The 144,179-nt window shown below is 44.3% G+C and overlaps 2 protein-coding genes across 2 annotated transcripts; one reads left to right on the top strand and one right to left on the bottom strand.

The window, feature by feature from the left end:
• Nucleotides 1-70,488: 70,488 nt before the first annotated feature.
• Nucleotides 70,489-121,491, top strand: LOC310835439 (atrial natriuretic peptide receptor 1-like; the record flags this gene model as incomplete). The annotated part of the gene is made up of 23 exons (XM_083720070.1): nt 70,489-70,512; nt 70,807-70,903; nt 71,877-72,009; nt 74,013-74,136; nt 78,596-78,700; nt 80,758-80,860; nt 81,652-81,797; nt 83,602-83,674; nt 86,869-87,016; nt 87,770-87,856; nt 89,829-89,972; nt 93,664-93,785; nt 96,095-96,236; nt 99,722-99,770; nt 101,257-101,361; nt 104,677-104,796; nt 106,455-106,548; nt 109,273-109,360; nt 110,764-110,903; nt 112,943-113,095; nt 114,932-115,030; nt 116,766-116,857; nt 118,904-121,491. The coding sequence occupies 23 exons, from the start codon at nt 70,489-70,491 to the stop codon at nt 119,036-119,038; spliced, it is 2,523 nt and encodes an 840-aa protein (XP_083576196.1). The 3' UTR covers nt 119,039-121,491.
• Nucleotides 121,492-132,744: 11,253 nt separating this feature from the next.
• Nucleotides 132,745-134,986, bottom strand: TMEM215 (transmembrane protein 215). The gene has a single exon (XM_083719833.1). The coding sequence runs from the start codon at nt 133,871-133,873 to the stop codon at nt 133,109-133,111; it is 765 nt and encodes a 254-aa protein (XP_083575959.1). The 5' UTR covers nt 133,874-134,986; the 3' UTR covers nt 132,745-133,108.
• Nucleotides 134,987-144,179: the final 9,193 nt, after the last annotated feature.

The following is a 144,179-nucleotide window of genomic DNA, read 5'->3' as shown; positions in this document are numbered from 1 at the left end:
GCCATTCTTCTTTTGTTGGTATTTCTCCTTCCTTCCATCTCTGGGCTAGTAGCATTCTCACTGCCATTGTTGCATACATAAAAAGTATTTAATTTTCTCTTGGAAACGCTTCACCTATAATGCCTAGTAAAAAGGCTTCTGTTTTTTTTAAACAAATGTATTTTAAAACATTTTCTTTAATTCATTATAGATCATTTCCCAGAAAGACTTTACCAGTGTACATGCCCACCATATATGGTAAAAAGTCCCCTCTTTCTTTTTACATTTCCAACACAATTTAGGACTTGTTTTGTACATTTTGGCAATTTTACTCGGTGATAGATACCAATGGTACATAATTTTCAGCAAACAACATGCAGTAAATTTTATTTCCTTTTTCCTTAATTTTTCCCAAGATGAAAGTTGGATATTATAGCCAAAGTTTCTAGCCCTATGTTTCACCTATGTATCACCACCACCTTAACTTCTTCATCTTTTGTATGCCATTCTAAAAGTAATTTGTACATTTTTGATAAGACTTTCACGTGGTTTTCCAACAGATCAATATCAAACCTTGATTTCGTGTCAAAACATTTCTTTCTGTGAACCTTAAAAACATCATTTACCGGTAATTGGTGATACTGCAACAAATCCATTAACAATTCTCTAAAATCCTCAATTCCCCCCCCCCCCCCAGTTTTAATTGGTCTCCTGCCTCTTTTATTGAAGGGCATTCTCTGCAAAGGAAAACAAGACACATATGTGGCTGGCTGAACAAATCCAGCTGAATAAAGGTCTACGTTGAAATTTTTCAAAGGTTTTTTATGGGTGAAAAATCAGTAAGATTTATTTTTTATTTTTTTAAGGAATTAGAATAAGGAAAACGTCTATTCTGGCAAAAAAGCGGCATGACAGCAATGGGGAATTTAGATGTGAGGTCTTTGCGTCCAGTCTCCTCGCAAGGGGATGAAGTAACTGTGCCAGTTCACGGCCTTCTGTAGCTCATCGTGTTATGAAATGCAAATTGGCAGAGGCGATGAAGAAAAGGACTGACACGCTGGCAGGAATCTCCTTGTTCGTACCTCTTCTCCTCCCTTCCACCGTTCTTTTTCCATTCTCTCTCCAGAAATGATTTCCCACCCCCTCTCCCCAGCCGCATGTCTGGAGGTACCTTTCCTCTTTCGTTTGAGCAAAGGGCTTGTGGCGTTATTCATATCCCAGAAAGTCTGGGAGGGGGATGAAAGAGGTTGGAACATCTGGATTGCAAGGCGTCTCTCTTGCAGCATGGCCTTTGAAGAGGGAAACATTCTGTTTTCATTCCCCCCCCCCCCCGCATCATGTGACGTGCTGCTCTTTGTTAAACTTTCTAGCTTCTCTATTGGCTGAAAGTGTTGTTTCGCTTGGAGGTGGAGAGGGACAACCTCAAAAGGCAGTCGTGGGCCATTTGGTTAGAAAACTAAAACAAAGAGCTTCAGCCGATGGTTTTCTTGGGTCCAGATCCAGATGTGAGGCCGTCGCAGATGCAAAGCACAAACACAGAAACCCCTGAGATGCACTTAGCATCTCATCAGAAAATAAATCAAGTGTAGGAAGGGAAGTGAAAAAGGACATTTGTAAGGCTATCGAGCAAAACCTGAACTAACTAAGCTTAAGATAGGGGGGAAAGATATGAATGTGAACCAGATATTTGCCATAAAATGTCTTAATGTGTTATGAATTATCACCATCTATCAGATGCAAATGCACAAACCAATCAAAGTTAAGCACTTTTAAGGGCCTTTGAGTTCAATAGCGGGAATCTAAGCCCTTTTGAAACTTTTGTTTAAATCATTGGACTTCAAGGTACTAAACTTTAATTGGATTGTGCCGGTAGGCAGGAATCCTGTGTAAGGAAATAGGGTGGTTTAGTTATGCGGGATTCATGACTCATTTTAACTCTTACAAATTCCATGAGTCACTCTATTAAGACCAGTGAATTAGTAACAGACAAAAGCATTAGTCAGTACACATGTGGCTATTAATTTCTGGTCATTAAAATGTGTCATATTGCTTAAATGTGTGTGTATCAGTCATCTGAATAGTGTGCCATGATGCCGAATATCTCAGATGAGTGTTTGATGATATTTGATGCTCATTGTGGGTTGATTGCCAAACTGGACTTAAAAAAGAAAAGAAAAAAGTCTGCTTTTCACTGTGTGAGTTTGTCCTTATTCCTTTTTATTTATAAGAGAGATTTTGATCATGACACAGAAATTTGCATTTTACATTATCACTGTCATCATTGGCATCATTTATTAGACTTGCTATCCTCTTGTATCGTAAAGGCCTCCAAGTGACTTAACCATCATACTAGTCCTTATGAAGTCTGAGGTGTGTGTGAATCTTCTGAAAAGATATCAGCGAAGGTACTGTGCAGCCCCCACTGGGGAGATTGTCCCACAGATTCATCCACAACTGAAATAGGCCTGTCTTATCTTCCTCTAAGTTTCCCTTGAAGAATTGGCCTGGCCTCAGATTATGATCTGGGCAGGTTTATATGAAGAGAGGCATTCCAGAAGATCTTTCTATCATAAAGAGCTTTATATTTCAAAATCGGCACTTGCAACGGGACCTGGAAGATAATATTAATTTTGCAGTGCTTCCCTTCTTCATTAACTTTCTGGCTCAGGAATGCTGCTTTTAGCCACTCTCCTGCACTGGGAATCAGGCTTTATTTATTAGCTCAGGATTTTCCACGGCACTTCAGGGGAACAAGGATTGTGGTCTCTGAAGGTTTTTCTTCGAAGAGCCAGTGAGAGAGAGCCAGTGTGGTGTAGAGAGCCAGTGTGGTGTAGTGGTTAAGAGCGGTAGTCACGTAATCTGGGGAACCGGGTTCGCGTCTCCGCTCCTCCACATGCAGCTGCTGGGTGACCTTGGGCCAGTCACACTTCTCTGAAGTCTCTCAGCCCCACCAACCTCACAGAGTGTTTGTTGTGGGGGAAAGGAGAATGTTAGCCGCTTTGAGACTCCTTAAAGGGAGTGAAAGGTGGGATATCAAATCCAAACTCTTCTTCTTTTCTCAGCATGCTAGCTTTGTGATGGAGGACTTACAGTGACTTAGGCAAATTGATCCTTTCCTTTGTTCACTGAGCCAGAACAGGAGCGTACACGATCAGGCACATTTTCTGCCTTTGTCCTAACCAATGAGTCTCACTCGTTTTTATTTGCTTGTTTTCACATAACAGAAGCTCATTAGCGTTACAAGACCCCACGGTTCATATTTCCAACCCAGGAAATTCAGAAGCATCTTTTGCTGCAAAAACCAACAAAGGGCACATCCACACCACAACCAGCTTGAACAATAAGTTCTTCTTTCTGGGGGGATTCTGGGAATTGCAGTTGTGTGAGGATGATAGCAGGAGTCTACCAGCCATTCTCAACACCCTTAGCAAACTACAGTTCCCAGGATTGGCGTAGTGCCGAAACTGCTTGCGCATTTGCAAAGCTAAGCAGGGTCTGGTCTGGTTTCAAACTGGATGGGGGACCGGGTGTTAAGATTCCTGCATTGCAAGGGGCTGGACTAGGTCCTTCCAACTCTAGAATTCTATGATTCTTTGTGGAGGGAGCCCTGATTCTTAAAGTTGTATAAAAATTATAGATTCAGATAGGTAGCCGTGTTGGTCTGATGCAGTATATATATATCCAGTAGCACCTTAGAGACCAACTAAGTTTGTTTTTGGTATAAGCTTTCGTGTTCATGCACACTTCTTCAGATACCAGTGTGGGTATCCCTCTATCACGAACGATGAGTTTTTCTAATATAGTCCACCTCCTAGCTGTAAAATCTTCACAGTTAATGGACCCCAGCATAGCATTACATGCAAATATGTGTGGACACTTATATCTTGTGAAATAATAATAATAATAATAATAATAATAATAATAATAATATTTAGACCCTGCCCATCTGACTGGGTTTCCCCAGCCACTCTGGGCGGCTTCCAACCAAATATTAAAAACAATACAGCATCAGACATTAAAAACTTCCCTAAACAGGGCCACCTTCAGTTGTCTTTTAAAAGTAGAATAGTTATTTATTGCCTTGACATTTGCTGGGGGGGGGGCGTTCCACAGGGCAGGCTCCACTACCGAGAAGGCCCTCTGCCTGGTTCCCTGTAACCTCACTTCTCACAGTGAGCGAACCGCCAGAAGGCCCTCGGTGCTGGACCTCAGAGTCTAGGCTGAACGATGGGGGTGGAGATGCTCCTTCAGGTATACAGTACCAAGGCTGTTTAGGGCTTTAAAGGTCAGCACCAATACGTTGAATTGTGCTCGGAAACATACTGGGAGCCAATGAAGATCTTTCAGGACCGGTGTTATATGGTCTCGGCCACCACTCCCAGTCACCAGTTTAGCTGCCGCATTCTGGATTAATTGCAGTTTCTGAGTCACCTTCAAATGTAGCCCCACATAGAGCGCATTGCAGTAGTCCAAGCAGGAGATAACCAGAGCATGGCGAGACAGTCCGCAGGCAGGTAGGGTCTCAGCCTGCGTACCAGATGGAGCTGGTAAACAGCTGCCGTGGACACAGAATTGTGTGAAATGATAGGCAAACGACATGTCGGGGCACCTGAAACCAGAGTAAATGGTTTTGGGGCTGAATTTGGTCCACAGGGCTCCTGGTTATCCCTTCCTACATTCATAAATGTCTTGAGTGCTTCCTTGGGGTTTGACCCCAGGGGAAGCGGCACAAGTTATTGGTGTTCCATTTCTGCTCACGTCTCCCTTGAGTTTGCGCAGATTTCAATTTCCTTTTGGTGCTTCTCGCACCTGATTAAACATTCACAAGGAGGGGGAAGTGTGGTTGCAACCCCTCTGGGTTTCTACAGGATGGGTGATTGGTGGAAAGAGAGGCTAGGTGAAACCATTGAGGTGCTGAGCAATTTCCATCACACTTCATTTCGGGACTGGGTTGCTAGCGATTAAATGTGACCCTTCAGCACGGCAGCATGTGAGCTAAGTGAAAATATTGCACTTTTCTTTTAACAGGCAGGCTTCATTTCCTGTAGCTTGCGGAAAGATGCCCATAGCTGCCCAGCTGTGAATTTAAAGGAATCCAAGAGCTCTGGGTGTCTTAGTCCCCTGGTCGTAAATGTGCTAACGTTTAATGGAGGCCTAGAGCAGGGCTAGGAATTTTCTTAATGGTTCCTTCCCTTCCCCTCTGTGGGCTATGGCTGAGAGGCACCAGGAACATGCATCTCTAATGAGAACATGAGAACATTTTGAAAAAGGAAAAGGAAAAGAGCAGCCGGCCTTCTCATTGCTGAGATAGCAGCTAGGCCGGCCAGGTCTGCCTTCCATCTGAGCTTGACCTGGGTTGTTCTCATTTCCCTGCTCTCCTTTCTCTACTAATCCTTTCTACAATTTCCCCCCTCTGTTGAATAAATTGAACCCGGTGTTTCTAATTGGTATCTTCCTGCTTTCCCCATTCATAAACATGCATTAAAGGGGGGGGGGGACCCTACAGAGCTAACTGGTTTTTACATCTCTTTGCTGTCAACGAGCATCATATTAATTCAGAACGAAACGAAGAGCACTCAAAGCGCACACTTCATAAAGTATTTCAGGACCAGACTCTCTGCAGTGGGCCTCTCGCTAGCATAGCCGAGTGTGTTGTTTCAGGATTAGGGTGGGAATCAAATGAAGCAAATGACATCTTCTGTTTTTCTTCTTTTCTGTTTTTCCTTCCTTCCCTCATACTGAGGGAAGAGCATGATTCAAATTTAGCATTCAGATTTGGGTATGATTATTGAGGGAGAAAGGAACGCCATTCCTCGGTGGTGCTGTGGCTCATAGATTACAGCAAAATGCTGGGCAACATTTTGCCTGTTATTCTCTCTGTATGATGGACTCACTGGGAGAGCCAGTGTGGTGTAGTGGTTAAGAGCGGTAGTCTTGTAATCTGGGGAACCGGGTTCGCGTCTCCGCTCCTCCACATGCAGCTGCTGGGTGACCTTGGGCCAGTCACACTTCTCTGAAGTATCTCAGCCCCACTCACCTCACAGAGTGTTTGTTGTGGGGGAGGAAGGGAAAGGAGAATGTTAGCTGCTTTGAGACTCCTTAGGATAGTGATAAAGCGGGATGTCAAATCCAAACTCTTCTTCTTCTTCTTCTGTATGATGGACTCGTGGGAAACAGCTGTTCCGTGAGCCCTTGCAAAGTGCAGAGCCATCTTTCCCATAGGGCTTAGTGGTGCGTCACGCCAAGGCACTGGCCTCTCAGGGGCGCCCCAGCAAGTGGAGAAGCTACATGGCTTTGCCGGTGGCCTCCCCTTTCCCTGCATGCCTGCCAGCTGCGCCCCACCAACCATAAGGCTGGCAGGTGTGCAGCTTCCCTCCCAAGCCTCCTCGGGAGGAGAGCGATCCCCACAGAGACTTAGGATGGAAGCTTCGCCCTGCCAACCATATGGCTGGTGGGTGCGCATCTTGCCTCCCAAGCCTCTGCAAGGATCGCTCTCCTCCCGAGGAGGCTTGGGAGGGAAGCTTTACTCTCCTCCCAAGGAGGTGTGCTAGTCCCGTGGATTAACCATGAGGCGAGGTCTGAGTCCAGTCCGAGGTCGAGGGTGCAGGATGGAGGCAGTCCGTCAAAGCTGAAGCTGGGTCCAAGGCAGGGAGTCGGGTGAGGTCAGGAACTCTGGCAGAAGAGCAGAACAGGGTGCAGGCAGGAACAGACTACCAACAATGTTGCTCCAGCAACCTGGGACTGGGGCTGGCTGGCTTTTATCTGCCCCGAGGCACAGGGCGGCCCTGGTCCACAGGTGACTCACCTCTCCTGGCCTGGAGGTGAGCACTCCTCCTGCGGGAACTTAGTTCCCTCCGCCTCTCTGCCCTGAGCCTCTGCAGCTCAGGAGAGGCTGGAGGGTTACCGGACCCAGAGGCAACCTCAGCTTCCCCTGACGGGGCTGAGAGTGGAGCACCTGCAGGTAATGGGTCCTCCAGCACCTCAGGAGCCAGAGCAGACTCAGCTGGTGCCTGCACCTGAGGATCCAGCACAGGTGGGGACCCTTTAGGCTCAAGCCCCAGCCCCGGCTCAGCTGGTTCTGGAGGCGGGGAATCCTGTGCAGGCTGGGATTCTTCAGGTTCAGCCTCCGAGTCCGAATCCCAGGCCTTCACAGGAGGCTTGGGAAGGGCACAACTTCACTCCCAAGCCTCTGCGAGGATCACTCTGCCACAGCGGCATGGGGGAGAGTTGCGCGCCCCCAATGGCTGGCAGTGCGTAGCTATGGCCACCCCAACACTATCTGTGGTAATTTGGGGGCGCTGGGCTGATACTTGCACCCTGGCACCGCATCTGCTAAAGATGGCCCTGGGGAGAGGAAAGCCTATCTAAGGCTGCTTCCCCTTGAGCTCGCGGCATTTTGCCTTGAGAACTGCTCACCCGCCCACCTCTAGGTTAGAGCCTTCGCTGAGCAAAACTGGGTCGCTGGTTGACAGGACCAGAAAGTATTTCCCCATCTTCTCAACCTGATTGGCACTTGGTTGGGTTTCCCCCCACCTTTCGCTCCGTGAAATTATGGCCTTTCCTTTTTTAGGCCAAGAACATTGTTTGTATGAGTGCAGAAATGGCATTGGGGAGGATCAACATAGTAAGGGTATGGGGCTCCCCATAAGGACTGACCACAGCACTCCCAAGCTCAGTATTGAGGCATCTGCCCGGTGAGAATCTGCACCCTTCCATTCTTCCCTTTCTAGTTTTAAAGGTAAAGAGGCCCCTGACCATTAGGTCCAGTCGTGGCCGACTCTGGGGTTGTGGTGCTCATCTCGCTTTATTGGCAGAGGGAGCCGGCATACAGCTTCCGGGTCATGTGGCCAGCATGACTAAGCTGCTTCTGGCGAACCAGAGCAGCTCATGGAAATGCTGTTTACCTTCCCGCCAGAGCGGTACCTATTTATCTACTTGCACCTTTCAAACTGTGGCAGGAGCAGGGACCGAGCAATGGGAGCTCACCCGGTCGCAGGGATTCGAACCACTGACCTTCTGATCGGCAAGTCCTAGGCTCTGTGGTTTAACCCAAATCCACACCAAATATGCAATTTAAGATCTGGGAGAGCAAAACCACCTCTTTCTTTTGTATCTGTAAGTATCTTATGTTTCATTTTTGGCCTTTTGCCCCCCCCCCCCAACAAACTTAGAGATATCCTTTTGCCATCTTTTGAGGCAATCAACTTTAACCATTACTGAGACTGTCTGAAAAAGAAAGAGCATTTTTGGCAATACATTCATTTTTATCGCTGCTATTTTTCCTAATAGGGAAAAGTTCATTCTGCTCCATATTTCTAAATCCCTTTTTATCACACTTTTTCATAATTGTCTTTGTACACATTTATATTTCTTGATGTTAACCATATCCCTAAACATTTTACTTTTTTATGAATTTCTGTCTCGATGTTTTTATCAACTCTTTTTTTCTCTTCTTCCTTCAAATTTTTAACTAATAACTTAGTTTTGCCCCACTGGGGCAAACTGGGTGTAAATGAGTAAGCCATGAAACTTGCTAGGAATTCCACCTTCATTGTCACCTAAGCCCAGCATGGCACACTTAAAATGACGAAGAAAGCTTCACCAGCTTAATTTCTGTGTGACAGGCTAATGTTACAGGCCCAGAAAAGAAGTTGAAACTGTTTTCTATGCAGCTCTTCAGGAAGGAACAAGGGCTCAGCATCCAGGGTTCGTCTGCTGAAAATAACTTTCGGGCAGAATTTTCAAAAATTTGTTAAAATGTACAGGGGAACCCTGATGCATGGCAGCCCATATCGGAAGTGTTGGGGTGCATTTCCCTAAAAAGTAGCTTTAAAAGTTCATTATTATTTTTTAGATTTTGCAGAAAAAGCTCAACAAGTTTGCTGCCCAACCCCCGATTTTTACCTTTTGAAATATGACAACCCTTATCTGGAAGTAAGATGTGAAAAACAGCTCCTTTCAATAGTTCTACGCCCCTTATTTAAAGGGGCAGGAGCCCGGACATCCTTTGCATCTGTCCACCCTCTTTGAAATAGTGTATTCCTTAGTTTCTCCTTGCCTGGCAAAAAGAAGCCGGAGAGCCTGAAATATATTTTCCTTTGGCATAAAACAATCTGAAAGTAACCGAGTGCTCAGAAAGTCCTCTGCCCTGAACCAACAAAAGCAATCATTGTCTTGAAGGAAACGAAGGGAAAAAAGGCAGGCATTTTTGGAATCACTGTTGCGATGCTCATTTTCGTAGGATCATTAAATTGCCCTCTTCCTGAGACCGTCTTTCAATAAAATGTCAGTCAGCGGCACTTGTAGCTAAATGTCTCATTAGCATTCCCTGACCTTCTTGTGTGGAGGGGATCCGTCAGGGTCCCTGCTGTCACAGAGCAGCTGGCCTTGACTTTTCGGAGGCCATCGAAGTAGGACTCTGTTTCACTGTATTCATTGTAAACATTAGCATATTTATACAGTACATGCGGTTGGGAAATAGATTATTTTATTGTTCACATGCAATACACAACAAACACGGGACTGTCTATTGTTAATCACCATCCCTTAACATAGGAAATTCCTCCATGGCGCAAATTTTGGTTTACCCATTAGCAATGTGGGAAACCTTTGGCAAATCACTATGCCTTTCTAATGCTGGATCTAAGACTACTGGGGCTCCTTTGTTTGTTGGTAGTAAAGAAATTAATGCCAGACCAGGAATGCACTGCAAATGTCATATATTCACTTAGTATTCATTTGTTTAATTCACTGCATCTTCATTTCTACTTTGGGAGCCAGAACAGCTAAGATTAAGGTTACTGGGGGTGGGGGGCAGGTGGGGGCAGAGCTTAGCTATTGTAAACCAAGGGTCAGCAAACTTTTTCAGCATGGGGCTGGTCCACTGTCCCTCAGACCTTGTGGGGGGCCAGACTAGATTTTTTTTTGGGGGGGGGGGTGAACGAATTCCTATGCCCCACAAATAACCCAGAGGTGCATTTTAAATAAAAGGACACATTCTACTCATGTAAAAACACCAGGCAGGCCCCACAAACAACCTAGAGGTGCATTTTAAATAAAAGGACACATTCTACTCATGTAAAAACACACTGATTCCCAGACCATTCGCGGGCCGGATTGAGAAGGCGATTGGGCCGGATCTGGCCCCCGGGCCTTAGTTTGCCTACCCATGTTGTAAACAGTCCTAGGGGTGCCATAAGTCTGGGAAAACCTGGACATGTCCGCTTTTTGAGGACCAACATACCCATCCGGGCAGATTTTTACATTTTAAAGGAAATGCCAGGTTTTTCGAGCTTGGGGTGCTCTGCACGCCACAGCTGTTGCCAGTGTGAGCCAGGGAAAGAGGCATACAGGTGCAGTTGCCTGTGCCCACACGCCTCTCCCCGGCCCAGGCTGGCAGCAGGCTTGGGCTGCCCTCTTTTTTTGCTCTTCAAGATATGGCAACCCTAAACCGTCCAGTCATCAACTCAGACAAATTTCAAATAAAAGTGTCCAACATTCTGATATCTTTAATGTTGTATTATTTTTATTATTATATGTTGCAAGCCGCCCAGAGTAACTGGAGCAAGGCAGTTAGATGGATGGGAAATAATAATAATAATAATAATAATAATAATAATAATAATAATAATGGAATTGTTGTTGTTGCTGCTGTTTAGTCGTTGAGTCGTGTCCGACTCTTCGTGACCCCCTGGACCAGAGCGCGCCAGGCACTCCTGTCTTCCACTGCCTCCCACAGTTTGGTCAGACTCATGCTGGAAGCTTTGAGAACACTATCCAACCATCCTGTCCTCTGTTGTCCCCTTCTCCTTGTGCCCTCCATCTTTCCCAACATCAGGGTCTTTTCCAGGGAGTCTTCTCTTCTCAGGAGGTGGCCAAAATATTGGAGCCTCAGCTTCAGGATCTGTCCTTCCAGTGAGCACTCGGGGCTGATTTCCTTCAGAATGGATAGGTTTGATCTTCTTGCAGTCCATGGGACTCTCAAGAGTCTCCTCCAACACCATAATTCAAAAGCATCAATTCTTTGGCGATCAGCCTTCTTTATGGTCCAGCTCTCACTTCCATACATCACTACTGGGAAAACCATAGCTTTTACTATACGGACCTTTGTTGGCAAGGTAATAATGGAATAGGATGCCCCTATTTTCATCAGAGAATTGTTGGAGGGCATGCCATATCCTTCGGTGAACAGAAGCCAGGGCTGATGGTCATCCATTGAGTTTCAAGACTAGAATGTAAATCAAGGTCTTCTTTGTTCAAGCCAAACACTGTCCACTAGAGTCTAGACCACACCAACTCTCTGACTTGGTCTTATTTATCAACTTAGGCAGCTGTTTTTATCACCTAATGAAACAGAGGCTCTCTTCTGAATTCCATGTGATGGCATGTCAGCATCTAAATTGGTTTGCATACTGATCCCAAACACATTTTTGAAAGTCTTGTTGATTTCACGGCCATAATTCAGAAGGGCTTTTGAATTGGGAAATGATCCATGTGTACAGTAGGGAATCCCAGAGCTGACACAGCACACTTGCATTTGCAGAAGAGAACAAGTAATCTCTCTGTCTGCTGGGCTCTGGGTCATTTCCAATATATTTCAGATGTCTCACTAACTAACTGCAGGGAGAAGAAAGGTTTTTTGGGAAATATATCAGGTTAGAAGTATTACTGGAAGGCTTTCAAGTTCTGTTCATATTTTGGAAAATACTTTTTTATCCTATTAATATAAATACTATGCTTATTTTGTTTGTTATACTGCCCACCAAAGTCCTTTCCCACTTATAATAGGGAAAGGAAATGAAAATGTCCCATTGTGGTTAAGATTCTCGTCACAAGTCCAATTCATTTTATATGGGCTTTGCAGCCATTTTGTTTTCAGATCAGGGCCCTCAAGTCTCATACCTAGTTGATATTAGGCCATAAGATGAAAGCTAATACCTTTTTTGTAATGTCTAGGCAGCTATGGATGGAGTATTGATGACCACACTTTATGGATGGTTTGTTTTTACTGCCAGCTTGACCCTTGCCTTTCCAGGTCAATGATAAAAGAGCTAGTATTTAAACAGAAAATTGGTTTGGGTTGCAGAGGAAAAGATAATAAGCATAAGCATCAGAATAAGTTATTAATTATACCCCGCCCATCTGGCCGGGCCTCCCCAGCCACTCTGGGCAGCTTCCAACAGAATATTTAAAAAACACAATAAAATATCAAACATTAAAAACTTCCCGAAACATGGCTGCCTTCAGATGTCTTCTGAAAGTCAGATAGTTGTTTATTTCCTTGACATCTGATGAGAGGGCGTTCCACAGGGCGGGCACCACTACCAAGGAGGCCCTCTGCCTGGTTCCCTGTAACTTCGCTTCTCACAGGGAGGGAACCACCACAAGGCCCTTGGAGCTGGACCTCAGCGTCCAGGTAGAACGATGGGGATGGAGACACACCTTCAAGTATACAGTGGTACCTCGGGTTACAGATGCTTCAGGTTACAGACTTCGCTAACCCAGAAATACTACCTCGGGTTAAGAACTTTGCTTCAGGATGAGAACAGACATTGTGCGGCAGCGGCGGCGCAGTGACAGCGGGAGGCCCCATTAGCTAAAGTGGTACCTCAGGTTAAGAACAGATTCAGGTTAAGAACGGACCTCCAAATCGAATTCTTAACCCGAGGTACCACTGTGCTGGGCCAAGGCCATTTGGGGCTTTACAGATCAGCACCAACACTTTGAAGCATGCTCGGAAACGTACTGGGAACCAATGTAGGTCTTTCAGGACCGGTGTTATATGGTCTCGGTGGCCACTTCCAGTCATCAGTCTAGCTGCCACATTCTGGATTAGTTGTAGTTTCGGGGTCACCAAGATTGGCTCTCTGAGTTCTTGAAGAAATGTAAACTTCTTCAAGCTCCTCGCCATTGGAGCAGAGGTCACGCGGCAAGATGACACATTCCAAAAATGAGATCATGAATCGCCTCATCTGAAAGGGAGGATGAAAGCTAATGGGTGAGGTGAGCCAAAGGGCGGACAGATGTGAGTCAGTGAGAGGAAAAACAGTGAGAGGGAAAATGATGGAAGGAAGCCTGAGATGGGCATTGATCACAAAAGCCCTGAAAAATGCTCTTCAGAACTGCCAGGCTGGGGGGTGGTTCCTCACATATCATTAGTGCAAAATACACCTCTCATCCAGTATGAAGGAAATATGGGGGAGCAATTTGGAGTTGTGTCCCTTTAAAATCTTTAGAAGACTTGTGGTGATAGGAATGTTGAAAATGTTAAAGGAGAAATGTGCTGGATGTGACATAAGGACCTCTTCAGATCTTGACGAGATAGTTGTGCCTTGGGATCTATATCAAAGTACAGAATCTGAAATTGGAATTAAGAGACTCTTATGAAATTATCCTCCCCGCCATTTCTCCCCAGATTTATAGTGTTCTGTGATCTCATCTTGCTTTGGGAGTGCTGTCAGTATTTTAGTGATCTGCCTGTTTCCTGCTTTTGATCCCATACTTTGTTCACTCAGCCGTACATGTACGGTTTGCCACAGAGATTTCTCTTTCTTTCTGCTCCCCCACCCCCTCCCCACCGCCATAGTGGATGTGTGTATGGATTAAATCACAGCACATCAAGGAATCCTGATGTGATCGCATCAATATTTTGGATTGCACCGATTTAATCTGTATTCACCTTGGCAACCTGTCAAGCGTCAAGCTTTCAATTAACTCCGAAATTAATTCTAGAAATTCCCCAAAGTAAAACTGTAAGGTACACTGAGCAGAACATGAAGCAAAGTGAACAGACAGAATCATAATGGAATGTGCTGGAACGCAGAGATCCAGAATTGGCTCTGGGAGGAAGTATACCGATGGCTCAGCTGGAGGTGGTGGAACCAGACCAGTCTCTAAATGCAGATGGCTGCCAATCAGCTGTAAAGCTGGAGGGAAATGGGGGGTGATTTCAAGCGGAAAAGTGGGAGGTGCTGAACTCTTCTGCCCTGCAGACCTCACCCTGCCAGCTGCTCACATTTTCCGAAGTGAACTCCAGTGGCTGGAAGTAAAACTTTCTAAGAGAACAATGTCGAGAGGTAGGGCAGGCGGTTTAGCACATCTACTTTACAGCTGATTCACAGCAAATGGCCTTGGAAGACACATGCCTGCCAACCCCTGCATTCATTATCATCATCATCATCATCATCATCATCACTTTTAATTTGTATACCGCCTTTCTATCTTACAACACTCAAGGCAGTTTACAAGCTGACGAAACAAAGAATGTACACCTTACAACAATCTAATGCAATACAACAATGTGATAATAAAACAGCTTAAAAATAAGCAATCTACATCAGATAAAGTAACATTCAACAATCATTAGAATAGTATAGAATAATAATATCAGCATATAAAAATTAATCAGAAACCCACTCTTAACAATTACAATACCGTATTTTTCCCTCTATAAGACACACCAGACCACAAGACGTACCTAGTTTTTGGAGGAGGAAAACAAGAAAAAAAATATTCTGAATCTCAGAAGCCAGAACAGCAAGAGGGATCGCTGCGAAGTGAAGGCAGCAATCCCTCTTGCTGTTCTGGCTTCTGGGATAGCTGCGCAGCCTGCATTCGCTCCATAAGACGCACACACATTTCCCCTTACTTTTTAGGAGGGAAAACGCGAGTCTTATAGAGCAAAAAATATGGTAATTTCGAAACTACAATCAGTAAAACAACAGCAAGCCACAGTGCACAAAATAATACAATACAAACTGAGAAGCAGAGACTGGAGGGTGGGGCAAGGCAAGGCAGGTGGAAAGAGGCCTTGCCTGATGGAGTCTCTCCCCTCACAGTTCTTCCTCCAGGACTAGCTTCCTTAGATTCAACAGCGTATCGAGGCCCCGCAACCACCCTGTTCTCTAAGGTGCAAATAATTGGATTGAGATCAAATAAGGCCACAATTTTATTGATTACAGATGTGAAGATTTCACCATAGATATTGAGGTAAGCAACTACATATGCCATTCCCACCCGTCCACTGGGAGTGTTACTAAGGGTGAAGCCAGCAGGTAGGAGGTGCCCTATGACCTATGTCAAAGTGGTTCCCATTGGTTACAGCCTCCCCTCCAAGCAAGACTAGGCTTACCCAACGCCTATCCGCCTTACAAATTTGTGACGATTGCTACGAGGTAGGAAAAACCCAAATGGCAGTGCCAATTTGCCAGATGGGGGAAAAATCCTGCCTGGCCCCTGAATCCAGCGACTGATATTGCCCCCCGCAAGGTCGTACCATCCGCAAAACCCTAATCTGAGGGAGGGTGGGTGAGAGAACTGTCACGGCAAGTGAGAGGCCAACGGCCCAGCAAGCTGGGAATTTATCTTTGCCCTGGGCGCGGGACCAAGCACTGATATGTTTATATATATATATATATATATATATATATATATATATATATATATCAACAGTAATTAAACATACTTTTACATCTTATTCAAAATTTTGACTTCCACCAATCCTGTCTGAAAATTTTTCAATCTAATCTCTCAGTATACATTTCTTATCTTCCCTATTACATTTCAAACTCATAACCAATATCTCTATCTTTTTCTACTTTGTAACATATATATTTATATTTAACGTATATTTCTCCTTACAAAATTTCTTGTAGTCCTACTAGCGTAATTTGTTGATTACAGTTGCTCTTCAAATAATTCATATACTTCTTCCAATCTTCTGTAAATCTCTGGTCCCGCAGGTTGCGAATCCTTCCTGTCATTTTGTCCAATTCTACATAGTCCATTAATTTCATCTGCCATTCTTCTTTCGTCGGAATTTCTTCTTGTTTCCATTTCTGGGCTAACAATACTCTTGCTGCTGTTGTTGCATATAAAAACAATTTAACATCTTGCCTATTAATGTCCTGACCTATAATACCAAGTAAAAATGCTTCTGGTAGGGCCAAGCGCTGCTATTGATCAAGTTGGTCCCACGCCCAGGGGAATGCCCTCAATCCAGCCTGCAATAGGCTGGTTCACAGACAGGGGCCTGGGGACTGCTCACAAAGTTTCCTGCCCAAGAAGGGGCGAACGGACTTCCGAGGTAGTTGCTCTCACTGTCAACCGCTTAATGCCATAGGGTCAACCGCTGCCTAACATTGCTTCGACGTGAAAAGGGTTAAAGTCACCAGGGCTCAGAAACCCTTAAAAAAGCTATTTTTTCATTTGAAACCGTGTAGCCCATCCTTTTGTTACTGCCGCAACCCTCAGGCCATCTTGCAACAACTGAAAAATGTTCGCAAGCCTATAAGAAAACACACTATACACATGAATATTACAATAAAACCTTTTAAAAAATAGATAGGAGCAACAGATGCCTCTTCTTTTTTCTTTTCTTAAAGGGAGACAGTTTATTAAAATGTCGACTCTGGTGTGGCAAAGTTGTGTGTTTTATCACCCCTGTGACAAGGTGAAATCTTCATACAAAGCAGACCTCAGACAGGGAACAGAATGACCCTTGAAACTGTGATGTTGGCAAGGTTGCCCAAACAGCAGAGAATAGGAAAGCAAATTGGATCAGCTTAATGGATGGTCCTGGTTGCGGGCAGGCTCTCAACCTGGTTCCCCCCACCCTGGTGTGGGTGGAGCTATTGCCCTCGTGCCGGGGTGACAGCATAATCACCCAGGGCTATTGCCCAATCATGTCAAAGGGTGATAGTGGGGGAAAGTATAAAAGCGGCAGCGTGGCGTGTGCCAGGCTCCTGCTTTGCGCTGCCAAACACCCGCCCTTCCTTCCTTTAATTTAGACCCTTTAGCCTTGCTTTGGACTTTGGTTGGTTGCCTGGCTTGAGTCGGGGGCTGGGTAGGAATTTTTTCCATTTGGCAAATTGGCACGGGCCACTTGGTTTTTGCCTACCTCTTAGCAATCGTCACAACTTTGTAAGGTTTGGTGGTTAGGCATTGGCTTATGGTGAATGGGGGAGGGGAGGTCGGCCATCGCCTGCCCCTCCATTTCAAGGGTATTCCACTAAAGGAAGCCGGGGCCTGGTTCCTGTCCGAAGTCTGCTTGAGGGGCTAGGGCCATGCCAGGCCTCTGGGAACACCAGGGGAGATGCAGGCGGGTTCCCCCAAAGCAATTTCCCTTACAGACTTCCTGCAAAGGGGGCAGGAATCAGATATGGTCTTGCCAAAGGCTAAGCCAATACCGCTCTCATTCCTGTAATCAATAAAGTTGTGGCCAAATTTTTGCCCAAAAACCTTAAACAAAATATCCTTGTCTGTGTGGATTTATTTACCCTAATGGGCTTGAGGGTCTTGCCACGCAATTGCATCTCTTCCTGGGGCTCAGAAGTCTGAGACTTGGCAGGTTTAACTTGTTGCTGACTTGGAGGTAAAGTATTTGTGAAAGTGTATCTAGTCTCGGAGAATATGTTTATAGTCAAAGTTACCAGCGATCCATAAATTTGCTAGTAGCCAAGTTAGATTTGCCAGTTGTCCATAGACATCCCATCTTGACACTAGCATGTAATCTTGACAGCAGTTTCTGGCTTCCCTGGTGGGAATAGCAGCACAAACCTGAACTGCTCAGGTCAGCCTCAGATGTCTGGCAAATTTGCAGTCAGGATATATGCTGTTTTTGTTTTTCAGCTGCCCAGTCGTATCTTCCTCTTCATCTTGGCGCAAAGTAACTTCTTCATTTGGTTGAGGTGTGTGGATCGCAAGCTGAAAATTAGTAGATACGGGTGCATGCTCTAGTAATCTCCCCCCCCAAAAAAAATGTTGAGAGATTTTATTGAATAGTTGCTTTTCTTCTTTTCAAACCTGAGAGATGGAATCCAATACCACACCTTTCCAGTCGTTCTGTCTGCAAACGCTTTGCAGCTTGCCAGATAGAATGACACCCCCCTCACTCTTTTCCCCACATGCTGTTCTGGGGGGACCCTCTCCAGAGCCTTTTTTGTGGGGTGCAAGAGGAGGAGGGGCAAAAGTCTGTGCGCAGGACTTCCACCGATGCAATGGCAAAGCATGCGCGGAGGGACCAAAGGGGCAGTTGCCCCCGGCACAAAATTGTTAGGGGGCACAAAATTTCAACACCCGGTGGTTGAACCCTGCCCCCTTTCCAGCCCCCATTAAAATAAATTTCCATGTTTGTAAAGTTGAATAAGCAGAAGTTACCGTAAATGTGCATTAAGTTGCAAGCTTGCTATACAGTATTGTTCACTGAGCAGGAGAGTCTTATAAACAATACCTGCAATGAGCGGAAACTAGCTTTCTGCAACTAGTCTGTTAAAAAAAATGGCAAAGGGGGCCTTGAAAGTTATGAAAATTCAAAAAGAAGCACTTTTACTTTTAAATAGAGTTGTTAAAAAAAGAAGAAGTCTGGCACTCAGTGAAACATGGTTCAATATTCCTACCGGGTGAGGTTCATCCAGTGAGGGAGAACAATAAGTCCCTTGTTGAAAATCCCACTGCTCTGCTGCCATACAGGAAGGGTATGTGAAGGTCACGTAGAGCACACAACTGCCCAGCTATATTTTTACTGAGGGGAGACATAAACCTGATGGATGACAGTGCCATTATGTTCAGCCTTACTAGGAACCCAAGTCTTATGGAATAACAGAGCTTTTAAATGTTATTTCTAAATGTTATTTTCCCCGGTTTGGTCAAATAACCTCACTACCTCCAAGTAGCGACTGAGTTTCTCAACCAGCGTAGTGAACTGTTATTTTGCTGGGCAACCATGAAGCAAAATGATGTGATGAAGCATAGCAATTAACATCGGCTCGACGGTGTGTATCTTGGTATCTTAGCAAGTTGGCACCATGACAGACAGCTAAAAAAAACAAACAGTGGTAGTAGAAAAATAAGGCTATACCTCCATGGATGTGTGTGTGCACCAGGAGATTGGCAAAGGACCATGCTTTTTTCCAAGAAAAATAGGTGCCGGAACTCACCATGAATCTGTTACAGTAAGTGACTCAGGACAGCCCTGAACAGATGTATGTTTGGCAACAGCCAAGTTCACTACCTGCGGAGATGCTAAAAACTATGTCTTCCTAGTTGATTTGGGGGTTGCCCCTGGTTCTGGTCAAATAAATGCCCCCCTTCTCTTAGATTCAGACAGATGGCTGGTGCAGCTCAGAAGTGGCCACACACAAACATGCACAGATGGATTGAAGAAAAGGAAATATTAATTGGCCCCACCCCGTAGGTTGACTGTTCACGGCTAGGAGTGGCTAGGAGCTAGGTGGAGTCATAGATCTAAAAAAACTGTGTAGACTTGCACACACTGGCCAGCTTCCGTTTTGACTTGAAATGTTCATTTTGGGCTTCTCAAAAGTACACAAAGGCGGGGGTGGGGGGGCTGTTGGCCTGCAATGGCACCTACTGGGAAGACGCCAGAAGCCTGCTCTAGCATGCTCCAGCTGAAAACAAAAAAGCGCTAGCTTTGGGTGAATAGGTTGGATATGGTTAAGCAAAAGTGAGAAAACTGCAAACAATGAAATTCAGAATGCAGTTATTAAAATCTGGAATAAATGCAAGTACAATGGTACCTTGGTTCCCAAACGGCTTAGTTGTCAAACAAATTGGCTCCCGAACGCTGCAAATCTGGAAGTGTTCCGGTTTGTGAACGTTTTTCGGAAACTGAATATCTGACGCAGCTTCCGCTTGAGTGCAGGAAGCTCTTGCAGCCAATCAGAAGCTGCGCCTTGGTTTTTGAACAGTTTCGGGAGTCGAATGGACTCCCTGAACAGATTAAGTTCAAGAACCAAGGTACCACTGTATAGCCAATAAGAACTTAATAGTATCGCTTTAACTTTTCCGTGTTTGTCTCCCTGGAGAGAGAGTAGGATAGAAATTTAAAATACAAACAAACAGCTCCATTACATTCTTGGGCCTCTGTGGAATGATTGATTATCCAGCGCTGAGAAATCACCAAAAAGGGCTGGATGGTTTTTTGTGGGGGCTAAAACTATTTTGCGAAATGCACCTCTTCCCTGATTTTAAATAAGCACTAATGCACAAGGCAGAATTTGCACGAGCAATCCAAGGCAGTTTTCTTTAACATCAAAATATCTGTTGAAGCAGATGGAAAGAGCCAGTATTAGGGAGATTGTGTCCTGCAAAGTGGACCTCTGGTTTAATCTGATCTGGCAATTCCGGTAAATTACAAGTGGGAAGGTCAAAAGAGAGCCTAATACTCTTGATGATGAAAAGCACAGCTTCAAAGCATGACACAGGGCCAGGACACCAAAAAGCAGATCTTGAGCTTTCTGAAGGCCACGTGGAAGCTTGCTTTGAAGTTTACTCTAGCATGAAAGTAACCATCATTGTTGCATTTCTGGGCAATTATTCTGTGTTTCGCTTGGTTAGTGACTGCAGTCAGTGTGGCAGGGCAGGACTTCTCTCATGAAGCCAAAATTGTGGAAAAACAAAGGAGGGAGAGATGCTATCTAAAGACACAGATGCATTATGGGAGCGTCGTGACTGCAATGCCCATAATTCCCTTCTGGGTGTTCATTCCATCGCCACTCTGCAAGGCCAGTTTCCCTGTGTGAAGCAGCTTACAGGGAATTATGGGTTGCTGTTTTTTATTATCAATAAAATATGCCTGCTTATCTACAATGCAAAATGCATAATATGACAATGAGAGAGAAAAGGCAAGCACACAGGCAGACATCCCCATATCCCGCAAATGCAAGCAACAGATCCCTGGAGTTTATCCTTCAGCCATCTTGCTGCTAAACTCAGATTTCTTCTTCTTTGCTGGTTTATCTTCTGGTTTCCTTCTAGTGCCAAGGATTTTAGATATGTGTATAAGGCACTAGCCACCAAACCATTTAACATATTTAACACTCTTAAGCAGACAACCTCTAGCCATCAATGAGGAAGCCATCTTAGCAATTAGAATTAGAATTGCTGATTTGCACAGCCTTTAACAAGATAAAAAGGTAAAGGACCCCTGACACTTAAGTCCAGTCGCGAATGACTCTGGGGTTGCGGTGCTCATCTCGCTTTACTGGCCCAGACTTTTCCCCAGACAGTTTTTCCGGGTCATGTGGCCAGCATGACTAAGCCGCTTCTGGCGAAACCACAGCAGCTCATGGAAATGCCATTTACCTTCCCATGGGAGTGGTACCTATTTATCTACTTGCACTGGTGTACTTTTGAACTGCTAGGTTGGCAAGCGCTGGGACAGAACAACAGGAGCTCACCCCATCGTGGGGATTCAAACCGCTGACCTTCCAATCAGCAAACCCAAGGTTCAGTGGTTTACACCACAGCACCACCCGCATCCCTTTTAACAAGAGAGAGAAACTAAAATATCCATAATAAGGATGGGTGTGGATGCTCTAGGCATAAGACAGAGAAGTGATATGATTGGCCTTGGGGATGGGCGAATCAGTCAATTTCAGTTTCTCTGTTTCTTCTTGTTTCCATTTTAAAATTCACCAAATCTCCACATCAGTTTGCAATTTTTAAAAAAGTCCTGAAGAAAATTCACCAGCATTTTTTGTCTGAATTTTTCTAAAATTACATTATTGTATTCAATTTTGCCCAATGCATACGTTTTCCCAATGCAATTTCCCCAAACAGAACACATTTTTGTATGTTATTTTCGGTAATATAATCATCCTTATTCACATTTTGCCCTAATATATGTACAGTTTGGAGAAATGTGATTGTCAAAGGTTCACACGCTGCTTTGGGAAAGAAATGATTATCTATGTTTGTCTTTAAATGCAAAGTGCATATAATTTCTTCCGCTACATTACCTATGATATGGCTTGGCTGCAATGGGACAGTGGAAAAATCTTCCATTTTTTTCCATTTCCATTGGTAACATGAATGGATGCTAACTGTGTCCATTATACGAGCTTGGCAGTTTCAACGATTTTAAGTTTTGCTTCTTAAAGTAAAACAAACATGCTAAACTAGATCACTTTCTAGGACTCCAAACATTTTCTGATGCAAATCACCCTGTGCATGTTAGTCTTAATTTGCAATAAAGTAAAATATCCAATTATTTTTTTCCCAATTGCACGTTTTCCAGGAAAACCCACATCACTGTAGTTGGGCATTCCTAGTGTTGCTCAGAGCTCTGCCCCAAATTAGCCTTGTGCAAAGGAATTATTTCCCACAATTAACTGTGCATTTCACAGTTAAAGATCCCTGCTCGGTGTTACTGAATCCAGAGGGCTATTTGTTTTCCAAAATGAAAATAACACGCAGGCCAGTTGCCTCTGTTTCCCCTCTCCTGTTCCAACATGCCATGGAGCAGACAGCCAAGGACCATAAATGTCAGCTTGATGCCACTGAAAGAGATTGGGGGGGGGGGGGACAGCAAAGCATTCAGGACCTGTTTCCAGCTTTCCTGGAAGAGGAAACACTGGAAGCTTTGTGAGTTTCCCTGCTGGATCCTTGCCAGCACACTCAGCTTTCCAAGAAGTTGTATTTCAGTATAATGTTGCCTGCATGCCTGGTGGGTTTTTAACCTCTAGTAAATTATGTGGGTGAAGGAACTGGGGTTAAGATGGGGGGGGGGTGGGAAGGAGGGGATGTCACCAAAGGGCAGACCTTACAAATAAAAAATAATATTGTCCCAGTGCCAAGCATGCTCAGAGTTGGCAAGACCAGCCAGGGCTCCAGGTTGCAGACATTTCTAATTTGTACAATAGGCTAGCTTTCAAGGATGTGCAGGTCTGCAGATCAAAGAGAAGGCTCCCCCACTCCCTTTCCCCAACTGAGGGTTACAAATAGCAATTGAGCACATCATTACCACACATCAAGTGCTGGAAATCCTGGCTGTGTGGAGTCAGTGGAAACAGCTGCCAAGTCCGTAAGGAGGATCATGAGAATGCTTTGCTGCTTCCAGGGGGAGTTGGAACGCACTGCAACGAATGATTATGAGCTGCCCTTTGATAATTTGGAGGGCTGTCTCTGGTTCTCCTTAAAGCCTGGCCAGATGAACCTATTAGTTAACAGGGTTGGCCAACTCCCAAGAGACTGCGATCTACTCACAGAGTTAAAAACTCAGGTAGGTAGCTGTGTTGGTCTGATGCAGTAGAAATATATATATTTTTTTTAAATGTCCAGTAGCACCTTAAGTTTGTTAGTTAGGGACACGGGTGGCGCTGTGGGTTAAACCATAGAGCCTAGGACTTGCCGATCAGAAGGTGACAGTTCGAATCCCCGCGACGGGGTGAACTCCCGTTGCTCGGTCCCTGCTCCTGTCAACCTAGCAGTTTGAAAGCACGTCAAAGTGCAAGCAGATAAATAGGTACCGCTCCGGCGGGAAGGTAAACGGCGTTTTCATGTGCTGCTTTGGTTCGCCAGAAGCGGCTTAGTCATGCTGGCCACATGACCCGCAGGCTGTACGCCGGCTCCCTTGGCCAATAAACCGAGATGAGCACCACAACCCCAGAGTCGGCCACAACTGGACCTAATGGTCAGGGGTCCCTTTACCTAAGGTGCTACTGGACAGAGTTGAAAACTGGACAGAGTTGAAAACTGGCAGTGATCTACCCCCTTTTGGGGGTTCAGGTCAAAGTTGTTAAGCTTTCTTTAAGGGAACCAAAGTTTTTCAGGGTAGCCAAAGTTGCTTCTTTGGGGGGAGCCAATGATCTACCAGTGATCTACCACAGATGTCCAGTGATCTACCAGTAGATCATGATCTTCCTGTTGGACATGCTTGCATTAGCAGATACCAGACCAGACCCTCCAAGTGTCCCTATTTCCCAGGGACAGTCCCGGATTTACAGAAGCTGTCCCGGTTTCTGATTTGATCTTGGAATGTACCTCTTTTCCATAGGACACCATTTCATCTCAAGGCAAATTATTTTGAGGGAGTATTGGTCCTCACTTCACGCCATCTTTTTTATTATTAATATTAACCTGAATACTTTTCAACTGTTGCAGGAGAAGGTGACTAGTTTCCTCACTTTAATTAGGGGTATTTGGAAGATCTTAGGCCCCTGCCCGGCCCTGCTCTGATTTACAGCCACATGGCTTCCATTAAACGCTGAGCACAGAATCGGAACTTCTCATGTCATTTCCAAATAGAAACCAGGTGCTGCTCTGAAACTCAAAAGATGCCAGGCAAACAGCTCTTGTTGTTATGTTTTGTCTGGAGATGATGTTACCAGAAGAAGAAGAAAAGAAATGTGCAGAGGAGTATTTGATTTCTTTCCAGGGCTTTGAAAACAAAGAAAAGAACCTACTCACTTGGTATTATTTGAGTTCCATGCAAATTAAGGTAAAATAGAAACTATATTTTTACTTAAAGCCTAGATGATTTTTTTATTTAAAAAAATCTCATCAAGCAACATTTTTAGCTGGATCCTGCTTTTATCTTCAATCTTTGCTGAGGGCAGGAAAAATATTTCAATGTGGAAATCGCTTGAGCAGTGATTAGAAGTGGGCAGGGAAACAGTCATACAACAGAAGATTGCCAGTCTTGAAAGAAATGGGATACAGAAAGGCAAAGTAATTCTTAGATTGCAATTCTATACGCCTTTACAAATTCAATAGGACTTGATTCTGAATAAGACAGGTATAGGACTGTACTGTTAGGCATCATTCCAATGTACATTATTCAAAGATACTGGCACTTACTGTTGTAAATTTCTTTGTATATAAACTCAAAGATAAATTAAAAGTAAGGCTCTCTGAAGTCCTGTACTTTTGTTCCTTATTTGAGAACATATTTTTTTGGTGGGATTGCAGATGATTGATTAACTGAACCTCAGCACTGGTCACCTGGAACTTAAGTCTTTCATTGGACTTGCAGTCCCCATTTTGGCTTCTGTTCCTAGTCTCAATTGACTGGTAGCATTAGCAATGGAAACTGTGGTTTAAACCTCAGTCCTGTAAGAGGAAGTACTTCTGCAATGATATGATTACTTCTGTATTTCCTGTTTGCACTGTTCGTAGGAATGTGTAGAAGCGCCTCCCTAGAATATAATGCATATCTATTATCACCACATTCCCCTCTTCCAGAGAACAAACAGAAATTCTTTTATGCCCAAGCTGCCTTATATGTTATACTTGCCGCATGTATAACATGGAACACTCAGTTCCATAACCAGTGGAACTGAGCGTCAGCAGTTGGATTCCTTTAACAAGAGGAGGGCTCACAGATTCAACGCTGTCTTTTTCTGAGAGCATCTTGTGTACGGCACAACAAGCAAAACTAAGGACAGAAAATCAGCAGGTGGCTTTTCACGTGAGGAACCCGGTGCTGGGGGAAAGCTTTGCCTACTGAACTTCATAGGGCCATAGGAATCTGCCTTGGGAGACCCTGGGCCCATCTATCTCAGGATTGACTGACTGTCAGCAGTTACAGGGTTTGGGGCATGGGATTCTCCCAGATCTTCCTAGGTCCACCAGGGATTGGACCTGAGACCTTTTGCATACAAAGCATGTACTCTGATATCGCAATGACAGCACATCCACACAGTATCTCTCCATTCAATGGGATTTATTCCCAGGAAAGCATGCATAGGATTGCAGTGGAAAATTGTTGGCTATTATTATTATTATTATTATTATTATTATTATTATATACCGCCCTATACCCAGGGATCTCAGGGCAATTCACAGAATACAATCTAGATATAAAACCACAAAATAAATACTGAAAATAAAAACAACAACCCAATAGCCCCCCTTCCCCCTAAAAAAAACATTTTAAAAGGGCATGGGATGTCAATCAGATCAACCAGAGGCCTGGTTAAAAAGGGACCAGGAACCTAAAGGTGTATAATGAAGGCACCTGATACCACAGACTCTGTTGCTTCTGCTGCTAAAGATTTGCAACACAGCAAATTTCATAGAATTACCAACACTCTCCATTGTTCAGGTTGATTTATGTGTTTTGTTTAGCAGGTTCCAGTGCCAACTGAAAGCGTGAAAATGAGAGGAAATAGGCAGGCTAGACGAGGGACAGAATTTTGCTCCTGGGACCGAGTGCTCCCGTTGACATTGACCGAACAGCTAACTTTAACCCCGTCATTCTGTCCTGCAGGAAAGGGACACAGATGCATGGATAAGGGCTTGCAAAATGTTGATGGGAAGGTCAAGAACATGGCCCAACAGCTGCAGTCCAAGAAGCGGCAGCATTCCCAGGATGTGGGTTTGCTGGTTTCAGCGTTTTATGGTATGCACTGAAAAGCTTGGTAGAGAAGCAGATTTCAGTGTTCAGAAGATGCTTGAGTTTTGTAGACCTTGGAATAAACCGGATGACTGGTGCTCCAAGCACAGTGTTTTGTGGGTGCCTTTAATCCAGCCCCATGCTTGAGAGCGCATCACAACAGCATCTGTTGACCGGTCACAAGGCAGCCACCATCAGATGATGCATGGAGCACTGGGGATGGCGCCCCCCAAGTAATTGAAAGTGGGGATTAGTTCCTCCACATAAATTATGCCACAACACTCCCCAAAGGAAAATAAAGCCCATAGAAAGTAAAGCCTGCAAACAAGAAAGGCAGTGTAATGAGTGGAAACGTCAACTGTGGCTCTGCTTGTTCAACCAGCATCTGCTTTGAAAGAAATGTCATCAGCAACCTGCCAAAATTTGTTGATATTGTTACTGTTCTTCTGAGTGGTTGGTAACACTCTCAACTGCCGAAGAAGGGGGACGTAATTCTACATGTCAGAATACATGTTCAACAAATACTTCTGCAGATCATTTTGCTATGGGCTGCTTGAGCTTCACCAAAGTAAGAAGCACTTTCTATGGGTGTGCTGAGAACAACTTTTCTTCCAACACTCAGAACATGCAGCATTGACTGAGTGAGAAACTATCTTGTTGTTTGTGGTTCGAGGGCCCGACCCCCGCGAAGTGAAATGAAGACACAAGGACACGTGATATAAGGTTAATGGGCTAGAAAAGGCCACAACTTTATTGATTACAGCAATGAAAAGGTATTGGCTTAGGCATTGGATCGAAACAAGTGGGTTTATTCACCAGGGGTTCATCACCTGTTGATTCTAATCCAACTATAGGCTCACCCCTGCTGTCACCGCGGGTCGTGCCATGGCCTCCCGCCAAGCAGGCATCGGACAGAATACACGACCGCCAGATTCCTTTAACGGAATACCCCTAAAAATTGAAGGCATAGGCGATGGCCACACCTAGCACTTCGACACACCACAACACATTATTCCAATGCCTAACCGCCACCCGAGCCAAAGGCTCGCCACCAATACCTTCAAAGCTGCAACCAATCCCAGATGCTTTTGCTGACACTAGCTAACCAAATGTCGTTCCCCAGATCCGATAAGTGGACGCCGTCATTCCGGTATAAAGCTTGGTCGCCGATCCGGATGCGGTCATGATAAATGACTCGGCCATACATAAAGCGCACCCAACGGCTACCGCCCGATTTATGAGTTTCCTGGTTCTTTCAATGGCCATACAGCTTTGCGCACCGCGCCAAACAGTTCTTTTCAGGAAGGAGGACCAGAACACCGTCGTTCTGGGACACAAGACTGCAAATGCATTCAAGTCTCTTTTTATGCTCCACAACAAGTCCACACTCCTTCTGTTAGCGAGGTCATTCTCCCCCAAATGAATCACAAGGATGTCGGGAGGGCCAAACTTGGCTACTTACTCCCACAGCAATGGCATAAGCTCCTCCCAACGCATGCCTCTTCTCGAAAACCAGGAAACTAGAACACCATGTGGAAGGCCAAGATTGGGTGCAAGGCCGCAGCTCACCGCTCGTACGCGGGCCCAATGAACTATACTGTGGCCGCAAATCCACACGCTTCTCCTGAGCATAGCTGGGGGTAAAAGACAGAACAGAAAAGGCAGATAAGTAGCGTAAAGCTGCAGGTCGCATATTAGACTTATAAGTAGTGGATTTCCACCGGCCCATTTCTTTGATCCTGTCCGCCGGTAGCCCCAGGTGCGCGGCCGTGGTTGCGGCGCCAAACCTAAATGAGTGCGCAGCGTACTCCTGGGAGGATAGACCACAAGCCTCAATAGTACTCTGGTGAATTGGTGCCTCAACAAGGGGGAACCATCCACAGGTCGGAGGAGACAGCTAAATAATACAAATAAAAAGAAAGTAACCAGGCAGTGAAGAAAACTGCACTGTGGCAAAAACAAAGTCGCTAACCCAGCAACAAGCACCCAAAAGAAAAGGAGGACTTTAGGTAGTATAGTCGGGAGGCAGAGAACACTAGAAGTAAAGTCTTAAAGGGTAACGTAGAATTTCCGGAACTAAATAAGCTCAGCAGACGGAAACAATGAGAATAGGCTTTGGAAATCTAAATGAGAAAATAAGGAAGAATGAGGGGGAAGCATTAGGGAAATGCAAGGTACAGGCAAGGGGGTTAGCTTGGACAACAGCAACCACATGGCAAAACCTCCCTTTTAAAAAGTCCTCTTCAAAGTATAGGCTCCACGTGGTCGTTCAGCTGGGCACGTGGAAGAGGAGATCCTGATGAGTTGACTCGTGACGGGACGACGATGAGGAATGAGGCCAGGGAAAGGCTGGCGCTGTAGCAAAAGGCTGCTGAACACGCCCCCACCGCGGCACCTGGTTGGGTAGCCACCGGGGGGGCGTGAGTGCCAGCCAGGTGAGCTGAAGGCAGGGGGCAACGCCCCCTGCTGGGCGGTGCTCGGGCTCCCGCCCACAACCACTCCCCTCTCTTTCAGGGAGGAGAGTCTTTTCCAAATGCAAACATGCAGCCTGGAAATAGTCCTCAAATCTACACCGGGCCTTAAGAGAAGAGCAAGCATTTGTGATGTTTACAGTGGATGTTTGGCTGCTGAAATCAGCAAGAAGAATCTCCAGCTGGCAAATAATAATAATAATAATATTTATTATTTATACCCTGCCTATCTGGCCGGGTTTCCCTAGCCACTCTGGGTGGCTTCCAACAAAAGATTAAAATACAGTGGTCTGTTAAACATTAAAAGCTTCCCTAAACAGGGCTGCCTTCAGATGTCTTCTAAAAGTCTGGTAGTTGTTCTTCTCTTTGACATATGATGAGAGGGTGTTCCACAGAGCGGGAGCCACTACCAAGAAGGCCCTCTGCCTGGTTCCCTGTAACCTCACTTCTCACAGGGAGGGAACCGCCAGAAAACCCTCAGAGCTGGACCTCAGTGTCTGGGCTGAATGATGTGGGTGGAGATGCTCCTTTAGGTATACTGGGCTGAGACCGTTTAGGGCTTTAAAGGTCAGCACCAACACTTTGAATTGTGCTCAGAAATGTACTGGGAGACAATGTAGGTCTTTCAGGACTGGTGTTATATGGTCTTGGCGGCACTCCCAGGCACCAGTTCTGTAGAATGACCTTCCCTCTGCCATACCATGAAGCCGCAACAGCCAGTTACTTCAGACACCTTGAAAAGATTTGCCCACGATTTCCCTGTCCCATAAGATTGAACCCTGTATTATGTGTTTGAATCCCCTGAAACTGTTTTCTTTGCTTTCATGTGTTTGTGCATGCTTTAACGCTGAAATCTTCGTTAGATTTAGGTTGTATTTTTGCTTTAATGGACACTGATTTTATATTGTACACTGCTGAGAGATTCTTCAGATATTAAACAGTATAGAAATGCTTTGAAACAAATAACATAACCTTGAATTAACGTATTGGGAGCCAATACAAATCTCTCAGCAAGGGCGTCCTTGCAAGCTTCAGACCAATTTTAGGGTGCCCCCCCCCACTGAACACATTGCAGCAACCCAGTCTAAAGATGAGAGCTCTTCAAGTATCAATGTTAAGCATATTGGTTATAAATTCTTTTATGAGCAATGCTGGAAGGAGTTATACCACACTGAAGTTGGCACCGTTAATAAAATGACCTCATCTTATTTGTTGTGTTTAAAGGCTTAGACATTTTAATGGGGGCTGGGGAAGGAGCAGACATGACTCTTTTGGACATTAACTCAGAGTTTGTACTTCTCAATTCTCTTGAAAAATATCTCTTAAAAGGCCCTGTCTTGAAAGCCCCGAAGCCAACACAAATAATATCCCAGATTTCAGTAGTGAGCATTGGGCTGTTTTAATACTCTGCAAAAAACTCAATGCTGAATTGAACAGGGCTTTCTCATCTAACTGGTGTCTGCATTTAGCTTTCTCAAACATCATTTGAAGCTGTCTCATTTGCCCCAGACCATTTTCTTGCAGCTTTAGCATGCCAGGGACACTCCCATTGGTGTGCTAAACTGACCCACACGGTAAGTACATCACATCGTGGCAGGATGTGCATGGAGGCCTTACCAGTATGGTCGGTTTTGACCATTATATTAAGGATATTGGTGCAAATGTTATGTCCTGAAAACACATAACAGGCACACAAAAAATGCCAATGTAGTTTTCTCACAGCTCTATGACCAAGCACACCTGCTCTCACTTATAGCTGAGGTGCACTCCAGCGCATAGACATGGGATATATGGCTGGGGAAGGGAAGTATAAAGCCTTTGAGCATAGCTAATATTCTCAAAAACTTTTTGATGCCATTACAAAGAGATACAGCTTGATTCCAGACAATTTGTAGTTGTTTTTTAAATCATCAATCTTTACTTGTTTCCACAAAATTTACAAGAAAGTTATATGAGGTCCACCTATTTATTGAGTTTTCCTTCTGATTCGCATGTGGGGAGCTATATATGATGCCCTGCGAATCAATTTCCCTGACACTTTCATTACCGCAAAAAAAAACACCCCTTGGGTTTGTTGCACAAGAGGCCAGATCCAGAAATTATTGTGCAGCCTGAATTTGCCAGTATGTGATAGGATTGCTCCCGCAAAATAGGGAAGTCAGGAAGCAACCCTAGAAACACGACATACAGCCAACATACATGACAAGACTTCTTGTTTCCAGAAAAAAAGCGTCCTCTGGTTTTGTTTTGTTTTAAAAATCCCTCTCCTGCTACATCAGACAATTCTGTGGCAAGAGGAAGTTCTAGCTGGAGGATCTAAAAATACTATTGAAAAATATATTCATGTATGCGACAATGGCGGCGAGAGTCTTAAGAGCACAAGGATGGAAGAACAAAGAAACCCCGACCAAAGAATTATGGCAAGAGAAACTGATGGACTAGGCAGAATTGGCAAAAATGACACATAAACTACGGGACAAGGATAACTGTGACTTTAAAGATGCATGGGAACCTTTCACAAAGTATTTAAAGAAGCAACAAAGTGAACTGGACTCCTTGGCAAGTTTTGAATAAACACTCACAAACTTTTTCTTGCTATTAATCAGTTAGATAAAATAAGGATTTATACAATTTTGTAACATGCAGAGAATAGCATTTACAGAGAAACCAGAGATGGGAACTGAGGGAAGTCAGGGGGAGAGGGGACGGGGTTGTTGGGGGGGGGGAATAAAAATTAAAAATAAATAAAAAATACTATCTAGTTCTGCCTTCTCAGAGAGGAAGATGACCTCCCTGCCGACCTGTCCTTGACCCTCACTGGATGCACCCCTTAGCTTTTCCAAAATGGCAGACCGCTCTGATGCACAACCCGTCTACCCGTGGCTGACGTTGCCAGCCTTCGTGTCACATTTTCAGACATCTGCGTAACACGGAGTTGGTCTGTCAGCGGGCCTGGTGCCTGAAGCCAGCTCCCCATAGAACACATTCTTGGGGATCCTGCCATCGTCCATTCTGTGGACATGGCCAAGCCGGCATAGATGTTGCCAAGACAGGAGTGCAAACAGGCTGTGACACGTGGGCTTGGGAGAGCACATCTTTGTTTGAAACTCTGTCCTGCCCAAATCTTCCAGATGCAGCGCTTGTGAAAGGTATTGAGGCATTTCTCCTGATGGTTGTAAGCTGCCCAAATCTCACTGCATACCATAAAGTAGTGTGCTCAACACATAAGCCCGGTAGACCTTGCCAATGCTAGGTTTATTCATAGCCTGGCAGGAAGAGAAAAATAGTGTCTTATTTCAGATGTGTATATTGCTTTCCGGAATACACACACACATACACACACACACACACACACACACACCCTTGTTTTTTCTTATGATCACAGTAATTCCATATGCTAAAATTTTGACAGGAATGTTCACGCAGAATCATAGCTGGAAACTGAGAAAGTTACACACAAAGAAAAGCTGCTGCAAATGTTCCATGACTGAACAGTTCCCCCTAGTGTACTTGTCTACGACAAGGTACATTTACTGTGCTTTGAAATGGCAAAAGATACTCAATGATCACTGGTTCATTATGCTTTGGGACCCTTAAATAATCTACTTAGCATTACTCCAGGTTGCAATAACCCAGTTGCATTACATTATGCTAGGCTGTCCCATAAGCATACTTAAAAGTAATATAATGAAGGAACTAGCACTAGAGCATATTCTGTCAGGATACAGCCATCTAGAACCGCCAATTTTGTTTTTGTTCCATGAGAGGTGCACGTGGCCTAATGCATGCTCCGAAACCCCAAAAGGGATGAATGTGGAGCAGAGTACTACAAGGAGATGAAGGGAGAACTACAGAGCCCGGACTTTGCTAGAGCTTCCTCAACACAAATCAGTCTTCACACGCCAATATATCTTCCGCACATATTTACCTTCAGAACACACAGATTTGTAACCCTGTGTATTTGGGGGAAGGGGGAACTGGTTTGGGGAATTTGAAGTGGAGTAGTGGCAAGTGATGGAAGTGAGAGCTGGACCATAAAGAAGGCTGATCGCCGAAGAATTGATGCTTTTGAATTATGGTGCTGGAGGAGACTCTTGAGAGTCCCATGGACTGCAAGAAGATCAAACCTATCCATTCTGAAGGAAATCAGCCCTGAGTGCTCACTGGAAGGACAGATCGTGAAGCTGAGGCTCCAATACTTTGGCCACCTCATGAGAAGAGAAGACTCCCTGGAAAAGACCCTGATGTTGGGAAAGATGGAGGGCACAAGGAGAAGGGGACGGCAAAGGACGAGATGGTTGGACAGTGTTCTCGAAGCTACCAACATGAGTTTGACCAAACTGCAAGAGGCTGTGGAAGACAGAAGTGCCTGGCGTGCTCTGGTCCATGGGGTCACGAAGAGTCGGACATGACTAAACAACAACAACAACAACAGTGGCAAGTGGGGAAAAGGAAAGGGCACCCCAGCCCCCTCTCTGTTTCTCTGCTCCTCCCAAATTGGATTGCCACACACATACACACACACACACACACACACACACACACACACGGTCATTGGGATTCTGTTGAATGTGTCTCCCTGCAGTATTTCACTAGGCCCAAGCACTGAAGAGAGAAATTTCACTTTTCACTTATAATTCTATAAGACTTGCCAGTGACACATGTTATGCCAATATTGAGGTTTTGGTAGTATACAAAATAATTCAAATGTGCTCATGCTAATTAAATGCACTTACGGTATTTCACTACGCAATCAATCAGTTAGAAGTCAGGTGATTAAACAAGTAGAGCAAAGCTTGCCAAACTGTGTGTCACAACACATTAGCGTTTCGGCTGCAGTGTGTTGTGCAAACACTCCCCACACTCCTCTCAGGACTGGAAAGGGGTTAGCTAGTAAAACTGACTTACTGTGTCGTGAAATGATGCATGCCTAAAAAGTGTGTCACCAACATGAAAAGTCTGGAAAGCTCTGGTGTCAAGATGCTGTCAGCAGCTAGTTGCCCAGGAAAGTATAAAGACAAGGAAAAGTTTATTACAGTACAGTCCTTTCGTTATTATTATTTCAAACTTTACAGAGAGAGGTAACCTTCTGACAGTTTGACTTCACCTCCAAAGGCACCCTCATTCATTGTCTCCTGAGACAGACTGATGCCAACAATACTCCCTAAAAGATGGTCAGCATGAACTGGAGCCAATGTGTCCACAATCTGCCAACGCTTTCTGTGGCAGATGGATAATGTGTGCTGGTTGGAAGGGCATTGTCATGTACTGTCAGGATGGTGTCAGCGGCTCCCGGCTGGTTGCCCAGGAAAGCATAAAGACAAGGAAAAGTTTCTTACTATCCTTTCTTATTTCAAACTTTACAGAGAGAGGCTATAGAACCCAGCCTCTTAGATTATGGCGTTGTCCCGAGCGAATCTCTCCCACTTTCTAATTCATCATTATCATCACCTCCTCTACGGGTGCTGCTACGTGCCCTCTGTCTTTGAGTTCTTTACTCTTCTACTTTTAAGACTCGCCGGGTTCTGGGAGATAGGGGGGGGGTCTGGAATGCTTTCTAATGACAATGCGTCAGCTGGGTGTTGTTCTGGCTTTCCTATGATTTCCCAGCTTTCCCCCTCATCTGCCTCTGAGCTGAAACTTCCCTCAAACCCCTGTTGTAAATCTATACTGTCTTCCTCTCCCTCCTCCCTGGGAGGGTTACGATGGGGAGGCGGTCTCCACCATTCCTCCGTCTCTGCCCAGTCCCTGACATCTGAATGAGAGCCCTGCTCAGGTAGTCTGTGTCTGGGGAAAACATAGGACTGTACATTCCCACCCCCCATCCCTGCCAACCTGCCTCAGAAAATCGGAAGAGGCATTTTAAGCTAGTTGTCAGGTGTGCATGCAGAAGCCAAGCCCTGTGACCAATAGGACTTTGCAGGACTGGGGCCTTCCTAAGTTTGTTCTGAAGAGGCAAGGCGTGGCCACACAGGTGAGGCCGATTGGTAACTCACAGCACCTGGTGGCAAGAGCCGGGAAGGGTTATAAGGTCAGCATTTCCCTTCGGCTCTTTGCCACAGCAACACGCTTCCTGCCTTGGGCCTCTTGTTTCTTGATCCTTGAACCTCGGCTTCCTGACTCCCTGCTTCTTGATCCTCAGACCCTTGACTTCATGACTCCTTGCTTCTTCATCCTCAGACCCTTGCCTTTGTGACTCCTGGCTCTCTGACCCTCGGACTCTTGACTTCCTGACTCCTGGCTTCTGGACCCCCATTCCTGCTCCCACCCTGCCATCTTGCCCCTGGTCCTGACATCCCCTGCCCGGACTTCAATCGCCCATGAACCGGACCGTGACACTAGTTCATTCAAATATGATGACAGTCTTCTCCACAACTGGGAGCCCTTTTTGTACAGAGCCTTGTTCCCAGGGATGGCTGCTACTCTACGTCTACTGGTGTCACATAATGCCCATTCCACATTTGTGAGAATTCCATTTGTTTGGTGTGGCAGCACCCGAACTTTGGAATTTCCTGTCTATAGGTATCCGCCAGGTGCCTTCACTGTACCCTGTTCAGCGTCTACTAAAGCAATTCCTGTTTGGATTAGTCTACCCAGATGCCTAGAAAGTTGGGGTGATTTAAATTTGTTTTGGTATTTTAACTCTTGTGTACTTTAAAGCATGGCTGTGAATCTCTCTCGATTTTATTGTATTATCTTTTTGTAAACCACTTTGGGGTTAGTTTGCGATCGAGTGGTGTATAAATGTTACAAAATAAATAAATCAGCTGAAGCCAGCCCACCCTATTTGTAATTTCCCAACTCCCAAATTGTATCAACCTGAAAATGTGGGCAGCACTTGATTCTGGGTGGGTTTAAAAAGCAAAACAAAACCAACCATTTTATCTTCGGAGATTCACTCAGTATTCCTGGCATTAAAGAGCCACAGATGGATGAAAGAAAGAAAGAAAGAAAGAAAGAAAGAAAGAAAGAAAGAAAGAAAGAAAGAAAGAAAGAAAGAAAGACTTTGGTTCGGTACAGAGAGAAGCAGCCCCATCTTCCTTTGTTTTCGCCTGCTTCTCATTAGAGGGGACAACAAATCTGTATAATTTGCAACTGTGGGAAGATGAGTACTGTTTATGGTGAAACACTCATATACACAGAGACGGGAACAAAGAGGAGAAATTTGATGACCAGCCACTGTGATCCAAAAATAATTTGTCATGGGCACAGTGGCTCATGAGGTGGCATAACACACTTGTCTGGAGAGTATGACACATGCGAACATGTGCACACACATGCACGGGGAGCTGAAATAAAATGGTTGCCACATGCTAGGTCTACAAAAATGAATAGGAGACAATCAGCTTGAAATAGATCATTTATTCTCATTACTGAATAAACTCACATCATTTTCTCTAGAATAGACTTTAGCTCAGTGCCTTACTTTAAAATGGGCCTTACTTTAGGGAAGGGCCGCCTTATCTTGAAGAGCCCGCTCGGGCTGGCAGCAGCTGCCCCGAGCCCAAAAAACCCAGACATTTCCTTTAAAATGTTGAAATCTGACTGGATGGGCATGTTGGCCCCCTAAAAGAGGACATGTCCTGGTTTCCCTGGATGTATGGCAATCCTAGGAAGCATCATATCTGAATGTGAGGCATCTGCACTTGCAGCTCAGACTGGGAAATACTCCAAAACCCTGAAGAGGCTCTGCCAGTCGCTGTAGATTGACATCTCTTCCAAATGTCCTGACTTTCCAGGGACTGTCCTGGAATTATGAAAACTTCTTATTTATTCTCTGAATATCCCTATTTCCCCTGCCAATGCCACCGCTGCCAAGCTCAGGGGGGAGGAGGATGAGCCAGCTCTTCTCCTGAGAGCATCCCCCATTGACTCTCCATGGACTCAGGGGGGAGCGGAATGCAAGGAGTGGTGTTGTTGTTTAAAATGCTTTGTGCATCTGCATCTAATCTGGCCCCTTTCTAAAGTTAATTTATTGATGTGCATTTTCCTTTCTGTAAATCTACCAAAGGATAAAATGACATCGGGATCTCAGGATGGTGGAGAGTGCCTATGCTGTATCTGATAGGAAATAGAAGAAGAGAAGAGTTTGGATTTGATATCCCGCTTTATCACTACCCGAAGGCGTCTCAAAGCGGCTAACATTCTCCTTTCCCTTCCTCCCCCACAACAAACACTCTGTGAGGTGAGTGAGGCTGAGAGACTTCAAGGAAGTGTGACTGGCCCAAGGTCACCCAGCAGCTGCATGTGGAGGAGCAGAGATGTGAACCCGGTTCACCAGATTACGAGTCCACTACTCTTAACCACTACACCACACTGGCTCTCGGTATAATTGATGGGGTAGGGGAACCCAAAAAATGGGGTGTTGAAGAGAGTCCATTGTGGGGGAGTGAGAAATGTGTCTATTTTCATCTGAGGAATGTTGGAAGGTATGTACAGTGGTATCTTGGTTTTTGAGTATCTCGGAAGCCAAAGGTTTCAGAACCCAAACGCTGAAAACCCAGAAGTCATTGCTTCCATTTTCAAAAGCGCCTCAGAAGTCAAACAGCTTCCACTGCATTCTTTTTTCTTTTTTCCGTGTTCAGACCCAGAAACCTCCCCCCTAAATAAATTCACACTTGACTCAAATTTTTGGTTTGTGTTTTGGCAGAATTTAGGCCACAGCTTTATTGATTACAGAAAGTGACTGGTTGCATAGGCTCTGGTTCGACTAGCTCCCTGCCTTGCAGGTAGCGCTGACCCAGGGTTCCAGCATAGGTCAGCCAAGGGCGAACACCTGGATAAGTGGAAAGCCGGGAACAGGGTATCTCCGCCACCCAAATGCTCCCCTGGACTCAGACATGGGCACAACCTCCTCTCAGGGGTTGACCAAACCATCGAGTCCCTGGATTCCTTTAACGGAATACCCTTCACATAGGGATGGCAAGAGCGTTCTCCCATCCCTATCTCCTGAACCAGAGCCTATCCACAACCTTGCAAGATTTGCTACACAGCAGGCGAAACCCAAATGGCAACAGCCAAGTGGGGAAAATTCCTGCTGTGCCCCTGTCCCAACGACAGACGACACACGACGGCATAGCAAGGTCAAGCGCAACAAGCCCTAAAAGTAGGGAGAGGTGGGCGGGTGTTCCGAATGCACGCGCCGAAAGAGGAAGCTCTGGGTCACGTGCATGGGCATAAATAGGTCCCTCAAATCATTTGGACTGCGTCCCATTGGCCAGATTGTACCCAGCTTCGAGGGACCTACCGATCGGGTGTTGTGGCTGACCAATCGTACCCACCCACAACACAGGGGGTCGGTTTTCCAGGTCTCACCACAATACGTGCCCTCTTTAAGGGAGGACCCAATTTTTCGATTGACTTTGCCATCTGCTCTTTGCCAGAGCTAAAACTGCCCTGTCCTACCTGAATTCATCTGATTTGCTCAATGATGAGAGAACATAGAGCAGGGTCTTGTTACCAGAAGACCAGAGACAATGCATCCTATTAAAGATCTGAATCAACTCCTTCACTTGGGAATGGAAATTTTGGAAGCGTGCAGCAGCACAGCCTGTTTCCATACACACCCACAGCAGCCATCCCTGCCTTTAAAAGAAACATTGGCTTTATCTGCAGGCAGGAATGGGAGTTGTCATGATATCAAAAGCAAACAGGACTTTGTTTCTAAAAGCAGAAGTACTGTGGCCAAAGTTAGGAGAGGTGGCCCAGTGTTCCTCAAATCCCAGATGTTGGAAGGCTTGCTGTTTCTCCACAATAATAAGATAAATGAATTCTGTACGTGCTCAGAGTTACCCTTCTCATTATTTATACTTCATCATTATTGCTCCTGGACTGAGTCCTGGTATTCAAAGCAAGTTCTGGATCTAGCTGCCCCTGCTTGCAAATGGTGCCATAGCTAAGCCTCTAGCTGTGCCCACAAATGCTTTGGTGTGGGGTCCTAAAATCTGGTTGGGAGGATAAAAGCATTCTTCTCTGATGCAAATACATCTGTGGTGTGTTTTGTTTTGTGCCTTTTCCTAGGAAGCCTTGAGTTTTGTGTGATGGTTTTTTTTATTAAAAAAACTGGCTAAATGGCTGTTTCTTTTGCTGACATTAAGTTGTAAATACAGCTCTGGATGTAGTAGAAATAGGTGGGGAGGAAAGTAGATAAATAGATAGATAGATAGATAGATAGATAGATAGATAGATAGATAGATAGACAGATAGATATGATAGATAGATGATAGATAGATATCTTTATTGTCATTGTCCCATACAGAACAATGAAATTGAAAAACTACATAAAACATTCAAAAACCCCTAAAAACTCTGAAACCCCATTTTAAAATGCACTATACTATACTATAAAAACCCCTAAAAACTCTGAAACCCCAATTTTAAAATACACTATACTATACTATAAAATACACTATACTATAAAATACACTATATTATTGATATATAAAGTAATCTCTCTCCATCTGCTGTGATGGTGCCAGTGGTGTGTGGTGAATTATTTTTTTGTGGGGGGAACCAGAGGCAAAGGAAGGCTCTCTGACACCTGGTGTTGAGGGGTAGGGCGGCCCGCCCACAGGGGTGGGGCAAACCGCCCAGCGGCTCATGTACTGCGCTGCTACTGACAATGCTGATGAGCACCGTACGGACGGTGGCAGGATCCTCCGTTCGCGGCCTCAGCGGAAGCTTCCACTCGCAGCTGCACCCACAGTTCTGCGCTTGCGGCTGCAGCAGTGTGATGGCGGTGGCTCGCACCGCCGCACCCAGGGGCGGTGGTGTGAGCCCCCCGCGGGGTGCCTTCTTGTCACCGCCCCCTCAGAGATGGGTGGGGCGAAACAGGGCAGGATGCTCCGCGGTGGGCTCTGAGGAGTCTGACTGCCTCCTCCCACTCAGCCGCCCTACAGCTGAATGTGAGGCACCTGCACCTGCAGTTCAGACTGGGAAATAATCCGGAACCCTGGAGAGGCTCTGCCAGTCTGTGTAGACCGAGACCCTTTCCAAGCGTCTCGGTTTTCCAGGGACTGTCCTGGAATTATAAGGCGGCAGGCGGACTGTTTGGGGCAGCGCAGAGCCTGTGGGCACCCAAGCCACCGCGTCACTCCCAGGAGAGACGTGTGGCTTGAGCACGCTGCAGGCCCTGCGGTGAGTGCCGCCCACCATTTTGCCACCCCCCCTCAATGGTGACACCTGGGGAGGACCGCCCCCACTGCCCCCCTTCCTCCTCCCCGAGGAATGTGCCAGGTAGGTCCAGAATGGGGGTCTCTCCTCCTCGTTGTAGTTTACAGCTGTTGGGAGAAGTCCAGAGGGAGAGAGCTAGAGAAGGAAGTAGGGGCCAGATGCGAGTCCCAGCAATGTCTTCAACCAGGGCAGTTGAGCCTAGCTGAACTCTGCTGTGTTTTCCTTTTCTGAATAACAAAGATGACTTCACAATGAGTCCTGAGTCTTCATTCTCACCTGTGGATTATCCTGCCTGCCTGACAGTCTGGACATTGTGCTTCCGACAGACATCGCCATACTCTTTTAGATGCCTACCTAATTTTCTCCCAGACGTGTCCAAGTTGTGTGTGCTTTACTTCTTTTTAAGCTATTGCTGGTTTCAATAACCTTTTGAGTATTTTTACTCAATGCTTGTTTTCAACTCATGGTTGCCATGCTGTTTTTCCTACTTTTGTAAATTGCTTAGAGGTTTTCTTATAATCGAGCACTGCGTAAATTTTGTTCTGTAAATAGAATTGCAGCCTTGAGAATAAAGCCTGTTGCATTCAATAGGTCCTCCTTTGGAGGGAGCCTTCGTATTATTGTCCTGTTAAGGGATCAGCAGGGGAAGAAATTGGATCCTGCCCTGGGCCATCAAATGTACTTGATAAGAGCAAAGTCCTTTTTTCTCTTTCTGAGTCGCTCTGTCTTTCATTACTGCCAAGCATGGCTTCACTTTATGTTGTCTAGACACTAATTTAAAACCAAAATCAAATAATAAAAAAGAAAAGCCATATTAAAATTAACCCCTGTGATATGTCCTTTTGTAACAGACATCCAGGGACATTCAAAGAGGTTTATTTAGCCTCGGGAAAAACTTGACTCAATAGATTTTGGGCTGATTTTTTTAAGAGGGTACACTAGGAAACCTTGACTCAGCGTTATGAACAATTTCTTTGCATGTGATTTCAGAGTCGGGGTTTCTGCACAGTGTGTCTTGAACTCCTTCCAGAGGCAAATAGGCTTAAGCAACCCATACCGATGAAGAAACATCACTCCATCATCCTATATTACCGTATTTTTCGCCCTATAGGGCGCACTGGCCCATAGGGCGCACCTAGTTTTTTTTGGGGGGGGGTTTAAAAAAAAAAATTCCCCCCCAGCCACGGGGCTGGGGTGGGGGAAGCCCGAACTTCCCCAGCCCCCAGAATAGGCTGCTGCCCGCAAGCCTTGCACGCCCAGCGGGACCTCCCGGCGGGCGCGCAAGGCTTGCGGACATCTGCACGCCCCGTGCTTCGGGCTACAGGCTGCTGCCCGCAAGCCTTGGGAGCCCGGTGGGAACTTGCGGATAGCTTCCTGAAGCCTGGAGAGTGAGAGGGGTCGGTGCGCACCGACGCCTCTTGCTCTCCAGGCTTCAGCGAAAGCCTGCATTCACCCCATAGGACGCACACACATTTCCCCTTCATTTTTGGAGAGGAAAAGTGCGTCCTATGGGGCAAAAAATACGGTAAAAGGATGACATTCCTAAAAATGTATAGGAAGCAGTGGTGCTGTCAGAAGAAGGCCAGGGCTCCACTCAGAAAGACCCCCAAAAGCAGCAGGACTGGCTTTCCATATTCTGATGTAAATTAAACAACAATACACATTAAAATATAAAGAGAAGGACTTCCATAAGATTAAGTTCAGGGGTCAAGTGACCGTATTATTGCTTTCAGTTACAGTTTCCTGAAAGTAGTATAAGAGAACATCCCAGAATAGTATAGAGTAGTATAAGAGAACATCCCAGATCTCAGTTTTTATTTTTATTTTATCTCAGCCCGTTTCTGTGTCATAAGAGTTTGACATTTCTAATAAATTGACAATGTTGGCCTTGCCGGACCACAGAATTGGCCAGCCCAGTTCAGCCCAGAATTGAGATATTTCAAAACTAAAAATGTTAATCTCTTCAGAACTTGGTGGGCTTTAATATGATATGGCACATGATGGACTTAGCTTCAAAGTCTAAAGTCAAGTTACAAAATTTCAAATCCTCATAACTCAAAATGTGCTGAGGTTAAAAAAAAAATTAGATTTAAGCTTGGTTTTGATCATTCAACAAGTGGACAAAATTGGATGACATGAGGCAAAAAAACCAACCACATTAAAAATTGGATCACTTGATATGGAATGGCCCACAGAAGAGCCTAAACTTTCTTAACTGCTGCACGGATGTGTTGAAAAGAATGTAAATTGAGCAGTTATTGTGTGCAAGAACTAGCCGTTGTGCACATTCACCAGGTGTTATGGAGAATGTGCATATAATTCATCCATTAAGAGACTGCACATTTCCCAGTCAAGGTACACTGTCTCCAACAGGTCTAGGGAAATGAGCAGATATTCTATATTTTCTCCAGTCATTATGCATAATCTCCAACAGGCTTTGGGCAATGTGCACATATCAGCTGAATTTTCAACATTCTCTAGCCAACATTATTTATTTATGCAAAATCCCAACAGGCTTTGGGAAATGTGTACGTCTCAGCAGATTTATTTTTTTGTACTACCGGTATATTCTGACAATATGCACATTCTCTAAGTTTTGTGTCCTGGGGACATATTTGGAAATCTAATAAACTGTTGCAAGCACCACAAGATACCCATTTCACAAGTTGGGGGTACTCAGTATCCCACCCCACATCTCAAAAAATATACTACACACCTACACTCCCTAAAAACAAAAACGCAGACAACAAAAGTAGGGAATGCTCTCGCTCAAACAGACAAACCTCTCTCAACCAAACATCCCCCTGTAAAAGCAACAAAATCCCTCTCAGTCGTCCTGTCCTCACCATGGAAGGCTTATGAAGGTTTATTCCCTAACTCAACCCCAGGGCATTATTTGAAAAGTATGATTTCCTCAGAGAAAACGAAAGTCAGGATACTGTTTTGCTGAAGAATGTGTACACACACACACCCCAAGACAAACAACAGTGTTATCAGTATAAGTTAATTCAGCCCAAACAGAATAAATCAGCTACTTCTGTAAACATGGAACCAGGAAACAGCAATAAATGGGTGCAGCAATGCAAGGAGGGATTGATTTTTGCACCACAGTGACAAAAACCAGTCAGCGAGGATGGAGAAACAGCATAACACTAACCCCAGCTGTCTGTATTGCAGTCCTCACGCACACATGCAAGAAAAGGTTCAAATTTTACACATAGCAAACTGTCCTCATACTTGAAGAGCTAGGCTTTGAAAGATATCTGCCTTTCTACCTTTGCACTCCACAGTTTAATGGGCATGGGGACCTTTGGACTTATTCCGAGGGGAAAGGTTTTGCACCAAAGTAGCTTTTATGAGTCTTATCTGTCGGGGAAGACGTCGCCAGGTTTTGCACGATAACTAAATCAATGGCGCCAGAGGGAGGAGGGACCCGGAGCTTGCTGGGGGCGAAGGAGGGGAGATTTAAATGCCGTTGTAAAGTTTGATACACCCGGTAGACATTTCATCATGTCCTGTTTCTCACTGTAACCACCTGGGATCGCTTATCTTGCATTTGGTACCAAAGAAAGATGTATGAAGTATGGCACAAATCCCTAGGGGTCAGCAAACTTTTCAATTGAGGGTCCACTGTCCCTCAGACCTTGGGGGGGGGGGTGAATGAATTTTTTTTTGGGGGGGAATGAACGAATTCTTATGCCCCACAAATAACCCAGAGATGCATTTTAAATAAAAGCACACATTCTACTCGTGTAAAAACAGCAGGCAGGCCCCACAAATAACCCAGAGGTGCATTTTAAATAAAAGGACACATTCTACTCATATATATATATATGAATCATAGAATTGTAGAGTGGGGACACCAAGAGTCATCCATTCCAACCCCCCCGTAATGCAGAAGTTAAGTGTGTGGCTGGAAGACAGGTTGGAACAAGACATTCAGCAGCAAAGGTGTGGTTCTGAGGTCCCCAGGCTTGCAGGAGAGAAGGGGTGAGTTCAGGGGGCACACACCACTTTTGCATATGAGAAATGATGGGCAGGGCATGATGGAAGGGTGAAAAACCCAACCTCCATTTTCTATCACTCCTGCTGCCGCAGAAGACCACTAACTATCAGCATCAGAGTGAAGAGCAAAACTAAGCCCTCTGTCTTTCATCACAGGTGCTGAAACTGAAAGATATTTAGCCTAGAACAACTCTCCCAAGTTTTCACTGAGAAACATCTTCTATTCAGGGGTCAGCAAACTTTTTCATCAGGGGGCCAGTCCACTGTCCCTCAGACCTTGTGGGGGGCCGGACTGTATTTTTTTGGGGGGTGGGGGGAATGAACAGATTCCTATGCCCCACAAATAACCCAGAGATGCAATTTAAATCAAAGGACACATTCTACTCATGTAAAAACACGCTGATTCCCGGACCATCCGCGGGCTAGATTTAGAAGGTGATAGGGCCAGATCCGGCCCCTGGGCCTTAGTTTGCCTATCCATGTTCCACATTGTGCCTTGTGTGTTGCTGGTTTTATTTTATTTTATTTTTATTTTTTTGCTTACTTGGTTATCCTTAAATACAGTGGTACATCAGGTTAAGTACTTAATTCGTTCTGGAGGTCCGTTCTTAACCTGAAACTGTTCTTAACCTGGAGCACTACTTTAGCTAATGGGGCCTCCTGCTGCCGCCGCGCTGCCGGAGCACGATTTCTGTCCTCATCCTGAAGCAAAGTTCTTAACCCAAGGTACTATTTCTGGGTTAGCGGAGTCTGTAACCTGAAGCGTATGTAACCCGAGATACCACTGTATAAGCGTTTGATAAAACTCCAGGGATTGCCATGTAAATCACTATGAGACCATTTTCCAGAAGGGGAAAAAATAATCCACGGTATGTAGCTTTGTGTTTTTCCTTACCAACTCTTGGCATGTAATGTGAGGTGGCAAAGGTTATATTGTTCGAGATGTTGGATTTCTCCCTCTCTTCTCTCCCCTGCCCACCTGCTCCCTTTCTGTCTGAAATTGTTGCTCAGTTCCTTCTAGTGGCTTAGATGGGGTTTCTCCTTTGAAAACAGACAAACCCAAAGTCTGCCAGCAATCCATTTTTTTCCAAACCATTAACATGACAAACTGCAATTTTTGCTTATGTCTGGCATTCACAGTCCACGTAATGGTCCACTAAAATTGCCTATATTTTGTATTTTTCAGTTTTATCGTGACTATATGAAAGGTAGCTGCTGTAATCTCTCTTGGATAGTAGGCATGGTCAGCCAAAGTTGAGCACTTTTAAATTTATGTGCTTAACTCCCATCAAAGCCACTGACATTTAAAAGTGGCAGACTTTCGCTGTATCGTCTAACGTTAAGAATCATACGGTTCCAATACTTGAAAGCTACTCCCAAAATAGTATGTTGTTTGGTGTTCCATTCGCCCCATTGTTTGTTTCAATGTATTAATATCCTCCTTTCTGTTTGGAGGTGCCAAAGGCAGCCAAAGAACAGAAACATACAATTTAAAAACTCCTGGTGGTTAAAATATAGTCATTGAAATAACAAACAGTTCAAAATAATGGAAGATGAGAAAAACTGCACTAAACACAGTGTTTTGAAAACACTTGCAAGAACAAGGAAGTCTTCAGGGGTTGCTGAAAAATTCCCAGAGAGGGTGCTATTCTGATCTAGTGGGGGGTGTTGGGAGTTTCCCAAATGGGGTGCCACCACAGAGAAGGCCCAGTCCTGGGGCAAGGAGGTCCAGATCCAACAGCTCTTCAGGGTTCACAGATCAGCTGGGGTACATGTGTATCTTAATAGCTCACCCTGTGTGCTGGTCCTGAGGGTTAACCGTGCAGCGAGTTCCGAGGCCAGTCCGAGGTCAAGGGCGTGGTATGGAGGCTGTCCATCAAAGATGAAGCGGGCTCCAAGGCAGGGAGTCGGGTGAGGTCAGGAACTCTGGCAGAAGAGCAGAACAGGGTGCAGGCAGGAACAGACTACTAACAACGTTGCTCCCACAACCTGGGACTGGGGCTGGCTGGCTTTTATCTGCCGCGAGGCATAGGGCGGCCCCAGTCCACAGGTGACTCGCCTCTCCTGGCCTGGAGGTGAGCACTCCTCCTGCGGGAACTTAGTTCCCTCTGCTTCTCTGCCCTGAGCCTCTGCAGCTCAGGAGAGGCTGGAGGGTTACTGGACCCAGAGGCAACCTCAGCTTCCCCTGATGGGGCTGAGAGTGGAGCCCCTGCAGGCAATGGGTCCTCCATCGCCTCAGGAGCCACAGCAGACTCAACTGGTGCCTGCACCTGAGGATCCAGCACAGGTGAGGACCCTTCAGGCTCAAGCCCCAGCCCCGGCTCAGCTGGTTCTGGAGGCCAGGAATCCTGTGCAGGCTGGGATTCCTCAGGTTCAGCCTCCAAGTCCGAATCCCAGGCCATCACATCCCGTTCCTCCTCAAAGGAGACCTCAGATTTGAGGTCCAGGTGGGGATGAAGACTGGCACTCCTCTTTTCAGCCCCCTTGCCCTCCCCCCGCAGCTCCCCTTTGTTAAAAACAAAGACAAACAGACTTCTGGAGAGAGAACATTGCATGACCATCACATATAGCTTGGCTGATACTTCATCCCTTAAATATCGGTGTTGGGAGATATGGTCTGCTCTGCTGGCATCTGCTAGCAACATACCCTCCAGCATTTCTCCAACGAAAATAATTTTACCATTTAGACCACATGCATCTTACTGGGTTGCCTCAGCCACTCTGGGCAACTTCCAACATACCATATTTTTCCGTGCATAAGACGCCCCCATGTACAGTGGTACCTCGCAAGACGAATGCCTCATAAGACAAAAAATTCGCAAGATGAAAGAGTTTTTCGTTTTTTGAGTTGCTTCGCAAGACGAATTTCCCTATGGGCTTGCTTCACAAGACGAAAATGTTCAATGCATTCCTATGGGAATGATTTTCAATGCATTCCTATGTGAATCTGTGCTTTGCAAGATGAAAAATTCGCAAGATGAAAAAACTCACAGAACGAATTAATTTCGTCTTGCGAGGTACCACTGTATAAGACGCCCCCTATTTTGGGAGACTCAGAATTAAGAAAATGGGGGGCTATACTATCCGTGTATAAGATGCCCCCTAATTTTTTACATTATTATTAGGAAAAAACCTAGTCTTATACACGGAAAAATACGGTATATAGTAACATAATAAAACATTAAACATTTTTAAAAACACTTCCTTATACAGGATTGCCTTCAGACGGCTCGGGGGTCAGATAACTCCATACCCTCCAACAGTTCTCCAATGAAATCTTAAAAACCACTGCGTATACTTAAATTTTCTAGCAGGATTGTTGTAGCACTTATAATGTAACACATATAATGTAATATTAGCTGGGGAGGGGGAGAAAGATAAAATGGATTAGAAAAATGTAATTAGATGCAAAGAATATAGGGGAAAATTTGGAAGTCAGGGTGGGGGTGGGGGAGTCTGAGGGATTTAAGTAATCCCAGGAGTGCAAAATTTGAAAATGATGTGAATGTATAAAAAAAAAGTTTAAAAAATGAAAATAAAATATTTTTTAAAAGAAAATAGGGACACCCTCAGGGAAACTGGGACATTTCAGGATCAATTCAGACACTGGAACGGCTTCTCTAAATCATGGATGTCCCTGGAAAATAGGGACATTTCGAGGGTCTTTAGTAAATAAGCAAAGATGTTGAAAGGAGGTGTGGATTTTGAGCTCCTCAGAGAGAAGGCATGATGTGAATATAATGCATATATATTGTATGTTTAAATTTGAAGAATATGCAGGGCTCTGATCCTGTACTTTGTGTTCTTCTGCCATCTGGTGGTAAGCCGCCTGGAAATGCTACAAAAGACATTTTTGAGGAAGGAAACGAACCCATCGCCCGTCAAGTCAAGTCAAGTAACCTTTATTGGCATCACCTATGAACATTCAGAATACATTCAGAATAGATAGGCCAGTGCAATCTTGTTGCCACCCCAACAGAACAGTCACCCACCAAAGGGCAGAAGAGGCGAGCAATCCGCCTCATCTCTGTGGGTTTCCAGCAAGGGCAGGATCCTGTAGCATTTTTGGCAACAAAAAAATCAAATAGAGGAACTTAGCTACTGTCTTGGTGAGCTCCTAGTCTCTCCCCTGTAATAAGAAGCGCATAACCTCTGTCTCTGGTTTCCAGTGTTGGAATACATAGATGGTCTAGAAATTGTTGGTGGAGATCATCATACAATTTACATTTAAGAGCCATGTGAGCTAGAGTTTCCACCAGGTGGGCAGATCCTATCTCCTTCTGCCAAACCCGCAAACCTACCCCAAAGGAGGTTAGAAGGATTAGAATTGAACCTAGCCAGTGAAAAAGCCCTTCTTTCTTGCAGGTTAAACAAAAATTGTAGATAATTAAGATTAAATTCCTGCACCCAAGAGAGCCCGTAAAGTAGGATTACATGCAAAAGAGCTGAAAAACATTTCCTACAGATACATACATTGAAAAGGAGAATTTTGAAGACGGCTTTTCAGCTGAAGCCAGAACTCTTTTTGCTGGGACTTATGGATATATATTGGAACTTTGCTACAATACATGATTACGGCTGCAAGACTTCTATATACAGTGGTACCTTGGTTGTCGAACAGCTTAGACACCGAACAAATTGGCTCCCGAATGCCGCAAACCTGGAAGTGTTCTGGTTTGTGAACGTTTTTTGGAAGCTGAACGTCCGATGTGGCTTCCGCTTGCGTGCAGGAAGCTCCTGCAGCCAATCAGAAGCCGCACCTTGGTTTTTGAACCATTTTGGGAGTCGAATGGACTCCTGTAATGGATTAAGTTCAACAACCAAGGTACCACTCTATGTTCAAAGATAGAAGGACTCATTATTAACAACAAGGGAAGAATAGTTGTTAAAACTAGCGGACTTAACTGAGATAGCAAAATTGACATGTTTAATCAGAGAAAAGTCATTGTTAACATTTGTTAATGATTGGCAAGTTCTCATAGAAGTTTTGGCGTGTGAAAGAAATGACGACATTTGGATTTGTGGATTGAAGATAATGTTTGTTTATAGAAAGTGTCTTTGTTGCATATTATATTGGAGTGGATGAAGTGAATATTGTTTATATATATGGACAGTTGAAAAATTGGAAGTCTTCTGAATTTTATTTTTTCTCTCTCTCTTTCAACCTCTTTTCTATTTATTTATTTCTCTCTTTCTCTTTCTGTATTCCTTTCTCTTCCCCCCTCCCCCTGACACACAATGTTTTTATTGTTTTTAGATCAAAGTCTTAGTTTGGACCAGTAAAGTAAATTCAGCTACCAGTGCAGGCAGCAAGAGATTTTGGGCAAACCCTAATAGCAAGACTCAGGTTCCCAGCTTTGACTATATTCAGACTGAAATTGAAGAAGAACCAAAACAATTAGTGGATTTTAAGAGCATTTGTTGCAAAGGGCTTCAGCTCAGCAGAAGAGGACATGCTTTTCATGCAAAAAAAGCCTCAGGTACCTGGCAACGCTGAGTTTTTGGAAGCACAGCGACAGGGACCATTCAGTCTCTAACTGGAGAGCTAATTCTGTTATCAGTAAGTCCACTAACCAAGCAATGGGTGTGTGCTTAGGAACTAGGAAAATGGCACATTGTTTTCTGAGATAGCATGCGCTCTGATTGGCTGTGTGATCCTGAAAGAGTTTTTCCTCTGTATATGTGGTTGAATATCTCCCTACTATTGGAGTAGGCTTGAAGTAAGAATGGGGAAAAAACAACCCTACTTTTGAAAAAAATGTATTTTCCAAAATTTAACATATACCCCTTTGAATTCTCTTTGTTCATCTCATTTCTCCATACTTCCTTGGCCACCTCTCTATTCCTTTCTCCTGAAATTCTACTCTGGTTTTGTTCGGTTTCCTCAGTTATCAGGATTTCTGTTCTCTTTTGACTCCACCTGAGTAATTTTGGTGACTTTCTGACACAGGTAGGGCTGGAAAAGACAACCAGTCAGGTTTGACAGTAGTGAGCTGGATAGCCCAATGGAGGAATAATCATGTGTGGTTTGAAACACACCTTTCTCCCTAAAATGGTTGTTGTTGTTGTTTAGTCGTTTAGTCGTATCCGACTCTTTGTGACCCCATGGACCAGAGCACACCAGGCACTCTTGTCTTCCACTGCCTCCCGCAATTTAGTCAAACTCATGCTGGTAGCTTCGAGAACACTATCCAACCATCTCGTCATCCCCTTCTCCTTGTGCCCTCAATCTTTCCCAACATCAGGGTCTTTTCCAGGGAGTCCTCTCTTCGCATGAGGTGGACAAAGTAAAATGGTACCCATGGCAAAACAGTTTCTTAAAAGAAAGTGTTGTTTGTTAAGCAACATAATTGTTGCTTAACAATTATGTGTTTCTCGCTAAGTGTTGTTTTATAAGCAACATAATCTGTGCATAAGAGTGCTGTGGACAGATAAACAATATCAATATTTAGGTTTAGGCAGGAGGTACCATTTTAGATAATGAATTGAAGAGCTGGGGGCATTCATGGAGTGAATGTGGAGGCGAGAGAGCCATGGTGTGAAACATGGATGGGCGCTCTCCTCCTCTGCTCTACTTTACATGGCAACCCCCTGGGATTTGGGTGCGAGTCTCTCTCACAAAATCTCTCATTCACAACAGGAGCAGTTAGAAAGAGGAACCAAAAATAAAAACACACTTCCTGAAACGAGACTGCAATGCAAGGTTGCATTTAAAAATGCATGAATGTCCTGCATAGAAAAGGCATTAAAATTACAGATGACTACTTTGTCGATGAATAATTCATTTAACAAATAATCTTAGCCCCCAATTCTACCAAATCTAACAGGAGGCAAGCCGCCATGCTGCGATAAACTTTGAGGTAGACGTAGTGACAGAAAATATGTGCCACCTGCACTTCATAATTTAGCACAGTTTTTAGGAGAGCTCATTAAAAAAAGAAAAGAAAATCCAAGAAAAACTTTATGAACTCTCTCTCTCTTTTTTTTTTTTTTACAAGTCTAATACAGATTTGGGAAGGCGAAAAATAAGTATGTCCTAAACTGACTTCTAGCAAAGGGGTAGCCTAGCCTTCTTTTAAAATGGCTATTTATGTACTCAGTGTTTTCATGTCGGAATCAAGTCTCACTAGAGAGCATGCCCAGGGATGATATCTGAAGTTTTGATGCCTCTTTTTTCAACAAAGGCTTCAGGGGGAGAGGGAGATATAATTTTGGAAAGAATTCTTCCCCTCCCCTCCATCTTGCCTTTCCTCCGAGAATTTCAGCACAGCTTTTACAATGTCCTGTTTATTGTGGGATGTGATCCATTGGTGCAGTCAAATGCAACATTCCTTATTTACCTAGAGTGGGCACAGGCAGGGGGACATCCAGTCAGTGTAACTTCCTGTTCCACTGGTCTGGAGCATCCTCCCCCTGCATGTGACCTGGGAGATGGGTGTGGCTCTGGCTGACTCCATAAAAGAGCCAAGTCACGCAGCCAAGTCTTTTGTTCGTCTTGTTACTGCTGTTGTCTTGTTCTATCTTTTGCTGCCATGCTGCTCTCCTGCAGCCATTTTGTCTTCTTGATGTAATTTTGCTGTCTGCTGGCTCTCAGCCAGCAGCACACAAGTTCAGTCTCCCTATGAGATGGACTCACAGTTTCTTTGTGTAACTGTTAAGTAAAGCCTGCCTTTCAGGGATCAACTCATGAACTGAAATGTGAGTAAACTTTTTGTTACATTATTCAGAAAGACTCTTTTTCTTTATTCTTTTAAGAGGGGTTAAAGGGGACACCAAGAAATAATTTTAACTAAAAGATTCAAATGAAAAATATTGTAAAATACAGATATTAAAAGCTTCCCTAAACAGGGCTGCCTTCAGATGTCTCCTAAAAGTCTGGTACTGTAGTTGTTTTTTACCTTTGTCATCTGGTGGGAGAGTGTTCCACAGGACAGGTGCCACTACCAAGAAGGCCCTCTGCCTGGTTCCCTGTAACTTCACTTCTCGTAGTGAGGGAACTGCCAGAAGGCCCTTGGCGCTGGACCTCAGTGTCCGGGCAGAACGATGGGGATGGAGATGCTCCTTCAGGTATACTGGGCTGAGGCTGTTTAGGGTCAGCACCAACACTTTGAATTGTGCTCGGAAACGTACTGGGAGCCAATGTAGGTCTTTCAAGACCGGTGTTATTTGGTCTCAGCGGCCACTCTCAGGCACCAGTCTAGCTGCCACATTCTGGATTAGTTGTAGTTTCCAGGTCACCTTCAAAGGTAGTCCCACATAGAGCTCATTGCAGTAGTCCAAGCAGGAGATAACTAGAGCATGCACCACTCTGGCGAGACAGTCCACGGGCAGGTAGGGTCTCAGCCTGAAAGACAACAAGAAGAACTCACTGATAGTATGCAAATCAATATGGCTTACTTGACCCAACAATACAAATGTCTCACACTGAATGCAGCTGATCAGTGGAAATGATTCTATGACCTGAAGAAGAGACAATGCATGCCCTTTTGTAACCCAAGAAAATCTTTAATGAAAATTATTATTTTTTAAAAGCCAAGATACTATGATGGCCACTAGCATCCTCCATCAAAGGAAGCCAGAGGCGTAATCATGGTTCTAGAATACATTCCAGTTGGGCAAAAGCACCAGAAGATGTTGCAAAATGGGGCCAGTGAGTGTTGCAGAATTCAGGGGGGGGAGAGTTTGAATGTCCCCCACTGCTAAGCTAGATGCATTGCAGCCATTTTGGACATTGGCCATGAAATCATGGTAACATCAGGTCTGATCCTAAAAGGCTGATAAATCTAGAGAGAGATAAGAGTTTTCACAAGGGCTGGTCAACTTTTTATACATATAGACAGCAAAACAGGTCTTTCCTTGTACTGGAAACAACTAGTTGGAGATTGTTATTGTTATTAGGGACGCAGGTGGCGCTGTGGTCTAAACCACTGAGCCTCTTGGGCTTGCTGATCAGAAGGTCGGAAGTTTGAATCCCCACGATGGGGTGAGCTCCTGTTGCTCTGTCCCAGCTCCTGCCAACCTAGCAGTTCAAGAGCACACCAGTGCAAGTAGATAAATAGGTACCACTGCAGTGGGAAGGTAAACGGTGTTTCCGTGTGCTCTGGTTTCCGTCACGGTGTCCCATTGCGCCAGAAGTGGTTTAGTCCTGCTGGCCACATGACCTAGAAAGCTTTCTGTGGACAAACACTGGCTCCCTTGGCCTAAAACAAGATGAGCGTCGCAACCCCATAGTCGCCTTTGCCTGGACATAACCGTCCAGGGGTCCTTTACCTTTTTACCTTTACCTGCCCTCCCCCCTGAGGTTCTTGGGAAGATTACAACAAAATTGAAAACAGTCAACTCACAATCACAGAAATGAGGTGGGTCCTATAACAAGCATCTCCGGTGTCAAAAGTCAGAGCAACGAGGTGCATCTTTAGCATTCCCTGAAAGCCGTATAATGAAGGTATACTGCTCTCCTTTAGTACAATCAGCTCAGTACGTTCTCAGAGCCCAGGGCACTCCTTGGCAATTTTGCCTCAGGACAGCAATTAGGAAGAGGAAGAACTGCAAGTAATGGACTCCAGGAGAAAATTGTGAACGAGAAACCTGATTTAACCTCCAGGCAGTATGCCGACGAGCACCTCTCATTAGGGATGCCAAACTCCTCATGGGAGGCACAATTTTGTACCGTGTCTTCATATGATAAGATATTTAGGTAATGAAGCCTGGGGGTTTTAAGCACAACCTTGACAAAATAGCAACAACTCAAAGCGTTAAAACAAGGCAAGCCTATTGATCTCTCCAGATATAATCATGCCATCTGTGTCATTTAATCTGCTTCATGTATTAGTGAATTAAGAGTTTTTTAATTGTCTTGTAGCCTAAAAATTATAGATATATACTGAATCATTGGTGCAGTTTTCTAGGGGCCTTTTGAAAGTTTAATCTCGCCCTTCACAAAAACTAAACGAAACCTGTTCTAACCTTAAACTATCCTCACAATCCCATGCATGTCTACTCATAAATTGATCACAGTGCGCTCAATGGAGTTTAACCCATGTTAAGAAAAGGTTTGTAACCGAAATTATTCTTTCGCAAGATTTGGGGGGGGGCGGGACTGGCTAAGTGCCCATCATCCCCGATCCTTTGCGTAAAGCATGTACTATTTGTTGGTGGGGAAAAGTATATACAAAGGAGAATGTCTGGATGCCAAAATCTGAGTTTGGGGCACGTACTCTTTGGTGAGAGAACCCCAGGTGAAATAAAGCCTCGTTTCACCCCAGCATAAGGACCCCCCCTCTCTCTTTCTTTCTCCCCCAGGATTTGAAGGCTAGTGTACAGAAGTAGGAGCAGAAGGCCAAAGCAGTTTGGTGAGATGGTTCAGAGCCTTCTACTCTTCTGAAACCAAGTTTCCCTTGTTAGTTTTTGTTTGTCACTGTGCAGCTGCTTAGAGTCACAAGACTCTGTTTACATTCCAGAGACATTCCAGGCTGCTGGAAGTCTCACGGGAGAAGGGAGACGGGAGACGGATGTGACGTTACTGATTTCCTGTTCCTTTGTTCCTTTGCTACAGTTGCTCTCTGCCTTCACAGAGAGAGGATGTGTTTTCTGGCTGCGTAGTAAGAAATGAAGCATAGCGATGTAGCCATAAATCTCATCACTTCCGTGTGCTGCTTTGATTTTCTGCTGAATGGGAATGTGCCCTGAGCCTCAAAAGCTCAGGTTGTTTGTTTTTTTTTAATATTTTTTATTAGTTTTATGAAATACAGAAAAAAGAATAAAGAGCATATTATAAAAGTAGAGAAAGAAAGTTACAAATTTTCTTGTTTTTTTTTCCAAATCTACTGGACTTCCCCGCATCCTCCCAACCCTGCATTCTCTGTGATACATAACATCAGCAATTTGTTAACTTGTTTCAATACTTGTTGTATCTTTCATTTTATCATGTTACCCAATTTCAAATATATTATAACCCAAATCATGTACGTTTTCATTTTAACACAATAAAGTTGTTTCATTATTCTATCTCTGACTTCTTGTACCTTAATTTCCATTTCTTTAGTTTAACATTACTGAAGCTAGAATTTCCTAAAAGGTGCGTTTTTTAACATTCATACAACTTATAATGTTTTTCCAGATAGTCCTTAAATTTTTTCCAGTCCTCCTCGATTGTTTCTTCTCCCAAGTCTCGGATTCTGCCAGTCATTTCGGCCAGTTCCATGTTCCAGTTCCAGTTCCAGTTCCATCAACTGCGTTTGCCATTCCTCCAGTGTGGGTAAATCTTGTGACTTCCAATATTTTGCAATCAAAATCCTTGCTGCTGTGGTGGCGTACATAAAAAAAGTTCTATCCTTCTTAAACACCCTCTGGTCCACCATGCCCAAGAGGAAGGCCTCTGGTTTCTTAGGTAAGGTAAATCTAAGTACCTCTTTTAGTTCATTATGAATCATTTCCCAAAAGGCCTTCACCTTCGGGCAGGTCCACCAGAGGTGAAAGAATGTCCCTTCCGCCTCCTTACATTTCCAACATTTATTATCAGACAGGTGATATATCTTAGCAAGCTTGACTGGGGTCATGTACCACCGGTATATCATTTTCATAATGTTTTCCTTCAAGGCACTACATGCCGTAAATTTCATTCCGGTGTTCCATAACCTTTCCCAGTCTTCAAACATAATGTTATGCCCCAAGTCCTGCGCCCACTTTATCATTGCGGATTTGACTGTCTCATCCTGAGTATTCCATTTAAGCTGCAGGTTATACATTCTCGAAAGTAGTTTACTTTTTGGTTCTAACAATTCTGTCTCTAGTTTCGATTTTTCCACCTGGAATCCAACCTTCTTATCTACTTTAAAGACCTCTTGAATTTGTGCATAATGCAACCAATCTCGCACCTTGTTTTTTAGTTTTTCCAAGCTCTGCAACCTCCAATTGTCTCCAATCTTTTCAATAATTTCCCCATATTTAGGCCAATTGGCTTCCATATTAGGTCTCTTACGTGCCTTGGCCTCCACCGGTGAGAGCCACCTCGGAGTCTTACTCTCCAATAAGTCTTTATATTTTGTCCAGACCATTAAAATTGCTCTCCTGACAATGTGGTTTTTAAACAGTTTGTGCACTTTAACCTTGTCATACCACAAATATGCATGCCACCCAAAAGCATTGTCAAACCCTTCCAGATCTAGGACATCAGTGTTTTCCAGTAAGATCCAATCTTTCAACCAGCAGAAGGCTGCGGATTCATAATATAACCTCAAGTCTGGCAGGGCAAATCCCCCTCTTTCTTTCGCATCAGTTAATATCTTAAACTTTATTCGGGGCTTTTTGCCCTGCCAAACAAACTTAGAGATATCCTTCTGCCACCTTCCAAAACATTCCACCTTGTCCACGATCTGTAGGGTCTGAAACAAAAATAACATTTTTGGCAATACGTTCATCTTTATAGCTGCTATTCGGCCCAACAAGGAAAGTTTCAATCTTGACCACGTTTCCAAATCTCTTTTGATTTCTGACCAACATTTCTCGTAGTTGTCTTTAAACAGATTCAAATTTTTGGAGGTCAGATACACCCCTAGGTATTTTACTTTTTTAACCACATTTAATTCTGTTTCTTTCACGAACTCATCTGTTTCTGTAGTTGTCAATTTTTTTGCTAGAACCTTAGTTTTTTGCTTGTTCAACTTAAATCCCGCCACCCGACCAAAATCCGAAATTAATTCTAACACTCTTTTAGTACTAGAGACAGGCTCCTGCAATGTTAATACCAGGTCATCTGCAAATGCTTTCAATTTATATTGTTTCACTCCGACCTCAATTCCCTGTACCAACCGGTCCTTTCTAATCATGTTCAATAGCACCTCCAGAACTGAAATAAACAATAGGGGGGATAGGGGGCACCCCTGCCGTGTCCCTTTTTCAATTTTAAACTCCTCTGTCACCACATTGTTTACTATCAATTTCGCTTTTTGTTCTGAATATATTGCTTCTATTCCATTTTCAAACCCCCGCCCCACTCCCATCCCTTCCAAATTTTTCTTCATAAACATCCAGGAAATGTTGTCAAAGGCTTTCTCCGCATCAATAAAGATTAGCACCGCTCTAGTGTTAAGCTTTGTTTGTAAAAGTTCCAAAATATCAATAATGTTTCTTGTGTTGCCAAACAAATGCCTACCAGGGAGAAAGCCAGCCTGGTCCTTATGGATCACTTCATTAAGCACTTTTTTAAACCTACTTGCCAAAATGTCTGCAAAAATTTTGTAATCCACATTTAGGAGTGTGATGGGGCGGTAGTTCTTAAGCTGGGTCTTTTCAGTTTCTAGTTTGGGTATCAATGTGATGAAGGCTTCTTTCCACGTTTCCGGTGCCTTCCTCCCCTCCATAATCTGGTTACAAACCTCCAACAAAGGTTGTATCAAATAGTCCTTCAGAACCTTATAGTATTTGGAGGTAAGTCCATCAGGGCCTGGAGATTTGCCTAATTGGAGGTTCTGAATGGCGCTTTCAATTTCTTGCTGTGTGATATTACTATTCAGGATTGTTCTCATTTCCTGAGGTATTTTCTGTAATCCATTGGTTTTAAGAAATTGGTCCACCTCCGAATCTTTCTGTGGCCCTTGTGAATAAAGTTCTTTGAAATATCTCTGGAAGCACTTTCTAATTTCCTCGGGTTTCTGAACCATTCTCCCTTCAATCTCTAGATTTGTAACTGTATTAAGTTTTTGTCTCTTTTTCAACTGCCATGCTAGCAGTTTCCCACACTTATTTGCTGATTCAAAAGATCTTTGTTTCATTTGTTTAATTCTCCATTCTACCTCTTGATTTATCAGTTTCAAATATTGTGCTTGGAAAAATTTCACTTCTCTCAGCACTTCCTTCGACTTGGGCCTAGATCTTAGTTTTTTTTCTCCATCTCTTATTTTTTCCAATATCTTCTCCTTCTTTTCATTCCAGAGCTTTTTCTTGATCGTGTTTTGTTGTATTAGAAACCCTCTCATAACTGCTTTACTTGCGTCCCAGATTATTCTTTTTTCCACAGTAGTATTTAAATTTATCTCAAAATAATCCTTTAAAGTTTTTGGGGCCTTCTTAACAATCTTCTCGTCCCTTAATAAGGTGTCATTCATTTTCCATCTGAAGGATCCGGTTGTATTTAGTCTCAATTCCATTTTCAAAGCATTATGGTCGGAGCAGGTTTTTGGGCAGATTTCCACCTTTCTAGTCTTGGGTGCCAGTCCTCTAGTTATCCATATTTGGTCGATTCGTGTCCATGTCAGATGAGCTTCAGAAAAGAAAGTCCCTTCTTTTCCTAGGGGGTTCTTAACCCTCCATATGTCAATTAAGTCCACATTGTCAGTCATTTCAAAAAAAGTTTTAGGTAGTCTGCCATCTTTCGTTATGTTAGCACTTTGCGACTTATCCATATTTACAGACACAACCCCATTCATATCACCCATCATGATGATGTTGTTGTAGTCTAGGTAATCCAGCATAATCTCATGCAGCTTCCTGAAAAAATCCGATTTTCCTTCATTTGGGGCATATATTCCTAATATCAGAAATTTTTCTCCTTGTGTTTGAATTTCAATCGCCAAAATTCTGCCGTGTTCATCTTTAAATAAGAATTTCGGTGACAGGCTCTCCTTTGCATATATCACCACTCCTCTTTTCTTCACTTTGTCCGAAGAGATAAATTCTTGGCCTAGTCTTTTATTAATTAGCACTTTTCTGTGGAGCCTTGTCACATGCGTTTCTTGCAGGCAAATAATGTCCAATTGTTCTTTTTTCAAAATATGAAATACTTTTCTTCTTTTTTCCGGAGAGTTTCCGCCATTTATATTCCAACTAAGAAGCTGCAGCGACATCCTGGTCTAATTGGTGGGTCTACAGTGGGGTGTCTAGGTTTCCCTCCGATCCCGGAGGTGGTAATGCTGGTCCAAATCCAGACGGTGTAGGCTTTGGAGATGGTCCCGGTGGTGGTGGAGGCCAAGAAGCTGCAGCTCCTTTCTGGAGGTCCTCCTCGTGGTCGTGTAGGAACTTCTGTTGGTCCTCCGGTGTTTTAATTCTTACTTTCCTTCCTTTGTAGGTAAATGATAGTCCTTGCGGAAACTCCCACCTATAAGGGATTGTGTTGTATCTCAACAGTTTGGTCAAATCTGTATAAGTGGTCCTAAGATCCAAAAGGTGTTTAGGTATATCTCTGTAAATTTCAGCCTTTTTACCTTCTATCTCCAAAGATTTTTTGAAATGTAGGCCTAGTATCTTGTCTCTTTCCTCTCTCGATCTCAGAATAACCAAACAGTCTCTGGACTTGTCCTTCTTTATCAGTTTTCCCAGTCTAAAGGCAGTCACAATTTTAAAGTCCTTATCTTCCTCAATCCCCCAGAATTTGGAGAACAAAAGTGTTAAAAATCCCTGTAGATTTCCTTCCTCCAGTTCTGGGATAGCCCTTAATCTGAGATTATTTTCCTTACTTTTCAATTCAACCAATGACAGGTAGGCTTGTTGTTCCGCTACCTGTCTTTTCAGAGGCCTTACTTCCCCCCTAATCTCATCAACCTTTTTGTTCGCCTGTTCTGCTTTTTGACTAGCTTCTACAGCAAGTTTATAATTTTCAGTCGTTGCCCCTTGCAATTTTTCAATTGCCTGAGTATGATGAGAAACTTGCTCGGATAATTTACTAATAGAGGATGTAGCTTGGTCAATTTTTGATGATTGATTGTCCACTTTTTGGTTTAAAATTGCCAGTTGTTCCAAGATTTGTTTCAGGACTATTTCAGATCCTCCAGTTGCCATATCTTCTGCAGCAGGCTCTTCAATTTCCACCTCCTGTGCTGTCAGCACAGTTGGGACGGATGATCTTCATTGATGAGATAGGGTTGTTTGAACAAGTTGCCCTGGTTTCTTTTCTTTTTCTTTAGCTTTAGCTGCTCTTGTTCTCCCTGTGCCGCTCATTCCACACCTGCCTCTGTTCAAGGTCAAATTTTCTTTTGTTTCATAAGTTAGACAAGTCCAGAGTGTAAACAATTTAACCACAGAGAATCACAATAAAGTACAGTTCCCAGGCCTCTATGTCTCCACAATCCTCTAGGTGGGGGTATTTCAAAGTTTCAAGGAAGGAGAGAACTCTTGTCCGCCATTGAAGTTCTTATATTCCCTATGTTGTCTTTAGTAGTTCCAGAGCACAAAAGGAAGTTTCCCCAGGCTTTCTTTTTCTTGAAGAAAGGCCACAAGGTGTCAAGAAAGGTCCCAGCAACAATGTTTAAACGTTAGTGTCTCAGTCTATGTATCAGTTTAAACTCCAATAACAGTATCAGCAGTTTGACAGTTCTCTTTTGCGCACTGACAGCCCGATAGCTGGGTTGTCCCTTTTAACTCCACATAGCTCAAAATTAGGAAGAAGGTCCCAAAAATAAGATCCACAAATTTTGCAAAGATTTCCTGCTTGTCTTTTCACTACAAAGTCTGTCAAATACACCCTCGTTTTACTTTTACAGTCCCTTTTAAGCGCTTCAGCGCTCTTCTGAGCAGTTGCTTTAATCTGGTTAGCAGGATCAGGAGACGGACTTCCTGTTACTCGCCTCCCGTTTTCAGCCGAATTTCAACCAAATTCCCAAATTTTAATCCGATGTTTAGCTCCCCTTACTCACGGGTATGTAGCAGCCAATTTTGATGTTTTCAAGAAGAAAGGTCGGCGCTCATCAGCAGCAGCAGCGCGGCTTTGCGTCCACGAAAAGAGCGATGAACTCACAGCGCCGCTCCCCCTTTCGCGTTCCGGAGCCCCTTACGGAGCTCCTTCTTCGTTTCCGGGGGGGCTTTGGGCGCCCGCCGAGTCCCACGGCCGCAGGCTCACTCTGCCTGCGGTTTTTCTTAATGGGTCTCCGCTTTGCCGTAGCGGACGACCCTTTTTCGCGGAGCCCCTCTTCACTGAGTAAAGAGGACCGCCATTGCTGTTTTGCACCGCCTCCGGAAGTGAAAAAGCTCAGGTTGTTAATCATGTCAGAGGGCGATTCCGGATGAATCGGCCAGAGGAGGATGAGCTTTATCAGCTCGGCCGAGCGCAGGTTCTGACATCCCTGTGCCCAACAAGCTAGCTCTGAAGCTTACCATGCACTGAACTGGCATTAGGGAAAATGCAGGAACATTTAACAAAAAGCACATGCCAACTATTTTCCAGTCACAATCATCTTTGACATGATATTCCATCCAGGTTGAAGAATGGTGGAAGCACCTCTGTGACTCTGAACTGATACTGGGGCCAGGGGTTTTTTTCCTTTCCTTCTTTTTCGTTTCTTAGTATGTGTCTTGTATGTCTTCTGCAGTTACTGTATACCGTATACAGTGGTACCTCGGAAGTCGAACGAAATCCGTTCCAGAAGTCCGTTCGACTTCCAAAATGTTTGGAAACCAAGGCATGGCTTCCCATTGGCTGCAGGAAGCTCCAGAAGCCAATCGGAAGCTCCACCAGATGTTTGGGTCCCAAAGAACATTAGCAAACCGGAACACTCACTTCTGGGTTTGCGGTGTTTGGGAGCCAAAATATTCATCTTGCAAGGCGTTCCTGATCTAAGGTATGACTGTACTAAACACACACACACACACACACTCCCTTCCTCTCTCTTTAGGGTAGTGAATTCTAAATGCAGACAGTCTGAAGAAGAGATCACATTCATTTCCCCTGTGTTCCATCTGCTTCTTGGCTACTGCTCATTCCCAGGCTGGGTTTATAGCTTCTGATACAGCACTGATGTTTGGATTTCATTCTTTTAAACAGGATTGTGCTGTTTTGGTCCAGACCACTAGATGGAAGCAAAAGAACAATGCATTCGTCAGACATTTAGCTTTTCCTGAGTTAGGCAGTAAGGCAACAAAGATTCCCATATCTGAATGTACAGTGAAGACAGGGCTTGATGTGCAAAGCGAAATTGCTAAAATAAATATTTTATAGCAACACAGTATGTGATGTGAGGGCTGAAAATTCTTGACAAATAGGTTTTGCTAAGCATCCTCTTGACCCAGCAGCTTTTTGTACCCTCGAGTAGCTACAAACTAGGTGAACAGAGGCTGGATTTTTTAAAAAAGCTGGATGAAAACGATAAAGGGTTGGGGTAGAAAGAAGAATGAGTAGGTGATGTGCTTGCATGGTGAGATAACAAGCATCCTGGTCTGCTTAGCCATTTATGTTTTGAGCTTCAGGACCAAAAGAGAAGGGAGGGGATCTTTTTCCAAAACCACAAGCAGCTGTGGGGAAGCTCCAGTTGGACTAGAGTTGCAGCTTTGGGACAGAGGGATGTTTGATTTCCCCTTACGCCACTTTCCCAATTTGTCTGTCCCCCGTCCCCCCTATGTTGGTATTTCCTCATGCGTTCTGTGGATTTGGTTTTGTTGTTGTTGTTTTGTTGTTTTGTTGTTTAGTCGTGCCCGACTCTTCGTGACCCCATGGACCAGAGCACGCAAGGATTTGGTTTTATTGCATGCATAATTTATTGCTGCAAACTGTGGTCCTGGATTTCTTTTATTTTTTTAAATAACAGTTTTAATAGTATATTAAACAAATAATCTAGCGAGAGGAGAAGGGGAAGAGAAAGAGAAAGAGAGAAAAGTTGCTATAAAATCAGGTCCTGGTTTCAGAACCTGGTTTAATAGTCCAAGATTGAACCATAGTTTCCTGGTTCGGATGTAACAGAAAACTGTGGCGTAAACAAGCCTGTCTCAGCACTGGAACTGGCATGTGGCAGAAGGAGGGAAGGCATAGCTGTCGACCTTCCCTTTTTTTGTGGGAAATTCCCTTATTCCAGTGCCGTTTCCCGCTGCTTCCCGCTGCTATCCCATATTGTTAGATATCCCGTAGACTGTTCCCAGGACACGTGAGGCTGCTGATCCCTTATTTTCAAATCTGAAAGTTGACAGCTATGAGGGAAGGCAGTGGGGAATTCTCGATCACAATGCTTGTTCTGGGCTTAAGAAACCACACAGCTGCCAATCTTCCCCTTGAGGAAATGTTTCAGGTATTGCACTGATTCTGTAAAATAAATGTGGTAAAGGATGGTTAAGTCCAGTCAAAGGTGACTGTAGGGTTGTGACACTCATCTTGTTTCAGGCCGAGGAGCCAGCGTTTGTCCACAGAGAGTTTTCCAGGTCATGTGGCCAGCAGGACTAAACCGCTTCTGGCACAACGGGACACCGTGACAGAAACCAGAGCACACAGAAATGCTGTTTACCTTCCCGCCACAGTGGTGCCTATTTATCTACTTGCACTGGTGTGCTTTCGAACTGTTAGGTTGGCAGGAGCTGGGACAGAGCAACAGGAGCTCACCCTGCCGCATGGATTCGAACTGCCAACCTTCTGATTGGCAATTCCAAGAGGCTCAGTGGTTTAGACCACAGCACCACGCACATCCCACTGATTCTGTAGCTCCTTTCAGTCAGTAATCACATGCACCTGAGTGTATATGCTCCATATCTACAAGGCCACCATTGTTGTAAAGGCTCTCAATTTGTGAGAGGGATACAATGTTCTCGCCTATGTGAATGTATGAATAATAAAGTGATTCCTGTGGATACAGAAGCTGGGCATTTCTGATCTAAACTCAGTTATTAGACATCACAGGGATCTAGATACCTGCTTGCAAAAGCACCAAATTAGTTTTTTAAAATTTATTTAGTTTTCAGTTTAGACTTTTACAGTCAATTATCCAACAACCAACATAAAAACAGGATTCCAAAGGATCTCCCAAACTTCCCTCCTTCCCTTTGTGGGTCCCATTGTTAACCATTTCCTCCTGCATCTTTTATAATAATCCAAATCTTTTACATCTCCATTATATCCAAAATTCAACATTAAACTACAAGTGTTATTCCAATCCTACTAATGATTTTAACTGTTTACAATGGTTCTTAAGATAAATTGTAAATCTTCCCCATTCCTTATTAAAAAATTGGCCTTCCTGATTTCTGATTCTTCTGGTCATTTTTTTTGCCATTTCGGCATAATCCATCAATTTAATCTCCCTGGATTCTGATTCTCCAAGCATGTTTCCTGTCTCCCATTTTGATAAATGAGTTTGAGATGATCAGGAGGTGCCACTTTGTGCTGATGCACATCAAAGGGTGATGATGAATGCAATGTGCCTAGCATCTCTCCAAGGCTACATTCTGCCCTTGCTTTGGCCTAGAAAACTTAAGTGTCCTCAGACCTGTGTTTGAGCAGCAGCTGTAGCCAAAGTTCTAGGGAAGTAGAACTAGGTGGAATTTTACTGTAGCATTGAAATGAGACTTACTGGGGTGCACAAAGGAGCTATCATCCTCATGGCCACCACTTAAGTAATTTGAAGCAGCTAGCACAAGGGGCGCGGGTGGCGCTGTGGTCTAAACCACTGAGCCTCTTGGGCTTGCCTAGCAGAAGGTTGGCGTTTCGAATCTGTGTGATGGGGTGAGCTCCCATTGCTCTGTCCCAGCTCCTGCCAACCTAGCAGTTCGAAAGCATGCCAGTGCAAGTAGATAAATAGGTACCGCTCTGGCAGGAAGGTAAATGGCGGTTCCGTGCGCTGCTCTGGTTTCACCAGAAGCGGCTTAGTCATGCTGGCCACATGACCCAGAAAAACTGTATGCGGACAAACGCCGGCTCACTCGGCCTGTAAAGTGAGATGAGTGCCACAACACCACAGTCACCTTCAACTGGACTTAACTGCCAGCGGTCCTTTACCTTCATCTTTTTAGCACAAGGATGGTGGGTATCTTGTGAATGAATGCTGCATAAGCTGGAGCAGAAACACAATGGCATTTTAACTAGAGATGCTCAAGGAAATTGTTCTTTGCCAGTTGCTCTGCAAACTCACCTGATCTGCATCTTCAGAATGAATGTGCTGTTATCCATCAGATTTCTCACCTCTCCAAATGTTGTGATGCAGTTCACAGCTCTGAAAACACGCCCAAATACTTCATTTATTTTGTGAATATATATACTGCCCTATACCCATTGTATATTCTAGGATAAAATCATTTAGAAATACATGTTCCGAAAGAAAATGTTTGTGCTTTTTATGCATTTAATTACATATTTCCATGTGGCTTTTTAAAAAAATATATATGTATAATTGCAGATTAATGCAGAAACAGGGCAGAACTGACTTACGAATGAACAAATGCAAAACTGACACAGACAGAAATAGACTGATCCAGCCATCTCTAATTTCAGTCATATCTGGCATTTTAACCAAGCCCTAAATTAGTCCCAGGGGCTTAAACTGGCATAACTCTATTTGCTAATTAATATCTGTCCTACAGCCTGAAAATTGCTAGTCTCTTAATATATGCGTGGGAATAGAAATGTTGTTGACTCTGCTTCGGAGTTTCATTTTTGTATTTTGCATCTCTCTCTCTCTCTCTCTCTCTCTCTCTCTCTCTCTCTCTCTCTCTGCCTGCTTTAAACTTATTGCTTTTACTTGTTGGCAATTTATTGCATTGTTAAGTCACTCTGAGATTTCTTTTTGGCATCAAGCAACCCAAAAAACGAACAACAACAACAACAAGGGTGCATGACCCCTAATTTCCTCACCTAATTTCCTCACCTTGTTGCAGCAAGAAACACTATTTCAAAGAAATTGAAAAGGGGAAGCCTGAGGACTAAGAGTTATGAGCAGTGTGTGTGTGTGTGTGTGTGTGTGTCACCTTATCATTAATCTTCCCTCCAACAATTAGGAGGAAACTGTGTGTTTGTGTGTGTGATCACAGGGGGGGGGGGGGGACCCTAGGCAAGCCTCTGTGTTTCCTTGCATGAGTCATGTACCTGGGACACTTTCCATAATGTTGTCACTGCATGCAAGGAGATCTACTGCGTGGTGATGGGGGGCTGGGAGGAGGAGATGGAGCCCTGGCAACTGTAGAGTACCTGCACAAGGAAACACAATTCATTCAGCGCCAGACATCTGCTTGCTTCAATACCTGCTTAGAGAGACTATGAGTGCAGTCACATCCTTCGGCCCTGAGCTCCATATCCTCCTCAGTTTACTGGTAGGTAAACATTATTTTAGATCTTGTTATGGGTCGCTGAGGATAATTGCAAAAACAGAAGGTTTATTGCGGCCGAGACACACAACGTGCATCTGTAATACGGATAATGCACCATTGACAAACTTTATCCAGGTTGTACAAGCCGCTTTGCAGCAGAAAGGTGAAACAGAAGCAACTATGAGAATGACAGCAGTAAAAATGATTTATGGGTGTGAGCCAGCTGAAACCCTGATAAGTCTCACCAGCTGCAATGAGAGTTAAGCATTCAACAAATTCTCTCCATCTGAAGTCAATGGGCCTGGAGGGGAAAGGGAGGGACGTAATTTTTGTTGGCTTGCAGTACAGGTGAAAGAAGGGCTTTCTTACATTAAAAAGGTTGCTTAATAGATAGAATAAAAAATAATAGTCAATTTAAAAAATGAAACAGCAATAAGCTAATAAACCGTGAACAAACCCAAAGTATCTCTAGGTCTGTTTGTATGGGGAGGGGGTGATAGTGGCAGCAACAGTCTCAGTAGATAACAGAAAACTGTTACCCATATATAATTTGGGTCCTTCCATTGGAGTGAAGATATTGCAATGTAAGAATCTCTTTTATTCGTGTGTGTAATATAAAGTACAAAATTACAAGTGCACAGAGTAAAATAGGACACACAAAAAAGAAGAAGCAACAAGCAATAGTACCCATGTAGAAAACAATGCAGAATTAAAAAGGGGGGGTATTGTAGTTAACCAGACCTTATCCTAGGGCTGCCATATCCTGGATTTGTGTGCTGAAAATAGCATCCTGAGAATCGGTTAAAATGTCTGTGGAAACCCAGGCATATGGCAAGTATGCAAATTACCTTAAAAACAAAAAAGCTCAAAAACCTTTTTTTTTTTTTTGAGATTTTGCACACACACACACACACACAAAGCTTTTGTCTGGATTTTCCTTTCTGAAATATGGCAGCAGTACTTAACCTAATATGGTGTTTCTAAAAATGAATTCCAAATATCATTAAATTTGTCCATGGGAAGTCTACAATTGAAGACAACTTGTTGATGTGAAGTGAGTTTGTACATATCTTCAATGTTTCTTATTCTTTGCATATCTTCTTCTGCATTTTCACAACTTCATTTCCTCCCCTCATATTAGAGAATCTTCTAATAATGTCCCCTTCTACTTTTGATGCTCTTCTGCAGCATATAAATGCTCACGTCTGAAGAGAGGAACAGATCCTGGGAGTCTACCATTCTCAATATTCATACATATTTGTAGGCTATGGAACAACCTTACGCTGTGTGAAATGGAGGTGGCGTTTAATTAAGGGCAAAGGCAGAAAAACCCATAGCCTATTTACAGAAAAGGCAGCTGTATTGTGTGACAGATGAGAAAAATACAAGTTTAACAATGGTGGGGTGAGCAAAGAGCTTTTTTCATGAAAAAATGATCAGGGAATCCCTTTGGCTGAAATTCTGTTAATATTTGTTGCAATTGGTTCATTCATCGACATGACGAACTCAAGACAGTTAACGCCAGTGTTATGCTTTAAAGGACCATGTTGATATCTTTGCACGGAGGTCCATAGGGTGTCAGGGACTAGCAAGACTCCAAAGAGGGTGGGATGGGGGCAGGGGACCAGGGGAGCGACCCAAGAGACCAGTGATTTATGGGGTTTGGTGCCACCCACAAAGCAAATCAGTCTCTTAAGATTAAACCAAGAAAGAGTACAGTGGTACCTTGGGTTACATACACTTCAGGTTACATACGCTTCAGGTTACATACTCCACTAACCCAGAAATAGTACCTCGGGTTAAGAACTTTGCTTCAGGATGAGAACAGAAATTGTGCTCCAAAGGCGTGGCAGCAGCAGGAGGCCCCATTAGCTAAAGTGGTGCTTCAGGTTAAGAACGGACCTCCGGAACGAATTAAGTACTTAACCCGAGGTACCAGTGACCTCTATAAGACTGAATATCAATATACATATCAAGACTTTGAGATTAGACCATTGAAGAAGCCCGGAAAACTATCTTGGGAGTGTGCTACCTGCAAGCCCCAGTTAAAGGGCCTCATTGGGGGCGAACGGCAACCTTTTGATTACTTGGACTGCCAGGGCAAAACAGGTGCAAAACGCCGGCACCCTGTCTATTAACATCAATCTACAACTCTACTAGCATCTCTCAGTATTGTGAATATCACCGAACTTACCTTTTGTTGGTACCTTCATGAACTTATCTAAAAGACTGAGTGAAGCATTTGAAAAATCTATTGAAACCAGACATTATAAGTTCATTTTAGGCTGGGTAGTTCGCAAGTCTTTGTGGCTTTGTTTAATGTTTTGTATTTTTCTCAGAAGGTTGATAAAGTATGTATAATTATTGTTCTGTGTATATTAATAAAAAACGTGTTGTATGAGTTACACTACCCACAAAGCAGAAGCCAGGGCAGTGAGAGGAGGAAGAGTCAGGGGAGTCCAGGACGGAAGAGAGGCACACAGGATGTGGCAGATGAAGAAGAAGCTGTGTGAGCGACAGACGAGTCAGTAAACTCTCCACCTTCCCTTGCCCTGCTGTCTCCTAGAATTAGTAGGGGCTTGAAGCGGGAAGTGTAATGATGATCTCTGTGCAGGAGAGGTTGCAAGCATGCAACTCACCAGGGGAGGTTATAGAAGCTTGCAATGAGGTCTCACTGTTGCTGCAACTACCTTGCAGGGTGCAAATCCGAGGGGAACAGCTGCCAAGTGGCTAGATGCGTGTGCATCCAGAACACCATGGGAGTTGCTGTACACACTTCTTTGGTCCATAAAGACTTAACTCTCAGATGCGTGCCTTCCTTAGCTGGGGAGGTCCAGGGCACAGAGTATGCATGGGTGCTTAAGACACTCTGGGTGCTGATCTGGTCTTGCCTGTCAGGCTTCATGGACTCAGCTCCACACACACACACACACACACACACACAAACACACACACAGCTGGCAGTAGATAAACAGAAGAAAGCGAAGGAGTCTCTTACCAGTTAGAGATTTTAATGATCACAGCAAGAGAACAAAGAATCTCTTTCCTAGGAATGGCGGTGCTCCCAATTCAGGGTTCCACCCACTTCCTACCTAATCACTCACGTCACTACCGCATCTTGTAACCTTGTCCTGTAACCACTGTGCTTTCTGTGCTGCCACCTTATCAGCTCTTCTTGACCTTGGGCTGAGTGGATGAATGCTTTCCAGAGACAGTTTTTTCCAAAAAAAATTTATTGATTTTCCACATTTATCACAAAAACAAACATAACAAAACACACAATAAGGAAAAACACATCACACTACAATAAACTAAACACACACAAAATTGTTTCTTCAAATACCTAATTCTCATTACATTGATAACTGACTTCCTCAAATCCCCTCTAACTGAATTTCATTATGTCACTTGTATAACAGTTCTCCAAATTCATATTTCTAATAATATTGACTCCTTTCATTTACTAGCCTCTTCCCCTTTATTAATATTTTAATCCTTAATATTTACTCTAGCATCTTCTTATTCTACCCATAAGCCTATTTATTAGTTCCAATAATTTTATATTTATCTTATATCACAATATTTAGCTAAATATTCTTTAAATTTCTTCCAGTCCTCTTGTATCTTCTCCTCTTTCTGGTCACGGATTCTTCCAGTCAGGTCAGCCAGCTCCAAAAAGTCCAACATCTTCATCTGCCATTCTTCTATTGTTGGTATTTCTTGCAATTTCCAGTTTTTGGTTAATAAAAGTCTTGCCGCTGTAGTGGCATACAAAAACAGTCTAACATCCTTTTTGGGCAGTTCCAATCCTAGAGCCAGTGAATTTGTTAACTCTCTCTCTCCCAGTGCATCTTCTTCTAGCTGTTCCCCAACCAGTATTTCCCAACTTCTGTCTTCTGAACTATGTCCCTCTGCAAACCACTGTTCCAAATCTATACTATCCCACTGCTCCTGGGAAGATTCAGGATCCTGCTTAGAAGCAGGGAAAAGGGAAGTCTCCTACCATTCCTCCTCAGTGCAGCCCTCCTCAGCACGATCCTTGACATTGCCCCACCTCTTGTGCTGGTGGCTCTTCATCTCTCACATTCAGCTCAGGGCTGCCCAAAAAAAGTAGAGGAGGAAAAGTGTGGAGAGATTCATTCAGTATCCCCCACAGACAACATCAACAAAAATAGATGGAGTCAAAGGAGAATGGGTTGCTACTGCACTGAGACCATATCTCCACAGGCTCTTCTCACATTCGCAGTTTGGCACTTGGGTGTGAACCGAAAATAAGGGCATCATCAACATCAGCAGAAACTTTGTTGTTGTAAAAATCACACTGTGTGTTTTGTCTGCCTTTCTCCTATGTGATGTATTTGCCCACTATTCACCCCATGGTTCTCTCCCTGTCTAACTTGTTGCTACCAGGGAATTAGCCTGGCTTGTACCTGAAGACCACGTAGCTTGTGGAGATAAGTTGAGCTGAATGGTGGAGACCACCTCCCCATCCTGACCCTTCCAGGAAGGAGGAAGAGGAAGACAGTATATATTTACAACAGGGGTTTGAAGGAGGTCACAGCTCAGAGGCAGTTGAGGGGGAAAGTTGGGAAAGCATGAGAAAGCCAGAACAACACCTGGCTGACACATTGTCATTAGAAAGCATTCCAGACCCACCATTTCCCAGAACCCAGCGAGCCTTAAAAGTAGGAGAGCAAAGAGCTCAAAGACAGAGGGCACGTAGCAGCACCTGTAGAAGAGATGATGAGAATGATGAAAGAAGAAGTGAGAAAGACAGGGGGTGGAGATTGACTCGGGACAATGCCTTTATCCAAGAGGCTGGGTTCTATAGCCTCTCTTTGTAAAGATTGGAATAAAAAAAGACGGTAAGAAACTTTTCCTTGTCTTTATACTTTCCTGGGCAACCAGCCAGGAACCACTGACAGCATCCTGACACTGATTCTCTAAAGACAGCTGATTATCTGTGTCTTTAGTGGATTCATTTCCCAGAACAGCAAATAGGAAATTGAAAGAAGTCCCATTTCTTTATGTATGGCTTTCTGTCTTTTTCTGTGGCAGGTTGTTTTCGTGGATGGGTGGCATGATTTGGATAACACCGATTATGACTGCTGGCCCCTGGAGAAACCAGATGAGTATAACATGCTGGATTGTGGTGGTGAGTTCACCTCTTGTTTTCGCAGGATGCAGCCTCTTGGTAATGCAGTAGACTGGAAAGAAATGGAAGTAATCAAGAGGATTCCTAATGCATCTCCAAACTTGTACCTGACTGCAAATCCATGAGTCAGCAGTAACATCTATTTCCAGGCAATTTAAATGGAGGAAAGTAACCAGCATGCTCACAAGAACGTCGGGGGGGGGGGAATGTTTGCCTGGAGTTCAAGTATTCCAAGGAAAATTCAGCCAAGGTGATCCGAACACAAAGAAAAAATTTACAGCAGGGGTCTCCAAGTTTCCCTTGCCTCGGGCCGGTGTCTCAAGCAATGATTGCATGGCAGGCCGGAGGGCAGGGGAACACCCGTCCGTATGCGCATGCACATGCGATTTCCAGTGCACATCCGGGTTGGAGGAGCCTGTGCGCATGCGCACAAGCTATTTCTGGTGCGCCTCCGACCTGGAAGTGGGTCCCCGTGCTGTGCTGAGCCAGTAAGAGTGGGCGGTGGGAGGCAGCGGGGATCACCGCAGGCCGGATAAACAAGTCCCTTGGGCCTTATCTGGCCCCCAGGCTGTAGGTTGGTGACCCCTGATTTACAGCATGGTTATGATCTATTTATTATTGTAACTAAATGTACAGGAGCTTGCATGTGAAATGCCTTTTGTCTTGAAGCCATTGGACAAAATCAGACCAGCTCCGTGCCAACTCCCAGAAGCCCCAACCAGTGCAGCCACTGATCAGGGATGATGGGAGTTTGGCCGGAAAATTCTGAAAGACCATTGGTTCTGTATCCGAGCTCTGGAGCAACAGATTAAAAAAAAAAATGCTCCATCATCTAGGTGACAGACCTTCAAATCCTGCTTTATTAGTTACATGCACAAAATAACCTGTTTAGGCCAATATCATTTGCATAGTACTGTTTGGTTGGTTGGTTGGTTTTGGCTGTGAAGTGTTGAGCTGGCTTTTATTTCTTCAGGCCTGGAGATGGCTTGGGTCCAGAGGCCCCCAGAAAAGGTCATAAGCGGGGAATCCTTTGATGTAATCTATGCAGTCATTGCTTCCGACAGCTTTTACCACTATTCTGTGGAAAATGGGATCCTTTCCCACAGGTGAGTCATTGAATGCAAGGTGTTCCTAGCTGTACTCCTCTTCAAGGTTTGACAAACATTGATAAACCTGTACAACAAAACAGCCTTGACACACCTGCAATTTTTCATATAAGTTCAGCAACCTCTGATTGTTGCAGACTATATTAACATCTGCACTTTTTGTAAATGCTACCACCCAGTGAGACATCTGGGTCACTGGGGGACTCAGTATGTTTTCATTATAGTTCACATACATGAGGGGACAAAAGCACACCTCTGAAAATTTATCTTCTTGAACTTCACTGTAGCTGAACATAAGTACTAGTAAGCTTTTCTCCAATATTCTGCCATAGCAGGTGCTGGAAAGAGAAGCTCCCCTCAGATTAATTCAGGAGTCCCTGTCCCCCCCCCCCCCAGATATATAAAAACAGAAGTTATTGAATTATTTTTTTCACCTCCAAATAAAGGATTGGGCAATATCGCAATCTGGTGTGAATTAGATTGGAATGACATTTCCCCCCAAATTTAATACTTAAATCGCAGTGTTGTTGTTTTTAACTTGATTAAAATTGGGGAGACTCTTCCCTGTTATGATCAAATAAATATTGTCTTAATCTCCTTTCACCGTGATAGGTAGGCATCCTTCTTATCCCTTAAAGAACATCTGGTTGATATTACTTCCTAGCATGCTTCTGCCCTCTTTTGGCTCGTAAGTCAGGGCCGAGCCAAGAGACAAGGGGCCAAGGTCTCAGGTAGCCACTGGCTTTCACACCTCTTCAATATTCCACTACGGTTCTCAGCACGAAATAATTAAATATCAAAATCCTATAGGAATGTGGATTTGGAGAGAGAATATATTTTAAATGGTCTTTAAATAATATGCAGATTTTTTTTGCACAGATTCCCCCAAGAAATCACAGGATTGATGCAGAAACGGCAGGTTTGTGGGTGAAGCTGTGTGAAAGTGACAGAGACCAGATTTGAGCTGTGGATTTGCTAGTCTTTAGGGGGATTTGGAAATTATGGTCTTCCTTACTATACTAACACCAAGATGCAGGGCTGGCCCAGGACGTTGTACTGCTTCTGGCAAAACCAAAAATGCCTACCACCCTGCCTGGCTGCCTCTGCCTACTTCTGCCGCTGCAGCTGCCCCCTGCCACAACTCACTGCCTGGCCACTTCCTCTTCCACCACCCACCGCCTCCTTTGCAGTGGGCACAAAGGAGGAAATTGCAGGCGATGGCAAAGGGTGTGGGCAGGTGTGGAGGAGGCAGCCACAGTGGTGAGTTGTGGCATGGGAGGCCGCCACCTGAGGCGACCTCCTCCCCTTGCCTCATGAGTGGGCTGGCCCTACCAAGATGTCTACATGTCGAATCCTCCGGAAAGACAATCTCTCAAAGGACCTGTTGATGGCATTTTACCATTGTACTGTTGAGAGTGTATTAACTTATGGTCTGTGTGTGTGGTTTGGGAGCTGCACGGTCAGGGGAAAAACAATGCTGTCCAGGGTTGTAAAGACTGCGGAGAGAAATTGGGTGCACTCTTCCCACCTTGGATCAAATCTATGCTTCCAGGTGTCATAAGAAAGCTGCAGAGATAGTGCAGGATAGTACGCACCCCAGAAATGATCTCTTTCAGCTTTTGCCTTCTGGAAGAAGGTACAGGGTTATAAAGAGACTAGGACTAGCTGCCTGAGAAACAGTTTCTACCCAAATGCGATTTTGGTTTTAAATGCATTGTAAGGAGTCTGTATGGGAGTATATTGTATTTAAAAATGGGGTATCAGAGTTTTTAGGGGGCTAACCAGGTGGGGATAGCTGGGATAGCAGGCTTGTTGGTTTTTGAATGTTTGATGTAGATTTTTTCAATTTCGTTGTTCTGTATGGGACAATGACAATAAAGATTATCGTATCGTATTGTATCGTATCGTATCGTATCATATCATATCATATCATATCGCATCATATCAAAATTGATTTCAAAGTAAGTTTTGTCTCTGGATTCTTTTTTTTCTTTTTGTTTAAGTGATGCAATGGCTGCCAAAACATTCTGTGAGGAACAGGAGTGCCCTTCCAACTGGAAAGATGCAAATGGAGAGAACTGCTGTGTCCATCATGCGAACATTCACTCTTGCCCATTGGCCTTCATGGTTAGTACAAACATCAAGGCTCTTGCCATGGCCGCATTGCCTAGCCTGGGGAAACTGATAGGGATTAGGTCCCGGGAAACACCGTTTAATGGAGGCATAGAGCAGGGCTAGAAATTTGCTCAGTGGTTCTTTCCTTTTCCCTCTGTGGGCTATGGCTGAGAGGCACCAGGAACATGCATCTCTAACAGGGAGAACATGCCTAGCACTGTGTTATAAAAGTGGGAGCTGTAAGCCAGGAAGCCCCTCAATTCAAATCTCAGCTCAGCTATGGAAGCAGTGATGACCACCAACTGGGATGGCTTTAAAAGAAGATTGGACACAGGGGTGCCAACTTGAATAATAAAAAATGGGGGGGGGGACACAAGGTAAGCCCTGCCCATATAATCAATCACAATACACACCATTTGACTGGCAATGCCCATCAACTTTGGGGCCTTTGCCTCCTCAAATATTTTATTGGGGGAGAGCGCTGAAAGGACATCGGCCTCTAGGAGTTGGCACCTATGACTGGACCTATTCATGGCAGGCAGTGCCATCAGTGGTTCCTGTCAGGAGTTCAGCCTACACTCGAGTAGGACCCTGGCAGAGACACATGCCCGACTGGCATGTTCCCTCCCTCCTGGTCGATCTTTCGGAGCTTCTAAAGCTTTCTTCATCCCGAACATCACAGCGACCAATGCCAACAGACATCGGCACACTTAGGGATTCGCAGAATCTTTGCAGCTTGCGTGACAGAACCCCAGCAACTCAGCATTTTGGCTAATCTACTTTATTTACATATAAACACACAGAGAGCACTGCAAAACGGCTCCCTCTCTCTCTAGCATCAGACAGCAAAGAAAAAATGAACAAAGGACAATAATCCCATTTCACGGAACACAGTAACACAAACATCCTGTCTCCATCACATCCCACTCTGTGGAGTCAAAAAATATACCGTCATGTGAAAGACAACAATCTTATGACTGCAATCATAGAGCAGGAATTCTAACAGTTACTAACCACAATGGCTATGTTCTGCCTCCGCTGTCAGTTCAGTGTGCCCCTGAACACCAGTTTCTGGGAATCACAGGTGCAGAGAGTGCTGTTGCACTCATGTCCTGCTTGCGGGTGTCAAGGCTTCGGGAAAGCTATTCCTCCCCCAGTTGCAGCAAGAGCAGAGAAACAAGGTGGAGTTCTTTTAATGAGTTTTATTCAATCATGACAGCGAGAGACAAGAGAACGCGACAAGCCCTAACAATGGTGTCACTCCAACTGAGTCCCTCCTCCCTCCTTCCTAGCAACAGCGTCTGCCCTAACGGTGGCTGCTTGTAGTCAAATGTCTCTGATTCCTCTGTTCTTGCACTCTTAACGAACAGAGTTCTGGGAGAAGGGGGGTCAGAAATACTCTCCAGTGATGAGGTGTCAGAGGGCTGCCCTGCTTCTGTCTCCTCCTTCGCCTCCTTCTTCTAACACTGCCCAACTTTTCTGTTCATCTATCTCTGAGCTGTGACTTTCCTCAAACTCCTGCTATAAATCAAGGCTGCATTCCTCTACTCCTGCAGCATCAGGAGAAGGGGAGGGTGACCCCCACTATTCCTCCTCCAATCTCACCTTCTTGAGTCCCTGGCAGTGGGCTTCACAAGAGCATCTTATTGGCCACTGAGAACAAGGTGCTGGACTAGATATAGCAGACTCATCTCATGTTCTTGTGATCTTATGGTTATCTGATCTGAGGGATGTCCCCACTATGCTCTCCACGCTAGACTACTCCCTGAAATAGGGAAATGGTAATATGAGGATCTACTGCACTCTTCTGATCCCTGGCTGCTTTGAGCACTTGAAATGTGCTATATAAATGCAAAGCCCTTTTCTCCGTCTTCTTTAGAAAGGAAAGGGGGAAAGTTATTCTTTGTGAACAAGCTTTTCCGGCTCTCCCTGCTTTTCGTTCTGAGGATGGGAAGGTTTTTTGCGAGTTAACCAAAAGGACACCGTTCTAGCCATCGGTTATTAAAGTTTCATTTTGGTGCAGATATTTTATGCTTCCCTGCTTAGATGGAACTGAATATGAAGGCTAAGAGGAATGTGGCTTTGTGATACAGAACACTCTTATATTGAGATAACTCTGTTCGGCTAAGTACAAGCTATTTATACACCCTGGTGTCTTTTGCACGATTCTTTCCTTTCATACTTTTACCTTTGCTTGCAGGAGCCATCTGCATTTTGGTATAACACAAATGGAGAGAAGTACATGGGGCTATCTGACATTAGCCACCAGAAATAAGCCATCCTTCCCCTACCCCCCACCCCCGCTAAAACCTTAAGTCTTTTGTATTGTATATTTTAGCACAATATAGTGAACATAATCCTTGTTGGTTACAGCTGGCTGGGAAATGAGAATCTTTGAAAATACTTACTCAAAATAGACTTTGTCCCCACCCCATACAAAAATCTGTGGAAGAGCTGTCAGAACATGTTAAACATCAAAGAAAATAAGCTGCAGAGAATCCTCTGTAAAGGAAGTATATGGGCAAAATTCCCTTCTTATACGCCTTTTACTGAAGGAAATCTAGAGGAGCTTCCACTGCAAAGATGGCCATTTACACATCATCAAAAAAGAGAACAAAGAGTAACGCAGATTTGCATGGATTTTTCATCTGCTAAATTAATTTGTAGGTGCAGAGGCAAATTCAGAAATAATCACTGCATATTATTTAATAATACAATGCAGCTTATCGTATTGATGAAGACTGAGATGAGGTGGCCTCTGTAACTGCTTAGTCTGCTGTCCAAGTCCCTGTTCTTTCCTTCTTCTGGTTCTGTATGTTTAAATTAGACTTCAGGGGCAGATTTAAGGCAGTGCAAGTGGTGTGGTTGCACCAGGTGCACAGCCAAGGAGGATGCCTTCTCAAAGCACTTGCTCAGCTTCAGGAAGGAGGTGTGAGGGCTCTGACAGTGTGATAGAGTCTTTCTGCCTCCTTCCCAAAGCTGGCCAAGTGTTTACTGGACTTTGGGAGGAGGGCTCTAGGATTCTGCCAGAGCCCTTCACCTCCTTCCCAAAGCCTGGCTTAAGCTGGAGCCACGAGGGCTGAGGAGAGGGCATCAAATGGCCTTCCACAGGGTGGCATATTGCCAAGGTCCACCCCTGTAGACTTGGACCAGGCAGCCCTTCAAACAGAGCAGGGGTGGGAAAACTTTGGCCATCCAGATGTTTCTGAACTACAACTCCCATGATCCCTAGCCATTGGGGCTGATGGAGTTGCAGTTCTGCAAGCAAAACAATCTAAGGCTGTCAACGGATGACCCATAGAGAGCTTTCTGGGGGATAAAAGGGTCTCTCACCATTGAGCTAAAATGACAATGTCATGTTTAAAATGTCAGGGCGGAACAGAAGCTTACCAAAATTTTAGTTCTGACCGTGAAATTTTAACTTTTCCATTGAGCCATCCGGAGGGGGGGGGGGTTGGATTTTGAATTTGAAACTTTGAAATATTCATGGGCAATTTGAATGGGGAATTCTACGATAACTTGATTTTGCAACCATGTGGTCTAACTTCAGTAACCTTTAAAGCCCAAAATGACCTGGGTGTAGGATAGCTTATGTAATAACAACTGTACAGTAGATCCCTATTTGCCACCTTTTCCATATGATTTGCTCATGCTGGGAGACATTGCCATGGCTTATCCAAACTTAGGCTGGTGGTTTTGAGGAGAAGGACTTTCTGTGTAGTGGTACCCACTGTTTAGAACTTCTCCTAAGGGAAGCTTGCTATGTCTCTTCTCCTTTATCCTTCAGGAGGCTAGCTGAAGTGTTTTTATTCTAGAGGGCTATGGGGCCAGTTGATGTTTGATATTATTGTACTGTGTTTTAAATCAGGGATAGCCAATATGGTACCCTCTAGAGATATTGAGGACAACAGCTCCCATCATCTCTGTCCATTGGCCATACTGACAGGGGATGATGGGAATTGTAGTCCAAAACATCTGGAGAATACCCCTTGGCTACTCCTCTTATGAAGTATTCTTATGTCTTGGTATGGTGTTTTCTTATTTTGTAAACAGCTTTTTGCATTCTGTAAAGTTGAAACATACCACAACTGGCAATACTAAAACTAAAATAATTTAAGCTTTCAAGAGCACTGAAACTCATGGTCCTAGAGGTTAAGTGAGATGCAAAATTGGAAATCACAGGAAATTACAAATAAAAATGGCAGGTACTTAAAACATTTCATCTGACATGCAAGAATACTAAATGTACCCAAAAGGGCTGAAAAAATGAAGCCTAACTGCATAATTCACTTTAAGTTATCGGGGCGTTATCCAGAATTGCACTAAGGCTGATTATATATTCCCCTTTCTTAACCAGAGAATGTGACATTTAAATTCATTTCCAACTAAAGTTTACTGTTACATGAACTTCTAAAAGAATATTTACATGACTCTGAAGCTGTATTGTTTAATTTAATCTGCTTGACAAAAGGGGAAAGGTGGCATTTGTGGACCATGGATCCCAGACGATGGCCAAATATTCACCCACACCAAGTCTACTGCGGGCAAAATGACACAGAGAAACTGGACTGCCAAGGTAAATAAGGTTTAATCCTCCTCACGGACTCTGTTTCACTCTCTTTTGGACTGCTGGGCAAAAGCCTGAATTATCTATTATTCCCCTTTGCCAGCCTGGTGCCCTCCAGATAGCTTGGACTACAACTCTTGTGCTGGTTGCAGCTGATGGGAGTTGTAGTCAAAAACTTCTGGCCTCGGTAGGCCACAGTGGGAATTTGGCTAGCTTAGCAGCTGCTCAGGACATTATGCCCTCTCTTTTTTAATCGTTGCACCAAGAAGAACTGACCACATTTATGCCTCAAGAGCTCCAGGCTACCTTTAAGCAATTGTTGCACTGAATGAATATTCATTACATCTAAAGTAAAAATGGCCAAGTATCAGCCTAGTATTGTGATTATGGAACAACATGGGGTTAAAAAACCCCCACCTAAGTTGACTCTGGGTTTGATGTAGCAATATATATATATATATATATATATATATGCTTTCGTAGATTTTCACGGGTACAGGAATGCAGGTTTTGGTGTCCTCGGGTGTCTTCCCGTGTATATATATATATATATATAGGAGAACCTGTAGATTTCCAGATGTTGTTCGACTCCAAATCCCATCATCTCTAGTTAGCATGGTCAGTGGTTTGGTATGATGGGATATGGAGTCCAAAAACATCTGTAGGGTCACGAATTCCCCATCCTCAGTGTACATCATGCAGCTATTAGGGCAGCTTGACTTAATGTGGGCAGTGGCTTTCTGAATTAGTGAACTCTTTAAAGTCCTTTCACAGGAATTATTGAAAAGCACAGTGGAATAGGGCACTGTGATGTTGCTGAAAATGTTCAAGAAAAGGGCTCCCCCTTTCACTTAGCTAGATCCAGGTTCATTTAGTTATTCAATATTTCTTCACACAGCATTCAGAATACACGACTCAAGATGTTGTGATAGCCTCTAGCTTAAAAGGAAATTCGACAAATTCGAAGAGAGTAGGCTATTAGTTATGATAGATCAGTCGAATCTACATAGCGTGTCTGGAATACTGTGTCCAGTTCTGGGTGCTGCAATTTAGGAAGGAAATTGATAAGCTGGTTGTGTGCAGAAGGAGACGATCAAGGTTCTGGAAACCAAGCCTTATGTGGAACATAAGTTGAAGAAGTTTGGTATGTTTAGCCTGGAAAAGAGAGACTGAGATGAGATATGATAGGTAAAGTTAAAGGGACCCCTGACCATTAGGTCCAGTCGTGACTGACTCTGGGGTTGCGGCGCTCATCTCGCTTTATTGGCTGAGGAAGCCGGCGTACAGCTTCCAGGTCATGTGGCCAACATGACTAAGCCGCTTCTGGTGAACCAGAGCAGCGCACAGAAATGCCGTTTACCTTCCCAATGGAGCGGTACCTATTTATCTACTTGCACTTTGATGTGCTTTCAAACTGCTAGGTTGGCAGGAACAGGGACCGAGCAATGGGAGCTCACCCTGTCATGGGGTTTCGAACCACCGACCTTCTGATCGGCAAGTCCTAGGCTCTGTGGTTTAACCCACAGCGCCACCCGCGGCCCATGAGATATGATAGTCATCTTCAAATATCTAAAGGGGTTGTCACATGGAGATTGTCACAACGGCTTCAAGTTTCCAGAAAGGAGATTCCGACTAAACAGCAGGAAGGACTGTCTGACAGTAGGAGCGGTTTGACAGCGAACAGTCTCTCTTGAGAGGTTGTGGCCACCCAACCTCTCTTAAAAACCTCCAAGAAAGAAGAGTCAATGTTTTGAAGCAGAGGTTGGATAGCCATCTGTAATGGATGCTTTAGCTGAGATCCCTGTATTGCCAGGGGTTGGACTCGATAACCCATATGGTCCCTTCCAACCCTACGATTCTTTGATTCTATGACTATCTGCAGACTATCACTGCAGATAACAAATGCTGGGGATGAACAGGGGGAAGGTGACCATCTCCACAGCCCTCCTCGGGAGACTGCAGAGGCATCTGGGTGGCCAATGACAATCTGGACTAGAATGGTTCTCACTGATCTCATTGGGTTGCCATTCTTCTCTTTCTCTTCCTCCATCTTGCTTGCCTTGCAGGTAGTCCTGGTGCATGTGGGCATGACCTCTCTCATTGCACACATCAGAGTTGGGAGAATGCAGGCTGCTTTGGAAGCCCAAACCATGGTCCTCCCAGCAGTAGGTATGCTACAAAACAGTGGAGGTGGTGAGTGAAAGCGTTCAGAGAATGCTTGCGCTTCTGCTGCTAGGAAGACCGAGGGACCTTAACATTCATTAGAATTTAATGCATCATTTCCCACATCACTGGGAATCTTATTTGTCCTTGCTTGTGCAATGACTGACAATTGTACAAAAGATCCATTGTGTCATGGCATTGATCGCCAATGCCAGAACCATTGGTCTCAGGCAGCGCAAGTCATGCTGGATGTTGGGATGTCAACTTCCCCTCTTGACTGAAGAGCCTCGGACATCTGTCAGTAAAGACACATTTTGATTGAAGTCCTGTTTTTAAAGAGGGTAATAATAATAATTTATTATTTATACACCGCCCATCTGGCTGGGTTTTCCCAGCCACTCTGGGCAGCTCCCAACAGAATATTAAAACCACTATAAAACATCAAACATAAAAAACTTCCCTAAACAGGGCTGCCTTCAGATGTCTTCTAAAAGTCAGATAGTTGTTTATTTCCTTGACATCTGATGGGAGGGCGTTCCACAAGGCAGGCGCCACTATAGAGAAGGCCCTCTGCCTAGTTCCTTTTAGCTTCACTTCTCACAGTGAAGGAACCGCCAGAAGGCCCTCGGTGCTGGACCTCAGAGTCCAGACTGAATGATGGGGGTGGAGACACTCCTTCAGGTATACTGGGCCAAGGAGGGACCCTCTTCCCTTTGATCACGCTTAGCCACAAAGGAATATCCTGGTGCCGTGCTATTGTATTATTAACTCCAAAACCTCTTTCTTTTTGTGCTCAGTCTGTGGGGATGACATCTGTGAGGATGACGAGGGCTGTTCCACGTGCCCGGCTGACTGTGGTGAATGTCCGTTGGCAACAGACATCAGGATCGCAATTGCCTTACCAATATGTCTGGTCTGCACTGGCTTTTTTCTGACAGTCGTGGTACGCGTTAAGTAGAACTTCACTGCCACTCAGCTGCTCTCCTCCATGCTTTCCCCTCTCCCTTGTCTGGTCCCTCTTACTTAATCTTCATTTTATAATGCAACGCAGCATAAACACAAGTTCTACTTCTTTGCTGCCCTCTTGGGTGTACCTGGATGAGAAGCAGCCATCGCTGGCTCTGCCTCACCTGGGGAGACACATTCCAAAATAGGCAGTTGTTACCTCTTGAGTGTGCCTCCTAGGAGATTTTCTGACAGCTGAGGACACTTCCTTCTCTCTGCTTTGTGAAGTTGCAGAAGGGGACTCGGCGTGGATAATGTTTGCCTCAGATTCTGTCTGTAGGCATTTTTTTCTAGCTGGTAGGAGATAACTGAAGAGAACTGACTCTCAGTCCGCTCAGTCTTTCAGATAAACAGTATGGGGGAGGATAAAAAGTAAATGTTTCTTTTGCCCCTCCCCCACTCAAAATGATGGTGATTATGTGAAGCACCGATGGTGCAATAACCTGTTGTGTGAATTTTACCAATGTCAGGAATTCAAGAGAAACCAGTCTAAGTCTCTGCTTATAGATTTCTGAAATATTAAGTACGGTAGTATGTACAACAACAACAATTTATTTATACCCCACCCATCTGGCTGGGTTTCCTCAGCCACTCTGGGTAGCTCCCAACAGAATATTAAAAACACGATAAAACATCAAGCATTAAAAACTTCTCTAAATGGGGCTGCCTTCAGATGTCAGATAGTTGTTTATTTCCTTGACATCTGATGAGAGGGCATTCCAGAGGGCGGGCACCGCAACCGAGAAAGCCCTCTGCCTGGTTCCCTGTAACCTCCCTTCTCACAGGGAGGGAACTGCCAGAAGTCCCTCAGAGCTGGAACTCAGTGTCTGGGCTGAACGATATGGGTGGAGACGCTCCTTCAGGTATCCTTCAGGTATCCTTCAAGCCATTAAGGACCGCCTCTCCACATGTAAATATTGGTAAAACCTATTTGGTGTTTCGCAACTTTCTGACTAGTTGCAGGACCTTAGCCAGACCTAGCAGAGTAAACGCAGAATCCACGGAAGCAATTGGCGACTTGGCTGCAGACAGGATAGACGAAGCAGGAACCAGGAACTTGCAGTAAGGTGTTAATTATATACAGTGGACTATTTACAGGAACAGAACACGGATCTTTAGCTTGCTCTCTCATACACAACTCACAACTCCTACACTGACACACAGAACTCTGAACTAACACATTCCAGTTAGTAGACCATTAATTATCACTCCCTTGAGAGCGCTTGACCAATCAGGGAGCTGTCTCCATGCCTCTGTTATCACCAAGCAGACTTACTCCTTCAGATTGCCTTCTGGCTGTCTGCCAAACTTTAATCGACTCTGTGTGAGTAGCTGCACGTACACAGTTTCCCAACAGTAAACTGTCACAGACTCTGCCTTCATGCTCTGAGGCCCTTCTTTGTGTTCCTCCTTCATGTGAGGTCCAAAGGGTGTCAACATGAGAATGGGCCTTTTCTGTGGTGGCCCCCCTTTTTCTGAATGCTCTCCCCAGGGAGGTTCACCTGGCGCCTTCATTACACATCTTTAGTCACCAGGTGAAAACATTCCTCTTCAACCAGGTCTTGGGCTGATTAATATTGTACAGCCTTTTAAATGTGTCTGTGGGAAGGTGGGGGGGTGTTGTTTTGCTCTTTTCATGCTTTTATCCTGTATTTTATTCTGTGAACCGCCCTGAGAGCATATGATGAAGATCTTATGATGAAGAGCCTAGGGGTGAATTTGCCCTTTCATGCTTTCTTTAGTGGTTCCAGTACCAAAAGCAAAAAATGTTTTGGGATGAAAGCTGGATCATAGACTTCAGCTGCATCAAACAAGGTCTGTAAGTATTAGTATCATTAGTATCATCATTATCATCTCATAGAAATGACTCAAAGCAACTTAAACACACACAGCAGAAATACTAAAGCCAGTTACAATAAATACCGTATTTTTCCGTGCATTAGAAGAGCTTTTTTGACTCAAAAATCATGTCAAAAAACTGGGGTCATCCTATACATGAAAAATATGGTGCTATGAATAAAAACCTAATAGTTTCTTGTATTAATTAGAATAGGAAAGAATAGGAAAGATCTTTACACATGAGAGCAATACTTTCTGCACTCAGAAATGCAAAATGAAATGGAGTGTGTAAAATTTAACCCTATACTGTAAGAAAATGACATAGGGAAAAGCCCTATGAGATCAGACAAAGGGCCCATTCTGTCGCACAGGGCACAGGGGCCAAGGGGACCTTGCCTCCTTCCCAAGCCTAGTAAGTGCTGGGTTTTGGGAAGGAGGTGTGAGGGATCTGACAGGTCCTGGAGCCCTCCTTCCTCCTTCCCAAAGCCTTGTTAGCACTTGCCCAACTTTGGGAAGGAGGCTTGTGGGCTCTAGGAACGTGCCAGAGCCTCAGGCCTCTTTCCCAAAGCCTGGTGTCTCCCTTACCCGGTTTTGGGAAGGTGGCTTTTTTTGAAGTGAGGGTAGCGAAATCTCAGCTAAGAAGCTCAAATCATATATATGACTGACACCCTTCTTTGGAAATTAAACCAATGTCCACACTTCAACTTTACTTGCAGTAACTTATAGATGAATTAAAACATAATATTTACAGTCACATGCTTCTCCAAGCATGGGCTTACAGTCTCTTCTTTTAACTTCCAAACAACTGTATTTTTTCTCCCTTTCCAGAGCTCAGCACTCAGCCTTCTGTATCTCAGTTAGGCCATGCCTTGCAGCTCCTATGGAAGATTTCCAGTTTTACCTTCTCCTGCATCTTTGCTCCCTTTCCTTCAAGCAAAGAAGCACTCCAACACTCCATTCAACTTAGCAGTGTTCACAGTGGATTCTATAACAAATTCATCTTGCTTCCCATAAAATGGAGTTTCTCTTTCACTAGATACCTCCCACATGAGCAACACTAGCCAATCACACAAGAGCTACTTCAGAACTCTCTAGAATTCAGTTACCAACCAATCAAATTTAAATACATAGTAAAGCATGCAAGCATTTACAATTTCGGTGAATTAAATTACTATACTTAACAGCTTTGGGCTGTGGGGAGCATCAAATATTACCAAAGTCTGCCCCGTTTGGATGGCTTTCAGTTATCACCTGCTCCTAAGCCTTTGCAGAAGAAGGAATTTCAGCAGCTGCTAGTTTATTAAGCCAGAAGTGGCATTCGATACCATCTGGGAAGTCCTCTGAAACCAACTATGTAGGCTGCCTTTCTTAAGCTGATGGATGGAGGGGAATGTCAACTTTAAACATAATATATCATTTTGAGTATGAGTACCTCATACAAGAGGGGGACGCAGGTGGCGCTGTGGGTTAAAGCCTCAGCGCCTAGGACTTGCCGATCGAAAGGTCGGCAGTTCGAATCCCTGCGGCGGGGTGCGCTCCCGCTGCTCGGTCCCAGCGCCTGCCAACCTAGCAGTTCGAAAGCACCTCCGGGTGCAAGTAGATAAATAGGGACCGCTTACCAGCGGGAAGGTAAACGGCGTTTCCGTGTGCGGCTCTGGCTCGCCAGATGCAGCTTTGTCACGCTGGCCACGTGACCCGGAAGTGTCTCCGGACAGCGCTGGCCCCCGGCCTCTTGAGTGAGATGGGCGCACAACCCCAGAGTCTGTCAAGACTGGCCCGTACGGGCAGGGGTACCTTTACCTTTACCTACCTCATACAAGAGTTTATGGTTTTAATGTAATATATTAACAGCACTTTCCATTCATTACTCTTTTTCAATTATTTGTGGATTTGTTTTTTGGTTTTGATGAGACTTTGCTGCCCTCCACACATCAGAGACCCAGCTAATGAACTTGTTCTGCTGAAAGCTAACAAGACCAGACAAAACTGTTAGTGCTACTGTCAGCATGGATCTAGCAAAAGAAAACACCCCAAATTGGGAGGCATAAATTTAGCATTCAGAAAGGATAAACAGGCAAAAGAGATGATAACACTGTTAATTAAAATATCTGGAAACGTAGACATAAATATGCAAATCTGACAGGGAAGAAGTAGCGACGGACAGAGCTGTGCAGAAAGACAAAAAGATGAAACAGTAAAGAAATTAAGAAGCTAATCTTGACTTTTATATAAAAAAAAAATTATGCAAAGCCAAGTGTTTCATCATTATGTTGAGTCTGAAAAGTGTGTGTGTCGAATAACCCAGATGGCTGCAATAAAATAAATTCTGATACCTTATCTTCACTGTATTAAAAGCATGACAGCCAAATGATTCAGAATGTTAACTGTGTATGTAAGCCAACCTTTTAAAAGTTTCAGAAAACTATGCAAACCCTTCTATACGATGGGTCAGCTCACCATCAATCTTCGGCACACTGCTAGTAGTGAACAAACACTCAAATGGTACTCTTCCTTGGCGATCACTCGTAGCCGAGTAAGATTGTCTCCCATAATCACAGTCTCAAACGTGAGTCCGTAAGTGACTGTGGAGGCCAATTCTGGATCCACACGTCCTTGCACAGTGGGGACATAGGTTTCCAGATGGGAGTTGATCACAGTGAGGGTTTCCCAAGCATGCCTTCCTCTTAGCGCGTTTCTCCCTTGCGTCCTGAGTTCGAGCGTCTTCAAAACCCATGGCACCTTTGGTAAAGGCTGTTCTCCAGTTGGAGCACTTGCAGGCCAGAATTTCCCAGTAGTCAGTGTTTATGCTACAGTTTTTAAGATTTGCCATGAGAGTATCTTTAAACCTCTTTTGTTGTCCACTGGCATTACACTTTCCATCCTTAAGTTGGGAACAGAGTAGTTGCTTTGGAAGATGATCAGACATCCAAACAACATGACCAATTCAATAAAGTTGATGTTGAAGAATCATTGCTTCGACACTGCTGATCTTTTGTGATTTGCCTTGAGAGAGTCTTTGAACCACTTTTGTTGACCTCTCCTCAAATGGTACTAGAAAGGTACCAGCAGAGCAAACAATTTGCAGATTTAATCCTGGGATCATAATAATGTTCAAGTATTCTCACCAATGTGCATTCAACCAACCTACATCTAATTTCCTGTTTCATCAGAATACATGGCAAGGACTGCAATGGGGAGCACCCTGAGTGTGCCACTTCGACCCAGCGCCTCCAGTACCAGCTGCCTCACGACACTGAGCTCCTGTACAGCGGCTGCCAACGCTTCCAAGATGAACTATTTTACGCAGACGGGGATCTAGTAGGGGATCTAGTCCTTTTGCTCTATTCTATTACTGCAACATGGGAAACTGTCTTATGCTGAGTCAAGCCTAGGCTCCGTCAAGCTCCATAATCAGGCTGCTGCGTCAGACCAAAGGCCTGCCCAGTTCAGCTTCCTGTTTCCCACAGTGGCCGAGCAATTGCTGTCATGAGAAGTTCATAATTTCTCCCTGGTGCCAATGGGAGATCTCCTCCCAATGCAAATAATGCTTCCACCAATGGGATTTTCCTCAGGGGAGGAAAGCATCGAATTCTCCCCGCTGCAGTGACCCTGATAATTTTTGTTCCCCCACAGCTGCTGCTATTTGCATATTAAATACAAAGGTACATGTTGTCCAACGTGGTTTGGCCAGCCGCCGTTAGGCTCACTAGTGACTCAACTACATTAGTCAAAAAACAGTGTTTTGAATGCATTATAAACATGCAACACCAGATGGCACTGGAGAGTTAAAAAAAATTCTATGCGATTTTCCATAGCATTTTTTTCCCTAACTTACTTATAGTGGTTTTTTTCCTGTGTGTCTATCCACCCTAGGTGAACTATGGCTTGTTGCCACCTCTCAGCCTACCTCACAGGGCTCTTGTGAGGATAAAAGGGAAAAGGAGAAGAACAATGTATTGTGGGCTTTTTTTGCACCACAGATAATATAACTGTAATAGATAAATATATGGAGGGGTTGTGGCTTTTTTATTTACTTCTGGTTGCTAAACAACTGTCTTTGCCTTCTTCCAGTGATGGTAGAACAGTGGCCATCAAGAAAATAATGAACAAGACGTTTACTCTCACTAGGACCATCCGTAAAGAAGTCAAACAAGTAAGGTAAGCTACTTTTAAAAGCATTATGAGTGCCTTTATAGATAATGCACACAAGTGTGCGCTCCTTAAATTTGAACTCACTATCTGCTTGTTTCAAAAAGTGAACTGAGACCTATATTGCCTTTACTGGCATGTTTAACTGTGTGTTTCAGGATCAACTAGACAACCTGTCCTATGATATCTTGTATGTGCTGAAGGCATGCTAAGAAGTCTTCCCACATCCCTTCTTGTTTCGAAGCCAGCAGCAGTCTCTGAATGGCTGAGAGAAACAGGGGTGGACCTTGGTAATATGCTGCCCCATTGAGGCCATTTGATGCCCTTTCCCCACCCCTCACAGCACCAGCTTAATCTGGGTTTGAGGAATTTATTTCTCCAGCCACTCTGGGTGCCTCCCAACAGAATATTAAAAACATGATAAAACATCAAACCTTAAAAACTTCCCTAAACAGGGCTGCCTTCAGATGTCTTCTAAAAGTCAGATAGTTGTTTATTTCCTTGGCATCTGATGGGAGGGCGTTCCACAGGGCAGGTGCCACTACCAAGAAGGCCCTCTGCCTGGTTCCCTGTAGCTTCACTTACCGCAGGGAGGGAACCACCAGAAGGCCCTCGGCGCTGGACCTCCGTGTCTGGGCTGAACAATGGGAGGGGAGACGCTCCTTCAGGTATACAGGGCCTTTTTTATGGAGCGGGGGGGCGGGGGAGAGACAAAAATAAATACTGGAATTCTCAGAAAATGAACCCATGTGACAGAAGCCAAGAGTCCATGGCGTTATCTTGAGCCATGTGGTCAAATAAGAGTCCCTTCTAATAAATGAGAAAAAGGAAAGACTTCACTACCAGTGGAACCTCCCACAATCGGTTTCCCATTTTGGCTCAACTCTTTTTGTCTCCATCTCTATCTCTCTCACTCCTCACATATCCCATTGCTCTCTCTGCTGCTCAGTCACAACTGCTCAGAAGTTTTGTGGGCCCTCTAATGATCCAGGAGTGGCCAACATGGTTCACTCCTGATGATGTTAGACTACAACTCCTATCATCCATTACTGTCGGCTACGTTGGCTGGCGTTGATGGAAGCTGCAGTCCAGAAGCTTCTGGGGAACCTCACGTTGGCTGCACTTGTGTCCAGTGCTTTTTTAAAAAAGAAAAAATGTTTAGGGGTACTCGCATTTTCCTACTCACATTGAAATACTGCCCCTCAATGGGGCCAAACTTACCGTATTTTTCGCTCCATAAGACACACCTTTTTCCTCCTAAAAAGTAAGGGGAAATGTCTGTGCATCTTATGGAGCGAATGTGTGGTCCCTGGCAGTGACGGAGCTGAGGACTTTGGTTACCAGAGCAGCGGGGGCGTGGCACATTGCCTGTGCAAGCATCCTAATGGCGGCACCCACGCGAGGGGGTGGGGAGAGGCGAGGCGGGGGAAGAGGGCTTTAGAACACTCTTTAGAGTTCCCTCCATCTGAGGGGCTCTGTGACTTGCATGAGAGCAGCCAGGAACCAGCTCAGAGGGGGATCTTTCTCCCTCACACGCTCTGTCAAATTGAGACGGGGAGCTTTTTTCTTGCTTTCTTCCTCTAAAAACTAGGTGTGTCTTATGGTCAGGTGAGTCTTATGGAGTGAAAAATATGTGTACCCCTGCGTCCCCCCAGAAAAAAGCACTGTGTCCATGTATAGCAGCTTTTGGGAGCTAGGACACACACACACACAAATTTACAGACCAATCCTATGCATATCTACTCAAAAGTAAGTCCTGCTGAGTCCAATGGAACTTACTCCCAGTAAGTGGGTTACAGGCTTACATATGGTTTCGACTCCCAAAGCAACTACTTCACAGTGGTTATGGAGTTGTTCTGGGGCTCAAGCCCGAAGTCCCTTCTCAAGGAGAGGCTTCTCCTGCAAGGGAAAGTGTTCAAAATGCAATGTTGTGTTCTTAGAAAGTATATGGCACAACCCAATTCCTGCCTGCTTGTCACAGAGAACTGGACCACCCAAACCTCTGCAAATTCATTGGAGGCTGTATTGAAGCGCCAAATATTGCCATAATCACGGAATACTGTCCTAAAGGAAGTTTGACTGATGTGCTGCTCAATGAAGACATCCCTTTAAACTGGGGCTTCAGGTGAGAGAAAGGTGACAAAGGTGGATGTCACTGCTGGCATTTTCCTCACAGTTACTGCTTGGGATGAGTGAAATCTGTCAATTATGGGTTCTCATTCTATCTATCTATCATCTATATCTATCTATCTATCTATCTATCTATCTATCATCTATATCTATCTATCTATCTATCTATCTATCTATCTATCTATCTATCTATCTATCTATCTCTATCTCTATCTCCTCCATCTCCATCTTAAATTTAGTTCTGCAACTCAGTTTGTTTGTTTGTTTTAATTCTCATGGAAGTTCACCCACATTTTAGTCCAAATTTATTCTGATATGTGATTGTTTATTGTGGAAGCTGCCTTGTAAGGGTTTGCGTTCCTGACACCCCCAAAATTGGTGAGCTCTTTTAAGGGAGCCACCTAAATTGTGGAGCTTTTTTAAACCATGGTTGTTGAGCCAAAATTATATGAAGGAGAACTGGGGACACCTCACCCACCCACTGAAAGGGCCAAAGCCGGCATGTTCAGAATACCTGGAGAGGGGCGTGGGCACGAGGGAACAGTACTGAGGAAGAATCACCTGGTGACCCACCTGCCATCCTGTTGATGGCAGGGGTCAGCAAGGCTTGTCGGGCATGGGCCGGATCACTCCCGCGGAGATCCTCCATGGGCCAGGCCAGTGCAGCGCGACAGCAGCAATCGCATATGTGCATGTCTGTGGCGCCAGAAATTGCTTCTGCGCATGCCCAGATGCCCAAAATCACACCTGTGCAGAAGCGATTTTCAGCCTCTGGGTATGTGCAGAAGCGATTTCCGGTGCCGCGGAAGAGAGTCGGTACCAAAAAATGCAAACCATGTCATACCTCACCCCAATATTCTCTCAGCATCCTGAGTGGCTGGTCTTTATAGGCTAACAGTAAGATGGTTTCTGTTCCCAACAGAAGTAGCATCAGCTTTTGTAGATTAAAAAAGGAGAAAAGAATCCATCAAGGTTCCTGCATCCCAAGGTAGAAATAGGTGAGCAAAACAGGGAGCAGGTCTTGCAACACTCACAGCAAAACTTCTTTCTTTCTTTCTTTCTTTCTTTCTTTCTTTCTTTCTTTCTTTCTTTCTTTCTTTCTTTCTTTCCTTCCTTCCTTCCTTCCTTCCTCTCTCTCTCTCTCTCCAATTCAAATCAGTTCTTTATATCACATGAGAAAAAAGAGAAGCTATAATGTATTATAACAGCATTTATAGAATGAGAGTTTTTTATATATTTTTAGAATCCATTATATTAAAGTGTTAATAACAGAAGCCAGTATTTGGCAGGGCAGAGGTTGTCTTGCCGATGTGATTTGCATCATTCCCTTCATAGACAAATTCTCAACAGGAGAAAAAAATGTAGCTGCTATATTGATATGAGATAAGATTATATATAGATGAAATAACAACAAAGTGCTCGCTGACTTTCAGACTGATAAGAAGGTATGTGTAATCATTTCACCAGATGCTGTTTTTGATAGAATATGGGATTTTAATTACAGCAAGGCATCATTAGGTAGATAAGATGCCAGTGTGATGCTGAGCCTGAAGTGATCTTTTAAGAGTGACTGACAGAGAGAACCTGACTTTGGGATCAAATTGCTGATTAGATTTTTTGCGTGTGGGTAGGGCCATAGGGACACGGGTGGCGCTGTGGGTTAAACCACAGAGCCTAGGACTTGCCGATCAGAAGGTTAGTGGTTCGAATCCCCGTGACGGGGTGAGCTCCCGTTGCTCAGTCTCTGCTCCTGCCAACCTAGCAGTTCGAAAGCACTTCAAAGTGCAAGTAGATGGGCAAAGAACGGCAAAGAAAATCTTGTGGGGGCTGATGAGAGTTGGGTTTCTATTCCTCTCACTGTGCAGATATTGTGTAGGATGGGTTCATCACATGTCTGTGTTATGCATTCCAGCACCGACTGCTGGAATCACGGCAGCAGATGTTTACTGTACTCTGTTTCTGTTTGTTTTTGCTTTCACTTCTGACTTCCCTCCGAGGAAGACCAGAGAGAGGAGACATGTTTTCTTTTGCTCTGCCTTATGCTTAACAAAGGGACGCAGGTGGCACTGTGGGTTAAACCACAGAGCCTAGGACTTGTCGATCAGAAGGTCGGCGGTTCGAATCCTCGCGACGGGGTGAGCTCCTGTGGCTCAGTCCCTGCTCCTGCCAACCTAGCAGTTCGAAAGCACGTCAAAGTGCAAGTAGATAAATGGGTACCACTCTGGTGGGAAGGTAAACGGTGTTTCCGTGCACTGCTCTGGTTTGCCAGAAGCGGCTTAGTCGTGCTGGCCACATGACCCAGAAGCTGTACGCTGGCTCCCGCGGCCAATAAAGCGAGATGAGCACTGCAACCCCAGAGTCGGCCACGACTGGACCTAACGGTCAGGGGTCCCTTTACTTTTATGCTTAATAATGTAGCTTAGTGCTTACAACCCAGCCTAGCTCTGACTGCGTTTCATCTCTGCTGGACTCTGGATGTGTGCTCAGTGTGTCCAAGGCGTGAGTCACTATAAATCGTCGGGGAAGGCTGTCGGAACTCCCTAGAGCTGTACGCTGATGGGAGGAACAGGCTGGAAACATTCCTGTCGTTTGCCTGGGGGTCGTCCATGCCCCCAGCTGACCCGACAGATCGGTCCCCCACAAATACTCTAGATTACTCCTCCAGATAGCATTGCACATGGAACAATGCAAGCCTAAGTTATCAGGAGGCATGTGTAAGGGATCATTTTCAAGTACACTTTTCTAGTTTGACACCATAGAAACGATCCTTGAAATGTAAGAAGGGACCGACCTAGTGCAAGCAGGAAGTAAACAAGAAGATCAAACCGTCTGTGGATTTGAGGGGGGGAATTATTGAGACGCTTTGTGGAAGCCATACTGGCAGGCCCTATTGGATGTGTGATAGGAATTTTGAGGTCTTAGATATATGTTAAATGTTCATAAGTGTACCAACCAAGCACATACATAGATCAGCACAGGAAGACCAACCTGGAACCATTTTGATTCCCAACTGACCAAATGTTTTCTCTGCAAGGTCAAAGGAAAATGGAAAAGCCTCCCCATTGTCTTTTCCTTCACAAATCCTGTCTTAAGGGTATGTCTGTGCTTGAATAGGGTGTGAGCCTGTGACCTGGCCCAGGAACTAAGTATTTATCACTACAAAAGAATGGCCAGGCTCCCCAGGCAATCCAATCAAGTAACCTGCCAGACAGGAGATAAACAATGACAGGAGAAAAACAACATTCAAATTTCTGTTTTAAGACTGCCTCTTCTGTGATGTATGTATGATGTTTCTGGGAGTGGTCTTGATCTACAGGATGGGAATTTCAAAAGTCTTTATAAGGCTTTGCATGCCATTTGTCTGGGTCTCTCCTCTCTCCTGCGGGTGAGGGGAGCACCCTGTTGCAACAGATCAATAAAGATCAAGCTTACTAGTTGCTTTGCTTCTCAGTATTCTCTGGTTGGCCTCTGTTATTCTCTCCTACCAAGAGGGAACCTATGTAAGGACTCTATTTGGGCTCTTGGATACCCCATAAGGGAAAAGGGCATTTTTTGTTTACAACAGATGCAAGTCAAAACATCACTGTAATTTTTGCTCATTTGTTTCATGGAGCTCTTGAAGTGTAAGTCTACCCCTGTGGTTTAGTAGGCCATATTAACACTGATTATTATCTCCACCACCTTAGGCTTTCTTTCGCCACAGACATTGCTCAGGGAATGGCGTATCTTCACCAGCACAGGATCTATCATGGGCGATTAAAGTCCACCAACTGCGTCATCGATGACCGCTGGGTTTGTAAGATTTCAGGTAAGCAGAACAGGAGCTGTTCTCTCTGTTCTATGGAAAAGTATGAGTGGATATTGCCTTATTATGGGATAGTGCTGCTGTTGTCCTCGCGGTCGCCATCCCCACATCTCCTGAAAAAGACGAATCTATGCGATGTTACCTTGCAAATGTCAAATGGCTCGACTTAGACCCATTAGCAGCAAACAGCAATTAGCAACGTGTCTTCAGGGTGGGGTTGTTGTTTTTTAACACACGTAATGTTTATCATGTAATATAGGAGGTTCTCTTTGCTATTTCTCACAGCCGTATTGTGAACATTCACTGGATAATGGTAAAAAACAAAAAAACAAAACCCCAAATGTTTGGCAGATCAAACTCAAAGGGAGTTGAAGGAACAGACTGGCAGATACTCTGTGCATAGATAATAATGTTCAAAGTGCTTCACATATATGAATAATCCTTGCAAGACTGCTATAGGGTAGATGATCAGAACTATTATCTGTGTGTTGCAGATGTGGGGGGCTGATGCAGGGAGACAGTAGCCTGTTTCAATGTCTGCCTACTGAGCTTGTGATACAGACAGGTTTGGAACCAGGGACTGTCAGGTTTGCCGCTCCTTCTCATTCAGCCTGACGCACAGATTCCAAACACATCTACTTACTCCCTAGTGAGTGTGTTTAGGATTGTAGCTTAGCCACTATATTACAGTAGCCCTTGGGCTGTATGCAGCATGTCACGTACATCATTTTATTTAGTCACATGTAAAGGTAAAGGTACCCCTGCCCGTACGGGCCAGTCTTGACAGACTCTGGGGTTGTGCGCCCATCTCACTCAAGAGGCCAGGGGCCAGCGCTGTCCGGAGACACTTTCGGGTCACGTGGCCAGCGTGACATCGCTGCTCTGGCGAGCCAGAGCCGCACACGGAAACGCCGTTTACCTTCCCGCTGGTAAGCGGTCCCTATTTATCTACTTGCACCCGGGGGTGCTTTCGAACTGCTAGGTTGGCAGGCGCTGGGACCGAGCAGCGGGAGCGCACCCCGCCGCAGGGATTCGAACCGCCGACCTTTCAATCGGCAAGTCCTAGGCGCTGAGGCTTTAACCCACAGTGCCACCTGCGTCCCTCTAGTCACATGTACCCTTGGGTAATTAATGAGTGGCACTTAAGAAACTAATTAATTAATTAAAATATCACGTCAGGACTTGCTCTGCTTCCCGAGTGATGCTCCCCAGCTGTTAAGATATTCTCAGTTTGATCTGTCATAGATTACACCCATAGATAATATGCATTTGTAGGGACGTGGGTGGCACTGTGGTCTAAACCACTGAGCTTCTTGGGCTTCGTGATCAGAAGATTGGTGGTTCAAATCCCCACAATGGGGTGATTTCTCTGCCCCAGCTCCTGCCAACCTAGCAGTTCAAAAGCACGCCAGTGCAAGTAGATAAGTAGGTGGGATGGTCAGTGGCATTTCCATGTGCTTTGGTTTTTGTCGTGGTGCTCCTTGCACCAGAAGTGGTTTAGTCATTCTGGCCACATGACCCGGAAAGCTGTCTGTGGACAAATGCCAGCTCCCTCGGCCTGAAAGCAAGATGAGCGCCACAACCCCATAGTCGCTCATAACTGTCCAGGGGTCCTTTACCTTTTACCTTGTCATAGATTAGACCCTTATATGTTATGCATTCCAAGGGAATGAGCTAGGGCTTTCCCAGGGAGACTTCCCTGGCTCCATTCCCGGAGAGACTCAGGCAGGGAAATGAATCTCGCCCTGCCTCCCCATATCTGGAATTCAGATAGCAGCATCTCCCTGCAGCTTAATCTATTTGGGCCCCTGCTTATGTTTGGAGAATAGCCCTCCTTTCTCTTAGTCACGGTGACAGCCAATCAGATTTAACTATGTGACACCAGCCCGGAAGGCAGACCAAGCTAGTTTGGAATGACAGCATGTTAGCTGTCCCGGAATGACAGCATGTTAGCTGTCCTGTACAGCCCATTGCAAAGCGAGACAGTCAGATGTTCATCCTTACTGAGTGACAGCTGTCGGATGCGGGAAAGGGCTGGAAGCTACTGACAGAACTCTGAATGTGAAATGCTGATGCTGAATATTTAAAATGTGACTAATATTCTGACATCCAGGGAATTTGCTCCCATCCTCATGTCCGGAATTTGCTGAGGAGAATTCATTTCAGCTCTCAACTGAATCAGTCCATTTTCCAACTGAGTATGTTGAAATGAACATCTCCTGTGGCACTCAGTTCAAAATCATGCAAAACAACCAGGGGAAATTTCTGATCCTTTTTTCCCCCTTCCCCTCCTTTGCTTCTCCTTGTGTCAGACTATGGCTTGCAGTTCTATAGAAAAGAAGATTATTTAATGGAGTCCAATGTTCCTCATAAGCACTTCACACAAATATATCTGGCGCCTGAGGCTCACGCCACACCAAACTTTGAACCAACTCCAGTTGCAGATGTGTACAGGTGATGATAATCATAAATGGGTCTCCCCTTTTTAATGTATAATTGAAGTAAACTGTGTTACTATATGACGGAACAAACATGGGGGGTTGCTTTTGTGTTGCTGGAATTATTCACTGTTTTGGAAATAAGCTGTGACTACTGTACTCCTGTTTTGGGACGTGGGTGGTGCTGTGGTCTAAACCACTGGGCCTAGGGCTTGCTGATCGGAAGGTTGGTGGTTTGAATCCCCATGAAGGGGTGAGCTCCCGTTGCTCGGTCCCTGCTCCTGCCCACCTAGCATTTCAAAAGCACATTAAAGTACAAGTAGATAAATAGGTACTGCTCCAGCAGGAAGGTAAACAGCGTTTCCATGCACTGCTCTGGTTCGCCAGAAGCGGCTTAGTCATGCTGGCCACATGGCCCGGAAGCTGTATACTGGCTCCCTCAGCCGGTAAAGCGAGATGAGCACCGCAACCCCAGAATCGTCCGTGACTGGACCTAACGGTCAGAGGTCCCTTTACCTTTACTGTACTCCTGTATGACAGATTATTCTTTCATAATCACACTGTCCCATTCTCTTTCTCTCATTCAAAGCATTACTTCTGTGCCCCCATCAGAACTTCACAAGGCCACCCAGCAGAGCTTTTCCAAGTTTTTGAGGCCTTCTCTAACTCTGTTTCCCCCAGATGATGTTACTGATCAAGTACCATCAGTTCTAGCCAGTATGGCCAATACAGCTGTACCTTGGAAGTCGAACAGAATCTGTTCTGGAAGTATGTTCGACTTCCAAAACGTTCAGAAACCAATGTGTGGCTTCTGATTGGCTGCAGGAAGCCAATTCCTGATTGCAGGAAGCCCCTGCAACCAATCAGAAGCCATGCCGGACGTTCAGATTCTGAAAATTGTTCAAAAACCAGAATACTCACTTCTGAGTTTCGATATTTGGGGAGCCTATTTGTTCAGGGGGCAAGGTGTTTGAGATCCTAGGATTTGACTGTAGTTGAGGGGGTTAGAAGTTGTAAGATAAAAGCTTACATCTAAGCCTTCAAGCATGGTATCCGAGCTGTTTTTAACTAGCAGTCTTATGGGTTCTCTGCTTGGTCTGCTTTTATTATTCCGTTGAGTCTCCTTCTGTGTTTTTTTATTGTTCTGTTTTATTTATTGTTAATATTATGAATAGCTATTCATCATCCCAGGAGCAGCATACTCATTTTTCAAAGAACTGAACGACGTAGACTGAAGTGGCACAATCTGGGATCACTTGGCAGCATGAATAATTTGTCCCCATTATGCCAGGCAGTTCTTCAACCCTCGGAGGCCATTTTGGGGAGGAAGAGTTTAAACTTAACAAAAACACCTGCACTCAGTGTCATCTGTTGCATGTTTTTCACCACAGCCTGATATGTGCTTCTTCAGCATATCATCAGACTGGCCTCTTTGGAAGTGTGAAAATGAGTGTAATGGATCAAGTCCTCTAACGTTTGATCCTCTTTTAGCAATACATCAAGGTTAATTCCCATTTAGCAAGTTTCAAAGGGGTTTCGCAGATGTTTCATCTTCTTAGATATAATGTCACCAGATACAAAAGAGGACATGGGCTCCTGCGCCTTTAATGGTGTAAATTGCATGACAAACTAAAATCCCCTCTTATGCATGACTGTTAGAAGTGCAGTCCTTTTTTCACCTGCATGGTGATGACAATCATCAGTCTTCTGATTGTCAGCTGGAGAGTACATCCACTGGGCAATTTCTGAAGGTTCCTGGAGGCAGTTCTAGCATGTGGTGCTTTGTTTTACATTTATACAGTGGTACCTTGGTTCTCAAATGCCTTGGTACTCAAACAACTTGGAACCCAAACAGTGCAAACCTGGAAGAAAGTGTTCCGGTCCGGTTTGAGAACTTTTTTCAGGAGCAAAACATGCTCCGTTTTGAGTGCCACACTTCTGTTTTGAGTGTTACGCTTCTGATTTGAGTGTTACACTTCTGATTTGAGTGTTACACTGAGCTCTGTCTGTTTTTGCTATTTATTTTGCATTTTTGTTTTTGCGGCTCTTTTTTGTTTGTTTTTGTGACGGTGTGAAAACCAGTTCAGCAACTGAAGGATTGATTGATTGATTGATTGATTGATTGTGTGACTGTAGTACATTGTTTAATGCTTTCATTTAATGGATCAATGGTCTCATTAGATAGTAAAAATCATGTTAAATTGCTGTTTTAGGGTTTGTTTTTAAAAGTCTGGAAGGGATTAATCCATTTTGCATTACTTTTAATGGGAAAACACACCTTGGTTTTGGAACACTTTGGTTTTGGAACGGACTTCCAGAACTGATTAAGTTTGAGAACCAAGGTACCAATGTACTGGGGTTAAAGGGAACTTTATTTCATTAGTCATAGGGCATAACAATGTTATTTATAAGGAATGGAACCTGTACTTGGTTGAGTTCATTGAGCGGGAAGATGGCACACCATCTGAAGTAGACAGAAGCACCTCACTATGCTAAATAATTGGCTTTCATTAATCCGTTCCTTCATGACTTATTTAAAGATACTAGTCCAAATCCACCTGAAAGTTGGCTGTTACTAAAGCTACAACCCTGTGCATACTTTCATGGGAGTAAGCCCTACTGAACAGAGGGGGACTTATTTCTAGGTAGATATACATATAAAGGTAAAGGTACCCCTGCCCGTATGGGCCAGTCTTGCCAGACTCTAGGGTTGTGCGCTCATCTCACTCTATAGGCCGGGAGCCAGCACTGTCCGCAGACACTTCCGGGTCACGTGGCCAGCGTGACAAGCTGCATCTGGCGAGCCAGCGCAGCACACGGAACGCCGTTTACCTTCCCGCTGGTAAGCGGTCCCTATTTATCTACTTGCACCCGGGGGTGCTTTCGAACTGCTAGGTTGGCAGGCGCTGGGACTGAACGACGGGAGCACACCCCGCTGCGGGGATTCAAACCGCCGACCATGCGATCGGCAAGATCGCGTCCCTGATATACATATAGTTGTGCCTTAAGTTCCATTGAAATTAAGCAATTGTAAGCCAAAGTATTGTTGCTTTTAATGGGGCTTAATCATCATGGCTGAGTTTAGCCAGATGAGAGCTTTTTCAAAGTTGTCGCCTCTTTTTGGTAGTGGCCCCACATCTGTGGAATTAAATTTTGCTTGAGATTAGGCAAGCTTCACCCGTCGATTGTTTGAATGGGCTCTGAAGGTCAACTGTTTCCACTTTTCAAGACTGATCTAAACTGAGCTTTTATTCTTAGTTTACTGTGTCTTCAGGTTTATGCTGGAGGATTTGTGCTGGCTTTTAAGATTATTACGAATTCCAGGTGTTTTAGAAATTTTTAGATAAGTTTTGCATTGCATGACAGTTGCTTAATTTCGTCTTCGCATGCTGCTTTGTTGAGTGTTTTCTCTTGAAAATTGGCTCCTGCATTTACAAACTAAACTAATCATTCTGTTTCCAATGTTCTGCCACTGGCAATGACTTATCTCCAATTTTGCAGCTATGCCATCATTTTAATCGAAATAGCAACAAGAAGTGACCCCACCCTGGTAAGATCTATGATGACTGGTACTTGACTGTTCTGTTGGGAATGATTTTGTGTGTTTTAAAATTGTAGTGGTTTTGTTTGTTTTTATAATTGCATACTTTATTGTTGTAACCTTATAAATCTTATAAATCAATAATTCCAGGGTGTTTTGGGGGAGTTGGGATTGTGGGAGACTGCTTTTGGGGGAAATGGGCAGAGATAAGCAGTTAATTATTACTGAGCCCTCAGGTGTCCCCCCCCAAAAAAAATGTTAGATTTTTATATATTTTGTGCAAAATCTTGCATAATTTCCAAATTAACTTGACTGGTTCTTCGGGTAATTAAATATCTGCTTTTAAATACTTGAGAATTAGAGTGTTATCTTGGTTTTGTTATGCTGAGAAGGCCAGAATGTTTGAGTCACACACCCTTGCTTGGGTCATTTTAGAATACAGTGGTACCTTGCTTTATGAACTTAATCCATTCCGGAAGTCTGTTCTTAAACCAAAGTGTTCTTAAACCAATGCATGTTTTCCCATAGCAGCGGAGGACTCAATTTACACTCAACAGGAAGCGGAAGATGTTCCGCTTCCAAGGCAAAGTTCACAAACCAAAACACCTACTTCCGGGTTTGCAGTGTTCTTAATCCAAGTTGTTTGTAAACTAAGCTGTTCTTAAACCAAGGTACCACTGTACTCACAGATTAGTGCTTCTCTATTGACCTGTGAACCTTACCAGTGAGGTAAGGCGATTGTGTTAATCGTTTACATGCTCACTTACCTTGAAACGAACAGCATTCAAGTCAAGAGCTGTTGAACGAATCTTCTTTTGTCTGAACTTGGGATGCCCTCCTGGATCCTATAACAGAATCCCAAACTGTGTTGAATTCGAGGTGAGGGTTTTTGCAAGGTCCTGAGAATTGTTAGAACGGGTCGTAGGAATTCATTGAAAAGCAGAGTATAGATGTATTAGAGTGGCCAGCTCCCAAGAGACTGCAATCTCCTCAGAGTTAAAAACTCGCAGTGATCTAACCCCCTTTTGGGGGGTTCAGGTCAAAGTTGTTGAGCTTCTTTGGGGGGAGCCAGTGATCTACCGGTGATCTACCACAGAGTTCCAGTGATCTACCTGCTGGATGTGCCTGCCTTAAAGCAACACACACACTTTTTTTAACAAAAAGGGGCAATATGTGGAATTTTGCTGTGAATGAATGGCACCAATGACAAAACTGGTGATTCTAAAATATTATTACTGTTATTTTTTTTATTTCTTTAATTTGTAGACTGCCCTTTATCTGTAGATCTCAGGGCTGTTCACAGCCTAAAATGTATTATATAATAATAATAATTTATTATTATGACACCCATCAGACTGGCTTGCCCCAAAGCATGTGATTTGAAAGGGGATGTCTGTAGAGCATGTGGCTCTTGCTGATTTCTGTTCTATGATTACAATCTCCTTAAAAATAAATAAATAAATAAATAAATAAAGGCACTATTTGTGTTTTCCAGAAAGATGATACACAGTCAGAGGAATATTCTTTGTGCCCCGCTTTGACAGAATTAATATCAGAAAAATCTGAGCATGCCTGTCCCTGCCCTACGGAATATGTAGAGGTAAACCGAATGCTAATATACTCCTGTCTTCTTTATGGTGGAATTATTGTTGCAGAAGTGGACTGAAATTGCCAGCTGGGAACTGCCTTGGCCTGCTGCTTATCCATTTAATAGCAGCTTGATCTGCAGAAACCAGCAGGTGAAGTGTTCTGTGATGATGAGATGACCACTATCATCTGCTACTATCAGTGAATCAGGCTGCTGGGAAAAGTAGAAGGGGTCTGTGAAATGTTTGGCAATTGTAGCAGACGTGATCCATGATCCATGTTGCCCTTGAAAGAAAGGGAAGGTTTCTTTTTCGCTTAAAAACAAAACACACACATGGAAGAAGAAGAAGAAGAAGAAGAAGAAGAAGAAGAAGAAGAAGAAGAAGAGAAGAAGAAGAGGAGGGAAGTTTCGAATTCCTTCTCCAAGACTCTGCAGAACAATGTGTGGCTTTAATATTCCTTAAAAATAGTATTATTCTGACAAACTGAAATGTCAGCTTGTCTCACAAAAACAGAATGCAGTAAATGATGCTTTTAATATGCAGCTACTGGAGTTTTATGACTTCCTGTGGTTATAAACTGTCAGATTCATGATCGTATTTAATAGTCGTTATGCTCTAGCTTCTGCATTTGAAAGGTGGCTGTCAATGAGCCAAAATATGTGTCTGGAGGGGGGAAAGTCTGTCTAGTTTAAAAGAATTCAAGCGTCACCTTGTCATTTTAGTTTGTCTGTCTGGGAAGAAATAGATTCGGGGAAGCCAAGACCACTCCCCCCTCTTCCTTGTTTCTTTCAGATTACTCTAGAGCAGGGTCTCCAACTTTTAAAGACTTTTTACAGCTGTTTTAAGACTACAATTCCCATCATCCCTGGCCACTGGTCCTGCTAGCTAGGGATGCTGATAGTTGCAGTTCAAAAACCGCTGAAGACCCAAGTTTGGGGAATCCTGCTCTAAAGTAACTACTTTGAAAGATCTAGCTACATTGCATCTGTATATTTTCTCCTTTAGGGTGCACAACAATTAGCTAATTGAACTCACATTTTTTTCCAATGTTTGATGGTTATTGGCTTGTGGCAACACAGAGGTGGGCTTTTTCTCTGGTGATGCCAAGGTTGTGGGATGCCCTCCCTGCTAAAATAAGAGCGACGTCATCAGTGTTGGCATTCTGAAGGCAAGCATTCCCCTGAACTTAACTTCTGATTCTGTCGTTTTCATTGTTGCACTTTTGAATGGTTTGTTTTGCATGCACAGGCAGAGTCCTCCCAACCCCAGGCAACCTCTGAGCGGAATAATGACTCAAGACAACATACTATGGGATTAAAATTGGCCACAACTTTATTAAATTACAGATGTAGGGAGACCTTGGCTCAGGCACTGGGCGTTTATCCTTCCCAGTCCCCAGCTGGGGATCTGGGAGGCTTCAGGTTATCCAGAATGTGTGGGTTTTGGGCTGGCTCTGGAAAACATATGGTCAAGCAGAGAGCCCCCCCCCCCCATTTCGCTGCCGTTTCGCTGCCGTTGAAGGGGAGAGCAATGACAACCTCTCGGCGTATGGCCAATGCCTCCCCCCAAGACCCCTTTAAGGGGAACCCTGAGATCACCGCCCCAAGGGGGGTGTGGGTCACCACTTCACGCCCCCCCCCCATTTAGGAAGATTGACCTAAAGGATTCTGCCCAAGGCCTGAAACCGCCAAAGTTGTAATGTTTTGCTATGGGAAAATCAAAACCTGCCAATGGAGGAAAATTCCTTTCCAGCCCTTCAACAGCAACCTTGATGTAACAGCACCTGCGTACCTGTGGAGAAGAGGTTAACCTGCAAAAGAAGACTTAACTGAGGGAGGGGAGGGTGGGAGAAGCTCTGGAGCCGACTGACTCACACTTCGCAATAGGATTCACCTTCTGTTGTGTGGGCAGGGTGGTCCCTCCCCTTACCTGGCCGATCCCCTGGCAACGCCTCCCCAGGCGGGATTGGGCGATTGGCTAAGGTAGGTGGAGACCTCCAGGTTTCCAGCCTGGGGAGGATGAAGGCAACCCAAACTACCAGGAGCCGCACTGGGATCCGGGGGGCTGTGCGCGACCACGCAAAATGCGCCCCCCATTTGATGTGGGGAGCCGTCATTACTGTATATTTTAATTAAGGCTGTTTTAATGTCCCCATGGACCTGTTGCTGTGCATTTTAATTATGTATTGATTTTATAGCTGCAAGACCACTTGGGAGCCACTTGGGCATACAAATGGTATATAAATTAATACACAGTAATAATACATTTTGATAAAGTGTTGAGCCTATTCTGGCAACTGGTGACGGTTAAGAGATGCTGACTGTCAGAGGCCAGAACCTCATTTGAACTAGAAGGAGTGACATACTATCCTGTTTCTTTTTCAAAATTATTTTTTATCAAATTTCCAAAGTTTCATATATGCACTTCAATACGTAGTAATTTTTCTTTTCTTTTGTCGACTTCCCACCCCCTTTTATTTCTTCCCCTCTGCTGTACCCTACTTTCTATCTCTTATACCATAACAACAATACTATAATCTATAATTCCTTCTGTTGCTCATAGTGCAAACCCTGCTTGCGAGCTCATCATACTATAATAGTTCTTTAAATAGTCCGAAAAAGGCTATTCTTTCATAAAGCAATCATCATTAGGTTCTCTTATTTTAGCTGTTAACTTTGCCAGTTCTGCATTGTCCATTGTTTTCTTACTTATCTATTCATGTTTGGTGGGAACTTCTTCCTTCCATTTTTTGTGCATAAAAAATCCTAGCTGCTGCTGTTACATATATACAGTGTTTCTTTCTGGGGATACGCAGGGGTACGCATACCCCTAAACATTTTGTGAATCTAAGTTTGGCCTCATTGAGGGAAAGTATTTCAATATAAGTAGGAAAATGAGAGTACCCCTAAACATTTTATTTGAGAAAAAAGCACTGCATACATAAACAGCTTAAACATCTTTTTTGGAACTTCTGTCCCCATAATCCCTAAGAGAAAAGCTTCAGGGTTGCTTTTGTTTTTTATTATAATCACTTTGAACATCTTTTTTATCTCATCATATATCATTTCCCAAAATACCCTTGCTTTCTTATAAGTCCACCACATATGAAAAAGATTCAGCTACCTGTTTACACTTCCAGAAATCATTAGAAACTTTCTTATACGTGTTAGGCAATTTGTTAGGTGTTAGATACCATCTATACATCATTTCCATATAATTTTCTTTCAAAATATAGCGAGCAGTAGCTTTTGTATCAGCTTTCCATTTCAGCTTTACCCATGCACCCACTTCTATATTATGTCCTAAATCTTCTTTCCTTCTTGCAGCTGATCAGGAGGTGTAGGAAAAGCAATCCAGCGCAAAGGCTTACCTTTGAGCAAGTCAGGAAGTTGCTGCAGAAGATGAACCCAAACAAAGTTAGCCCAGTTGACATGATGATGACTTTGGTAAGAATCGTTCTTAGTTGGACCGGAGTGGACAACTCTTGGATGTGCTTGAAGCACATGAAAACATTATTTAGGAATGCATATTCTGTGTCACTTGTTTGAAGACAGTAAGGTGGCAGTAAGGAAAGAGGGTATATGATTTTATGAATTAGCAAAGATTCACACCTGCCAATACCAAGGCATAGTTCCTCATCGTTATCTCTGTACAACAGACATTGTGCAGAAGCATTATGCTCATAAAACTAATGAGGATGTGAATAGCAGGTACTTCTTGCAAGGGGGATCCAATGGACAGGAAAAAGGTTGCTTATCCATTTCTCCACCCACTGATACTCCTCTATATATGTTTAGGGGAGTTTTTAATGTTTGATGTCTTATCATGTTTTTAATCATTCTGTTGTGAGCCACCCAGACTTGCTGGGGGAACCCAGCCAGATGGGCGGGGTACAAATAATAAATTATTATTATTATTATTATTATTATTATTATTATTATTATTATTATTTATTAATTCCAGGCTATTTTAATAGTTCCCCACTCCATCCCTGCTTGTCTGTGAACTGGAAGTAAGTCTACCTCTGGCAGACTGGTGGAGGTTGCATTTGTGGGAGATAACTGCTAAGCATTGGAGAGGTTCAGCATTCCTCTCTCCTGTGTGCTGGTCCTCTTCAGGAAATGGACCTACATTCAGCAAACATGCTTAGGGACATGCATTTCTCAAAGAAAGAGTGAGCATTGGTTACCAACCATTGGTTACAGATACATGGGGGAAGGGGAATCTGATAAGTAAAGGAGGATTATACCTCTTTATTTTAAAATTTCCTATTTTTCATCATTCCTGTAGGCTCAGTTTCGGAGGTTTCTGGATAACTGTGGGTTTTTTATTTAAGGGAATTAATTGTCTGGTGAAAATCTGGTGATCAGTCCTGATATGATAATACTACAACAATGGTGTTTTCTTATTATTAGTTTTAATACAGAAAAAGCCCATGGAATTATACACACATGCACAGACATTTAAAATAGATTTACAAATGTAAATGTCTGAGATCCAAAACGGTTCCTTGTAAAATAGGTTAATTCTGCCACAAGAAACAGTAATTTTATCATAAATGCTATTGGCTACCACTCAATCATAGATTACATTTATTAGAAATAGTAAAGGAATTTAAAAACATTTCCTATGGGGTAGATCCTGGATAGATAGAGTTTACTGTATACTCCACGGAAGACTTCTGTGTGGTTTACAAATATTAATTAAAATATTTATTTTAAAAATGCTAGTAAAAGCAAACATTGAAAATGAGCTAACATAAACATGTGAAATATAAATAAAATCAGTAACCGTCCCTTCACATTACGTGTACAGCTGGGGAAACACTGGCATGCACGGGGTGGTTGTGTCTAAAAGCAATTTATTGGCTTTCAATTTGCAAATGCTCTCAGGCGTCTTTGATTCATGACATTAGGGTATCTCCAAGTTTGTTCTGTTTTATTGCTGATGGCTTGTGGGCCTAGCTATGCTAGGTTGACTCACAGGCCTTTGTGCAGAAGTCTGGTAGTAACATCAGCGGCTGGTAAATACAGAGTCCATTATCTGACACAGAATGTCTGACGGGGTTGCTTGTGTTGAATACATTTTTGTTCTGCCTACCTAGATGGAGAAATACAGCAAACATCTGGAGGTGTTAGTAGCAGAAAGGACTCAGGACTTGACACATGAGAAGCAGAAGACGGACCGCTTGTTGTATAGTGAGTAATTCGCACCAGTGGGAATACAGCTTATTCTGATATAAAGGTAAAGGGACCCCTGACCGTTAGGTCCAGTCACGGACAACTCTGGGGTTGTGGCACTCATCTCACTCTATTGGCCGAGGGAGCCAGCGTACAGCTTCCAGGTCATGTGGCCAGCATGACTAAGCTGCTTCTGGCGAACCAGAGCAGTGCACGGAAACGCTATTTACCTTCCCGCCGAAGCAGTACCTATTTATCTACTTGCACTCTGACGTGCTTTCAAACTGCTAGGTTGGCAGGAGCTCACCCCATTGTGGGGATTTCAACCGCTGACCTTCCGATCGGCAAGCCCTAGGCACTGTAGTTTAGACCACAGCATCACCTGTGTCCCATATTCTGATATATGGCTTTGCTAAAGGGCAACTTTCAGTTCTGTGGGTGCTCCCATCATGGTCCTGTCAATAGCCCGAGTAAGGAATTCAAGGCAAAAATCCAGGGCAGAGGTCCAAGGCACTCAAAGTACCTTCAGGACCTTGGAGAGCTCCAACGGTCTGGCTGAGGGTGCTATGCAAGCTATAAGGAGGAATTCAACATTGCCACAAGTATTTCAGCTTGTCAGAGAGAACAACCCTTCCTCTCCTCCTCAGAGCCAATTTTGGGGGATACCTTCTGGGAGGAGCAAGTGGTTGGTGACAGGCGGCAGGGGGAAGCCAGCCCAGAGCTTCTGCTAGTGGGACTCATTCATTGGCACCTGCCAGCTGTCTCTCTCCAGGCACTATATATATGTTCATTGGTCCTATAGGATAGTAAATCCCACCTCCACAGAGATGCTGGCTGATTGTTAAAAGGGTCTTCTCCCTATTTTCCCAGTCTTTGGCTTGTGTGGTGCTGGGTTCTTGGCAGTTCTTCTCCCAAGGATGGAGATGGAGCCTGGTCTTCCTCTTGTTCCTCCATCTGATGGTGCATAGCCCCCAGGTTGCAGGTCATGACATTCAGTATGCATTAAGTGGCTCTTAGACTTTGTGGTATTGTGGACCCTTCTTCAAATGCTTCAAGTGCTTGTTCATTGGGGATCATTTCCATATTTCCTTACCCAATAGCAGAAATGGGGAACCTGTGGATCTCCAGATGCTGCTGGACTCCATCATCCTTGGCCGTTGACCATGTTGCCTGGGGCTTATGGGAAGTGGAGTCCACAACATCTGGAGGGCCACAGATCCCCCATCCCTCACATATATCTACCGTTGTGGGGTGGTGCCTAAAAAGGCTTCTAAACTCAAATTTAAGTGCTGGTGGCCACATTTCCCAAAGCCAAGTGTACATACAAGGAAAGATCTCGTGGTTCTCTTACAATTCTGCTTCAGCTGCCTGCACCGCGTAAGAGGCAATGTGCAAGTGTCAAAACAAAAATTGGGTTGCATCTTCAGCATGGGGTGAGCACATCAAGGAAACCTCTAGTGCAGTAGACCCCAAACTGAGGAGTGGGGAGCACAAGTGATCCACAAGCTTCACTCAGGTGGTCCATGAAACATTCACATTAAAATTACACGTTGGTTTTTAACAGTCTTTTAGTGTAAGGATGCGGGTGGCGCTGTGGTCTAAACCACAGAGCCTAGGGCTTGCCAATCAGAAGGTCAGTGGTTCGAATCCCCCCAACAGGGTAAGCTCCCATTGCTCAGTCCCAGCTCCTGCCAACCTAGCAGTTCAAAAGCACGTCAAAGTGCAAGTAGATAAATAGGTACTGCTCCAGCGGGAAGGTAAACGGCGTTTCCGTGAGCTTCTCTGGTTTCGCCAGAAGTGGCTTAGTCATGCTGGCCACATGACCCGGAAGCTGTCCACTAGCTCCCTTGGCCAGTAAAGTTAGATGCGCACCACAACCCCAGAGTCGGCCACAACTGGACCTAACAGGCAGAGGTCCCTTTACCTAGTGTTTCTTGTATCTCTTATATATTCTATATGGAATTCAAATTGCAATGCAACACAATGTAAGGAATTAAAGCAGCAATAGAAATATAATAGAAAACCGTACCACAACAAGGGCAGGGAACAACAATTGCTACGCCAGACCAAAAAATAACAATTAAGTGATCCACTAAGACTCTTAGCATTTTTCATGTGGTCCCATTGGGAGGGTGGGGAGAGTTTGGCAATCACCGCTCAAAGCAATAGAGCATTTCCCCCCGCCATGATTATTTTCCGAGTGGTTCTGGGGACCTCAGGCTACCCATTCGACCACAGTTTTAAAAGCAGAGGATTTTGAGAAAAGAATCCCAACAGATGAGAGTGGATAGTATGAAGGAAAAGATAAAGATAGAGAGAACCCGATGAAGTGCACTGTTAAAAATAAAAATCTAAATAAAATACATAAGTAAGTTCCAAAGAAATTCTCAAAGATAGAAAAGGAACCAGGTTGGGGAGGGAGGAGGAATGATGTGAATAGGGACTTTACATTTCTGCATCCTGAATCAACTGAGAGTTTGGTTAGGTATCTGCTTACTGTGGGGGATTTCATACCAGTGGAATCAAACTAAATTGAGAAGACCAGTTCCAAGAGCCTGATGTCAATATATATCTGCTGCTTTCTGGTCAATGGATGCATTTTATCTTGCAGTTCCTGTAAATGCATGTATTGGCCAGGTATAGGATTCCACTGTGAAATCACTTTGTATTTATTAATACAGGTTGAGTTTTAGTGGGTACTTTGCGTTAGTAATAATGGCTTTTGTTTGTTCTACAAAACAGGCATGTTGCCAAAACAGGTAGCTGATGATTTAAGACAAGGAAAGGCATCACAGGCCCAAAGTTACATAAACTCCACTGTATTTTTCAGGTAAGTAGGACTGAACCCAGCAGCAAACCGCTACTTAGCCTTTGTGTGAATAGCTTTTTCAGAGACGTCAAGGTGCGGTCGATACCATGGCGAGATACGTTTTTATTCTTTGTGTCCTTCCACAACTGTCTCTGCAGATATATCGAAGCTGAGTGTTGCGGAAAGGTGAAACTCTTGGGGAGCACAGCCTGCAGCTGTTCTGCAAAAGACATGTGCATTTTGGTGTGACTGCCATTGGTGCTTGTGAAGAGCAGCACACTCCTTCCCCATCTCTAACGTTTAGCACATATCTGATATGATGACGATTTATTTACATATTCATGATGATGATTGATTCGTTCACATATGTGTTCCTTGTAGGTCTCTGAAAATATATTTTTTAAAATAAATTGTAGATGCATTTAGGAATTAAATTAACTAGACGTAAATATTCATGTCATCTTGTCTAAGCAATGTCAACACTGCATTGTGTTTTTTGAATCTAGGAGAAGTGGCTGCAACAAGGAAGTTCCCCCCACCCTTGTAGCAGAACTTCCCTTCCAATCACACATGTGTTGATAAAGCTATTGTTGCCGTATCAAGAGTTTAGTGCCGTGTTAGCCATGCAGGGAAAGTTGCTCTAATTATGCTAGAGAACTAATAACCTTTCCACTGCTTTTTATGAAAGAATTTTTGTTCCTCTTTTTTTTCTTTCTGCCTTTGAGAGAGTCATCATCATTTAGGATTTGTCTGAAATGCTTCAAGCATTCAGCAAGCGAGCCCATTAAAATTCTGCAGATTAATGTCTACTGATTTATGCTTACATCTGCTTGTCTGCAGATGGACAAGATTTATACACGACAGGATGGACAACAAAGAGAATTATTTGCCCAACAGATGTAACTCTAACGTATAGATAAGAGGTTATGTACTCCTCTTGTAAATGAAGTTTGATTGGTATCAGAGCAGATTTTGTGAGGGTACAAGGCAGCTCTTTTCTCCCAATGAATATACTTTAAAGAAATATCAAGATCCTTGCATAGATTCCCCTCCCCATTCCAAGTCCAGTAAATGATTTCTGCTTCTACCATTAAAATTAATGGGAAGGTCTTATTGGCGGGGGGGGGGCATATGAAGCCCTTTCAGCTGCAACAGCCTGGGGAAACATAATTCAAATATTTTTTCACCAGCGCTTTATAAAGGAATGCTATCTTCCACTCCCCCAACCTGCTAAATTGACATGGTGCAATTGAAAACTGCAAAAATAATTATTGTAGGGAATCAGCAGAGTGGAGGAGGTGGAGAAGGAGAGCGCTGCTCAAATATGCAGAATTCAAAATGTAATGTGTCATCAAAATGTGTCAGCATCAAAATGTTTTCCAAAATCCTTCAACTCACATTTAAGGCTTGTTCTTCCTTGCCAGCGACATTGTTGGCTTCACTCAGCTCTCCAGCACCAGCACGCCTTACCAAGTGGTTGACTTCCTAAACAAGCTCTACACCACCTTTGATGAAATCATAGACAATTACGACGTCTACAAGGTGGAAACTATCGGAGATGCCTGTGAGTGCTTAAAAACAACATTGTCATCATCAATCTTTATTACGGTCCAGAGACCCAAGAAATCATTACAAAGCTATGCACAATTCATACAGCTACTTCCAGGTTAAACAAGCATTTTGTTCAGAATATAGGGATCATTGGTTCTTGCAACCACTGATAAAAACATTGCCACTGCTAATGTTCTAGCATTTGTCCAGTCTTCCAATAGGAACCTGACATAGTGAGCCTCTGATTTGCTCGGGAAAGGTACCAGCAAGGGTAATATCAGTTCAGCCCTGGCTTGCTCATATTTTGCACAGTGCAACAAAATATGTTTTATGGAGTTGATGTCTTGAGCACACGAGCAAAGTCTGTCCTGGTAGGGAACTCCTCTCAACCTGCCATCCAAAACTGCAGAAGGAAAGACATTTAGTCTGGCTTTGGTGAAAAGCCTTTGATAGTTTGGAACTGTCAGGTTTTTAATGTAAAATGTTAACTTAAAGACATGCCCATATTGTACTCCTACTGCCAGCGGACTACAGACTGTGTGTGATCGAGATCGCAAGTCACTGTGTGCATTATCCCATAATCTTCCTTTTCTGGTTTTTCTCCCCCAAATTAACCCCTGCCTGCTTTCAAATATTTTACATGTTATCTCCATATTGATAGTTATTATCTCTGTTGTTAATTGTAAATGTTTACTCAAACCCTGCTGGTGAGTTTAGATCTTTACATTGTTTCTGTAAATACAACATAAATAGTTCCCAATCTTTCTTAAATTATCTATTGTCTTTGTCTCTGAGTATTTCTGTTAGCTTCACCATTTCTGCATATTCCATCAATTTTTGTAGCCATTCTTCCTTGGTTGGTATTTCTTCACTTTTCCATCTTTGGGCTAATAACATCCTGGCTGCAGTTGTAGCATAATAGTTTCTTCTTTTCTCTTGGTAAATCTTGACCCATAATGCCTAATAAAAAAAGCTTCTGGTCTTTTAATAAAAGTCAATTTAAACATTTTCTTAACTTCAATATAAATCATATCCCAATACTTCTTAATCAATTTGCAGTTCCACCACATATGGGAAAAGGTGCCTGTCCCCAGTCCAAATTTGACCTCAGCCCAAGCTCATCAGGAAAAGCAATGTTTCTTTACATTTGCCCATATCTACATAATAACAGTTGATCGTCATGGCCAACCTTACAGAGATGCTGTAACACTTGCTGAAGTAATGTATGCAGAGTGCTTTGAACATTTAATAAATGTTTATGGTTATTTTTCCTCCACTAAAATATCCCTTCATGAATAGGTTTCCCATAAATTATTTCCTGTGCCCCAAGAAAGTTATCCTGTTAGTGTGCGGACTTTCAATGGGACATCTCCCAAATCTGTTATGGGTTTCTTCCAAGTCTCCAGAGCAGATTTGGTGGGTGCAGGGGCATCTTCAGGGGGTGGGGGTAGGAGAAGAAGATGCTGTGCCAAGTTTATTTCTGCAAGTCCCCTCCCCCACCATTAAAGAACAAAAACAAAAAAGATTTGTGGCACCTTAAAAATGAAACCTTTGTTTTTCAGAATCTGTGGCAGAAGCTTTTGTAGGTGAGAGCCTACCTCATCAGGTGCACAAATTGGAAACCTAGGCGTCTTGGTGTAGAGAGAAGTAGATTTTTCTTTTACAAATTGAAGCCAAAAGGTCAAGCGATGCAGAAGACTCCTGTAGGTTTAACTTGGGAATTTGTAAACAGAACACAAAATAATACAGAATCCAGCCAGGCAAAGACTCTCATATATGAGAGGTCAACGGCTCGGATCAAAACAGACTAGGGAAAAGCAAAATAGCTGTGATCACCTCCTTGGGGTTCAGCATGTTTGCACATTTGCATTAAGCCATGGCTTGGCTTAGCATGGCATGCACATATGGCCCAGCCATTCCAGTTCAACCATCTTCAGGTGAGCTGTTGCCATTTCTTGTTACCTTCTTCCAAAGTTCCTACACGAGCAATGGTAATAGCGATACTGAGGCTATGCCAACCTCGGTGAATATTCCTATTTATTTTTTTCCTAGACATGGTGGTGTCAGGAGTGCCCAGAGAGAATGGCATTCGCCATGCCAGCGAAATTGCAAGTATGGCTCTGGACCTGGTCTCAGTGTGCAAAACGTTTAGGATCCCACACAAGCCCAACACCCAGCTAAAGATTCGAGCAGGGATCCACTCAGGTACGAGGGTGCACTGTGCCATGGAGAAATGTTGACTCTGCAAAAGTGGGGTGTGGGTATAAGGGAGAATTAAAGTAGGTTGCCCTCATTCAGGACCATAGAAGGTGCGAAGCTTGCCTTCTTAGGGCTGTGTCCACTCATAGCCCTTGTTGGCAATGGCCAGGTTGTGGTGGAGACAGACTAGAAAGGAGTCCAGAACTACATCCCATCGTGGGAGGGAGACTGGTTCCCACGCTGCTTTTTGAAGTGGTAGTTCTGCCTCACTTTCTGAGCTACTCTTAACAGGGTAGCAGTAATTGATGGAAATATACCATACTTTTCTGTGTATAAGACTAGTCGTCCCCCCCTTTAAAATAATGCAAAAAAGTGGGGGTCGTCTTATACATGGGATGTGCATAGAGTGGATGTCTGATTGGTTGCTGCTGCAGCTGTCAGCAGCTATTGTGCGTGTTAATGGTTGCTGCGTCAATGGGAATGGGTGTTGTTGATTGGCCGATGCTGCGGCAATAGGGCGGGTGATTAGCAGGTGAGGGGAGAGATGAGAAGGTGAATTTTGAAATGTGTGCAGGTGAGCGATTCTCGGCATTCCGCCCTAAAAACAATCCTCAGTTATCCACCCCCCAAAAGCTCAACAACTCTGGGCAATCCTCCCCAATCCTCCCCCAAAAAAGCTCAACAACTTTTTGGCATCTCCCCCCATTTTCTGAAATTTCAGTCCCCCAAAATAGGGGGCATATTATACATGGGGGCATCTTATAGACAGAAAAGTACGATATATATTTATTTATTTCAGTCAATAGCCAGTTGAAATGGATGTGGGAACAGCAATTGGTCCTCCCTCTTCCCAGGAATGAAGGAACGCGAAATATACTCGGAGTCGAGAGTGGATTTCATGCTCTTTATTCAGCTCATAGTGGTGAGGAGGAATGAAAGTTCCCCCACAATGTCTGCTTTATATACATTATTTACACAATGGGCTGCACGTGATTGGCTAATTCTGGGATTCTCCTGTAGGCCAATCAGGTTGTGGATTCACTTCCACCTGGAGCTGGATTGGGTGGCTCCTGCGGACCAATCATACTGCTGCATTGTTCTAGGACCAATCAGACCGCTGCATTCTGAATCCTATTGTTCTAGGACCAGTCAGACTGCTGCATTCTGAATCCTATTGTTCTAGGACCAGTCAGACTGCTGCATTTTGGACCCTATTCAACTCAGTACATAACAGAACGATTTGCACGTATCTCGTGCTCTTAACTTAGAGCGCCCATCACAAACAAATGCACTTCTGTGGAAGAAGCCTCTCATTATGATAGCCTACAAATCTCAACAGCCGTTATCTGCAGCTCCATCAACTAAGCTCCCCCCCCCCCACCTTCATCTCCAAGTCACATCAGACATTTAAAGCACTCGTATGTCACTTTGACAGCTAGAGTTTCCCCCAAAGAATCCTGGATACTGTAGTTTGCTAGGCTGCCGACCCTGCAAGACCTGTAACTCCCAGCACCCTTAACAAACAACAGCTCCTCAGCTTCTCCCTGAGTGACATAAGAGTGCTTCAGATATATGGTGTTGATGTGACCGACATTGCCTTTCTTCACACAGAAGACTTTCCTCTGTACCAAATGCACATCCCTGCCACTTTCCTCCCTGTGCTGTTCCTTGTTCTTTTTTTTTTGCAAATGTTGTACTGCTTTTATATTTTAATAGAGTGAACCCACACAGAAACAGTAAGCCCTAACTGTTATCTCTGATACTGGGGTGAACTGCAAATAAATTCAAGTCAGAAAGGATCCTTGGATTGGTTTTGGGTTGTTGTTTTTCCCCTTTCTCTAGGGCCAGTTGTGGCAGGAGTTGTGGGAACAAAAATGCCCCGGTACTGCTTATTTGGGGACACCGTCAACACAGCCTCCAGGATGGAGTCCACCAGTGAAGGTAACAAAAACAGCAGCAACTGGCAAATCTCTGTGAGAATTAATGAAAGATGAGCTGATGACATTTCAGGTGGGGCACTGCAGAGATCTAGGGATGCGGGTGGCGCTGTGGGTTAAACCACAGAGCCTAGGACTTGCCGATCAGAAGGTCGGCGGTTCGAATCCCCATGACAGGGTGAGCTCCTGTTGCTCGGTCCCTGCTCCTGCCAACCTAGCAGTTCGAAAGCACGTCAAAGTGCAAGTAGATAAATAGGTACCGCTCCGGCAGGAAGGTAAACAGCTTTTCCGTGCGCTGCTCTGGTTCTCCAGAAGCGGCTTAGTCATGCTGGCCACATGACCCGGAAGCTGTACGCTGGCTCCCTCGGCCAATAAAGCGAGATGAACGCCGCAACCCCAGGGTCGGTCATGACTGGACCTAATGGTCAGGGGTCCCTTTACCTTTACTACTGCAGAGATACTTATGTTTTTGTGTTAATTGGGGTTGGGTGGGTGAGACCAAAGCAGGTGGATTAGTTTCCCCTCTTTTGGCCACTCCTTTCCCTCTCCCTCTTTTTTTAAACACTTCTCAAGATTCCTTGGGGTGAAGTTTACATGCATGGTGTGTACTCAACCCAAGTCTTTGTCCTCTTCACTGTGATAGCCCTTTGCCTTTCTGTTCTCCAGCCTAAACATACCAAGTTCATCCAATCTTTCTGCCTAGTTCTTTCTAGCACTGACCACCTTTGTCACTCTCCTAAGCAAGACTGCATGGAATTATCTTTGCGGGGTGGAAGGGTCAAGTTTTCAAACATTTCTCCAGTGAAAATATGGGTGCCCAGTGCTATTTTTTCTAGAAAAAGAGGTGCCGGAACCAGGGCCGGATTTAGGTTTGATGAGGCCCTAAGCTACTGAAGATAATGGGGCCCTTTTGATGTCCAGCTGTCCTTTGTCAACAACAAATTGTTGTTGTTTTTTGTGTTGAATATATGCTATATGGTAATTTATGGACCTAATAGTTATCTAAAGCCATTTGCACATAACAAATAGGAGCCTACACAACACAAAACACTGTTGTTGTGTGTAGTTTTTATTTTATTTGTTTTTTATCTTATATTTTGGAAATGTACATCCAGGTTTTTTTTATTTAAATTTTTTTGGCGGCCCCAAGAGAGTGGGGCCCTAAGCTAGAGCTTGTTTAGCTTATACATAAATCCAGCACTGGCCAGAACTCACCTCTGGCACCTCCCTTGTTCTCTTAGAATGGCACCCACCTGAAAGATGCCAGAACTGAATTCCAGTAAGTTCTGGCTGAAAAAAAAAGCCCGGGCGGGTATTTCATACTCTCCAACATTTCTCCGATGAAAATGGGGACATCCTAAGGAAAAGCAGGACATTCCAGGGATCCTATCAGAAATAGGGACAACTTCTCTACTTGTCAACGGACTGTACTTGAAAAATAGGGATACTTGGAGAGTCTGATCTTGTCAACAGCTATAAGGAGATGGGAAATACTATCATTAATTCTTAGTTGACACAGTCATGGACACATTCCCAAATGCCTCAGGCAGAAGCCACAGACCTCAGGGTTCCCCTGTGAGTCCACTGGCAGGACTGTAGCAGCAAATGGCAGAAATGAGATTGGGGGAGAGATATCTATGTCTAAGAGGCCATTGCTCAGTTTCTACAGCGAGTTTTTCTTTGAAAAGGGAAGCAGGGCTGATAACAGTGCTGTAGCTGAATGTCTCTTTTCCTTCTAGCTCTCAAAATACAGTGCAGTTCAAATACATACCAGCTGTTGGAACAGATTGGAGAGTACATATTGGTGTGCCGGGGGAATTTGCAAGTCAAGGTAAATAGGAAACGTTTGTGTTCAGGCTTTCCCGAAGGGGAAATGAGTGGCAGTCCTTTGGAAAGCTTTTGCTTTAACCCCTTTGGATTGGCTGGCCTTGAGTCTGCTCTGAATCTTGAGCATCATTCGTTTCTGGTCTGCTCCTTAGGGCACATTTGCACTGTGTAAAGTGACTCAAGTCTTAATGCCTCTCCGAAGAAACCCTGGAAACAGCCGTGATATTGAAAGTTACCAGCCTAGGGCCTAATTTCTGCCTAAGTTCTCCAGGACCTATTTTTATCCTGAAGACTTGAGGTCCCAGAAGATGCAAAGCTGTAATATAGAGGAAAGTGGGTTTGAGCAGAGTTTCACCTCACCAGTGGGTAACTAGAACATCTATGCTTATTCTAGTGCAGATGGAAAGTGCAAACGTATTTCTGTTAGGGCCGCCTCCAGCTTTGCATTTTTAGCCAATTAACCACTGGCCTTTTTGCAGTTTGATTAAATATACATATACATTTCTGAGGTACTGTGTTTCTGAACTCAGCCCTCCAGATGTTTTGATGATGATTCCCATCATCCCTGGCCACTGGTCCTGTTAGCTAGGAATCATGGGAGTTGTAGTCCCAAAACCTCTGGAGGACCGAGTTTGCCTATGCCTGATATAAGGTAAGAGTCCATTTAGTAAACAAAAGCTACCACTTATGGGCCTGGTTTGCATGTAACACTAGGCTGAACTATGGTTTGTGCTGGCACACTGTGGGAAAACTGTAATGGGAACTAAGCCATGGTTTGGATTAGCATTATTCCATTCCAGACAAACCACAAGCTGAAATCAGTGTCGGGTTTTGGCTGGTGGTTTGCTTAGGTGAGACAAGCGATGACCTTCAGTTACATAATTTCATCACAGCAGACAGCAAGATGAATGAAGTTGCTTTTGACAGAAGATAAACTGCAGTGGAACAGAAACAGTTCTGTATGAGATGGATACGAGGTGAAACGGAAAAAAAGATGCATTCTTACATCCCTGGTCCATGCTGTGCCATACTTTAGTTTAGCGCTTTGCGTGAACCAGGCCATTATTAGATAGAAGGACAGTGGCGCAGCGTGGGTTGCCAGCATCTGCGGTTCCGGGGGGAGGGAGGTAAATGGATGGAGAGATGCGCATTCAACTACATAACAGCATCTGAGTCACCCAGGACATTGCAGCTGCAGAGATAATGAAAGAAGAGTTGTTCCATTGTATGGAGAGGTCACTTCTTGGTTCACATGGAGAAGCCATTTTCAATGGAGCCCAGTGAAGGAAGTGCACAGCTGTATTGGGGCAGCACTGGGTGCTGAATTTTTTCTCCCGGGGCAACTGCCCTGTGCCTCCCCCCCCCCCCATGCTGCACCACTGCATCTATTCACCCAAATTAGAAACCTCAAAACAGTACCCTCAAAACAGAAACACTTGGTTCCAGTGCACAAAATTTTAAAAGGGTGGGGGGAGGGTTTGGTTCCATTCCAAACTGAGCAAAACACAATGGTGTCCACTGAAAAGGATGGCATTTTGGCCCACTTTGAGAACAGATCTTGAATTGCAGTCCTGCTCATTAAAAATGGAGTTCAGGTTAAAGTTGTTAACCTTTCCTGGGGAAGGAAAGCCCTGTTTTTTTTGGGGGGGGGGGGTTCAGGTCAAAGATGTTGAGCCTTTTTTAAGGAGGAGGAAAGCCCCATTTTTAAGGGTTTGGGGGGAGACTGGAACAGCCACACACCAACAAATTGCTGGGGAGACAAACAGCCTCACTGAGTAAACTCCGGCTTTCGTTCTGCAGATTGTGCGACAATAGAGGGCGGGGCAAGGGGGCGGTAAGGAAAGGGGCCCAGCGATCGACCGTGATCTACCAAAACCTCCCGGGATCTACCAGTAGATCGCAATCGACCTGTTGGAGATCCCTGCTCTGGTGCAAATTAAATAAAGCAATGGGGGGCTAGCCATGCCTCTATTTTAGTGCTGGTATTTGCTCTCAGGTGTAAAGTATTGCTGACACCATTGATAAGTTGTGCTATTACGTTTCTTTCTAGGGGAAAGGTGACATGATAACATATTGGCTGGAAGGAAAGAAGTCTAGCGCAACTCAAAAGAAGTCACTAAGCCCTTCCACAACCTCTCAGACTCTTAACCAAAGTACTTGCAATATCATCCCAGGTGTTATATAAAATGACCTGCTTTCAACCCTGCCATACAAAAACCCCACCAGGTACTTTCTCCATGGTCACAGTCTTTATACACCCCAAATGAAACTGTAAGCAAGAAGCATCTAAGTTCTCTTCTCCAAAAGGGAGGTCCTCATGAGCGATATGAAGAAAATAGACACCGTTGTAGGCTTGCAAACCCTGACTCTGGCTGTTTTCAGACGTTAGGTGAAATTATGGATTGTTTCGCCTCCCCACAAACCATGATTTATTCAGGGCCAACAAACCAGGATCAGAAACCCTGCTTGAATCTTGTCTGCAAAGCAAACTTTGTGCTAAGTGTTATTTGTTGTTGTTACTTAATTCACAGACCTCTGACGAACCACAATTAGGATCACTGTGCCACCTAATGAGGGGGATGCACTCTTTGATGGCACAAATGGTAGTGAATAGGGGCAGGAAATGGTTTAAAACCATGGTTTGACCACTGTGTGCCTGGAGCAGGTCCCCCTCTTCATATCACCCTTCCGACATAAAATATGGAGTCGAGAGTGGATTTCATGTTCTTTATTCAGCTCATAGTGGTGAGGAGGAATGGAAGTTTCCCCAAAGTATCTGCTTTATATACATTATTTACACAATGGGCTGCACATTATTGGCTAATTCCGGAATTCTCCTGTAAGCCAATCAGGTTGTGGATTCACTTCCATCTGGAGCTGGATTGGATGGCTCCTGCAGACCAATCATACTGCTGCATTGTTCTAGGACCAATCAGACTGCTGCATTCTGAATCCTATTGTTCTAGAACCAATCAGACTGCTGCATTTTGGATCCTATTGTTCTAGGACCAATCAGACTGCTGCATTTTGGATCCTATTCAACTCAGTACATAACACGATACATGGCTGCCAGCCAGCCTCACCCACCCATTCCACGTGATTGTAATCACATGTGAGCATGCAAATAGGGATCTAGTGAAGGAGAAAATTCCCCTTCCAAAAAATGGAAACAGGAGATGATGCAGAAAAACAGCATTTTGCTTAGAAACCGGCAAGGCACTATTCTTGAGGTCTCGTACTGGCAAGGCTGGCACTGTTTAAGTAATGGTTCAGAGAGGAATCACATATGGTATAATCTTCAGTGCTCTTGAGTCGAGAACCTTCTGGGGGGGGGGGGGTTGAAAGGTTTGCAAGTTTGAAATAAGCTTTTCATTGTCCACCCTCTGCTACAGCTATATGTGTAAACACGGTAAGCCAGGTGGATACAGAGAAAATAGATTGGGGGGGGGGATAGGAAGCCTGGGCTGTCTCGTTTGTCTGGGTGCCCATCAGCATTCTTTGTTTTGCTGTGCCTGTTAGAAGCACCTCAAGTGATGCTGGGTCCCTTTTTGGCACACAATGCTTTTCACTTTCTTTTTAGTGAGAACCTCAAGCACTCTGACTCATTGTGGAATTTAGGACACTGGCTGTGGTGTCTCTGAAGGAAAGCGGGGCTCATTTCCACAAGCACTCCTTCGTTCATAAATAGTCACAGAGTTTTTGTTTTGTTTTCCTTCCGTTCATAAGTGCTTGTACTGCCGGATAATCTCTCATGTTACAGAACTGTCATGGATTCAATCCTGCCTTGGGATCTTATTCAAGTTCCTGCCCTGGTAAATTCCTCTCCCCTTTTCCCACATCAAGGCGATAAGAGTCCCGTTGGACCTGACCTTTAGGTCTAGCATTTTGTTTCAAATACCTGCCTCACCAAACGTCTGTGGGTTATTGGAGTGGTTTTATTACTGAAATGTATCGTTTTTGGCTCTTATAAGTTACTTGGAGACTTCTTTCTTTTTGTAATAGCCGTAAGCCAAATAAGGGACATGAGCACGACAACACTCTCCTGCCGGTCTGTGGGGTTTGCAGCCAAATAACAAAAGCATGTTTTGCTAGACAAATACAGAGCTAGTCCATGGAGAGTTCTTGAACATCCTAGAGAGGACCCTGTGTGTGTGGTCACTTCCTTTGCCTCCTCTGGGCAGGAACTCTCTAACAAAGGAGACAATACTTTATAGTGGTGCCCCGCAAGACGAATGCCTCACAAGACGGAAAACCCGCTAGACGAAAGGGTTTTCCGTTTTGGAGGTGCTTCGCAAAACAAATTTCCTATGGGCTTGCTTTGCAAGACAAAAATGTCTTGCGAGTTCCTGCGGGGGTTTCCCCCCCCTTTTCCCCAAGCCGCTAAGCCGCTTAACAGCTGATCCGCTAAGCTGCTAAACCGCTTAACAGCTGATCCGCTAAGCCGCTTAACAGCTGATCCGCTAAGCCGCTTATCAGCTGATCCGCTAAACCGCTTATCAGCTGATCCGCTAAGGCCCGCAAAGCCGCTAATAGTGCTAATCCGCTAAGCCGCTAATGGGCTTGCTTCGCAAGACGAAAAAACCACAAGACGAAGAGACTCGCGGAACGGATTCTTTTCGTCTTGCGAGGCACCACTGTATATTTCCTTCTTCCTGTAAGAAGACTCTCTTTTCACGATGTTTCCAAGCTGAGCAGACGTGCATGACTAAAACTCCTGCCTTCAGCCATGTTAGCAAAGACTCCCAACTTTTATTTCACTGCAACTTAGAAGTATTTTTCTGCAAGCTACTTTGCTCTATTTGCTGCTTGCACTGAAATGTAAGTAAACCCTTTCCCCACTGATCTTACTAAAAATGCATGGCTCATTCTCTGCAACAGGGGTGAAAAGGAGTTGGTCAATAGACCACAAACAGAAGGGGATAAAAAGGTACAGCTGCCTTATTACTAAGCTTTAATAAGCTGCCAAACTAAAAAGTATTTTACTCTGCTAAAAAGGCTTCACAGCCATATTGTTTTGTATTTCTTCCACACACGTGGGATAGGAAGTTTAGATCTAAATCTACAGATTTAATCCTCAATCCATTTCCCAACATGGTCCTCTCCTCATTCAATACTCAGAGGTATCCTCCTTCTGTATGCATAGCACAATGCCCAATTTGGTGACTAATAGCCACATCACAAATCTTTTCCTTATATACAAAAAAGAATCTATGAATTCTTCAAGCCTCATTCAAGCCATGCGGTGGGTGGTAGATCTCAGACTCAGGGGCTGCATGTGGCCCTCCATGCCCCTCTATCCAAAACCATCTCAAAGCTATTATTTGCCCAGAAAGAAAAGCTGCCTTGGGGATACATTGCAGCTTCCCTTGGGGGACAAATAGCAACTTTGGAGGGGGATTTTCAGTGAGGAAAAGACACAGGGAAAGGATTAACAACAACACCATCACCTGTTATGCTGCAGTCCCTATGCAGCTCCGAGCATGTTACATAAGTTGTTTCTTTGCAATCTCTGTTTTTCTGTATTAAATGTTTTGTTGCTATAGCTAGTCTTTGTTTTATTTTTTTCTGCTGGTTTTATATTTCATGTATAATTGACAGTATTATTTTCTTTTGCATTTTAACCTTGTTTTATATTTGATGTATATTGAGCTAGAGAAATTATTTTGTGAGGTGACTAATAAATATAAATATAAATAAGAATAAGAATCTGACATTGGCAGTACTTTTAAGCTGAAGTGTTTGACTGAGTAACACTCCTTGGCCTTTTAAATAATCTGTGGGAGGGGAGGTTATCAGTTTATTTTGCTTTATTATGTATTTTGCATTTGCATTTTGTATTTGTATTTTTATGTTGCGAATGGCCCTGTGATCTTCAGATGAAGGGCGGTATACAAATAATAAATAAATGTAATAAATAAATACTTTGTCACAGTAATTTTTGTAAGTTTTGGGGTGGGGCAAAAAAACCTTCCCCAAGCCACCACGTCACTTGCAGGAGAGACATGTGGCTCAGGCGCGCTGCAGGCCCCACAGTGAGTGCCGCCTGGCAAAGACCTGATGAAGAGAGCACAGCAGAGGTTATATTTTCTGAGAATCCTCCGGAAAAACAATCTCTCAAAGGACCTGTTGATGGCATTTTACCATTGTACTGTGGAGAGTGTATTAACTTATGGTCTGTGTGTGTGGTTTGGGAGCTGCACGGTCAGGGGGAAAACAATGCTGTCCAAGGTTGTAAAGACTGAGGAGAGAATAATTGGGTGCACTCTTCCCACCTTGGATCAAATCTATGCTTCCAGGTGCCATAAGAAAGCTGCAGAAATAGCGCAGGGTAGTGCGCACCCTGGAAATGATCTCTTTCAGCTTCTGCCTTCTGGAAGAAGGTACAGGGTTATAAAGAGTAGGACTAGCCGCCTGAGACTACCCAAATGCGATTTTGGTTTTAAATGCAGTGTAAGGTAGTCTCTATGTGAGTATATTGTATTCAATTATAGGGTATCAGAGTTCTTAGGGGACTAACCAGGCTGGGATAGCTGGGATAGTAGGCTTGTTGATTTTTGAATGTCTGGTGTAGATTTTTCAATTTCGTTGTTTTGTATGGGACAATGACAATAAAGACTATTGTATAGTATTTTGTTCCCCCCCCTCAGTGGTGACACCCAGGGTGGACCTCCCCCACTGCACCCCCCTTCCTCCACGCCTGGGTTGGTGAGTGGAGCAAGCTGTGGCACAGCCCCTAACAATTGCTCACAGAATTGTCACTCTTAACAGATCTTGGTCTCCTATTCGGATTCGAGGGCCCATCCCACAAAGCCGTATCTTTGGGTTCAGCTCAACAAGCAAGTCAAAAGCGTCCATCTCTTCTCAAGCTAATTCAAGATGATACTAGCAATTCTTCCTTCATACTAATCCTGAGCCTGTGGAGTAGGGAGGAAATATGAGCTTTGATTCCCAAAAGGCTCTTTCTTTTCATAATTGCCTGTCGACTGAGACATCTCCTTAAAGAACATTTGATGACCACTCCACCAGGGCCATAGAAGTAATGGCGGTTCTGATTTGTCCATTAAAACTCTCTCAGCCAAAACTCCACTTTTCAACCAATAATAATAATAATTTATTATTTATACCCCTCCCATCTGGTCAGGCCTCCCCAGCTACTCTGGGTGGCTCCCAATAGAATATTAAAAACATGATAAAATATCAAACATTAAAAACTTCCCTAAACAGGGTTGCCTTCAGATGTCTTCTAAAAGTCAGATAGTTGTTTATTTCCTTGCCATCTGATGGGAGGGCGTTCCACAGGTCAGGTGCCACTACCGAGAAGGCCCTCTGTGTGGTTCCCTGTAACCTCACTTCTCGCAGTGAGGGAACCACCAGAAGACCCTTAGAGCTGGACCTCAGTGTCCGGGCTAAACGATGGGGGTGGAGACACTCCTTCAGGTATACAGGGCCAAGAGCTTTAAAGCACCAACACTTTGAATCGGAAACGTACTGAGAGCCAATGTAGATCTTTCAGGACCGGTGTTATATGGTCTTGCCGGCCACTCCCAGTCACCAGTCTAGTTGCCGCATTCTGGATTAGTTGTAATTTCTGGGTCTCCTTCAAAGGTAGAACCACGTAGAACACATTGCAGTAGTCCCAAGGCTTTGAAGGACCCCTCAGGTGACACCTAGATGAGTCCCCAAGCTTAGAAGAGTGTATGCACTTGCTGCTGTTTGAAGTGGTAGCTTGGCTGCCCTCAGAAGCATTTGGGAATAGAATGACCTGTAGGAACACCACAGCCAACATGAGGAGTGTTTAATTGGGGAACCCGATGTTCTTGGGCTGTAGCTCCTGCCATCCTCAGTAACATCGGGATCCCCAATTAAAGAGCCGAAGTCTTTGAACAACGCTCATCCCTTTCCAACGATCTGTTCTGGATGAAGCAGCAGGCAACACACAGAGAGAGATAATGTGCCTGTCATGGCTTTCTTCTTCATTGTAACAGGCAATGCCGACTCCCATACATAGATTTTTGCACGACCAGATCAGCTCCCAGTTTGTAAATTAAAGCTGATTGCCACCTTCTTAGTTTGGTTATTTCCAGCAGTGAAGGATAGGGGACTAGATTTGGATGGTCCCAACCTCCTGCCCACCCTGCCAGCACATACCAGGGAAATGAAAAAGAGAGAATAAAGCCCAAACCTTATTAATATTAAATGTTCTTTTTTTACCTTATTAACAAACTCGGTGAAAGGGTTGCTCTGTAGACTATGCTTGGGCGCCAATACTGGATAACCAAACATACACGTTATCCGATACACTGAGTTGACAGAGAAAGCGTGCAACATGCGTCCAAAATATTTGTGAGCAGTGAATAGGAAAGGACTGGGCCTCAACTTGCATGCATCTTAAAACACAAAATTGTTATTTTTAAATTTGCAATTGTTTGTTATTTTGGGGATTTATAACCACCCTTCAACAAGTTTCCATGGTGGTGCTTTTTATAGGTGTGTGCCCTTCATATGTGTTGCAGTATGGATGCATTTTTAAAATGTGGGCATCAGTACCTTCATTCTATTCAAGGAAGGAGTAAGAGAAAATAGAGTGAGAAGAAAAAAACTGGAATGGAAAATACTGGATTGGACAGGCTTGGGGTGGTTTGGGATCTTCTGAGGTGAAGGAGATGTGTTCCACGCACTCCAACATTACTCTGTTGAAAATAGGGGTGCCCTATTCCATCATCATCATCATATTATTATTATTAGTATAATAATAATAATAATAATAATAATAATAATAATAATAATAATAATAATAATACCACCTAACCCATCTGAATAATACCACATCTGTTTGACTTCCAAAACATTTGGAAACCAAAGCCCCATTGGACATTCAGCTTTGGACAAACCGGAACAGTCATTTCTGGGTTTGTGGCGTTTGGGAGCCAATACGTTCGAGAACTAAGCTGTTCGACTGTACAGGGTTGCCTTCAGATGTTTCCTAAAAGTTAGCGTATTTTTCGCTCTATAAGATGCACCAGACCACAAGACGCACCTAGTTTTTGGAGGAGGAAAACAAGAAAAAAAATATTCTGAATCTCAGAAGCCAGAACAGCAAGAGGGATCGCTGCGCAGTGAAAGCAGCGATCCCTCTTGTTGTTCTGGCTTCTGTGATAGCTGCGCAGCCTACATTCGCTCCATAAGACGCATACACATTTTCCCTTACTTTTTAGGAGGGAAAAAGTGAGTTTTATAGAGCAAAAAATACAGTATATCATTACTCATCTCCTTAACATCTGAAGGGAAGGCATTCCACAAGGCAGGTGCCACTACCGAGAAGGCCCCCTGCCTGATTCCCTGTAGCTTCACTTCTCGCAGGGAGGGAACACCCAGAAGACCCTCGGAGCTGGACCTCAGTTTAATAATAAAACATTACACATTTTTTAAATAACTTCCCTATAACAGGGCTGCCTTCAGGTGTCTTCTAAAGGTTGTATAGTTACTTATCTCCTTGGCTCATGGGTTGCATAACTCCATACGCTCCAACGTTTCTCTGATGAAAATAGGGACATCCTAAGGAAAAGCGGGATGTTCCAGGATCAAATCAGAAACCAGGACGGCTTCTGTAAATCCAGGGCTGTCCCTGGAAAACAGGGAAACTTGAAGGATCTGGTGTTCTGAGACCACTTGAGGCTGCACTTGAAACCTTGGGGCTACCTTGCAGTTTAAGAAGGAGGAGAGAAAACAGATCCGGTCTGTGTGTCCAAAAGCTTCCTATCTAACGACATGTAGGAACCAAGAGGAGAGGAACAGTACAGTTTTGTTAACTGGCAGATCTAGCTTTCAACCAGGGAATAATTTGGACAGGACTTGCAGTTACAGTGATTTCAGGAGGGATGCCTAACTTGTCACTTGGTGTTAACGGAGGAGAAAACACCCCCATGCAACCATTAAACTGCCATATTTTTCGCACCATAAGACGCACCTAGTTTTTAGAGGAGGAAAGGGGGAAAGCCCCAGGTTTTTTTGAGGTTCAGCTCACAGTTGTGCAGCTTCTTTTGCAAAGGGGAAAAGCCCTGGTTTTTTGAGGATCAGCTCAAAGTTATTGAGCTTACTTTGCAAAGGGAAAAAATCCTGTTTTTATGGGGTTCAACTCACAGTTCTGCAGCTTCTTTAGGAAAGGAAAGAGAGCCGTTCCAACAGTTTCCAGACAGATTCAGTGGTACCTCAGGTTAAGTACTTAATTCATTCCAGAGGTCCGTTCTTACCTTGAAGTACCACTTTAGCTAATGGGGCCTCCTGCTGCCACCGCACCGCCGGAGCACGATTTCTGTTCTCATCCTGAAGCAAAGTTCTTAACCCGAGGTACTATTTCTGGGTTAGCGGTGTCTGTAACTTGAAGCGTATGTAACCTGAGGTACCACTGTAATCTAATCAGCCAGTCACATGTCGCTGGGGAAACAAACAGCCTCCATCTGCAGAACATTTAACAATGGAGGCCTGGGCAAGGGGGCTGGGCCGGAAAGGGAACCAGCGATGGACGCACACATTCGCTCCATAAGACACACAGACATTTCCCCTTTTTAGGAGGAAAAAAGTGTGTCTTATGGAGCGAAAAATACGGTAATTTATTTATTTTATTCATTAACCATAACTTCTTTACCCCTGCACCAATCTCTTTTTGGTTCTCCCTTCAGCCAACTGTAAAGGCTAAGATATGGTGACTCACTTCAAGGTCACTCAGTGAGTGAGGAGTTGAACCTTCATCTCCCAGGTCCTAGTTCAAAACTCTTAACCGCTACTCCTAGAGTACTTCTGTTCTGGGGCAGCTATATAAATTAAGTAGGCAAATATATATGGGGAAAGCCAAATGTCCCTTAGAGAAGGATCTGAACTATTTTCCTTAAAACTTGAATTTGTTTTACTCTGGATTGTTTTATTTGATGTTTTAATCAAATAATTTGATGTTTTAATCCAATCTCAACTGCTTTGAGATGCTTTCTTTGAAATATAAAGTGGTGTAGAAATGAAATTAATAATAATGATTCTCTTTTTTAAAAAGAAAAGTGTCTAGACATTTGGTAGTGGCCACCAGAACCGAAGTTAAAGGTGCCATTTGGTGATTAGCTAAGCTATTTGAGTTTATAACACTGGAGCTCAGATATGGACGACCTCTCTTCCTCTAGGCAAAGGTTGGTCCCGAATGAGCTCTCTTTCTGGATGAACCTGTAAAACACTGCTTAGTGAACGTGGTCTGGTCTATGCAGTTGTCTGCTGTGAGCCTTCAAATGATGAGTAAATGTCTCACTCTCCCCTGCTTTTCCCTCTAAATGGCTGTACAATTTTATGTTGAGCAAGTAGGAAAAGTTCACACCCCTAATGAAAAGCATCATCTCGCCCTTTGATAATTCCCTTTGAAATAACTGTCGGTAACAATGTTTCCAAAAATGAGACGGGCCTGAAGGAGCCTGAGGACTTCTGTCTATCTGCTAGATAGCATCACATGTGTGAGAGTTGCCCAGCCAAACCTCTCTCTCTCTCTCTCTCTCTCTCCACACGGAAAAATCAGAAGTCAGTTTTCTGCAGAATTATCTCAAGCCTTCAATGGAGGGTTGGACAATCAAGTGGTCTGGAGTAAATTATGTATGATGAAAACAAGAGCTCTTACGGATATTTTCCTTCCTTCCTTCCTTCCTCCCTTCCTTCCTTCCTTCCTTCCTTCCTTCCTTCCTTCCTTCCTTCCTTTCTTTCTTTCTTTCTTTCTTTCTTTCTTTCTTTCTTAAAACTCTGAGGCTTTTCAGAGCTGCGCAATCAGCCACAGAAACGAAGCACAGACAAACTTACAAAGGAAAGCCCAGGACGTACAAATTACTCTGGATTTATTGAATATATTGTTCCTCACAATTAACCCTTGAAAGGCATCCTGCATAGATTAAATATATAACACATATAAAATCCCAAATCAGATATTGGTACATGTACAGTATTGCACATATGATACGGAGACGTAATGTACATAGGTTTTGCTGACTCATTCCCTGCAGGCTTTGAGAGGTCCTCCAAGCGACATGTTTTATGCTGAGTCATCAGAAAGTTCCTGCTTCCATTGCTATGGCGACAAATGATAACTGAATCGATGCACACAGCCTACCTTGTGCGAAAACTCTGGCTGACAATTTCCTTAATGTTACCCAGGGGGTTGGATACCCAGGTGCACAGCCAAGCCAAAGTTAAGCTCTTTTGAACCTCACAGGCTTCAACTGGAAGGATTGAGAAATATGCTCAATACACCCACTGAAACCAAGGGGGCCTAAAACTGCTTCGTTGTCATGGAATCACTGAATTGTAGAGTTGGAAAGGATGCTGAGCATAATCTAGCCCAACCCCCTGGAATACACAGCTGTCCCAAAAAGGAGATCGAACCTGCAACCTTGGGCGTTATCAGCACCGCAAGGTAACTAAGTGAGCTGTTTAGGATGAATGATGCAACTGGTTTTAGAACGGAACGTGTCAATTTTTTTAATCCAGGTTATTCAGTTATCTCCTTCCCCATTCCCCAGATTATTCTACTGAAGAGGTACAATTCTGAAGGAGACATGTGCACATGTCTTCTTCTGCTGTGGAAACTACTGCTGGAGCAGAGATTCAGCCATTGATTTGGATGAGAAGTGCTCTTAGAGCCAAGTGCCCGGTCATTCCATAAGTGCAGTCACATTTTCTTTAAGAGAACCCACGAATGGATTAGACCAAGTTCCACCCAGCCCCGCGTCCTGTTCCCAACTCTAGCCAGCCTGGTATCTCTGAAATATCACAAAAAAGGCATGAGCATGAGACTTTTCCCCCAGCAGCTGACATTTGTTTATTTAGTGCCCCATGTCTCCAAAAGGCCTGAAAGCAATCACAGACATTGATAGCCCTTGACTCATCTAATCCTAGCAAATCTTGTGGCAGTGAATTCCACACACCACCTCTAGCATGTGCACATATACACATACATGATTCTAACGGCAAGCTTCCTGCGGAGGGGCACTCGCCATGTTTTGTTTCTCCTACGGACTGAGCTTCGGGGAGAGAGAAGTTCTGAGTTCAGCACACCGCGCACAGCACAGATTGGCAGAAGACCAATGACGTCACTAACCAACCTCCTCTTTCTCTCCACTCTGAAAAAGGGTTTTAAAATGGATTCTGTTTTAAAAAGAAATGGTGTGAGTGAATACGATGTTGACTGAATAATACATATCGTGCCGTAAAAAGAAAAAAATATGGATTCAGCATATCTGAAGCATGTGAGGGGAGGAACAAGAGATACTACTCTAACAGCATTTAATTCACTGGCCAGTTTGTCAAATGCATTGAGAAAAGGAAGGGAAGATGGGATTGAGCTGTGGGAGAAAACAAACAAACAAAACCACCAGCAATAATTTTACAATCAATTAAGTGTTCAGGACAGGGCAATGGGGAAGGAATCTGGCTATATATATATATACAGTGGTACCTCAGGTTACATATGCTTCAGGTTACAGACGCTTCAGGTTACAGACTCCACTAACCCAGAAATAGTGCTTCAGGTTAAGAACTTTGCTTCAGGATGAGAACAGAAATTGTGCTCCGGCGGCGCAGCAGCAGAAGGCCCCATTAGCTAAGGTGGTGCTTCAGGTTAAGAACAGTTTCAGTTTAAGTACGGACCTCTGGAACAAATTAAGTACTTAACCCGAGGTACCACTGTACAGTGGAACCTCAGGTTGCGGACGTAATCCATGGTGGAGGCACGTCCACAACCCGCAGCGTTCGTAACCTGCAGCGCTGCACCTGCGCATGTGCATGATGCGATTTGGAGCTTCTGCACATGCACAAAGCGTGATTTGGCGCTTCTGTGCATGCGTGAGCGACAAAACCCAGAAGTAACCCTTTCCGGTACTTCCGGGTTTCCCGCGGTCTGCAACCTGAAAACACGTAACCCGAAGCGTTTGTAACCCGAGGTACCACTGTATGTATATGTATATGCATTCAAAGTGAATGCTGAAAACAGAGGACCATAACACAGGGTTTTGTTTTATTCAGATTTAAAAATTGCCACCATTAAGACAGCATATCAATATGGCCTTTGAAATCTGTTTATATTCCTCCCCCTCCATGAACAATAACTTGTCAAAAAGAAGTATCCATTCACATTTCCAAAACCCTTTTCCAGACTCTCAAAAGCTTTTCCAGCTGTCCCTATATGCCTTTTAAAGTAAAAAAATCAGGTGTGCTGTCAATACCAGCGGTGCTGTCCTGGCATAAGCTCGTTATACTACACTTCAGATCAATTTCACTAGAAATCTTGCCTTGAAAAAAAAAGGATAGCATTCTCTCTCCCCCACAGCTTCCCCCCCCCCCCATATCAGTGCAACAGAACTATGACGTAACACTTAAACTATACTGAATATTCAACGGAGGGGGGAAATAGTTGCAAACCCAGGATGGGTTATTAAAAGCAGACACACACACCAAAAAGTAAAAAGGGGGAATAATGTTTCCATCTTGTCAGAGCAATTCTATAAATTACAACCCAAGATGTAAACCCCACTGAGTCCAATGGGACTTACACCTAGGAAAGTGTGCATAGGATTTCAGCCCGAATAACCCCGCTGCTAGGGTTAACTGTATTTCTCTTAGGCTCAGTACACATTAGCAACTTAAAACGCAGTGAGTTCATTTCCTACTCTGCCCTGCTGTGTTTTAAGTCGCCTTTGCATGTTGTTGTACACACCTGAGAAGGGATGGGGATGTCTTTACCTGTGGGGTTCCCCACCTCTGCAACCCCCTCCCCCAACTCCTATTCACAAAGTTGCCATCTGCGCATGCGTTGTCATCCACCCATGCGCATGCGCTGCCTTCTACGTCTCAGCTTAATTGTGCATGTGGCTTACATTTTCCTGATGGAATGAAGTTGGTTTGAAAAGGGAAATGCAAACAAAGAAACAAACAAAACTACAGGATAGCTCTGGACCACAGGTACACTAGAAAACGGAAATGTGTATACAGACTCCTTACTCCCACCAACTGACTGGGCTGTTAAAAATGGTTCTCAGTCTCCAAGATCGTCATGGGTCAAATTTATTTGACACAATGTCCCTGCTGGGCTGTCTGAAGTTCCCTGCCTGATCCATACAATGGTAAAAATGACAGGGCCAGGCCAAGATGTTTTGCCGCCTGAAACTCCCCCACAAGTCAATGTGTGTAGTACAATGTAAAAGGGCAGTAGATCAGTGGCTGCATGCAGAATGCCCCGGGTTTAATCCCCGGTATCTCCAGGCCAGAAGACAAGAGTCCCTGGCGTGCTCTGGTCCATGGGGTCACGAAAAGTCGGACACGACTAAACAACAACATCTCCAGGCCGGGTGAGGAGACACCCCAGTCTGAAACCCTGGGCAGCTGCAGCCAATCAGGGTCAACAGCACTGAGCTAGACAGACCAATGGCCTGACTCGGTGTAAGGAAGTGCATGCCCAACGTTCCGGAGGCTGGTCACTTGATTTTGGCACATGACACGGAAAATCCTCAAGCGCCTCTTTCCTCACCAGGCAGGGAGAATACAAGAGCACATTAAATAGGCAACTTACTGCACCCAAAACTGAAAATTTAGGGCCAGGCTGACTCTCCCCACCCTCCGCCCCACTTCACCAGATGGAAGCATCTTAAAAGAAAACATTGAACTGCACCTGGTCTCTTTATCAGTGCTTTCAGAAGTCAGTGGAAGAGGCAGAGCTCTGAATATCTTGCACTTCCAATATGAACTACTGACATTTGATTTCTGCTTTACTTTTGAGCAGCAAGAGTATCCCCACCCACTCCACCAGCCCCCAATCCCTGCAAGGTTCGGCAACGCACACACCTCCAGCTGACAAATCATGATAAAAAAGACTGATTCTCCTGAAACATGCTTATTATTACTTTTAACAAGAAACCGAAAATAATAACTAAATAAAGTTTGTTTTCCCAGGCACAAAAGGTTTGAGTATCAGTCACATACCAGGTTGTTGGGGTTTAGAAAAAAGTTAGTTAATAGCTATGAGAATTGTCCCATGCAGTGCAAATCCAGCCAATATTATTATTATTAATTATTATTACTATTATTACTATTGTTACCAGTTATTATTTTTGTTTTAAAAGAGCCGGCTGCTGGGAGGGTTCCTTCATTACTTGCTCGAAACAACACCGCTCATTTGTCAAAGTCTTTTTTAAAAAATAAAAAAGAGGGGAGGGGAGAAAGGGGAGTCCACCAAGTCTTTTCAAACTATCGTCTCGTGATCCGAGCTGATTTCCTCGCTGGGGTTTATATAGCAACAGTACCTGTCGTAAGGGCTGCTGTCCTTGTAGGAACAGACGATGATGCTGTTCAGAGGGGCCACGGAAACGGTGTCCTCTGCGCCCGGGGGCGCGGGGGCCCCTTCGAAGACGGGAGATCCTTCCTGTTGCTGCTGCTTCTCCTCCTCTAAGGCACTGAAAAGGGTGGCTCCGGCCCCCAAGACATTCCCAGGCATCTCCGGGCAGCAGTTTTCCAAGTATCTCAGCTTTTCGTCCTGCTCCGCTTTGTGCAGAGAACCCCTGCCCTCCCCGACGGCGGCGGAGGTGGTGATGGTCGTGCAAGTGGAGAGGCCGACCTCTCCTCCTCGGTAGCTCCCGTTCCTGTCCTTGGCTCCATAGGCTTTCTTGGCCAGCTCGTCGCAGCTGCCCTTGCCGGACTCCAGGTCCGACGGGGTCCTCAGCAGCTCCAGCACGTCTTTGTCTCGGGGCTTCTTGCGGCAGCAGCAGCAGCCACCGCAAGGCGGGCGCCCCCTCTTATCGGGCCACTTGGTGCAGCCGTCGGTTTTCCTCGCCAGGGCGATGGCGGCGATGCCCGGCAAGCAGATGGCCGGCCCGATGGCCAGCAGAGGGATGTCCCCCAAAGTCTCCCCCTTGATCCCGGACACCGTGAACATGAAGCCGAACACCAGGACGACGCTGACCAAAGCCACCACCAGACCGGTGCGAGGGTTGATGTCGTCGGGGCGCATGGCTTTCACGAAGTCCCCAGGATCATCGGAGGAGCTCCCTGGGCTTGAGGGTGGGGGAGAGAGAAGGAAGCTCCGTTTGCCAAAAGAATCCTTTGCTGTGGGGTGGAGGGGGGGGAGAGAAGAGGCAGGAAAGCAGCAGCAAAACTCCCCCCAGCCGACGCACCGCTTGCAAGGGGCGTCTCAGTGCATCGCCCTTCCCTTCGCAACGCGCGCGGCGAGGCTCAGGGGAGCGCGCCGTCTCTGCGCCCCAGCAGCATTGCTCTGCGCGCAGCTCCTGTAAAGCCGGCTTCCCCGTCCTCCGATTGTTGCCTCTGCCGCTGCTAGGAGCGCCGCCGCCGCTGCCGCTGAAGGCAGGCTTGCAAAAAGCAGCTGCCTCTTACCGCGCTTGCAGTATTACACGTGAAGTCCCGCGGGCCTCTCTGCTTCTGCTGCTGCTCCGCTTTGGATCCCGGGCCAGAGATCAACAAAGCTGCTGGGAGATGCATTAGGAGCCATTGCAAATGGTATATTGTAGGAGTGGGGGGAGGGGACAGCAACGGAAGCATGGGGCGAGAGAGGGAGTTGGTTGCGGAGTGTTGTGTGGCACAAAGTGTGCGGGGAGGGCAGACTTAAAGGTCTCCAGTAGGAGAGAACCCCGCGCGCCTTGGGCGATCCGAGACGGTCGTCCCCACTGAAGCTACTAAGGGCTAGCATCCAAGTTCAAGGAGTAGAGGCTCCAGAAAAAAAGCCCTCTCCAAATTACAGGAAGAGTTGCCTTATGACGAACTATGAAGAGGATCGGGCTGCTCCAGCCAAGGAGCCGGCGCAAGAGGCACCAGAAATCAACAAGACGACTCGTTTGTAACTCTTCGGATTTTGCAGAGCGGACCCTCCCGGCCAAAGGCTTTTGTCCTTTTGCAGAGGATAAGCAGCCAGCCCGCCTGCTGGTGGGGGGATGTTCCAGTTTGTGCTAAAGACCGGGAGGCGGGCAACGATGCCTTTCCAGCGAGGAGAGCGCAGCAAGTGCACCTTCCCGCAGCCGAGCGCTCTTCGCCCCAAACTCTTGCCCCTCGTCTCCGCCCTTGCGCTCCTTTTGCTCGGCGTCTGTACTCCCCTGCGGAAGAGGAAGAAACGCGCTGCAATGAAGACCACCACCCTCCCTCCTGGCCTAGCACATGTGGCGCAAAGGAAATAGGAGCAATACATTTGCCACCAGCTTGGCTGTAGGAGTTTCTGGAAGAAGGCGTACAAGATACCATGAACCATTTTAGGGACACCACTCCGGAATCGTGTAGGGATTAATAATATTAACCCAACTAACTGGCTGAGTTTCCCCAGCCACTCTGGACAGCTTACAGCATATATAAAAACATAATAAAGCATCAAACATTTAAAAGCTCCTGATACAGGGCTGCCTTCAGATGTCCTCTAAAACTTGTGTAGTTCTTTATCTCCTTGACATCTGATGGGAGGGCTTTCCACAGGGCGGGTGCCACTACCGAGAAGGCCCTCTGCCTGGTTCCCTGTAGCTTGACTTCTCGCAATGAGGGAACCAGCAGAAGACCCTCAGAGGAGGACCACCCTTCTTCTGAAGATCTCAGGGGAGTTCCCAAGATAAAAATACAGAAGAAAAGCACAAAATAAATAGTTAAATCAAAAACAAAAGAAAACAATAGTGCCCTTCCTGCAGAATTTTACTCCTCAGCTTTTTCTTCTCCTGAAGATGTCTTGCAAGACAGCAGGTAAAGATTTTTCCTTAGGGTTTACTCCGGAAGCTTTTCTCATATAAGAGTCATGGGCATAGCCAAGGGGGGCAGCTGCCCCTCTCCAGATCAAGTAAAACAATAGAAATAACTAACTGACCAATCACATCATTTGGGGGGGGCACAGAAATCCTGCCACCCCCCAACAAAAATCCTGGTTACACCCATGATGAGTATAGTTGCCAGGCAGCAGAGGTTTACGAACAGAGTTTCCCTTCTCCTGGATGGGCTACCTTCTCAGGTCGATGAGCCCCACACCTGCAGCTCACTTCCCTGTACAGCACATGTAGAAACTGCCTTCTATTGGATTCCTCTTTTGGTTCCCTGTCTTTGCATGCAGAGGAATTCCCTAACCCACTAAGGGTTTGAGATCCATTGGCTATCCCCACCTAGTTTAGCTGGCCAATCCAAGCTTCTTTCCCCAGATGTGGTCACTGAAGAAGAAGAAGTGTTTGGATTTGATATCCCACTTTATCACTACCTGAAGGAGTCTCAAAGCGGCTAACATTCTCCTTTCCCTTCCTCCCCCACAACAAACACTCTGTGAAGTGAGTGGGGCTGAGAGACTTCAGAGAAGTGTGACTAGCCCAAGGTCACCCAGCAGCTGCATGTGGAGGAGCGGGGAAGCGAACCCGGTTCACCAGATTACGAGTCCACCGCTCTTAACCACTATGCCACACTGTCCCATGCTGACAGGTTCTAGGAGCCACAGGTGAGAGCTGAGTTTAGGGTGGGGACCAAAGGTGAACAAACTGCCCCTCCCCTCCCATACATCACTTGATTGTGTTCAAGCTCTCTGCGGACATTCACTTCCCTCGTCTGACTCCTATGCACTTGATGACTGACCACTGAACGTATGAACTAACATCTTCGGCAAAGCATCGTATCTGAGGCCCTGTGAAGAGATTGGAATGGTCTGTATGTAGCATCTGCGATGGCCTCTCCATCGCACAGGAGAGTTTGGGAACAGACAGGCACATGGGAAACATGGAAACATGCATTATGTGGTCTGTTGCCTCTTTCCACATGCCCATCGCCTTTCTGCATCCCCCCAGTTGCCAGTAGCACTCTTTGGGCTGCTCAAAATGCTCATCTGTTTAACTAGGTCGCTGCCAAGAAGACAAATGGTGTGGGAAATTGAGTCAAACGTGCCTGGCCAATTCGCATCAGAACTCCCCTCCCTCCCCAAAGAAGACTTTTTGCTAGCATTGTCAGACATCCATCCCTACAAGCTGCTTCCCTCAGCCAGCTTCCGTCTGGAAAAACCGGCATGCATGTAGTTTGCTTCGCCTCCTCAGCAGAACCCCACCGTACCAATGTAACACGCAGTTCTGGCCTGAGCGCTTCTTACTTGCTCTTCTGCTTCCCTTATATCCTGCATAATCACACAGCATGAAACTGGCCCTTAGGGAAGAGCTGCTCTCTGGAGGATTTGCCCTGATCGGTCAGGCAAATTGCAACAGTCCTGGAGATAGAGAGAGAGAGAGAGAGCTGAGGCTTGGTAGCAGGCCCTAAATGCAAGCAAAGTGGGGCAAGGAAGTAAAAGCATCGTTTCGCTGCAGTGGACATATGGGAAAGCATATGTGCCTGCTTTCTTTCCCCGCCCCCACGCTCTCTGCCTGAGATTTGCTGGCTTAAACTCTTTTTTCAGAAACGCTTCTCCCAAGGCAAAGCCCTGAGATACCTAGAAGTAGGAAGCTGAACTGGTGGCTAATTTGTTTGAGGTGGATGTTGTGGGAGGCAGGAGAGGATATATTGTTTATTAATATCCTTTCTAACTTGCGTTAGCAAGTTCCTTTACTTAGCAGAGTTTTCAATTCCCTTTTTAAGCATGCACAGCGGATAGCTGGTTGCAGGCTTGTGTAAGCCTCTCTCTATCATAAAATTCAGTATTGAATTGTATGTTCCTGGTAAGTTCCCTTATATCCCTCTTTAAAAGAATAAACACGCCACAATATTGTTTTAAAGTATATAAAAGACGTTTACTCACATCAGTTCACAGATGGATCCCTAAAGGCAGACTTAGTTACAGATATATACAGTACATGTGGATCTACCCCATATGGGGGTATAATCCCAGTGACTGTAAGCTAGCAGTGACTGCAGCTCACACGAAAAAAAGATGGAAGAGAGAGAGTGCTGCGTCCTTTTCCGTTACCTGGACAGGTAAGGTCACGCCCACCTCTAGTCAAATGCAAAGGAAGTTATGTCCCAGCCAGGAGGAAACGGGAAGTTTATGACTGGCTGGACCAAACATTCCCTCGCATGTCTACTCTAGGAAAACAAGGAATGTTGTATTTGACTGCTCCTGGTGGATTACGTCCCACAGATGTTGCTTATTTCAGAAGATGGGTGCTTTCAGGATGCCATGCTTTTCCAGTGGGATTAAGCTACCTAGCAACTAATTCAGACTGCGTTCTTGCAGCTGGAGGTGTTGTGCAACATGCTTCCCCCAAAGACCAGACTTGTTTGGAATAACCGGTGATGGGGAAAATGGACTGGCAAGTGTGGGGTGACACGCAGTGTTGTCTACAGAGTTCAAAATGTGCCAGTTGCCAGGCTATTGGCCACTTGCAACCAAGTGCTGCACGGTCAGGGGAAAGAAATGCTGTCCAAAGTTATAAAGACTGTGGAGAGAATAATTGGGTGCATTCTTCCCACCTTGGATCAAATCTATGTTTCCAGGTGCTACAAGAAAGCTGCAGAGATTGCGCAGGATAGTGCACACCCCGGAAATGATCTCTTTCAGCTTCTGCCTTCTGGAAGAAGGTACAGAGTTATAAAGACTAGGCCTAAGAAACAGTTTCTATCCAAATGTGATTTTGGTTTTAAACGCAGCATAAGGAGTCTCTATGGTAATATATTGTATTTTAAAATGGGGTATCAGAGTTTTTAGGGAGCTAACCAGGTTGGTATAGCTGGGATAGCAGGCTTGTTTGTTTTGAATGTCTTATGTAGATTTTTTTTTTCAATTCTGTTGTTCTGTATGGGACAATGACAATAAAGATTGTTGTATCGTATCGTGGAGATGCCCAGGCACCACGATAGCACCTGATGACTCTACCATCTGGAGTCGCATGCCTGGGGATCCTTGGATCTTGACTGTTTCCACACACTAGCAACACATCCTGTAGAATGCTTCCGGTTATATTTCATCTGAATGAAATTCAGGAACCAAAAAGTCGTACTGAAAAATAAGAGTTTCCAGCTGTCTGGCCCCAAAGTGGCAGCAAGACGTTCCGTTTTGGCGACTGGAACCCTGGGTTAAGCAGCCATTTGGTGCCTAGCTTACACATCCGAGTTTCTGACACTGGTTTGTCTAAGTCATGGGTAGGCAAACTAAGGCTCGGGGGCCAGATCTGGCCCAATCGCCTTCTAAATCCGGCCTGCAGATAGTCCAGGAATCAGTGTGTTTTTACATGAGTAGAATGTTTCCTTTTATTCAAAATGCATCTCTAGGTTATTTGTGGGGCATAGGAATTCGTTCATTATTTTTTTCAAAATATAGTCTGTGGAAGGGTCTGAGGGACAGTTTGCTGACCCCTGGTCTAAGTCACCTGGCCAACAAATCAGAGTGAATGTATATTAAGTAGCCTCTATAAACAGGTAGTTTGAAAGTGCCATAACTCCCTAAAATGTAGTGGAAATCCTGTATCCACAGGACTCTCTGGGTAATAATAATAATAATAATAATAATAATAATAATTATTATTATTATTATTTCCACTTGTTCCTTTCCCCCTCTCTTTTTAAATTTCATCTGGTACCCCTTGATAGCTGAAAGAGAGAGAGTGTGTTTTAAGCACTTGGAATTCCCTTTAAAAACATAAAACAAAACAAAACGCCACACTGATTGGTCTTTTGATGTCCGGCAGATGCTGAGATAGGAGAACATGGACCTGGAGCCTTCATGGAACCCTCCACGTGGACAGACGTTTGACTGTGCTCATAGAAGTTCTCCATATTGATAGCTGTGGTGGCATCTACTGAGGGATCCTCCTTCCAGCATTGTTGGGCCAACTGGTCAGCTTGTCCGTCTGCCCTCTGGCAGTGCCTGCTGGGGTGGCCTTGGTAAGCGATGCAGGGCAGCCGGGGAATCTTGGCTGCCATGCCAACAACATGGTTCTGAAGCTGCTGTGTAAATTTTTTTGTCTTCTTTTGCATCCAACCTTAAATAACCTTGAATTCATCAACAGCGTTTCCGGAGCAAAGGCCACGCAGAAGAGAACAGCAGGTGTACCCAGAGAGCTTCCCATTGCTTTGTTATCCCATTTTTCTTGTGCTTTTTGGAAGAAAGTCCATTGTGCTTCCCTCCCGCCCCCTTCTCCATTCCACCCCCCAGCACAGATACACACATCGCTTTCCTTGCTTGCAACTGTGAAGGAAAATAGCAATGTGAGCTCCGCAATGTGTGCCTTTCACAGAACCTATATTCTGCTGCCCAATTTTGTGCTTGCTAGGAAATGATCTATTACAGGCTATTGTGGCGAGATTTGATAGCCTTTCAGCAACTCTCGAAATGCAATAACCTGAAGGGCTGTTCTCCAAATGGTTATTTTTAATTTGCATTCCGCCTAGACAACAAATACCTTTTATAACCATATTATTTGGGGTGGGCTCCCATTGGTTGAGCTGTTCCGGCTGCTTGGTATCTCCCCACCCCTTTTGTTCACTGGCTGACAGAGTTCAATGTGCAGATATTCAGCCTCTACAGTGACTAAACTGCATGCAGAAGCTCTTCCGACCCTTTGAACAATGTAATAATGCTCTCCAGTAAAAATTCCAGGGGATGGCTTTTTACTACTCCAGTATAAGGGGGAAAGCACACACACATCTAAATATGGCAATCATTATTTGTTCGAACACACACTCTGCCTTGAAATGTAGCAAAAGTGTGTTCAAATAACTTCTTCCAACCTTCGAATTGCTTCCCGTTTTATTTTTCTTACCACAAAGATGTTGTGATAAATGATTTGTGTGTGTACACACAAACACACACAAACAAACACATTATTTGAAGATACCGTATTTTTCTGTGTCTAAGATGCCCCCATGAATAAGACGCCTGTTTTTTTTTACCCCCAAATTAAGAAATCAATATTTTAAACATCAAACAGAACAACTTTGATGCAGTGGTACCTCGGGTTACAGAGGCTTCAGGTTACAGACTCCGCTAACCCAGAAATCGTACCTCGGGTTAAGAACTTTGGTTCAGGATAAGAACAGAAATCGTGCTCCGGCGGTGTGGTGGCAGGTTAAGAACAATTTCAGGTTAAGAACGGACCTCCAGAATGAATTAAGTTCTTAACACGAGGTACCACTGTACTTTCTCAAATATTCAAAGCACCAGTATATTTAGTATCATACATCAGCGGTGGCCAGGGAAGTTGTACGTTCACCATCCATGTATCAGACGACACCTAATTTTTGACTAATTTTTTTTAAAGCAAAAAACATTGTCTTACACATGGAAAAATATCTGGAAATACACAATTAGAATGAACATGAAAATTTACCTCTAATGGGTCAAATGAGGCAGCAAAATAGATTCCCCATGACGATATGAGATTGGACAATATGTACTCAGATCACTCCCTGATGTGTTGCTCAGGGGCAGCAAGAATGTATCTTCTCTTCCTACCCATCTTCCATGTCCAGACCACTTCTGACACCATGGGTGCAATGTTTTCCCAGGGTCTTGGACTTTTCACTGGGGTGTCAACTTCACTATCTAGGCCTATGCACGTTTTTATCGTCCTGTTCTTAATCCAGAGCTAGAGCTCATCAGCGTAGGGAACCAGAAGATAGATTTCTGTTGGTAAGAGCAGTTCAGAAGTGGAATCAAGTATCTATGGAATCAAGTATCTAACTTTCCAAGGCCCACATGCTAGCGGTGAGGCAAAAGCAGGGAGAATATTCAGTTCAAATTTTACGTTTCTGCAATGGGCTAATTTCTTCACATTCACACATCCGTCTCTGCCCTGCGAGGGGCAGGGGGCGCATCTGTTCCTCCCGAATCAAGAAAATAAATAAAAATAAAAATAATCAGAATATTAGAATCTGAAATATTTGTTTAGGTCAAGTCGCTTGCAGAGAGTAAAGACCTGGCTAATTGATGCTTTTGGATTATGGTGCTGGAGGAACTCTTGAGAGTCCCATGGACTGCAAGAAGATCAAACCTCTCCATTTGAAGGAAATCAGCCCTGAGTGCTCACTGGAAGGACAGATGCTGAAGCTGAGGCTCCAATACTTTGGCCACCTCATGAGAAGAGAAGACTCCCTGGAAAAGACCCTGATGCTGGGAAAGATGGAGGGCACAAGGAGAAGGTGACGACTGAGGACAAGATGGTTGGACAGTGTTCTCGAAGCTACCAACATGAGTTTGACCAAACTGCAGGAGGAGAATGCCTAGCGTGCTCTGGTCCATGGGGTCACGAAGAGTCGGACACGGCTAAACAAACTAAACAACAACAACAAAAGTCAATGATAAGGGAGGCAGGTGGCGTTGTGGTCTAAACCACTGAGCCTTCGGCTTGCCAAACAAAAGGTGGCGGTTCGAATCCCTGTGATGGGGTGAGCTCTCGTTGCTTGGCCCCAGCTCCTGCCAACCTAGCAGTTCAAACGCACACCCCAAAGTGCAAGTAGATTAATAGGTACCGCTCTGGCGGGAAGGTAGACGGTGTTTCCGTGTGCTGCTCTGGGGTCAGTGTTCCATTGCGCCAGGAGTGGCTTAGTCATGCTGACCACATGACCTGGAAAAACTGTCTGTGGAGCAGACAAACGCCGGCTCCCTCAGCCTGTAAAGAAAGATGAGCGCCACATGGACTATATGGAAATGGCGGAAATAACTGGCAGAATCCGAGACCAGGGAGAAGAGTCGGTGGAAGAAGACTGGAAGAAATTTAAAATTTATCTACAGAAACACTGTAAAATTTTTGAATGTTAATGACATTGAAATGAACTGAAGGGGTTCTAGCAACAAGGTAAAAAATAAGATTGGATTGATAATAGATAAATTAATTGGATATGAATTTGCTGAATTAATTTTTAAAAGGGATACAAAAAAGGGAGATGTGAGGAAGTCAGGAAAATAAGTGAATCAAAGATGTGGAATTAAAAAGAGGGATTTTGGTGTGTTTTTTAATGTCTTTTTTTTCTAAGTTAAATATTTGTATTTTTTGTATTTTATAACTTTATATTTTTGTATATGTGTTTTGTTTTTTTCTTTCTTATTTTTGTTTGTTGTGATTCTTAAAATCTAATAAAATATCATTTTTAAAAAAAAACAAGTAAAAAAAAAAGAAAAGAAAGATGAGCGCCACAACCCCAGAGTCGTTCATGACTGGACTTCAGGGGTCCCTTTACCTTTTTAAGGTCAGTAATGCAGGGGAGCCTCCTAGTGGGCTGTGCTTTCTGAGTGTGCACACAAAAAAACTACACTGGGAAAAAGGAGGAACTTGAGAAAGAAGTGCTGAAGAGGTTTTCAGAAAATCTGTTTTAGTCTAGATTTTTTTCAAAACAAGATTTATTTATTTTTTAAAAAAAGGTGCGTTCTTTGCAATTTTGCAAAATAGACTCGTTAACCGCATGAAAGGTGTTCATTTTTCATTCAGCTTCCTACTTTTCAAAGGACTGAAGATTTTGACAGATTTTTCTGGGGTCTTGGAGCGAAAAGACAGTAATTTAAAACAAGTGTTGTTGAGACATTTCATTCCGAATGTGCTAGACAGAAGATGACCGAGGGGTTCCCTGCCACCTCCCAACATAAATCTTGGCCGTGCCCATGCCTCCATTCAGGTAAGCAAAAAGGATGATCAGAATTCAAGGATGTATTCTAACCAAGCAAAAGCACTTGAGGATCTTGCAAAGAAGGGCTAATGAAAGGGGTCACTTGGGGAGATGCCCAGGTAGGGAGTCCCTCATCTCTGCCTTAATATACAGTAGGTCTCCGTTGCCAAATGTTTCGGTTTTCGAACGCCAAAAACCCGGAAGTAAATGCTTCCGTTTTTGAAAGCGCCTCGGAAGTTGAATGGCTTCTGCTGCGTTTATCTGTCGCTTTTCACAATTTTCTCTATTGAATTGGCTGACCGCCCTTTGCTTCTCAGTTTTCGAACTTTTTTTGGAAGTCGAACGCTCTTCTGGAACGGATTAAGTTCAAAAACCAAGGTACCACTGTATCTCCCTTGACCTAAAAGCTACATCCAGTTGGTTTTTGTGAAACTAGTTCTGTGATCCAATGGGACTTTGGACTTGCTTTGCTCAGAACTGCACTGTTTTGAATCTGGGAGCTTGCAGGGGGAGATGTCTAAGTTTGGCAGCTACAAAAGCAGTGTGCAATGTGATACAAGAGTTGCGTGCTCAGACTTCCACAATCGCCATGTGTGGGTTGTGTCTAGGCGGTTTTTCTGGCTCACTGCTCCTTACCATTGCCCTTTAGGCAATATTTAAAAAAAAAATAATACAGTTCACTGTTCACTGAACACATAGAGAACCAAGCCCATTGTAATAAGGTGTTTAAAATGGTGAGGAATAGCCACCAAATAATCAAGGTAATTTATCTCAAA

This window comes from Podarcis gaigeae (assembly GCF_964106915.1).
Source record: "Podarcis gaigeae genome assembly, chromosome: 17".
NCBI lineage: Eukaryota > Metazoa > Chordata > Lepidosauria > Squamata > Lacertidae > Podarcis > Podarcis gaigeae.
The sequence above is the reverse complement of the archived record's forward strand: the minus strand, read 5'-3'. Positions and strand labels throughout refer to the sequence as shown.

Coding starts and splice junctions, on each gene's coding strand:
- TMEM215 (XM_083719833.1), bottom strand. CDS start 133,873: ATGCGCCCCGACGACATCAACCCTCGCACCGGTCTGGTGGTGGCTTTG.